The sequence below is a fragment of the Gavia stellata genome, chromosome 2 (genome assembly GCF_030936135.1).
Source record: "Gavia stellata isolate bGavSte3 chromosome 2, bGavSte3.hap2, whole genome shotgun sequence".
Lineage (NCBI taxonomy): Eukaryota > Metazoa > Chordata > Aves > Gaviiformes > Gaviidae > Gavia > Gavia stellata.
The window spans coordinates 71,886,805-72,024,622 of record NC_082595.1 but is presented as its reverse complement, the minus strand read 5'-3'; the positions used below and the strand labels follow the sequence as shown (position 1 = coordinate 72,024,622).

Here is a 137,818-nt window from a genome sequence, read left to right as displayed (position 1 = left end):
GTTGAATTCACGTATTCTCAGAGAACAATTATTTTTTTGTCCAAACAGGCTATTTTTATTAATTGGTTTAAATTGAACCCTTTTCAAGTACCTATGGGAAATGGCATATATATATTTCTGCTTGGTTAACCAAAGTAGTGCAGTTGGTCAGGCAGATATCATTAGTTGTTCTAATCACTGAACTTACCTGTGTAGCAGTGACATTTGTTACAGCCATTGTGATAGATTAAAAAGTGTTAATAAACATGTTATTGGTTTCCACAAAAACTTTTCATTTCCATTTAGCTCTACAAGATAGTATTTTGACCCTGTGTGTTTTTCTATGTTACTTTAATAGACAGTGGTACTGTGGCTGGAGCCAACCATATTGCTCATCTCTTTGGAGCTCACCCCTTCCCTGCATAACCCACAGCTCCGTGTTTACTGTCCTCCTCTGTGCTTCCCGCCAAGGCCTTACAGCTCTGGTCCCACTTGTGCTTTATCATGGAGACATTGCCCTGCGCTCTGCAGACACCACCAGCCTTGTACCATAGCTTTGCTGGCAAGGTTCTTCTTCCTCTGCCTGTTACCCATGGATTTCCATTTCAGAGCAGTTTGTCAAGTCACCCATATCTTCTCATGAAAGCCCTTTCTAAAAACTCTGGGGAGCCCATCTCTACCTGGTCTAAGCTGCCATGGCTTTATTGACTTCAGTGAGCATTTACACTACCTCAGGATTCACAGGAACAACACATCGAAAGCCACTGAAATGTCATTCCATCAACCAAGATTCAGTTTAACGATTTGCTGGGCTAAAACATTTCCTACAAAAAGTCACGCAGGCTTCAAGAGATGGGCAATCAGTCACCAGCAGTTTGTTGCAATGGTTAATCACTGTTGCTGTTCAAAGAAGTTGTACCCATCTTACATTTGAAAATTGTCTGTGTTCAGTTTCCACTGACACACGTATCCTTCTCAAGGAGAATAAAAAGTACGTTAATAACCATTCTTTTCATCTGTGGTGATATTAGATATACTTTTCTCAGTCTTTGCAATAATCTATATAAAATTTTATTACATCTTTCATCAAAGGAACTTTTTCTTCTCTTTGAAATACGTTCTTTTTACTTCATACACATTTTTTAAAAAATCTAGTCCCTTGCTTATGCATCAGAGGAGCAATGGGGATTGACAAGCAATGGACAACTATGAATTCACTTAGCTGCCCTGGAAAAGCTGGAGGTCCCTTGGTACACGTGAGGGGAGGGAAACATTCATCCTCTCACTAACAGAGGGAATATACTAAAGAATATATAAAGAAGGCAAAAAAAAGTGTTCAATTGCCTTTTTTTTTTGCATTGTTGTTAATAGAAAAGTTCACATATGAGGAATTGAAAGAAAAATCCTGGAACAAATCGTCAGACAACTTCTAAAATCCCAGAAGAAGATTACTGCATGAGGGACAGACATGGACTCATCAAGAACAAACATGTTGAACAAACTTAATTTCTTTCCCTAACAGGCCAACAGACTTAACAGCTTGGGGAGAAGCAGTAGATTCAGATAAGCTTGCAACACCATCTTACATGACATTCTCATAAGCAAGACAGGCAAGCATGGTCTTGATGAAATATTGGTAGGACTGATGCAAAACGTCGCTACCCTTAGCTTGGTTTATCTTGCTGTACTCCAAAGGCAGTTATCTGTGATTCACAACCAACACGCAAGAAAGTAGTGAGTTTTGCAAGCAATCTGCAAGAAAACTGTGAACCAACTGGATGCTTAACCCAAAAAGAAGCCTTGACAGGGGTAGAAAGGGCACAGTACTTGTCTTTAGGTATGTAACAGTTACTTCAGAGAGAAAAATAATCTGTTCCAAATGGCCATCGTGTGCAGAACAAAAAGTAATGGGCTGAGAGATTAGTAAGGGAAAAATGAGGTTAGATACTAGATTAGATACTAGGAAAAATTTCTAACAATAAGGACAGTGAAGCATTGCAGTATATTACATGGGAAGAGTTTGCAATTGCCATCATTAGAAGTCATTAAGACATGTATAGCTGATCCTGTCTTAGGACACTGTCTTAGGAGCTCCTGCCCAGCTCAGGGGCCCACTCAGCACCCACCAGCTGACACTGCTTTCCCTGCTCCAGGGCTTTATCACTTCACTCACTTTGTTCCTCAGAGTTCAATGAGACCTTGAGCTTTTACTTAGTTACTGAGGCCATCTAAATGCAGGTTTCCCAGGCTGCCTGGGACTCTAATCCTGCATTTCCTGGGTTTTCATTAACAAAGGATGATAAGAAATGTCGCAGAAGTAAACATTTCATTCCATTTGACCCAACCATATTTTTAGAATAGACAAGTTTTATAAAATAAACAAGTTTTGAACCAACCAAAGATACACTTCTTCCATTTGTCCATAGAAAAGTCAACTATTTGCCCAATTCTATTTATAACCCATCTATCTCCAAAATGAGAGCATAGTCAGAAGAAAACATTGAGACTTTTTTTTCCCTTAAGTCAGCTGTGTACTGAGATGCTGACCTTGTCAGGAGCAGAAATCCAATCTGGAGAACAGTCACTCAAGCCACCAGCCACCATAGGAAACCAGGAGTACTTTCAGTGCCCAAGAGGGCAAGGCACAATGCAGTGTAAGTCTCTGCCACAATGATAACTCCAGCCAAATCACGAGCCAGGCCTTCTCTCGTTTAATTAATTACCCAAAGCTTCAAGTAGTGCATTAATACACAGTATACGCTGTGTAAATACCCCTGAAGCTATAATCAGACTGCAGCAACCACACATAAAACAGCCCATAGCATTTACATTTTCTAACCTCTTCCTAACAGGTGTCTGCCTTTATCTAAAAGCTTTTAATGCAAACGTGGATGTATGTGCCACTGTATCTCTGTTGTAATTTGTGGTAGCTGGAGGAGCACAAGGGTACCTGTTTGACTTCTGGGAAGTTATTTCCCCTGTGCAGCTCTGTTTCTTTCAGAAATGGCACCCTGTGTCTCCAGGGCACACTGTCAGAGTATAGTTTTTTACTTCTTTAGTGCCTTCAGTCGTGGGTATTGTCACAGACTTCAAAAATCAGGCTTAATATGAAGTTAGTGGGGTTTCTGAATCCATTACTTGTGTCCCTTTTTAACAAGTGTACTTCCATCCTTCGGGACGTTCACAGGAGATACGTGCTTGCTCTCCGTAAGGTGAAATATGTCAGCTGGATCCTTCATGTTTGTTGGGTATAGGATCACCTCTGAACAGGATATTAGTACAGATGATGAATAGAATTCGAACAACCTTGGGATAAGTGGCATATCCACCAAGTTTCACTATGGTGGTGTCAGCAGAGCTGGTGGCCATTCATAACACTTGTAGCTCTGCTTTTTGCACGACTTGAAATCAACCTCTCCAGGAAGTGGAGAGGGTGAGAGAAGTGTGAATACATGTATTTACACTGAGGTGATTAAAACTAAAGAAGCCCATGCAGAAAGGGAAAGAAGATATTTCCTCTGCAGGCACAAGAGGCAAATAACACTGTGTTTGTGGGGAGCAGAGACCAGGAGCTCCTGGCAAGAGTGGGGCAGGGGAGAATGTCCAAACAAGAAGATTTTACTTTTCAGTGTTAAAGATCAATGTATGAGCTGTGTGCACCAGGATGGGAATCACGCCACTTTATACTGGCCAAGGATTTCACCACAAATAGCTTTTGTGTTTTATTAACATATTTGTCTTTATGGCCCTGCTCCTCTCTGGTCTCTCTTGCACCCCTCACTTACAATATCACATCAGAGCGGGTTCACGTGCTCTTCGTGGAAAACTCTGGGACTTCTCCCGGTAGTGATGAAGACATTAGTGGACCTCAAGAAACCATAAACACTAATGAATAATTAGATTTCCATGCAACATGAATGGCAGGAAGGAGAGATGGGCCAATGAACCCATGACCGCAAGCCTTCTTATCACAGAATAAAAATCAGATAGAGACAAGGCACTGTACATGTGCCTCTAAGCCGCTATAAATCCCTAAATGGATTGTGCACTGTATGAAAGGCAAGGGAAATAGGCCAAGCCTGCACTGGGCAGAAACCTGAAAGGCTACAGCAAACAATGGGTTTGAGTGAATTGCAGTGCTTCAGGTCTAATGCATTCAGCTGCTGTTTCTCACTGATGAAATGAATAACAATGCTACAGCACCACAACGAGGCAAATCTTTAATACCACTCTGGTTTCATTAGAACTCTTTTCTCAGGGATGTCTTTGTCCACCAAATGCTTCTTTTCTCCCCACATGATGTGGTGTTGTGCCCGTGGAGACTTACTTGAGTTTGCAAGTGTCAGTGGCCTTATACTCTGTCTGAGAGATTATGTGCATTGCGTGCTGAGCTGTGCCCTTTTGTTTCAGCCCGTTCTGCAATTTCCCAGAGCTGCGTTAGCTGGATTAGGCAGCTTTGTGTGTACTCGGCTGTGGGGCACCAGACCTTTTTGCATGGAGGTTCTGCTGCTAAAACTGGAAAAGGATACTTTAATAAGTAAAAGATAAAAAGACACTTTTAGAAAGATACTTTACTTTTAGCAGTTTAAGAGGGCTGAAGTAAAATATTGAAATATGTGCACTAGTGCCCAGTGCAGCCCGTTGAAAAGTAGTTTTGTCTGCTACTAGCAGATATACTAGAGGAGGCAAATATGGGATGCTAAGGGTGTTAAGGATTCCCCTGATGCTCCTCATATGTCCTAACCCCCAGAGCACACAGTACACTCATTTACCAGGACAGAGTGCTCCCTTAAAGGGAGCTCTGTTGGAAGATCCAGAACTAAAAGGTATGAAAGCATTCAAACTGGATTGAAATTATGCTCTGCACACCCTGGATAGGAACTAATTTCCCTCTGACTACTAGATTCTGGTCCTCAGCCCTCCTATCCAGCCCACATCATTCCCCTTTTTTTGCAGTAAGTACCGTTCTTACACATAGAACCCTAGCTAAAAAGGGTTTCCCAGTTTCCTCTACTGTTCTCGCAGCTCATCTGCACCACCCCCATGGGGAATTTCAGCAGCGATACACTAAGGCCCCTGCCTGTCGACCAAGAAATAATTCAAAATGCTTTTCAAAAGATAGCAACAAAATGGAAGAAAAAGGAAGGGTGAAGACTCAGAAATTCTTATACACAAACACCAAGACTCCAACAGGGCCGTCTCAAGGCAGAAGCTAACACAGGTATGAATAACAGCTACAGAACTGTCAATAGCAGTTCATAGAAGGCAGAAGTGCTTAATAAAAGAGTTGTTCTGCCAAGATTCAGAGGGGATTAAATGAACGACTGGACTAATTACAGCCCTCAACCTGACACTGATCCCAGGCAAAATATTGGAATGGCTGATATGACACTCAATAAATAGAGAGTTAGAGGGTAATTTGATTAATGTCAATTAGTATGGCTTTAAAGAAAAATAGATCTTTCCAAGCTAATCCTTTTTTTGATTAATTTAAAATGTGTTTGCTGAAGGAAATGAAGCTATGCAATGTGCTTCTGTAAGGCATTTAACGTTGCACCACATGGCATTTTGATTAAGAAACTGCAACAATACAGTATCAAGATAAAATACGGAAAATATTTTAAAACTGGATAAAACCCCCATATTGAATATGACTGTAAATGGCAAATCTTCATCAGGCAATGCAATTATCTTCCCGAAGAGATTGGTTCTTTATCCTGTTCTGTTCTTGTCAATAAGTAAGAATAAAACACAGACTGCTTCCTGAATAAGCCTGCAGTGGCATGAGGTAGATCAGAAAACCTGAAGGATCGCTAACCAGCAGTAAATGGAATATCACAGAGAAAGGCGCAGAAACTGCTAGTGCCATTTGACTACAGCTTACTGCAAAACTATTCATCTAACAGTCAAGAATGTGGGTCATAATTTTGGGATAAGAAGGAGAAATTCTGGACATCAATGGAGAATTTTCTTGGAAAACTAGCTGAACAGTACCTTTCCATACAAAAAAGTGACCAAAATTTGCTAGCTTGCGTGTTTAAAAAAGGGAATATTGTAAGAGTGTGAAGGTTATATTACCTCTTTACATGATGATGCAGACTGTCTGAATCTTGAAAACGAGAGTTCTCCTCTATCCAGCAAGCTAAAGATTTATTAAAATAGCTTTATTAAATCTGTTACAAGATCCAGTGGCTGGAAGACCACAAAAGACAAATTTGAAATAGAAAGAAATAAATTTGGGGTTTCTTAACAGTAACAATGAAGTTTGTTTCTCTAAGAGTGTATTTTTTTAACAGCAGATAGTATGATTTTCTGAAGGATATGGGCTAGTTCTCAGACAGGGATAAATCTGGGGAAGTCCATAGCCAGTGCCATAAGAAAGAGCTGATCAAATGGTCAAATAGTCAATGAGCCAGGCTCAGAGCCATCAATTATTGACACCAGCTAACATGGCAAGTTCTAACAGTGCTTTTGAAAGACAATTTTTTTTGGATCTGACAACCTTTGCTGAATTTGGTGGTGATAATTAACTTCAGAGGGTGGTATGTTATAACAGTTAAGTTTTACACAACTATTGGTCAAAAAGAGTTTCTTAATTAATAGATTACAACAATTTGTGTTTTTTAAAATAAAGACAAACAAATATCACAATATTCTGCCTTGGTAGAGGTGCTCTGAGGTACACAGTGATTTTCAGTAAGCTGCTCTTTGGAATCACTCCCTTCCATGGTTGGCCATCTGGTGCACCCACCAGCCAGCCACAAATGATCTGTCTGGCCATCTCGCACAGGACTCACGCATTTCAAATATGGCTTCAGCACCACTTTTAACTTTTTCAGTCAAACACTAGGCATCTGTAGAGCTTATCTCGGATTTATTCAAGGATGAACATGTGAACAGGTCAATTGAGAGAAGCATTTTCAAGCTACATAGCCTACTGGCAGCCTCTGGACTGTGTCCAAAGCACTCTGCACCTCCCAGTATGTAAGGAGGTGGGGGGCTTGCCTGTCCAAATTCCTTACCTGCAGCGGTGACAGCTACATCCGAGCCAGCCATCAGGGGCTACTGGGGGAGCGTTTCTAGGAGACAGTGCATTTTATCAGGAGGTCGCTGCCTAAGTCAGTGAGGTGCATTGCCTTCCAGCAGAGGCTGTCTCGCTGTTGAAGGCAGCAGCCCTATGCAGCTGGCTGGCGTGCAGAGAGCTGTGTTGTGGGATCCTCCTCATGGGCTTGTGAGAGTGTTGTTCTAAGTGTGCAGAGTCAATGATGTGATTAATGTCAGCAAGTCCCACCTTTCCATTCTTGTTTTTTCTTCTGATGGAGTCTCATATGCTGAATGTCCATGGACAACCTGTCCCAATGGCTTTCTACCTATTTCCCCTAACTGGAGTTATTGCAACCTTTTACCTTTGGCACAAAGAAATCCAGAAGCTTTTATTTTCCTCTGTGAATATGCTGCAGCATCTCCAGCTCTGTCAATTCTGAAATATTTCATGGTTTTGCAGTAACATTGGAACACGACTGCAGATCAGGACAGCTCTAACAACAATATTCCTTGAATTTCTGTGCTGAAATGATGTTAGTCTGACATTTAGATGTACTGAAGTTCTGCGAATTATACATGGCCATTTGGAAAATTAGCAGTTGGCTCCTTTTCCTCTGCTACTGATCTTCATCACTATAACACTGATGCCTCAAAGCAGCAATAAAAAACAAACTTAAAAGGTATTATGAACTGCACAGAGACACACCAGGAAGAGAACAGCAAACAGAAGCCACAAATCCGTAACATGTAATTCTGATTTCAGTGGCCAACTTCTAAAAGCTGCTAGATGGGCTATCACAGATAAAATTTTCTGACACAGTTTCACCACCACAGCTGGTACTGTTTACCATCCCTGGATCTCAAACTGCCTGCAGTCCTCCAAGGTCTTCAGATATGTGATGAAACAGAAATGCCACAGCAGACATTCCCCACTGCGTCTCCCTTTAGCGTGTTGCCAATAAGTGTAACCCCACTGGTGTTCAATTGCTCTGTCCTCCAGATTTACATAGGTGAACTGGGGTTATTTTAGACCATTTTTTCAACGAATTAATTCCCTGTCAAAAATTCTTGTACTGGGTGCAGCTTGGATTTGCACTCTTTTTTAAAATTTTATTCCAACTGAAATAATTGCCTGCTTTATTGTCTCCCAAGATCTCAATTTAGCAAAACATTCATTTGCTTGGTTTGTCTTACTGCTGTTGTTAATGTCTTTATACAAATAATGGGCTGAATCCACAGTGAAGCACATTGTGTATCTCCACCAGCTTAGCTTCTGCCCCTTGTCTGCAGATACCATATGGTGTACTACAGGAAGATACAAGACTGTAATTAGTGGAACATTAGTCTAATAGGAATATTTAACTGAAATAAAATACTAATAAGAGGTCTTGTTTTGCAGCAAGAGACTGCAAGTGTACGGAATCAACAGATGATTATGTAGCATAGAAATCACTGCCATTGAGAAATGCACAAGCTTAGTATGTCTGTAGAGCTTCTTGAGTATTAGAGCATCCTGCTTGTCCCTCTGCATAATGAGGGGGTTCCTCAGGTGTCAGCACAGACCATTATTAGAAGTGGCTCATGTCATGGAGGGAAAAAAAAAAACCAAAAAACCCACCCAAAGGAGCCAATAAGTTATTCTGCCAGTCTGACCCAAGGGAAAACTTCCTTTCAGATTACAGTACTGGTGATCAGGCTAACCCTGGGCACGCATGAAAAACACATCAAGCAGACACCTGAAAGCTTTTCTGGGACAAGTCTGAAGAGGACACCTCAGTGCCCAGTGTCCTGCCTCCATCTGTCACCTCTGCACTATCAGAAGACAAAACCAAAGCCCCCCTGCCTTATCTCTCACCCAAGTAAAATGTATGAAGAAGACCAAGTGTGGCAGTATCTCAATCTTTGAAGGTGACTGGGTGAACATTGAAATATGTGTCTTAAATCCATGTGATCCAAACAAATTACAACCATCAGCTTCCCTTATCACCAGCCTTCCTTGCAGCACCCTTGTAAAGAAACCAAGTGAATGGAGGCCCAAAGCCTACTAACGCATCTCCATAAACTCATGAAGCCCCATCTTGTAACACTTTAGCTTTTCTAACCTCACTTCTTGGTGGGTAATGCAGGTTCTCAACATTACTGATAGTTAGAAATCTTCTAGTTTCCAGTTTTGCATTATTCAGTTCTATTCATTTGAACCTGTATCAGTTTACCCTTTGACATCAATAATTCTCCTTGTCTGGTATTTATCCTTCCTGAAGTGTCCACAGACTGCTGTCATATACCTTCACAGCCATGGTTTTGCAAGGCTCAACAAGACCAGCGTTTTAACTGTCTCCTTGTAAGACACCCTCTCTATTTCCCTAACCATCCTAGGAGTCCTTCCCTACACCTGCACCTGTTCACATGCATATTTCTTCAATGTAGGTAATCAGAATTGTACAAAATATTAAAAATGAGGTCTTACCAAATACTCTACACCTGGTGATAATATTTTCTGCCTTTACCAAAGGAGTCACCTGCTAGAGCATCGCTTTAGCATCTGATTTTTCCAATGCCATGTTAGTAAGGGATAGCAATTCACTTCCCTATTTAATGTAGGGATCCTCTGCTTGACCAATGCAGTCAGACCTGTCTCCTCAGCCACTTACAATTGATGAGCCCATCGGCGCTCAGGAGAAGTGTATCTGACAGCCCAAACTTTGTGCAGGTTCCCCAGGTACACAAGTTTCATCAGCAACAGCAGATCTTTACCTGATGTCACACACTGTTAGCAGAAGAGGATGACTGCATAACGAAACTCATCTGGGCTCTCACTGGACCTCAAAACGGTGCAAATGGCAGGAGGGGTTTGATGAAACACTGTGTGGCAGAGCCCTAGGGCTGGCTACCCTGAGGATACCTGGTCTGGCTGTTAGAGACTGAGGCAAAGAAGGCATTAAGTACCTCAGCCTTTTCCTCATCCTTGGTGGCAATGTTCCCCCGGCATCCAATAAAGGATGGAGATACTCCTTTGCTGTCTTTTTATTTTTCCACTTACGGTGGGGTCTCTCTAGGTAAAAGGGTGATGTGCATGGTGCTATCCATCCCTTACGGGTGCTCCATCAGTGTGGGCCTTCTGGTGTTGGGCAGCTTGCTTACAGTTACGAGATCCCCCTTTGCCCAGCTTAGCCTCTTCTGCTCCTGGTGTTACTAGTGGAAGCTGCTGAGATTTCTCAGGGATTCAGCAGAGCTACCAAGTCATGACTTTTAATCCTGTCATTTCCCAGACTGCATGGCCGGAAGCAGCTATTAACTGTCAAGTCTTAGTGATGTGTCAGATTTGTGTTTGGAACAGAGCTTTTATTAATTTTGGTCTTCATATAATTTACAATTTTTTTATTAGTCATTATGACGTTCCTTTTGCAGCACAAATTATTGTTGATCTCTTGAGACTTTATTGAAGCATTCAGTAAGCTCATTTCACATCAAAGTCATAAAGCAATGGGGCTTGGATGTGACACCAACAGCCTTGGTATCTGGTTTCTTGCTATTCCAAGAAATCATTTGGGAGCCAGACTTTTTATTAACACAACCACTGTCTAGACTTGATGTATTTATCCCATGCCGTGGTTTTAATTTCTCCCTTTGGTTTGCAAGAATATTTGAATCTGAAAGGGTTGTCAGACACTGGAACGGGCTGCCCAGGGAGATGGTGGAGTCACCAACCCTGGAGGTGTGGATGAGGCGCTTAGGGACGTGGTTTAGTGGTGGACTTAGCAGGGTTAGGTTTATGGTTGGACTTGATGATCTTAAAGGCCTTTTCCAACCTAAAGGTTTCTATGATTCTTTATACAAGTATGAACTGAGTCTTAAGAGGAAGGATTGATGTTTGCATTTCTTTTCTGATGAGCGTACAGTGAGGAACAGGCTTGTTTTCCTGTACAATCTACTAAAAATGTCTTGATGGTACTTTCTGCTCTTAAACCTGGGAGATCCAACTTAGACCGGGCTTCTCAGGGCCCTGTACAGTTTAATTCTGAATACCTCAAGGGTGAAGTTTCCCCAGCCTCTCTGAGCGGCTTTCTCCTTGTACCTCGCTGCAGCTTGTGACTATTGCCACTTGCCTTTTGCCGAGCATCACTGAGAACAGGTCTACACCTCCCAGGAAACATAAAAGCCTCCTGAACATGCTGTCACCATTACTGGGTGAAGCAGCGCTTCCTGCGCTGACCTGGCAGCAGTGATTAAGTAGGGAACATCCAGCTCAGCAAGGTCAGAGAGGCCTTGACCTGCCATGAGCAGAAGCTGCATAGGAAAACAGTGCCAGATGTTGAAAAGGAAGGGTTACAGCATTGGGGTTTTAATATGGTAGGTGAGCTGTTACAGAAAAAGCCAGTCCTCTTTTTTTTTAACTGCCCCACGTGGTTTCACCATTGTTTCTTCTTTCCCTTCTAAACCAGGTCAATGCCAGTTATATGAATCCGTGCACGTCCCACTAAAGCCGTCACGTGCAGAGGCCATTGAAAACAGCCACTGAAGTGTATGAGCGAGCATGAGGCACAGCGCTGGGGGAACCAGGGCACAAAAGGCCCATCAGAAACGTCTCAGCAGCTCACTGAGGGGGAACAGATAGAAGAGGCAGTGTTTATCTTACGTGGTCCTATTTCCAGATAAAACAGAGAAAACTGGATGTACACTTCCTCGCGAGCACAGTAGCAGAGTGGTAGAGTTTAAAACATATTAGGTACACCCATAAAAGAGGAAAGCCTCGACAAAAGCACAAACATAATTAATACAGTTTTTGCTATGACTGTTTGGGGTTCTCACATCATTGCTTTCTGCACATTTGTCCTCTTCCTGCACATTTGTCCTCTTTACCCTCTCACAGTCAGCACCTTACCTTCCTAAGTCAACCTCCTGCTCTCATTTCATTGCACATTCAAGCCAAGGTATGCAGAAGCGATTGAGCCAGAGGAGGACAATGCAGCCCTGAGCAGCCGCCTGTCCCCCAGGACATGTGCCCGCATTGTGGCTGCCCCGCTTCTGCCACCAGTGCCATTTGCTTGTGTCCCACCTGGGAATGGCCTTGGGGACCTTTGGGGATGAGATGGGATGGGAGATGGGCCTTACACCCAGCACTGAAGTCTGTGGCTGCTCCTGTAATTGCAGCCAGGGGAACAGGATCATCTGGGGGTGCAGGGACATAGAGGATAAGGAAAAGAAAGGGGGAATTTTTGTTACTGTTCACTCTATTTTTCCTGTGTTTTTCTGTCCAGAATACCAGCTCGGTACTTTTTCTTTGCCAGAGTCTCAAGCTCTGCAACAGGCGGCTGCACTGGGAATCGACACTGACCCAGGCTGCATCTCTGCCTCTTATAGCGCAATGTGGGCAGTGGTACAGGCAGCAGCATGGGAAGCAGTGGGGGCAATTTGGGCAGGCAGGTGGGCAGTGGTTGGAGCTGTGGTGCTGAGAGAGGTGCAGGCAGATAGGTAGTGGCAGGGACCGTGGTGGAGGCAGTCATGCAGGCAGGCTAGCAGTGGTGCAGGCAGTATTGTAGGTGGGCAGTGGTATAAGCAGCCATGTGGGCAGCAGTGCAGGCAGTGTTGTGGGCAGGCAGGAAACAGTGCAGGTAGTTTGTGGGTGACAGGCAGGCAGGCAGCAGTGCAGGCAAGCAAGCAGGTAAGTGGGCAGCAGGGCAAGTAGTGGTGCAGGCAGCAGTGAGACCAGCAGTGCAGGCTGGCAGCAGCAGGGGAAGTGGTGCAGGCAGCAGTGCAGGCAGGCAGCAGTGCAGGCAGGCAGTAGCAGTGCAGGCAGGCTCCCACCTGCTGGAGACAAGCAGCTCCACAGCTACTTTTCCGCGCTGCCTGGCAAGAGGGTTCCCAGCAGATGGGGGGCCTGGCAGGAATGTCCACACTGTGCAGCCCCAGAATCATGCCCAGGGTCCAGGGTGGGTCGGGGAGGGGGTGAAGGGGGTTTTGGGAGCAGCTCGGGGCTGGTTGTATGTTGGTCACCCTGAGCAAGCCGTGTCAGGAGTGGAAAGGGAAGGAGGCATAAAAGCAATACAAAAAACTCTTCCTAAGGGGAGGAATCATTTTTTCATGCAAAGAAACCATGACCAGGAGACTCTTCATTAGTATATGTGTGGCTTTTGAGGGTCTCGCTTATGCAATTTGGTGTATCAGGGGAGCTTACCCCAGCATGAGAAAGAGACTGTAAGCAGATGTGTATTTTTATCTGGAAGGAAGCGACACCTTCGTGGTACCCTCTAGGGAAGGGATAGGACTGGGGAGGTCCCTCACGGCCCATAAAACTGCCCAGAGTGGGGGAAGTGTGAAAAAATCCAGGTTGCTACAGGCTACAGCCACCCTAATGCGTGGATAACTGGAGACTTCAGGGGAGCCAGCTGAGCAGCTCCCATGGGTGGTAAAACTCACCCAAAGATGAAAACCAACCAAAATGAAATACATCTATCCTTTCTTCCCCCTCCCTCTTCAAAAGACATCACTCCCTAATTATGGAAAGCTTTCTAGCATTAGTGGTTTTGTTTGTGGCTTTGGTTTTGTCACCGAAATCGGGAATGAAACTCCTTAACACTGGGTGTATTAAAAGCAGGCATTAGTTTATTCAGCCCCGGGTGTGTGGGGGATCTCTCCACCTAGCATGCACACCTGGTTAAAATCATGACAGGTATTTAAAACAGTTAACAAAGTTAGTTATGCCTACTGGTCCCACCCCTTAATTAACTATTAGTTAGTACCTTTCTTACTTCATCTTAAAGATACAGTTCTCTCTTAATTTCCTATGCATGCCCGGAGAGTAGGGGGCTTATTTGGGTTTGGGGGCGTTTTCTAGCTAGGAAGTGTGGTTTTCACATTTTAATGAGGCAGGTCAGCCTTAGGGCACTATTTTGGCACTCTATTCTATTTTTCTAGAATTCGTCCTTGTAGTAATTGTTATTGTTAGTTAGTGGAGACAGTTTTTATCTTTAATATGTCTAAATACCAGGTGCATTTGTTACAAAGTATCTTCTTTACATTCTTCCCATTCTTTTTCACTTATTTTTGACTTTGTGTTTTGAGATGTTCAGTAACATTAGCACAAACCTACTGATAAACAGAAATCAGTCATGGTGTCACTGAATCCAAAGGTTATCTTGTAACAGTCTTGCAACAGTTTGAATGACAGTTTCACTGAACTCTCAGGCACTTGAAAATGGGCTCTGATTTCTTAGGCCAAATCCTTTCCCCTCCCTCTCTGGCAAGAGTGAATTTGTTGTCAGAGGCTTGATACTAACAGCATTTGAATGGTTTGTCTTTAAAGGAAAATAATGTAATTATTTCAGACAGAAATCCAGAGCAAAGCTAATAGAAGGGGAGACAGTGGTTTGAGGTGCTCTGGCAAGGACCAAAAAGCAGACTGTGGGCATGTGTAGTTGCAAGTTCGTGGCTTTGCAGCAGAGCGTGCTGATGTCAGCCCAGAAATAGTCCAGGAAAAGCAGAAATCTCCGGAAATTCAGCCCATGGTATGCACGAACACGATGGCTGAGTTTTGTGTTGAATGTATAAAGCATAATATGTCTGGGAAAACAACATGCCCTTGCCAGAAGAATATTCTAAGATCAGACTTAAGTTTTGATTTTAACAGGAAGAGAAAGTTGTTTTGCCATGATCAAAAATGGAAATGCAACACTATTACACTCGTCCATGGATTATAAACCTACAATCACTGTAGAAAAATGGAACTGCACATTTTTTCCAAACACGTGCATTTTCAAAGTGTGACCAAGAGAGTTGGGGTGTCTCATTGAGTTACTGAGCATACCCGCCGCTGTGAGTGAGTACTCCTTTATGGCGATACTCTGCTCCCCTGTGTGTATGGTGTCAGAGGAAGGGGACATTTCTTTTCGGCCACTGAAGACTTCCCTGTGTAAGAGGAGCCTTCCTATGGGACAAACCTGCTTTCCCCTGTCTACGGTGCGGCCCAAGCAGGATCACTATATTTCTGGCAGAGAAAAAAAAGAAGTGGTAGAGAAATATCTGGGATCCCTGTGCAGAGCAGGGAGATGTGGAAGGACTGTCCCATGTACCCACAAGGCCCCAACACACACGCTTTATCATCAGCAGTCAGTGCATGATGTCCTACACTACCACCCAGAGCTGAGCCCTGAGAATGCTGTTTCTCCAACATTAAAAAAAAAAAAAAAAACAGCAAAAAAAACCAGGGTAAAAAACCAGACAGAATCATCTTCCCCTCTCCATTAAAATATTTCTGCAAGCTTTTCAAACTTGTTCCTTTTGTTCATTTCCTTCATTTCCCTAGCTTCTTTTAATAGTAAGGCTGAGCAAGAAAATGAAACAAACCCAGAAAAACTACAAAGCAAACATTTCTAAAGCAGCATGTTTTGAGACAGAAAATGTTGGTGAACTATTTTTTAAGACTTGATTCTGTTAAAACCACAAAGCCCAAGAACATATTAGAATTTTTGCAAAACGTTTTCTGTTCTTTTTTGTCTTTCTCTAGTGCCAGAGCAAATAAAAAAACGGTTGTTATTAATTTGTATGTGCTTTTTCAACATGGCTTCTGCAGCTCCTTGGAAAAGCTCATCTCTTCATTTGGCATTAAAGGCACTGTCCAGCGTGCCAGAGCCAAACAAGCCATTAAAAATCTCCAGGCTGGCATTCCTTTAACACTAATTTCTTTCATAGCCCAGAAAAAGTATTGGAAAACATTCAGCATTTTTGAGAGGAGATTAAGATGATCTCATGTGGCTGTTTCATCTCTGATGTCAATAATCAAATGTTTTCATCTCATTGCTCACTTTGTATTGGTGTCACAACATTTTCTGTTGGTTATAAATGTGGCCTGTAATTTCCATTACAGCACATGCAGAGTCACCCATGAGTAAAAAGAAGTTGGATTTTGCTTTGTGCTGAGAAGCACAAAGCTGCTGGTGGACTTTAATGGTAAAAAACTGTGTGTGAAAAAGGCTCAGAGATGGGGCAATGACCATTTTCTCTGCTCACATCAGTACCCAACCCCCATTGCTTGCATGGTGGCCTGCTGGGAAACCTCATTTGTACACCTGGGTACCATCAGCTGACAGCCCTTTGGTGGTCGTGGACTTCTGCAAGTGTCTTCCCTGGGCAATGTTTACCTGGGCAGCAGCCCCACGATGTTTCTTTTCACCTCTCTCATCTGCCAGAGTGGCTAGTTTAAGCCACGGAGCGGTTTGGGGGTGCTGCTGGCCAGGCTGTTGCAATGGCAGCAAAATCCCTTGGCAGTGGTGCCCCTGTCCTCCCATCCCTGGCACCCGGGGAGACGGGAAGCCCTTAAGGGCAACATCATGCTCCCAGACATGAGCACAGGGCTCTTCCAGGTCCCCTTAACACGAGTGTACGCAAATGGCAAAAACTCTAAGGAATCACTTAAATAGAAACTTGCAGAGTTCAGCCTTGCTCACACAGCCTGCATACCTCACTCCGGCTGCACCGATTAGTTGCAAAGTTAATCACCTGCTGTGTCTCTTTTGAAGTCTCTACCTATGACAGTATCTCCACCACCAGCCTTTCTCTCCATTTGAAGTCCTTTGCCTGCACAGAACTCACTTTGTTCTCACACTTCTTACGGATTTAATCTGCTTTCCACAGCTTGGCATCACTACAGAAAAGCAAGGTGAAATGAAAAGGAGACAAAAGAAAACCCCAACATCTGAGAGATCCCATTTTACCTGCTGAGGACTCACACTGCTCAGGAGATGCAAGTCTCATTTGTCTTCTCCTATTCATGTGTCACAACTTGTGGGTCTTCTCCTACTTTATGTACATTTATTTTGTGTAAGTCAATATACTGTAAAATATAAAATGCTCAAGTAACATGGAATAATTCTTGCTTTAAGCCATAATCGTAGAATTCCTTCCAAATTTTTCCTGTGAGATCATCAGTAAATCAGTAGGAAGATTCCTATCAGATCATGTGTAAAATTAAATATAGCAAAAAACCAGTCCTCACAAGTACAAATCACTTTTCTGTACGTGAATCAATTTTATTATATCTGTATCCTTAGGTCACAGGATAACCATAGTGATTTTTCTTCTTCACTGGTAAAGTAATTATTGACACTATTTTTGATGTTCCAGTGGATTTGGCTTTCCAGTGAGTTTTGCTTTTGATCTCATGGCTTCGGGAGAATATCTCAGACCCTCTGCTGGGGTGGGTGCAGGTGCCTCTGTAAGTCTCCCCTGCAAGGGTGACACTGGCACAGCCTGGAGAGGTGGTGTCACCTGCAGAGGAGCCCAGGAACCAGCTCCTAAGGCCTCATCCCAAAGAATGTCTTAAGGGAGGGAGAAGAAACTAAGTGAGCATTGCTCTCTTGCAAGTAGAAATAAAGGTCCCAGGAGCCTCCTGATGGCTGCAAGGGTGAGAGCCTGTGTGTGTGCATCCACCACGACACCGGCTGCTGCGATCCGGGTGGCTGCGTGGTCCACTGCCAAAACTCCTGCTGCTTAAGCTGGGTTTGACCTCCTGCTTTTCACAGCTGGATTCCTCGTAGCTGCTGGAAGGTGAGGTCTGGCTACCCCGGCCTCATGTGCAAGCACAGCCCAATACAGCTGCATTCCTGCTTCATGCACCTTCCTGGGGTGACCCCATGCAACCCAGAGTGCCCTGACACCCACCAGCCAGCTGCAAGCACCCATAGCTGTGGCCAAGGAGCCGGCATCATCCTGCCAGATGTGAGAGCCCTGGCATGTCCAGGGCTGCACGAGGCCATCTCCTGCATCCCCAGGGCATGAGGTCCACACCGTGCCCCCCTCCAGCCTCACACCGCCTCCTCCGCCACATCTACGTCATCAGGCTATGGTGCAACATATTGTACTCTTTAGGAAACAAGCTCAGCGCTCCTGGAATTAGGATCCAAGTGACGCTGGCTGAATCATAACCTTTAAAAAAGAGCAGATTTTTTTTTGGATCTGTTTTTCCCGGAGTGGAACAAAGCCGGATTTAAAGGTCTGCCGTGGGTGGATGATTGCAACCCTTGATCCCTGGCCAGAGCATTACATTACATAAAGAGTTTTTTTCTTCATTAGGAATTAATCTGTGCTAACCAACTGTCAACTGCTGGTAACGACCATTTATTGACATGCTGCCCTCCCCAGACTAAGGGCATTTAACTGACTTATTACATTAGATGTAATATGAAAATGCACTTACCCATACCCCAGGCACGCACGGGGCCCAGCTTTCCACCTGCCCACCTACACGTGTGCTGGTGAAGGGGAGCGAGGGCAGCCGGGCAGGGCAGGGCAGGGGCTCAGCCTTCCTCCTGCCTCTCCGCTGCCTGGCTGTGGGACACGGCCTCAGCTCATCAGACCCTCCCTGCTGGAGAGTCAAGCTGATAAAAGAAATCCATCCTGTGAAAGTCCTGTTTTGTGTTATACTGGGGACATTATTTGCCACCATGGCAGGAATCAAAGTTTGCAGCGATGCAGAAGGCATGGAAAAGTACTTCTACGCATTTACAGAATGCATGAGTTTATTGATGATTAAGTCAGGAGAGGGGTTTATTCTGCCCGGTAGGTTTTTTGTAAATGTTCAAAACTAGTCCCTTCCGGGCTGCCAGGTAATCTTAGCAGGTGTTATGGAAAAAATGGGGCTGTTGGTCATGGATGAGTTATCACCTCTATGCAGTATAATGAGACATTTAATGAAATAGCTGAAAAACATATATGTCAAAAAAAACCCAAAACAAATTCCAACCTCAAACCATGCCGCTTCTTCCGCAGAAGGAAATGGTGGGGGTGAGCAGGGCTTGTATGGCTTGATTGCAGTAAGGCTGCTGTGAGCCTTTTGTGTAAACAAACTAGGGGGCTAGGAGGAGGGTCGCAGACAGAGTGGAGGTCACCTAGTCCAAAGAAGTGAAGAGTGGAGGAAACCTGTTAGATATCTGCGCAAACTTAGGTACATAAACCCTCCTTCATATCCACTGCAGGTAGGACAGGGCGTAACAGACCCAAGTTACAGCAAGGGAGATTCAGCCTGGCTACCAGTAAACACTTTCTAATTTTAAGGCTGGTTAACCGCTGGTATAAACTGCCCGGGGAGGCTGTGGGATTGCAGGTTTTTAAGAGCAGGCTGCACGAGTGTCTGTCAGAAATAGTTTAAGTGCAGTCGATGCTGCCTTCGGGCAGAGGAGCTGGCTGGCTGGCCTCCCCGTGGCCCCATCAGGCCCATTTTGCCTGACTGCTGCGGCAGCGCTCGGCATGGAGGCCTTGTCCCGGTGGTGGGGCGCGCCCCAAGTCTACCGCTCCTTGGCCAGCAAGGTGTCGGTGCAGGAGCTGGGCTGAGTCTCACTGTGCTGTGCCAGAGACCCGGCACACACCGAGCTTTTGTGCCATGTGTGTGCGCTCTGCCCGAGCACCCAGGGACCGAGCTCATCAGCTTCACCCTCCCCAGCCTCCCCATCCCTTGAGAAACACTTTTCAGCCTCTTTCCCTCTTCTGCAGCTGCCATCAACTTGTTTCTAGGAGGTTCCTGATCTCTCCTTGCAGTCTTACGGGGAACAGAAACGAGGATCAGGGTAGACACCAGAAGATGGCTGGAGGGGTGTCTGCTTGGCAGTAAGTACGTGTGAAGCCTTCGTGTCCGTTAGCTGCTCTAATGACAGCAGAAAGCGGGGAGGCTGGGCTGAGACGCAGGCAAGGTGCTCAAGGTGTTGAGGCACGTCCAGGTTCAGGGAGGCAGCTGGGAAATGGCACCGGGGCGGTTCAACCCCACAGTGCTGAGCAGAACTTGACAGCCAGCTGGGTGGGTGAACCTGAAGGCTCATGAGAAATGAACACCAAGGCATTCAGCTCCATAGAGGCTGAGCCAGGGAGCAGGGGCATGCCTTGGAGCGGCCATGAGGCTTTGGGGCAGCCTCCATACTGGGAATGGACATGCCTGGAAGCAGCTGTGAGCATTTTAGGGCTTAAGTGGCAGCCTAGAAGCACGGGATGGAGAGGCTGAGGAATGAAACTCTGGATATAAAGTGATTCCTGGGTGGCTGCTGCAGTCCTGGGTGCACTGGTGGGTCCTTCTGCAGGCTGCCTCCTGGACCTGCACCCGCCAGCCGGCCAGGCCTCTCGCGGCTGCGTGCCGTGCATCTGCACCATGTTGCTTGATACCCAAAGTGAGTGTAAGCCTTGGACTTTTTTCTGTGGCTGCTTCCTCCTCTGTGAAATCAAACAGAATATTTTTCTTTTTATTTTGTACCAGGCTGTTTTTACCTCTCCCAATTAAACTGCTTCAACTAATTGGTTTATTGGATTCACACTGTAAGAAAACAATCTTACGGACAGAGTTTATTCTTGTAAAACAGCCTTGATGGTTTCTTCCCTTGGCAGAGCGCCAGCACACAGGTGGTTTGCACTGGAGCTGTTAGTCACTTATTTTCATGGCTTTTGTCACCATCTGAGACGTGGGAAGAATATTGACATGCTGTAATGTTTACGTCAGCTGCCAGAGGACTAGAGAAGAGAAAGCACAAACCTTACAGCCATGGTTAAAGAAAAGCTGGAGAAATGAGGAGCAGCTAATGGCTTGGCAAAATACTGCCTTTGGCACAGTCACAAAAATACTTACTTTCATTTGGGGGGGGACACTTTTTTCCTCTTCTTGCCTCTTTCCCTTTCCCAACTTACTTCTCTTCTTTAAGGAAGCCATGTCCTGCTAAGCACTACATGGCTGGGCCTGAACGAGGGTGGGCAGGAGATGGGAAGAGCCCTTCTGTGGGGGGCTGAGCTTGGGGAGGGGCAAGCTGATGGGCAGCATTGCTTCTGGGCAGCATCACTGCTGGGTACCATCACCACCAAGCAGCATCACCACCAGGCAGCATCGCTGCCGGGCACCAGGCATTCCTGTGCGTGTTAGTGAGGTAAAGAATGACACCCACAGAACTCCCACCCCAGCCCTACTCTGTGTGAGTGGCGGTGAGGGCTCTGGGCAGCTCAGCAAGTGCCATTTCCATTTAGCAGCTCAGTTCAAAATTGAATTGTACAGTTTTCATGTCCACTGTCATTTAAGGCACAGAGTGCCCAAGAGCCTGGGACAGACCATTTGATCCCAAGTAATCAGAAGGGCCTCCCATTTCAATCCTTTCCTCTGCTTTCTGTGCCGTACACCAGCCCCTCTCCAAACGAACCAGCCCTTTGAAGCAAGGGCTCCTCCTCTGCTGGGCCATCGCTGGGATGAAAGGGAGGTCTGATGTGGCAGGAATCTGACAGGAAAATCCTGCAAACAGGCACCACATCTGCAGACCAGGGCACCAACCTCCCTCATGGACAAAACACACATGGAGAGTCCCCACCCCAGCCCCAGAGGAAGAGAAACATTTTCTTCAGCGTGCTGTCCTGGGGCTGGATCAGAGCTGTTTGGGGCAGGTGGACACTGACCCCACAAAGAAAGCGTCTCACAGAGGCACAGTATGTGGGACCAAGCCCTGAGGAGACGTCCTTTGTCACTTTGCCCAGAGTGGCAGTTTGCATCCATGTCACCATCATGGCTGGGGGTGATGGTTAGGGTGATGACCATCCGAGATGGTTAGTGTCTCCAGATCTGTCCCAAGCAGGAGTTTCCTTTCCTCCCCACATAGTCTTACAAAGTCCTCCTCAGTACTGCATCCAAGCATGTAGCAATATGCATCAGATGCTGAGGCTACTATCTGGTGCAAATGATATGGTCTTTCTCTTGTCCAGCTCCTCGGAGAGTGTCTTGTTTCCCTGCCTAACGGCTGAATAACTCTGCCTTTCCCGTTTTGTGGAATGGCAGCTCTCCTGAAATTCTAGATGAAAAAAGAGCCGTATTTTTACTTGGAGGCTGCTGCAACTACAACCTGTGAGCAGCACTGAAGGTCTCCTCCAAGCTGTACCTATAAAAATGTGGTCATTATGCACCTTAACAAGAAAGGTTCAAAATTTCATGGTTGAAATGAATTTTGACCCTAATAAAAATCCAGATAAAATTGAAAGAGGCAGGAGGCTATAGAGTTTTACAGCTCTGCTGTTCTGTCCCATTTCCCAAAATATATTTGTTCAAGTAATTTGAACTGTCGATACAATTAACTTGTCCTTTCATTTCCCCCTCTTAATTCCCTCTAAGCTAAACATACAATTTTCTTCTATAAATTTGCGTGACAAGTAGAGCAGTAAATTTTTTTTCTTCCACATCATTTATATGCATTTTGCACGGATTGAGTTGCCAGGCACTTTTCCTAAGCTCATTTCTATGGTTGCAACTGCACATAGCCACACTCAGAGACCCCTAGAAGAGTTGTGGGAGAAGTCCAGTTTGGACAACTGGCCAAGATGAGTCTTATGCATTTTCTCAAAGGCAGGAAATCTTAAAAATCAGGTGTCAAATTATCTGTTAAGGGCTTTGTTGCTTGGTCCAAGGAGCGGGCAATGCAAGGCTGTCCTGGTTCCTGGGTCCCTTGCAAAGGGAGGGCTGGGGGACACCTTTCGTGGCATGCCAATGATGTAGCCCCCATCTCTCCGGTGCTGGCAGGATGAACTGGGAGGTGGGGGTAGACTGTGGGGCTGTGCATATCTCCTTGTGTTGGTGTGGAGGGGCCTCTGCCAGGTGTTTCTCTGCCCAGGGCTGCCGCAGGCATGTGGCTTCCACCTGAAACCCTGGCTAAGGACCAGCTAATGACATACATGACCAGAACTGAACCCAAACCTCTAGCCAAAATGGCTATATCACCTGCACCACACCACCCCTCATGACTGCCCCACGGCTGGTAGGGATCCCACCACTTCTGGCAGAGGATAGCTTTTTCTTACCCAAATCAAGGAGTGCTACACGGTGACGTGTGATGCCCAGGCACCGAGTGCCTTGGGAAGCTGGGTCCTCCGATCCTCACCTCCGCAGCGGGTTCTGCTCAGCCTGGCAGTTGCCCCTGCACTGCTGCAAGAGCTGGATGCCACGAGCTGCACCTTGCCCCCTGCTCATGCACAATTTCCCTCCCTACCCTTCTCGCTTCACCTGAAATGGCAATTCTTCTGACCGGGAAAGTAATGACCCTGATACATTATTTCAAATGTCATTTTTGCAAAGGAATTAATCAGCTTAGTGTGAGACTGGATTACATTTTAATTTTAATAGTGCTAAAGTCTTGCTGTTTTTTAAATACATTTTTCTGTTCTTTGAATTTCAGCAGAGCAGTATCTCACTTAGTTAGACTGTACCTTGCTGTAATCTCTCCGTTGTGGAAATCTGACAGACAATAGCCATTATTCCGTGGCTCGGGTATCAGCCTCGTCTGTGCGTATTTACTTTAGTCCCATTGTCTGCATTAGGGATAATAGCTGAGATGGGGCAGCCGGGACCTCAGAGCAGTTTTACCACCCACTGGTAAGTGTAGAGACAATCTTTTCAAAGGCACAAAGGAGGAATTAAATTACAAATTCTCATTTATAGTCAAATGGAGATTCAGATATATACCTGCCATTTGGGCTTTTGAAAATGTGCCCTTAAATGTAAAGTAATTATTAAAATTTCTTCAGTTGTGGGCTGCAGTTTTCACAAAAAATCTCTGTAGCTTATAGCTGTAATTAATGGTTCAGTTTTCCCAAGGAGCTTTGCATACTTCAAAGTACTTGCATGCTTCCACTACATTTCTTCCACCTTTTGAGATGCTTTTTATTTAAAATCAATTACAAATGAGGTGTTTATTCAAATCCTTTACCCTGGGCATTAGCTCACAGGTAACAGATCTCCAAACAGAATTAAAATCACATTTTAAAGTTCACACCATGAAATGGACTCTTTTTCACCCTTTCCATCTGTTATTTTATTACCAGGTTTGATTACAGTGATCAGCACAGTGGACTGTACCCATTGTATAACCAGTTTAGCATCAATCCTTCTTGCAAACTTCTCAACACTTCCTTTTTCAGAAGGAAAATGTGAGAGAACCTGTAATTTCTGCCAATACCTCATTTCTTGGCCCTCGGCTGGCAATAAAAGCCTTTTTTCTGTTCAACATCTTAAGTTTTCTGGGCATAATAAATGGCAATTTACATACAATATATTACAATTTCACATATGTATGGTATTTAACATAGGTAAATGTCCCAGTGTCTTTCTTTGTTATATGCTACCTGCATACACATTATACATATGTGTACATATCTATATAGAGAGTTAATTTATTTCAAAGATGTGATTTGGTTAGAAGTAAGTAAAAGTACAATGGAGCCAGACGCAGAATGAACAGGGCTGACATTTTCTCTCTTTGCAATTGGACCAGGTTATTCACAGAAGGTGTATTTGTCAATGGGCTTCATTTGCCCAAATCCCTTCTGCACTTCTGAAAATCCCATCCTTCGGTAAGTTAATTGTCCAGATGCTCAGTGCTTCACAGAATTGGGTTGTATACATCGAACAGCATTCAGAGCCTAGCTTCAGGCACTGTTTCTCAAAACATTGGTTGGATCTTGCAACGGGAAGTTAGACAGCGCTCATGGAGTCTCTTGTAATCCAGGGGAGATGAAAAGTGAAATACATTCTCAATGCCATACTACAAATATTTGTTCTAGCTTCATGCCTAGCCACTCTCCTCTTAATAAGCAGAAAAATACAATTCATACGCTGCCTGAAGGAGATGTCTTGGTTTTATTTGCATCTATACTTTTCATCTATTGTTTTAATAAATAATAAGTGTCAGTGGTGCCTAAGATAGAGATTTTTTTTCCTTTAAGGAAAAAATACCATCCTTGATGGTTTTATAGGCTGTATAATTGTGTCTGGTAGAAACAGACATCAATCTCTACCAGTTATGTAGACATGCATATAAAATAACAGTAAGGTAGCCTCTCCAAAAGGTGTTTATTAGCTAGCATTTAAAATAGAGGCAGCACTAGTACAAAGATGATAGGATCTAAAGGACTGCCTTTGTCACCACATAACTTTTAAGGGTACAGAAGATGTAATAAAAACAAATGGCAAAGTAAAGCACTAGGACTCCTTTTTTTTGTATGCCAGGAGGCATTATTCATTGACAGTGCTCACTTTTTGGCTGTTGGGCTACATCTATCTCTGGTTTAGTATCATTATAATGTGGGGGAGTTGTCTGGCTTAATATCATTAAAAGGTGGGGGAGATACCCCCTTTCTTCCAGCTGGGCTGATTCAGAGGACACATTTGAAGAACTCACTGGTAACTAAGACAAAAACCTTTGGATTCCCACTGGGTGACCTGCTCAGAAATCATAACCATGCCCCACACACGTGCTAGTTAAGCAAGTTAAGCCCCTCGACACCTCATGAGGTAGGTAAATGTTACTGTTCTCCACTTTCCAGATGGAGGAGATGAGGCACTGAGAGGTTAAATGGCACGTGCGATGGGTAATGCAGAAAGACTGGCAAAACAGGGGGCACAAGAACCGAGTTTCTCACTCCCTGTACTGGTGACTTCATGGTGCAGTTCTGCTGCCTTCCCCCAGCAAAGGTCCCTTTGCTGCACTGTCCTGATGCCAGCCGGGGCGTTGGTTCCTGTTTTACACTCAAAACTGCTAATGCTGAAGAATGCACACTGCTATATCCAGGCTTTAACTTCTCAAAAGATGAGTCGGGTATTTCTTTAGTATTTTTGTGTCTTTATTGTAGTGATCTCCACCTGTTGATGTGAGAAGTATCCAGGTTTCAGCTCCAATAAGAGCAACGTGTGGTAAATGCACTGACCTGGTGGCTCAGGAGAAAAGTGGCAGGCTGCGAAACAGGGAAATCCTTCCTTTCAGATACTGTCTTTCCATGGCTCCTCTTCTTGCCAGTGATTTCAGGGCTGTATTTTCTTACTTTCATGACCAGACAGAACTCCATTCATGTCAGTTGTTAACATGGCTGATGAAAGGGGAACACAGTTGTTAATTTTAGTTTCTCTCATCAATTTTGTTTCCAGTAGATCAGTGCAACCATCACTGTGACTTAGGCAGCAATATTTGAGGCACAAGGGAAAACCTGGGTATTGGTTACAGCCTGGAGTTGACAATTCCCTGCCATCTTCTACATCCCTTGAGATTTAGGACATGATAATTACTGCTACAGTAAGCAGAAAATTTCACATGCCAACAAATAGTTACGGTTTTATTAGTATTTTTGTTTGCTTTTCCTTTACTCATGTGATTTACCTGAATCTTCATGGCCCAACCCCAGCCAGATGTATAACTTAATCTTATCATTGAGTCAGCTTCTAACCTCAGTCCTGGGTCTTCACACTTCAGGCTCTGCTCATCCTGCTTAGTTTTAGCTTTGTAACCAAATGTTTTCATGAACATAATCTCCACCACAGTCAAAATGTCACGGTGTATTCTAAAAATAAGGAGCACACAATCCTGGACATTGTTGTTTTGTTGCTATCATGTTTCTACATTTGGGTTTTGCTGTCAGCATTGTTAGCAAAGGAGAGGGAGATATCACGGGATGAAAAATGAAATGCCAAGCACAGAAGATTGTTACAATGCTCTCCAGCAGCTTCAAAGGACTTACATTGACCTTGGAGCCCAAGGCCAGAGAGGGTCTTGTTGAATCCCACAGTATTATTCTTCGCCATTTAATCTCTGACATGCCTATGTTTCTGCAGAGAGACGTTCTGGCAGACATCTCTCCTCTTGATCCAAAATGCCTGAACAGAAGGACAATGTGTTGATTGGGAGAGGCACATTGGGATATACAGTTTCTCTGTGGGCTGCATGTTCCTCACAGGGGTGAGGAAAATCCTTGAAAGCCAACAGTTCTGCCCTCATCACTGTTTTCTTCTTTTGGAGAGAGAAAGTGATGGTCCCAGAGACACTGCCCATGCACCATGTACTGACTGTACATGCTACACACCAGCTTCCCCTCTCATTTTAGAGGGCAGGTGCTACATATCACGTGCTGTGGTCAATTTCTACGGAGAACACATGCCTAAACCTCTCTGTTTTCATTACCCATGTACCCTGGGAGCCATCTTCTGTGAGTCTGTAGGCTTCTTTGCTCTGCTTCATCATCACTCCTTACTTCTAATCTGGAAATAAATGACCACCGACTCAAACATACCACCTGCATTGTAACCAACCCTGTTGATCCTGGCCAGTCAACTGTCCTAATGGTATCGATGAAGATCCTATTCAGAGACCCTAAAAACAGGTCTTCTTCGTAAACCAATGGAAAGAAATACGATGCTTATATGCCAAAGAAAAATAAAAGGTTTTGCTCAAAAGCAGAGATTTTGAAAAGGAAAGGCCTCATTCAGTTCCCTTACAGGAGATGCACTGTCCAGACCTCCCCTTGCAAGTTGCATTTGTCTAATCCCTGACGGCCCATGTGAGCGCTGTCTCCAGTTGTCCATTGCACAGCAGGCACCACCAGCATGGCTGGCCCCAAATGAACATACAGCACCTTTTGGGGGAATGGTGAATACATATTGTCAAGTATGACAGACGACATGTGTCATAAAGCAAACAGGAGCTGGGGTGTGGGTTGGAAAGCAACCAGTGCAGCAGGTTCCTCTGTGATGCCTATGCACGGTGTTGCCCACTGGAGGATATGTCCTCCCTTTTATTCTCCAAAGAAGCAATAAAATAATCAGTTTTCTGGCTTTGCATCCAGATAGACTGAAAAAGAACCAACGAAAGAGAGTTTTGTAAATGTCTTCTGCTTCAGTCACTGCTCTGCCAGCATGCTTAGCTAAAGACAGACCAATATATCAAATTAAAAAATATATAGGTGCCTGGAAATATTAATCTTGAGTATTTATCAATTGCATGAGCGTTCTGGATGATGCGCAAGCCCACATGGCCCTTCAGGCCTCTCTTCCTTGATGAATTAGATTCATTGCTCATAGCTAAGTGCACAACCATCTTTTCTTGGTTTTCTTCCTCTGGGACCATCTGGTTTCTTGTATATCCTGCCAGGCTGTTGGCATCAGATTCACTGCAGTTTCCATCCAGCATCATAGTTTTTGAATGAGGTATTCCACACGTACATGGAAACTAGGAACATAAACAAGAAATATAGCTGAACACTGGAAAAATACATTAGCAACATAAATTATGCCTTTCTATTAAAAGACAGCTTGTAAACAGTTGAGCTTGAAATTTTAGTTGAGATCCTGTAAGTTTCTCTTTGAACAAAAAGATCACTTTTTTTTTTGCTTGTGTTCCAAAAGGAAGAGATGTCGTTTAGCTACACTGCTTGGACAAGCAGCTTCAGAGAAGATTAGAAAAATGCTTTAGCAGACACAAAAAACTGACCGAAAGGTTTTCTTAGCTAGCTCTGTTGAGCCTTGCTGTCTTGAGATTCCTTATTTTGCAGTTGTTGTGTTTATAAATACTTGAGGACAAGATGCAGTGTTATCTGTGGAAATGGCTTATCCAATACATGTTATGGAAAAAAAAGGGCCAAGTTCTGGTTTCACAGATACAAATGTTTTCTTTGTAAATCTGATTTTAAACTAAGGAGAGGACCAGTTAAAAGCCTAATGTAAAATCCCAGCTCTGTTGAAGTTAAGGTCAAAACTTGCATTGACTTCAGCAGCACCAGCATGCACCCACAAGTCTAAAAAAAACAATGAACACAGGTAGAATTTTGAATAGCAAATACTGTCTTCTACTCTTTAAAATATGCAGGGTTTCTGTCCCAGCAATATGGGTTATATATTTGTATGCAATGCAAATGGACACCAAAACCTCCTTTCTGCTAGGAGTTCCTGCCTCTGATTCCCCACAGCCTGCTTTCCTTACCCAATCACACTTTGCCCCCAATTCCCTCCTCCACCAACTTTGATGTGTGGGTTTTCCATGGACTTGTTTTCAAGGGTAAGTTCAGCTATAATAATTAAGTATATATACACAGAAATGTATATATCCTGAATATATAATATTCAGGATGCCACTAGAAAACTCTGCATTCAAGGTTTTTTCTTCAAATTATTTAACCAACAGATCACATTGCTTACTAAAATCCTGAAAATCAACTTAAGAATTGTTTTCTGTGTTCTAGTCATAACCAAATGATTTGGTATCAGCAGATTGTGTGCAGAAAAACATGACAAGTTTGTAGCCCATTTGCTCTACTTGTTAGACCCACCACTCCAGGCATTTTTTGGAGCACTCCATGGGTACAGCTAAACATCAGTTGGGTTTTAAGACATATTTTATACTAAGCAGGTGTACTTCAAAAAAAAAAAAACACAAAAAAACCACAGGGAAGAATTACATCAGGCTTTTTATCATCAACTGATGACAGGTCCGTGAGATGGTGGGTGGGTGGAAGGGAAAGCGGGTAATGGCAATAAGCTAATTGCTGCAGGACCCAGCAGAGAAAGAAATCCTGCAGACTTACTCTTAGCTCCCAAGTCAAATTACAGTTCCCATGGCTTCATGTACGTGTGATGACAGTCACCCCTAAGGACAAGAGAGCCTAGTGTACAAGAAACCCATGTTCACAGAGTCTTAAATTACACCCATCTTCACAAAGGCACATACATGCAGTAGTATGATACATAATTTCACCCTGCAGCAATTTTAGTCTGCACTAATAAATGAAACACTGCCAAAGAGCCTCCCTGGAGGCACGGGTGCTCAGCTGACAATACTATTAGAGTGTCAGAAATGTCTCTGGCCTGAATTTTGTCCAGGCCAACAAGCACCAAAAAAAATCCCATGTACGATTTGGGAATAAGCATGGGCCACGGACCACTTGCCACAGGCAGTTCACAGCAACCATTCCAATTTTGAGGGAAAGAAGATTTAGTTTTAGACACTCCTTGCCCATCAGCCTTGGTCCCAGGCACATTTAATTTCTTAATGTAGACATAACACAGAGCTCTTCTCTGGGCAGCCTAACATATTCGTATTAGGATTTTTGGGGTCTTTCACAGGGGAGCAGCACTGGCTAACAAGATCTACATTTACAGTGAGAAATGTCTCTTCTGATTCTTCAAGAGCACTCACCTACATTTTGCTGCAACCCCTCAAATAATGCTGTTTATTATCTCTGTTCCCATTACCACCGCTGGCGATTAATATTGTCACATGCTGAAGGCTGGATGGAATATTTTACCTTGTGTAGTAAAAAGGCATTTGCTGAATATAGAATTAAATGCACAAGACTCAATAAAGGGCAGATTTGTGACATAAATAATAAGCTATGCCATCATTGGATGTGGGAAAACATTCCTGAAAACTTAGCAGAACAGTTAACAAACCCTCTCAAGTTCATTTCATCCCTCCAATACAGTTGAAGAAAAAGGAGAGCGGGTTTTGCCTTTTAATAAAAAATACATGTTTATTCTAGGCAAATCGAACGTAGCAAGGATGATTTTTGTTATTTCCTGTGTACTGTCAAGATGCTGTCTTCTTTGGACATGGGAAGTCTGAGCAGGGCTGGCTAAAAGGCCACAGACCACTGCTCACACACAGCAAGTAAGACACATTTGACTTGCTGTTCTTGCACAAAGCACCTCTACCTTGTGTTGCAGAGAACTGCTGGGCCCTGGGTTGGGACTAGGATGGGGGCATAGATAAATCAAGATACTCAGGAGCTGTTCAAGTAGCTTTCCAGAATCACACTATTGTTGAGAAGGCCTTGGAGAGAGGTAAAATTTTGTCACAGGAGTCTGTTGAATTTATACCAATCACTTTTTAAAATGTATCTAACTGAATTTTTGATGAGATGTCAACTAGGAAAGGTACTGGGCTGATAGGTGGTCTTTTCTGTAGTGAAGGAAGTCATAGGAAGAAGTGCAAGGGGAAGAAAAGGACATGCAAAGCCAACACAGTAGTTCAGAGAGGGAAATGTCATGGTCAAATCATATGAAAGATGATGTCTGCATTGGCATTTCTGAAAGGCTGATACAAATTTCTCCAGGAGTCAAAGGCAGTAGGTGACCAATGTTACTTGTGAACTAATGGGACTTCCTAATGGGAGGAAAGAAGCTGTAAAACATGGTGACGTTCTGGGTGTGTGGGGACTGAAAAAATTTGGTCCCAAGCCTTAGTGTTCAAAAGGTGATGGTGTTTTGTTTAATTACAAAGAAGAAGGGCTTACAGGTCTGTAGGATAATTCAGGCTGGAAGGGACCTCAAGGAGGTCTCTGGTCCTATCTCCTGCTCACAGCAGGGCCAGGCTGCTCAGGGCTGTACCTGGTCAGGTCTTGAAAAACTCCAAGGATGCAGGATAAGACCTTTCATAGCACGTTAAAAAGTACAAGCATAAACTTGGCTGACTGTTGTTTGTGTTTGGTAATGGGGAACAACTCCACTATTACATGCATTGAATCCAGTTTCCAGAGTAAAGCTGACTGTAGAGGGAGGAAATGAATTTGCTCCCAATAACATCTTTAGCTTAAAAATATAGCAACTGTGGCAGCTGCAGTGAAGTATCAGAACTGATACTTTCCCTTCTGTCATCCCCACACAGTTCCAGGTTACAGTCTTCCCCAGTTCAGATCACATTCTCCTCTTCTCTGATGTTTCTATGAAGACCCATGAGACCAACTCCTGTTTTTCTGATGCTAGCAATTCAGCCTGAGGTGGAGCAGTCTAAACAGATCCAATTATACATACTTGGATGTCGGTGTTTTCCCATTTATAGACACAAAGCAGTCAATACAAAGACCAGATCAGCTGGAAAAAAAAAAAAAGGAATAAATGGATGAACAAAACACAAGTTTTTCTCACCCTGTCCCTGAGTTTCCTCTCCTTCCGCTCTTGCACCGTAGTCAGGTAATTCACTGCTGCGTATTCCAGCACCGAGAGAAAGACAAACACAAAACTGACCCACAGGTAAATGTCCACTGCTTTGATGTAGGAAACACGAGGCATGGAGGCGTTCACCCCAGTGATGATTGTGGACATGGTCAGCACGGTGGTTATCCCTAGAAAAAAACAAGAGAAATAAATGTTACTGACTGATACAGTCCATAAGGCTTTTGTCTCAAGAAAAACAGAAATTATACTCTGCATGATGCTCTAAAAGATGTTAGATATAAAATAAATTTGTGATAAGTATCTCTCCTGCCAATGCAGAACTGTTCCACCACCTTCACTTCTGTGCGCATGATGGGTTTAGTTTTGAGGAGCAACGGGGCAGCCATCATTTTGCTGGGAACAACATTTAATTCCCTCCTTAACCTCTAGGGTTTTAACACAGGACAAGAGGAGATGGCCTCAAGTTGCGGCAGCGGAGGTTCAGGCTGGATATTAGGAAAAATTTCTTTCCTGAGAGAGTGGTGAAACACTGGAATAAGCTGCCCAGGGAAGTGGTGGAGTCACCATCGCTGGAGGCGTTCAAGGAATGTGTGGACGTGGCATTGTGGGACATGGTTTAATGGGCATGGTGGTGTTAGTTGATGGTTGGACTTCATGATTTTACAGGTCTTTTCCAACCGTAGTGATTCTGTGATTCTGTGAACACAGTGCTTAGAGTCAGGTCTGCTAAAACCAGTGGTGACAAGGACTCTTGTTTCCTAGCTGTACCAATCCGTGTTACAGGTATTGCCAGAAAGCAACCTAGTATTGACTTTTGGTCACAGCTAAAGAGGATTTGCTCTAAATCACTGATCTTAAAAGGGACATGCATTAATGACAAAATGTTTTGCATGAAACAATGCAAAAGAAAGGCTTTATGTTTTTACCTCTAGGAATATTTTTCTACAGTTCAGGCTGTGGGAATCAAAAAGCTTTGAACAACAAGCATTGTATTTTATATATATATAGATGTGTACATGTGTATGTGTTTATAAACATATATGTATGCATTTATGTTTATATACATATATGTGTGTGTGAATACGTATATATATACACATGTGTATGTGTATATATATATTTAGACAGGTATAGATTAAATCCTGCAAAATATTGTATACTTTGTTTGGATCGCCATGGAGCGAAAAATATTTACAAGTTCCCAAAGCCACTTAAATAGAGAAAACAGAACCAAAAAACATTCATAGCTACTTCAGCCATTTGAAAAGTGACCACTGTAAACACAGTTACCGTTGTTCACTTTTCATCAGGATCTAATTTTTTTAAAATAATATCCACTGAACACATTTCTTTCAGTGGAGCAGACTCTCGACTGCCTCTTCTCATGTTTGCTGCAGTGCATAGCTCTCTAAGTGAGACAAACTTGTGGACATAAAATACTGGTTTTATACTTTCAGTATTGGAAGCCTTACATATTAACATTCAGAGATTTTTCCTATTACGTTTTTGCCTTCCTCTGACCTGTGCGTGGAGTGATAAATAAATGGGCTCTTTTTATGCTTAGCTGAAAGAACTTCCTCCAGTCCTGACATAGACAAAGCTCCTCCTGACCGGTTTTAGATGTCCAGAGAGGCAGATTGGTGTGCGCAGGATTTTCAAGCAGCTCCTTCTTCGCTTTCCCACTCCCTCAAATGAGAGACCTCCCTACCCCAGAAACGTTGGACCCTCAGTGCGAGACATCCTTGGGAGAGGAGAAACCCAAGCTCCACCTCAGCTTGGGGCTGGTAGCCTCTCATCCTCAGCACTGCAGATGTGAAAGGAAAGCCACATTCCCTTCACTGCTCTGCTGTTGTCTGAGGCCTGACATTACGGAGATGCCCTGAGTGTCCCCAGAGGCACACCAGATGGAGGGACACCTAAGTCTGCAGGTGCTGATAGGACTAGATCCCCTGCTGCCTTTCTTTCCCATCTTTGTGAAGATGTGCCACATCGGCACCCTCCAGGCAGCCTGGAGAAAGCCACTGGCCACAGCACCAGTGCCAGCTGGTTGGGAAGACACACGCCTGGCCTGGGACACCCACCACGGCAGCTGGGACATGGCAGGATCCTGCTCATAAAAGGCACTCTTGAAAATTGTAACAGAAGCCTTTAACTCCCTGTAGGTGCCTAAACTCCTGTGAAACTCTACCCTCACCGATGGCAATGCGTGTCTCAGAACTGCAGGACTGGACAACAGGGAAAAATCTTGATTCATTGACTCATAAATACTGAAACCTCTCTTCTCTACCCAACTTCATTTCTGAAGCCACAGCCCTTTCTGTCCTGAGCTAAGTATAGATCAGGAGGACTGCTTAGTGATGAAGGACTTAAGAAAAACTGCAAGTTTTACATTATATTAATCATTAGATAAAACAAACATTTGTTTGCCCAGTATCTTTGACCATCAGAACGAACAGTTCCCTTTCCTGCCAAAACTTTCATGTTCAAAGATTTTCACGCAGTCATGGCTTGTTGCAGTTGCTCTCACCCAAAGACACTCTGGCAGGAACTGCTCGGCGATCGATCCAGAAGGACACCCAGGACAACATGACCATGAGGGTGGCGGGGAAGTAGGTTTGGAGCAAGAAGAAGAAGATGTGTCGGCGTAAAGTGAAGTTTATGTAGAGGCGATTGTACCAACCTTTGGGAGAGGAGGAAAGCCAGAATCAGTGAGAACAGCCTGGATGGTAGGCACAGAGAGACAAGGTCTTTCTTTTGATTTTTTATTTCTGAAGAGTAGTGAAAAGAGAAGCTGATCTTTCAAAACATGTATTGTCCAGACCATGGAGACTACATTTCAGTGACATATAATCCCAAGAGCTCTCTCACAAGTAGTTAATACAGCATTAGCTTTAGCAATAGCATTAAATCAGAAAAGGCCATACCTGTGCTACTGTAGAAAGCCAGTCTGGATGTAGTGTGGAATTTTTGTATCAAAAACTGAGACAAAGAAATCTTTTCGTCGGTTTTCAGAGAATCATTCCCATTTTTCCAATACAGCATCAGATCTTCATCAGTGTAAGCATCTTAGGGAAAGAAGAAACATGATGTGATGTGACTTTAGCTTGGAGGGCAAGCAAAAGTTAATAGATCCAGGCAAAATTAACAAACATAATCTTTGGCATGAAGTAATGCTACACATAAGTTTGCTAACCACAGCGAGTTAAAAAGAACTTGCCATATGACATACCATGACAATAACAACAACGACAAAAAAATCCAGGTCATCCTGATTCAGGGAAACACATCCTCATTTTACTCCACACTGATGAAATGACAGCTAGAATGGTACTTTTCTGAGCATCACATACCAAAAACCATAGACAGGTAATTGCTAATTGATAAGAATAACTCAGGAAATAGTCATGGGTAAAACGCCTGAATTTAAAGGAAGGAGGAAACACAGACACCTCAATCTATCTTAGAATGATAAAAGCAAAAGTGACAGGTGTGATTGGAAGCAAAAGCCTAGAAATATTTGAAGACTGTAAATGAAAAACTTTAACAATCAGTTAGTGCACTAGGTAGCAGGAATGGGGAATGAAAAAAGGGTTATCAAGATGGCCAGGGGGCTGGAGCACATGACGTAAGATAAGAGGCTGTGGAAGCTGGGTTTGTTCAGATGGAGAAGAGGAGTCTGTGGTGGCATCCTACTGCTGCCCTATTGGGTGTCATACAGAAGATGGAGACAGGCTTTTCTCAGACTCTTCTCTGAGATGCAGAGTGAAAGGACAAGAGGAAAGTGATGCAAGCTGCAGCAAGGGTTTTTTTTTCCAGGCAGGTAAAAGGAAACTTTTTCAGGATGAGGGCTGTCAAACATTTCAATAGGTTGCACAGAAAATTTGTGGAGCTACTATTACCTTGGAGATGTTAAAACCCAACTGGACACAACCCTGAGCAACCCACTCTAAAGCTCCCTGCTCTGAGCAGGGTGTTGGAGCAGCTGACCTCAAGACCAACCTAAAACTCTGCCCAATATAAATTACCCTATGATTCTGTGATTCTGTTGTTTGTAGAGGAAAATTTCAGTTAAATAGCTGGGAGGACCTCAAAACAATTAGATGTTAGTCTTGGAACACCCTGGAGAACATTTACAGAACAGTCATGAAAATCTTACTGTTCGAATCAATTTCTCTGCAGAATAACCCCTTCCCAAAGAAGCTGAGCCTGTCACAGTGTTTGCAAGATCAGGATTATGTCATACTTAAACCACATTGGCGATGAAATTTAGAGAAAATTAATGATCATTATACTCAACTTTTTACTGTGACACTTGAAAACACGACCTTCCTGTCAGAAGCAATGAACAGAGCAAAACTTCTCCCCCAGATTTCTCATCAGCAAGCTGCTGAGAACCAGTATATGTTGAACATTTTTGTTGATTCTTTTTTTGAAAGTGCTATCTACTAAAATTCATACAAGGACGCTTTACTTGCAAATTCCCCTGTCTTGCAGCATAAGGGCTAGATATACAGCACAATAAGTCCGTAGAAAGACTCACAGTAACTCTGATGAATGTTTTTTTGGGGCTCTAAAATAGACTGTAATCTGAAATGTGTCCAGTCTATGTGTGTGCAGCCAGCCATAGAGCATGTCTAGCTAGAAACACAGGTACAACGTACAGCTTTCCAGCTCCAGAGAACATGTCTGAGAGTCCAGGGGGAAGCGGCTGAAGTCCATGTTACACATTGCTGTCACTGTGATCCTAGAAGTCGAAAATGAGAAAGGTTGGTTTCTATGAGGAGCAATAAGGGGAGAATATTAACACAGATAAATCATTCTGGAGCTTTAAAGGCAGCAATTATGCATAATGTTAGCATAATATCCCCAGGAAAATGCCTACCAATTCTTCAAGTCCAGGTGAGATGGATTATATACAGACACTCCAGAGGAAGCTGTAATTTCAGTATCTATCAGGGAACTAAAGTACTATCTTGGACATTACAGTAATACTAATGTCAGTACGGATGCTTCCACCATGCTTTATATCCAACTATTTCCCTACAAGACAACAACATAAAATAACTTCAACATTTACATTTGAAGGTTGCCTTATGTCCAGTTTGATTAAGGTTTCTTCATTTTCCCTGTTGCTCAGTTCCCTCCATAGTCACCCCAACAATGCCCCACACCTGAGGAACATGACCAACCTTATTGCAAGCCAGAAAATTCATCCGGTATGTACATTATTAAGGCAAAAGCAGTTTATTTCAGTCCTCGATCAAATTATTTTAATCTGGGGGCTGTATTTCTGGGGCGGGGGGTGTAAAATGGGTGTAGCTGTTTTTCAACAACTGAGATTTGCCTCTGTTAAGTTCGTGTCTTAGCTAAAGAGCTGCAGCAATCACAGCTCCCTTTTTTAACTGATTCCAGTTGTGCACAACATTATGTAACAAGTCTTCCAGTAGGTCACTGAACTTTCTCTTGTGGACAGATTTGCAGTGGAGCTCCCGATTTAGTAGGGGCAAATCAGCTGTGAGTCATCATTTCAGAGGCTGACTTATGTTGGCCGTGACCATTTTCTAGATTCATTGCAGATGTTGATAAAGAACTTTTCTTCTGTTCAAGGGATTGTGATCCAAATCCTACTCTGACCTACACACTCATCGCCCCTGAAAAGCACACACTGTTCATTTTGACTATGAAACTAGAGCAGAATTTTGCCATATGACCTAAACTTAAAGAAGCTTTTTGGGGATATGCTCCAGAAGGTATATTGTAGCAATGGCCTCCCATAGTTGTGTGTAGCATTTAAACAGTGCATAACTCAGTCTTGTTACAATGTGCTATTTTCTTTCCTCAGGGTCGCCTAAACTGTGACACAACCTGTGGTCATTAACAGTTTGTTAGTCTGGGGCAGCACGGAAACTCAGCTTGTTGATAAGATATTCCTCAACTAAAGCCCAGTGCCAACCCCATGCAGATATCTCAAGACATCTTGAGATATCTTGGAGGACATTTCCAATGCCACTGGACACCCACACTTGGGCAGCTGGATCACGTTCTGAGTGTCCTAAAAACCACCAGGCCCCAAAATAATGCAGATTCTTGTTCTCCTTGGATTTTATGAATCAAATTATCCATTTAACTCTTGTGCAGTCAGCGGTGGTTACTCACACCTTCTCTCTCATGGGGTAACATTAAAAAGTCACATCACCTCCTCTACAGCTCACAGAAACCTTTGAAAGTAAAAACTCTGCATGTGGGCAAATAAGCAGAGCTAATGTTTCCCATTAAAAGTACTTGTTCCTTCATTTTGGCTGTTGATCGCTGCTAACTAGTGGCGTGATGCCGGCTTCAGTGCACAAGAACTGCAGGACATGAGCAATGGAAATCAATATTCAGCTACAATTTGTAGATAAGGTCTCTACCCTCCTCCTGCTCTTCTCCCCTCGGTGCTGACCCAAGCTTACACCTAACCGCTTTCTTTATTTTTATTTCTCCTTCTTGTCTCTCCTGTTGTATGGCACCTTCATACTGGCACTTCCAGTTCTAATAAAATAGACAGTGTCTTTAGGTGCTTAGTTAAAATGTGAGTAATCAGACCTTTCATTAAATAAATGGATTTATTAAATGGGTTCAGAACAGGGAAAGTATTCCTAAATGTTTGGTCAAGATGGGATTTTCATCACTAAAACAAAGCAAAATGAAGTGGCCATATGGTGCACACTCTCCTTACAGATGCATGCATATATTTCTTTGTGGTTTTAATAATTTTTCCAGGTTTTTTTTAAATAAATTCAGTAGAATTCTATTTGGACTATGAAACCATTGAACTTTAGAGCCCCCTGGTCCCGTGGGAAATTGTCCCGCTTGGGACGATATCACCCACTATGCTCATTCTTCAAAGAGAAATAGCCTCCTGAATCAAACTTTATAAAAAACCTTTCCTTGTTTTTGAAAATTGCTTTACCATAGCTGAAGTGAATAAGTTCCAGAAAGATCCTAGAACAGAAATGATTGTGCTACAAAACATTCAAAGGTCACTGTACACTGAGAGCACGTTTTCTGTCCTGGAGAATTGTTCTTTTGTCTGAGCTGTCAAGCTTTTCTCCTCTGGGGGTGTATTTTTCTCTGCATCTCTTTTTGCATTCTGCTGGGATGCTGATGTGAGCAGCCATAAAGGTGGCCTGGTTAGAAGGGGAAAATTACTGAGTAAAAGAAAATGTCCACTGAAAAATACTGACAGAGAAAGACCTGCCAGCCTGGGAAGCTGCAGCATCCTTGAGAAGCACAGCTGGCCTCTTTGAAGTGAAGCTGGGTACCTAGAAACCTGAGACATCCCGAGATATTATCGATAAGTGCAAAACCAAGGGACTGTAACGGCAACTTATTGTCTGAAAAGGTGGAAAACAGTCTGGAAAATAAAAATTGGTCTGAAAGGACAAAAAATATCATCATCTATTGGCCATTCCATGTGAAAAACAGAAATCAACAGCACCTATTGGCTGCTCAAAGTGGTGGTGTCCTACACCCTCTTATGTCTCTATGATATAAGGGGGACTTAATTTTTATCCAAAATGGAGCCTCTCTCTCTGAGAACTTCCCGTGCTGCACGTACTTTTCCATTCCTAAACAGGTTGAATTCACTGCATGAACTTTCTACCAGCTCTTGGACTCTTATTGAGGACGCCCGGCTGACTCCAGACTGTGTGATGCAGAGCATCTCTGAAGTGAGACTCTGTCTATTGTCTCATTGGTCCCCTTCTGGGCCCACTTTTGGGGTTGTTTCAGTTTGTCCTCCCACCCGTGGGATGATTTGGTTAACTTGATGATGGTATCACTTGATACCAGTATTATACATCCATATAAGCAATCGACCTTAAGTATAACTGCTGTGATATTGTTGATGAGTTGCTCCACTAATGGTAAGTTTGTAGTAACCTGTAATAGTATATACCTACTTGGTTATTGCTGTTATTGGCTGTTGCTATATGATTGATTGATACTATATTATTGATAGCTGATAACAATTTGTAATAGCATAATATATATATATTCACTTTATTAACCATAGGTATACTAGTTAGGGTGAGTTTGTGATAGTTTACTTGCTAGTGGTGTTTTTTATGGTATTTCTGGAATCTGTAATAAGGTAGAGAAGTTTAGAGGATAAAGCCTCCATGTCCCTGTGTATTACAGAATCCTGCAAACCCACAGTCACAATCTCCGTACAGCCACAGGTCGGGTAACCCTTTAGGTCATGACAGATGTGCCTCAGGATTCTTACAGCCAACAAACCTGCTAGAAAATCAGGGACTACAGGGTGTCTTTAATGCTGCCATTTCAGCTTCACTAAACTTAAACCTTTACATCAACATGCAAATGCCAACAACAACAAAAAAAAAGAAACAAAAAAGTTTTTCTAGACAAACACGAAGCAAAATAGGATAATTATAAAGGTCACCATCTGGTATATCAGCAGCTTCCAGTTTAATCACACACTGACCCCGGGACGCACATTCCCGCTCGACTAAGCCCTCCTCTGACTGCAAAGAGTTAGGGGAATGCTTCCCCGGGGAGGAGATTATCCTATTACTGCCCACAGCATGGTTTCTGCAAAGCATCTTGTACTGGGCATGCTGGAAACAGGGCTCTGCATCAGTGGCGGGAGTAGCAGGGTTGGCAGTAGCAGTCCTGGCAGTCATCAAAGCCATGCCAGGAGGAAAATTAACAGTGGAGCCCTGGGGGAAGCTCAGGAGCAGCAGGGCTGCACCGCTACCTCATGCTGTAGAGCACATGACCGTCAGGGAACACTCGCAGCATGATGTTGTCCGTGGTGGTATCGTGAATGAAGGACCTTTTGGAGTGCACGAAGAAGACGTCAGGGACCCAGATCTTCTTCACCAGCCTGCCGTCAAAGGTCATACTCTTGTTGGTGGTGCTGGGAAACGAGAGACGCTCATCCTTCCAGTAGTGCCTTAAGTACAGAGTCATAGTGAAATCCTTCATGAAAAAGGAAGAAAACCAGAGAAAGGTCTGTCAGTGTTGCTTTTTACACCTAAGAAACACCAGAGAGAAAACTCACTCCTACCAGGCGGATGAAATCCCTCCCCTCTCAACTCCTGTTTCTTCCCTAGACCAATGCTCCTTGTGAATAGATTTTCCTGACAAAATAGTTTCAGCTAAAATAGAACATAAGTCCCCAATCAATGGATTACAGTACTCAGCAATGGTCAGTCCTAAAAGGGATATAAATATGCCCCGAGAGAAGCACTGCCCTGCAGAAATGATTCTCAATCCTGGCAAAATGATCTTGAAGGACTATGGTATCAATAGCATGTTCAAGAAGAAAAACTTTCAAAATTAGCTTAACGGCCAGGCTAAACACCAAGCAATTTATCCCCAAAAGAACTAAATCGTTGCAAACAGCAACCAAGTGAGGGAACTGTTTTTCCTACTGCACAAGTGTATAAATAAAGCTCTCTTTTAAGCTCGCTGAGGGGGCAGGAGCTTCAGTCACAGAAAGAAAAACATCTGTTTGTTGATCCCAACCTGGCAGCTGCTGCTTTCAGAACTGAATCTACTCTCTCATGCTGAGAGATCAAATACACTTGTTTTCTTTATATTCTCAATTAAGTGAGTGGTTACGGGAGCCGCAGCTGCCAAGCCCAGGCAGGCAGCAACACAGGCTGCGATCTCTTCCTAACCACTCGGCAACTGCTTTCTAAAACCACCACCACCACCTCATTTTTGCGTTGCCGATGACAAACCATCGGTTAACCTGACTCTCCGTTTCAAAGGGCTGTGCTGGCAAAGTCTCGCATTGCCAATAGGTTTTTCATGAATTTGACAAAGAAGGCTCCAGTGCCAGCCCTTGCCTTGCTGCCCTGCATGGGGCAGAGCTGGCCGGACACCTCCCTCTCTGAGGATGGCAGAGACCTGCTGGAGGGACGCTTCTGCTCACCCACCTGCAGGTCCCCACCTTGGCAAACTGGTCCCAACCTCCATCCCTGCTCCCCCCAGGGATGCTGCCAGCTCCTGTTCCCTACTGGACACTGGACACCTTCCCCTTACAGCTACAGCCCCAGAGAAACACTTCCAGCGACTGCTGCTACTCGCAGGGCTTAGGTTGCAACCTGCCTGGAGAAGCCAACCTCAGGGGCTGGAGGAGGAAAGCACATCAGCTTGACCAGAGCTGGGGAAAAGGAAAGCAAGGAAGAGGCATAACTGATGATTCCTTAGGAGTCAGTACCATTTACACCAGAAGGAAAAAAGAGGTAAAAATGAGCCTGGCTATTCAGGGTCACCAGCCCTGGGAGCACAGGCAGAAAGGGACTGATGTGGCATCAGCCAGGCACCCCCAACGTGACTTACAGCCGCCATGGGGGGGGCGCAGAGACTGCCGGCAGGGACAGGGCGGGAAGGGCCACACCGCTTCCCAAGTGTGGCCCTTTTCCCATCCCACCAGACGGGAGCCCTCTCCTCTCCCACCTTCAGCACCCTTCTCTCTCCAAACAGGCCTCCAATGGCCAACACACAGGGCACCATGTGCTGCAAACATCAAGCCCAAGTGGCAGCTGATGACAGCTTCTAAGTACAAAATCCAACTTACGGATGTTTTCTTGTGGCGTGAGTCAAATAAGGCAGTTTGCAATCACTGACAGCTTGTTCCTTTCTGACCAGCACACACGCTAGTTACAAACTGAGAAAAGGGGTTTATTTCACCACTCATGAGTAGGAAAATCCCTTAGGAAACAAGTTTTACGATGAACTGAGAGAATGATAGTACCTGTCAGAAGCACAACAAATGAGCATACACAAGTGCCTCACTTTTGGCAGCACACTTCATGTTTGTGCCATGCTCCAGGCAGCCTTGAGAGCATCCCCCGCCAGCACACACAGCAGCAGCCAGCTTTGGTCTGGTGCTTCTTTGGGGCACCAGATGCCTGCTGAAGCAGCAGTAGGTAAAGGCTTCCTGGCCGAGGGTACCCAACTTCTAAGGCCGCTAACCCTTCAGAGCAGCTTGAAACAAGCCCTGCCTGCAGTTCTGCCCTGCCTGCATCTCTGCCCTGCCTGCAGTGGGGAGACGAGAAGGGCACCCTGGTGCAAGCACAGCCAACCCGGCTCCCTTGGCCGTGCAGACAGCTTAGTGCCTGCTCTCCTCTCCGCCAACACCCACGCTGGGACAAACTGCTGGAAAAACAAACCAACATAACCCAGACTGACCTGGGAGACCGTTCTTCTACCCCAAATGCAAATCAGCAACTGCTGTGGAAAGTACTTGTCCTGCGCTGAGAAAATAGGACTGCGGAGCTATCAACAGCAAAGGGAGTGAACTGACCTCAAAGCTTTCTGACAGGCAAGATTTTTGTCGAAATCAGATGCTCTGACAGAAAGCATTGCAAGTTATTTACTTGCACTAATTAGGTCTCTTTGCTGCTATGACATTGTCTTGATATATTAGAGCCCCAAGTCTCCTTGTGACAGCCATTTCTTGCACTGACAGCTCCTTCCCACATGCTTCACTGCACGCATCTCCCCAGACCTTCCCTTTCAATATCCAGGCAGGCAAGCTCCCTTGTTTTAGAGAAGATGTAATTGCACCACAGTGAAAACCAATCAACCTAAAGCTCTTCCTTTAAGTCTTCACGTTTTGTCTAGACCAGAGAAGGTACCCAAGAACAGGGAGGAAAAGGCAGATGCAGGAAGGAACCAAGAAGCTTCCTTTTCTCCTCTATGTTCCCCTTTCTACTTCTCTTTCCAGTGTTTTGATTCCGTTTCCTATAGCAAAAAAAACCCCAACCAAACGGGAAAATGCATGTGAACACTCCTTTTGCTGGGAACACCGTGAAACCTGTTGAGGGTTAACAACTGCATATATTTCTTTCTCTTTTTTAATTAATAAAAAAATAAAGATACTAAATCACAGCTGAACTTGGTGCAAATTTCCTGAACAGCATCATCAGTGACTGAAAGACTATTCCCCCACACCAAATTCCACTTTGGCAGAGGCAGTTCAGGCTCCCCCTGGCATTTCCCACTCAGGTGCCTCAGTGAGGTTACTCCCAGTAATGAAGAAGCAGGAGCAGCTCCTTCTCAGTTACGTTGCCAACTTAATTTTCTAATGCATCTCCCAGAATCACGCATTTAAAACCAATGGACTCAATGGTTCCCTGAGGAAGAAAAACTCTTGCAGTAAGCGCGGCTTATGTGAACTTCACCATATACCTTCAAACCTTCGTACACAGCTGTTTAGATTTTTGGATGCAATAGATCCTTCATAGCACTGATTATTCTCCCATTTAAGGTCCCTTTTTCCTTCATACTTTTAATCTTTATTTGAAGATACAGACATAAGCCTTTGATCACCTGGTTTTATCAAGTCTTTAGTTCTGAATATCAGCCTCTTCGAATTTGCCAAACGCTGCCGTTACTTTCATCTGACCAATAATTTGAAAACCATAGGTTTCAACTGAGAGGGACTTTTTATGACTAGGAATAATTGAGGCTTAAAAGAGGATTACATACCATGTCAACCTCAGAAATACTGTCCAAGCTTTCAACTTGCACATCCACTCCAACAGGAATTGCAGGGCCTGTAGGAGGATGAGATTTAGATATGTAAATAACTGTTCTTTTATACCATCTGCATTTAATTAGCACTATAAGGTAGCATGCAAAACATTTCTGAGCTTATGTTATACTTTTCTTTCCATGATTCTTCACGAGGGGGCTGGGGGAAGAGTCAGTGAATAACCATGTAAGGACTTTTTGAAACACTGAATTATCTTCCTCTTGGCATGTGCTGCAATGTTGACACTACCCAGCTAATCCAGAGCTTGGATGAAACATTTGCATGTTTTTTAAAAGCTGAGCCATCCCATTATTTTTGTGTTCAAAAAACGTGTAGACGTGGCACTGCAGGACATGGTTTAGTGGGCATGGTGGTGTTGGGTTCATGGTTGGACTTCATGATGTTACAGGTCTTTTCCAACCTTAATGATTCTGATTCTGATAAATTTTAGGCCTTTATGAACAAATTTGGCCCCAGGAACAGGGGATTGAGAAGAAGTTGCAACCAGTGAGCTCTTCCTTGTGGGTTTCTCATTTCTTACCAACAAGACAAGCTACATTAAAATCTCAAGAGCCCATCACCATTTTCATTCATATGACTTACTGATGATGTTAATAGTTTTCCACAGTAGTTTTAAAATTAGCAACCAGAGAATTCACAAAGTGTAAATAAGTGGAAAACATCCCATAATAAATGCATACCCCTCCATTACTAGAAGCCCTGTATCAAAATTTCACTGTAGACTGCTGCTCATTAATGACCAGGACCTCCTCAGGTTACTCAAGTTCCCCACAGTGTGCCCTCACACAGCTTTTTCTCTTTTACGGTGCAGCGAGGAGGTAAGTGCGTACAGAGACGTGCGCACCAAGCACGACCCACCAAGGCAGGTCAGCAGGAACTGCTGAGGAACAGTCCAGGTGGATCCACTGTTACCTTGACCTCTCAGTGTGTGGCAGCGGGTCTCAGAGGGCTCACGCCGATGTGCATGTCTAGAGCAGATCTCCAGCCTGGGCACTGTCAGTGAGACAGACCATGGCGAAGGAAGTAGCAGCTCTGCAGACATGTCTGGGACTTGCCCAGCAGAAATGAATTTTCTGAGGACTGTAGTGATCTCCATGAAGCTTTGCAAAGCTTTTTAGCACCTAGATTTTGAAACTGATTAGCAGTTGGATGGTATTTAAGAGGCACCACAATCCCTTTGTAGATCCAGACCCATATTTGCGCAGTGCCATGCGCAGCAGGGCCTCCTGCATGGATGTATTTAGCTACAGTAACATCTTCCTCAAGACCACATCCAAGCTCTGAATACACCGTAAGCCTAACAAGACAGCAGAACTGCTCTTTTGAGAACTCAGAGCACTGCTGCAAGCTGCCATGTGTCCTGCTCCCGTACCTGCAGCGGCACGCACAGACTCCCATGCATCTTCAGGGCTTTTGAACACAGCCATACATTTGCCTCTGCTGGAGAGGAAAGAAGCACCAACCCCGTTTCGGTAGGGGAAGGGTAATCAAAAGCTCACGAGACAAGCCGATTACTGTGACTGGCCCTGATACAGATTTTGCTAGGGCTTTGATAAGCCAGTCTCACCGAATTATAGCAGAGTGTGCTGACGGTGACACTGTCCCCCTTCCGCACACACGGCTCCAGCTTGTTGCGCCCGCGCCGTCCGTCTGCGGCTGTGCTGGGTACAGGCACCCTGACGCGAGCCCTGTGGAGCAGGACCAGGCACCACCGATTCCAATTTAAGTGACTGTTGCACCCAGCAATGAAACTGAGACATGGCTAACCCGGCACTTTTAGATGATGCTTACAAACACCTACGTGTTTCAGACACACAGCTGTGCACTTCATGCTTAAAAAAAATGCCAGCAAACATTTGCTCGCTCCTGTTCGTGCCTTGGTGGTGTCTGTCCAAGGAACCACCTTCCTGTTTGCAGGAAGAGTTACCTGGGGAGAAATTCCAATTAATCAGCACTGACATGTTTCTCAAGAGCCCAGAAACTTTGGTAAGATTTTTCACTCCAACATGAGCCCATCTTGCTCCCTTTCAGTCACATACATATTATAAGGAATCACTGGAGGCCAGGGAAATTCTCACCCTGTTGGTGTTCAGTTCCCCTTCTCCCAGGTATTCCCTGAAACCGGGAAAACCCACAAAGCCCCAGTCCGCACCCGCTGATGAAACGCAGACATGCTGTCACCCCCACGTCCAGCAGCGAGGCTGAGAAGTGCTGAAGATTTTGTGCTCTTCCACACAGGGCTTCACCACACAGGTGTGCTCGTTCAGCCAGCGAGAACAGTCCTCAGCCCCCTCCCCAAATTACATGGGGATTGACTCCCAGCAAAGGGTGAAGTTGCATAGAGGAGTAGACTGAGCTTGCGGTGGGACCTTCTGTAAGACTGTTCAGCTCGCTGACCCACAGAAAATTAACCCAGCCAAAACCAACAGCAGCAGCAGCAATTGGACTATTTTCTTCCAAATCAGTGACTCGAATCAGCGCAGGGAAAGACCTGTCAGGTGGCCGAGTCAGCCACTGGGGCCAGAGGAGACAGGCGGGGAGGAGGATGGCAGGTCAGAGAGCCCTCTGCTTTTGGTGGCACCAGCTCAGCTCCTCACGAGCCAGTGCCTGCCTGCCAGGCCAGGAAACGTGCTCTGTCCCTACTGATCTGGCAACAGCATGCAACCATTCATCAGCCAGTGGATTCCTTCTCAGACCGCTGTAACTCATCAAAAAGAGGCAAATCCATGGCAAAATCACAGATATCTTTTCCTTGTCCCATTGCCATGCATCCTTTCTTTTGACTGGCTCCTTGCCCCAGGAGGAGACATTGCTTACATCCAAGGCGGATGTGTTCTTCCTAACATGCAATCCAGCATCTTGCAGACAATGACTAGTGCATGGCCCTTCTGTCACCCCACAAATGCGTCATCTTCTGGTTTGACCAGAGGAAATGGTGGCTTCCTTAAGTGGAAATATTGTGGCAATGGCTTTGCAGTATTCTGCTCCTCTTTGTCCTCGTCAGTTGAGTAGTTGTGGAGTATGATAAGGTCTAACAAGCAAATTAGCTAGTAGAGCGCTGTTTTTAAGGACGTGGTTTGTTACTTCTGGTTCTTTCAGTTGGCCTAATAAGTGATGCTACATCTCATTACATACCCTGCCTGTCTTACATACAGTATTTTAATGCAGTCCTTCTCAATCTGATATCACTCTATGAGTTTATACCTTGGTTGCAGCCACGCTTCCTTCTACTCTCCATGATTATTTAGGACATTGAACAAGTAAAAGTTAAAAACAACACCAAGAGAAAGAATGTCTATATGACATTCGTCCTGCTCAGTAGAACGTGCTTTGGTTTTTTTAAACAGGTAGCAAAAAGCACTGTTTCTGTGGTGATAACAAGCGTTCTGATGTGCAGTATAATCAACAGGGAAACAACACAAGCCTGCTGATAGGCAGTGCCCTGTTGGTAGCCAATTAGCCTTTCTTTGCTCAGATACCTCATGAAGTCATATGTGGTGGTCAAGAAGAGCCTGGGTAATGATTCAAATACTTATCTATTCCTTAATGTCTTTAAATACCTGATAGCTCTTCAGTGTGGTCATGTTTGGGCCTCTGCTACAGCAAGGCTCAATCCTCAGAGTAAGTCCCTTCAGAAAGGCTCCACAGTCCAACGCAGCCCACGTCAGGGCACGCACAAGGCTGCCCTCAGCACTGCCTCTGGTTCTTGCCAGAGAAAGCATTTGTAATTAGTATTATTTGTTGTCACACAAAGCTGTTGACATCGCAGTAGTGCCCACAGTGCTTCCAAACAGCCATGTCGTGGTAGGCACGGTGCTAACAGAGAAGACATGGTCTCTGCCAGGACAGCTTCATAGCGCTATCAGGTTGTGTCAGAGGAGCAAGGCAGCGGTCGGCCGAGCTTCTTCCCACTGGGTCTCCCTGGTGCCGAGGGGCTGCGTGCCCAGCACATGCTGGGCAGCCCCCCTCAACTACCAGACTGCAAGAGACACTCTCTGCGTATGAATGCTTAATTTAGCCTTGATTCAGGAAATCAAAATCCATCCAAAGTCTGTTTACTGCTGCAATTTCCACACTTGTCTGAACACTAATCACAAAAAACCACAAACAGAAGAACACTGTCAAGTTGGTATTTGTCCCTGTCTCCTATTCTTTCCCTATCTGCTCTTGAAGATAAAATACTGTATCCATATTCCTTTCTTTTTTCATGTTCCTGCACCAAATGCTCAGTTTGGCTCCCAGATAACCAGCAGTTACCTCGTTGCAAGGACAAAGTCTAAGGTTCATCCTGAAACTGCCATGAAGATTTATTAAGCCCAAAATAAAGGGTGTTCAGTGTAAAGCTGGATGGTCTGGAAAGCCCTTGAGGGAAGAGGCCTGAGGTTGAGTTAGGTGTCTTGCACATCAGTGAAACTGCTTTTACTTTTTTCTTTTCTGCAGTTAATCATGGATTTCAGGGATGATAAAACCGTGAGTATAACGGAGAGAGGGAGAAATCATTTGAACTCTGGACTCAGACGTGAAGCTCTTAATACAGACAGTATGAAGCCGAGACTGTAAAATTTACTTATCAGTGGAAATATTTACTCTGCCTTTCTTGGGCAAACTCCTTCTACAATCAGCAGGAGCAATCACTGCTTTTCCCTTCTCCCTTGTCCTCATTCAGCATCTGGGACTGAGGCAATGAGAAAGCACACGAATGGGAATGAGGGCACGTTGAGACACCAAGACCCTTTGGAGGAGGCTTGGACAAGAGGTTGGGTTGAGCAGGGAAGAATGGGTGAAGGGGCAGTGGGGCCAGCCCAAATGTTGCTGCCTGGGAGCTAGTAATAGGAATTGAATGATCACCAAGTCCTGCTCTAGGCGATGAGCATAACTGATAATGATAATTGCTTATTGCTTGGTGCACCACTCTTCAAAACTTCTACCAAGATGCAGTTTTGCAGAGGCACTTGTTGTGAGCAACATTGTAAATGCATGCAGTGTCTGAAGCAAAACAGAAGCCCTGTAAAGAAATGCCCTCTTTAAACCACAGAAACAAACCCCGGGTTTCCTTAAAGGTCATCTTGGCTACCGCACATACCATTGAATTAAATGGCTGTTGATCAGTCACAGAAAAATGTCAAGAGGTCTTTGGTCTCACTAATCCTTGGAGTCAATTGGGTACTGCTAGCGTTTTAATCCTGTCCCTCCGGAAACCAAGCTGTTGAACCACTGGGGCTCCAGAGATGCTTTGCCAAATTCCCCATCAAATGCCACTAGGGATGATCAAACAGAAAAAAACCCTCTTTATTGAGAGGAAGCAGAGGATGAGGAAGGTGTGAATGGGAAGGGAAAAGAACAGCTGAGATGGTATCTGACACACTGAACAGGTAGACAGAGGACAAGTAACTTACTTAGATTATAGCATTAAATGTAAAAAAAGCCCTCATCAACTAGCTTTTGCTTGTCATAAATATATTTTCTCAATATTCATTTTTTCTTCAGGGAGAGGAAATACAGAAGGATCAGCTTGGAGAATTACAAGCAGGAAAAGACCTGAATGCTGTAACACTGGAGAAATCTCAAAGCTCAGGCTCCTCTCTAGGATGTTCACTGCTGGACGGGAAGCTAAATGGATCCATGTGAAAGCTGTGGATTTGGCTGAGAAGAGGAAGCAGTGCTGCTCTGCTCAAAGACTGCAGCCCAGCAAAGATTTTCAGCTCTTGCTTTAGGATCTCTGAAAAGTGTCAGCCAAATTAATGGAATTATTCAAATTAAATACAAGCTCAAGTATTTATAGATCAAGGTCTATCTAGAGAGAAATTGTATAACCTTCAACTGAAGAATTTCTTCCAGAACCAGCAAACATGTCAACATCCATTATCTCCATCACTGTCCACAGCAATATCTTGCAGAACACAAGTCCTAATTCAGCAGGACTGATACAACCAGAAAGCAAACCCTGGACTTAAAAAAAATCATAAAAGTCACAGACTTCCACTTACAACACAGAAATGAACCCGCCAATAAACTATTTCCCTTGCAACTCAGACATGGCACAATGGCAACTTCCAAGCAAGCTCAAGACACTCGCACAGTCATTAGCCAATTTGATGATATAAAAATTGGAAATGGAAAATAGGAGTTTTTCATTTTGAGGAATATATTTATATTTGTATGTTCAGAGAGGATTTAAGTGACCTGAAGCACAACCTGAGGCTGATGGGAGTGCTTCCACTTTCTCTCTTGTATTGGACAGTATGCATTAGCCCCACAATTTCTGTATAGGATTTACAAGTGATATGATAGAGCACCCTTGCACCTTCTCACTGTAAAGGTACTCCCTTCTGAAACTGCATCAGCAACATCTTATTTCTGTAAATTCCTGCATGTCAGAGTCTTTGCCTCAAATCCAACTTGGGTATTAAAAAGATACTCAGGGACCAGCCTCTCAAGGTGTTTGTGGCTTTACATGTCTTTACTCCTTTGCCAAGTTCACAACCTGGTGTCCTGAGAATCAGTGGTGAGAGTGCTCCCTCATTTCTCTTTCCTCTGTAGTGAGCTGCTCTGTTTTGTGACCTACTCTTCAGTGAAATCCATTACACATTCAACGTAGGTGCTGCATGTAGAAAAGATGCTGTACACAATACCTTTAGAGAAGACCCACTTTGCATCTGCATTCACTGGTTGTACAAGTAGAACAGATGGACCCAAGAAGTCTCCATTTTTGGGTGGGTTCTGACACTGAGAATACTTTGTGGCTTGTTTCACCTTGCAAAAACTCCAGTTTGAATACTATGCTCTGTCCCAGGTTGAATGGGACATCTGTTCTGGGGCTAACCTCAGGAGGTTTCCACAAGTCCCATTCAGGAATGACTTCAGAAGATGCCCAACATTAAAGCCTGTCACATCCCAGCGTGTCTTGGCATGTAAAACCTCCCTTGCAGGGAGCAGCCATGAAAGCTGCAACAGACCAGTCAGTTCCCAGTCAGAAACAAGTACTGGACACAAACATAGTTTTTATTTTTTAACAGTGTAGAAGGCTTTGGAAGATAGGGAATAGCATGCTACCGTGAAAATGCCTGGTGTCAGTTTTCCACTCCAGCTCTGGGACTAAAGCTTTGTGACATCTCTTTAATTTTTCTCTTTGGCAGTGATTTCAAAGGCTCGTTGTTTTTCTGTGAAACAGTCTCTCTGTCCCCTAATCTATCTTTGAAGGCGTGAGGCAGACGTAGGCCCTGAGTTAAAACTATCTACATGGGAAACAAGCAGGCTTGAGACTTCTTTGCTGCCAGATATACTGCGCACACACGGAGAGGCTTGCAAATGTCCATAAGGGAACCCAAGTCTGCAAGCTGCAAAACAGTCTTAAGTGTTTCTGCATGTATGTGTGTCTGTATATATCTAATATGTTTTTTTTTTTTAATGTATGTATATATGTCTGGGACCTCTTAGGTGTGGGCAGCTTCCAGGCAGCCACCGCCAGGATACACTCATCAGCTGCCAGATGGCTGCAGACACCTCTGTTTCTTCACATCTTGTTGAGGGAGAAGCAAGTTTTATTCCAGCCCTTTGATAGGAACCCTAAGCAAACCACTGATGCTTCATTCACCCCACCATTCATCCATCCTGACAAAAACACTGCCAAGAAAGGGCAGCAAGGACCAGCTGATGTTATGAGGCTATGAAGAAATATAATAAAAGAACAGCATTGAGCTGGTCCTCAGCAAAGAAGATACAGCTATTTTAAGTATCAACAAAAGCTGCTTATTCACAGGCTCCCTGTAAAATATGAGATGTCATAGATGAAATGCTTAAAATGGATGTTTAAGGAAGGCAGCAAACCAAACATTTCATAATCTTTAAATATTAATATTGGTAAATAATACCTGAACATCTGCTAGCTAGAACAAGGTCACTGACATGGAGATAACTCCCTAAGGGTCATAATAAACACAGCCTATTTTAGCTTATGGAGGGTACTTTGAACCTCAGCAAAGCAAAAATCTTTGTCATTACCACTGTAGCCAATAGCTTGTCTCTAATGGGCCGAGAGCAGGCAAGACAACAATGCTTACTGGGCTGTTAATAACAAAACTTACTTACACAATATTTGCTTGCTCACTTGCTCTTTACAAAGATACTTTTTCTTGAAAAACCCTTCACCTTTCTCAAATGTTTTTCTTCCATTTCGCCTTGCATAACCCCAGCCTGCTCTGTTCAGTGGTCACAGCTGTGTTGGGCTGGCAGCTTGCTGACTGTCCTCTGCAGACCAGCAAGAGTCACCATGGCCACCATAAAGCACCTACAGACCCCATTCCCTTTTTTGCTTAAAGTTCAGTGGTGAAGTTGTAGACTGGTCAACCAAAAATGTTGAAGGTTAACAGCTGCCCATTATTCCAGCAAGCTTGGGAACCATCACTTTTACAGTTTTGGGTTTCTTATAGTCTAATGTTACTCACAATCTCCTTAGGACATTGTTTATGTTTTCTAGAGATGAGTTGCCTTTCCCACCTACACTGTAACATCACAGGCCCAATGCAATGCCATGAGGCTGGACTCTCCATTAGACCATTGTCCCTGAGCTGCCCTCAGAGAGCAGAGAGGGTCTTAGGGCAGTGACCAGTTATAGTCACACGCGTCCCACGGGCTCCTCTATTCTGCTTCAGCAGTACAAAAGCCTTTTTATCCTACGCAGGTCAGACCACATCAGTTTGACTGGCATTGCCTCAGCAAAAAACTGGAAGCACTCACAGGGCATAGCAAATCACTGTGACTGCCTGACGAATAACATTACAGAAGAAAATATAAGAATCGCATCTCACCAGGCTTTTGTTTTCTTTCCTTTATATTTTTTCCATCAGGCTTATCATCTGTCACTAAAAATACACTGCATGTTTCTGCAGCTGCGCAAGAACCTGTAGCACCTGAGCTATCTCCATGAGTGTGAATCGTGCTTTCCAAGGCTGGAGCCTCAACAAAGTTGTTGCCATGTTTTGTTCCTTATCATACGCAACTTTAGTGCAACTTCCCTAACACCCCGTAGCTCTGCAAGACAAGGAGGTTTTGAGCAAAAATTACAGAAACACTGTATTTTTCCTTTACAAAAAGTCACCTTCTCACCAAAGGCTGTTAGGATATTTCTCAATTTTATAAATGTTGCTCCAAGTTTTTAGGGTCTAGCAGTATCCTAATACCTGTGATGGGAGATAGCATAAGAAAACAAGAAAAAAGGGAGATTAAAATGCAGTTACATTAGCACTGGAAGAGTAACCGTGTAACTATGGGTGTCTACTACTTGGTGGGAACTGTGCACAAAGGTGTGTTCCTCATGGGCTCTGCAACATTGATAAAAATAGTAAAAAATTGGTCTGTTTACAGAAATACAGTGCAGTGGTGACACTGGACATCAAAACCTAAACCATCAGCACAACAGAACAAAACCCCTCAGCTTCCCCAAAAAGCACAGGCATCATTTCCCTAACATACATCCAGCTAGGAAAAAAAAAATCACAGTGGCTCCTCAGCTATTTCCAACCGAGTTGAGGGAAGGAGTCCAGATCTGCTCCTAGAGAAGCCCTGACATCCCACCCCATCAACCCCAGGACCCAGCAGGTCTTTTGGCCAGAGTGGTGACACTGAGGAGAGAGTGGCGCGTCCAGTCTATCCACATCAGGCATTCAGAAGTCATCAGCCAAACTGCAAAAACTGAGGTTGGCTTTAAAAAAAAAAAACCTGAAAACCCATCATGGCACCCTAATCCTCAATGATATGGGTTTCTAAGGTTTTTGAGGCACGTGCTTTGAGGCTTTTCTTGGCTACCTAGAAGACTAGATTCCCTCACTGACGCTGATTTTTGCCTGCTGAAGCGGAAGTCTGATCCCTTCCCTTTGGGACCAGCAGAGTTTGTCACTGACTCCACTGGCTGGGAAGCCATTTACTGTTAAAACCAACTCTGTTCAACCTAGAGTCACCAAGACAAATAAGGATCCCATAGCTGCACTCTCTCTGAGCTGGTTATTTTTCTCTGCTTGTTCTACTCCTCGCATTCTAATATGATGAAATATGGTTTGGGTGGCCACCCTCAGTGAGACCAGGTTAGTGGTGACTGCTGTCTCATGAGCTGGCAAAAGGCAAGCATTTGGGAATCTCCTTCTTCCCACTGCTGTAACTTACAAGCTGTGCATGGACCTGTCCACTCAGTGCCTGCAACTGCATACGATGCATACTATATCTGTCCCAGGGGCTACCAGCCTGGGGTCCTGTGCGCTTTCAAATCTGAGCCTGCCTCCGCACTTTGTTTCTCCCCTCTCGTTTGCTCCAGGAGAATTGCTAGAACAAGCACGCTCACCTTCTGATGTGATCGGGGATGAGCAGGGATGATCTTCAGCACCAGAAACACCACCTTCTCTTCTCTGAGAGAAAAGGAACAATTCCAGCACAGGCACCAGCCTTGCAGTAAGGAGTGAAAATGGTCAGAGGAGAATGTATTTGAGCCAGATTATTATATGATAGTGGTTCCTATCTGAACATAGGAAAAGAATAAAGCCAAGAAAAAGTTACCGCCGTGGAAGCAGCCACCGAAGCTTTCCACACTGCTCTCTTTTCAGGTCTTGGGGAGGGAAGAGGAGAAGGACAGAGGATCTACAGGATGGGAAGTAGGGGAAACCCTCCGAGCTTATAGCAGGACAGGGCACACCTGGTATTTAGGGATGTATGTACGCTTTAGTGAATTCACTCAACAGGGCATGATATCTACCTCTCAGCATCTAGTCTTCTGTTAGGAAAGATGAAGCATACCAAATCAGTAATCCATCTTCACATGAGTGAAACCATGCAACCTCCTATCCCCCCTTCAGAAGACAACATACAATTTAGTGACACAAATCAATGAAGTGTTGATCAAAATCAACGATGTGTTGATCTCATCATTGGAAGTGCTCAACATCAGGTTGGATGGAGCTTTGGGCAATCTGATCTAGTAAAAGATGTCCCTGCCCATGGCCCATGGGAAGACTAGATGATCTTCAAAGGTCCCTTCCAACCCAAACCATCCTGTGATTCTGTGATAAAGCACTGCTGTGCTGGGCAAGCCATGTGGGATGGCACACAATCACCAATATCCATGACGGAGCAGCGTGCCAAAAAAGCAAAGCCAGACTGAAGGCTGTGGACATCCAGCCAACACCTCAGAGATCCAGGCTTTGCAGACAAAACAGAAGAATGGAAAAAAGAAGCCTAAGAAGTCAGGTAAAGAAAACCAAGACCAATAAATAAACAAACAAATGGGAGACTGAGCCAACAAGGTGGCTGGCTGGACAATCCTGACAGTGACCATCTCCTCCTGGACCCAAGAGGATTTAGGTCAGTCCATGAAAGCAATCTCAGGGCTCCTTGGTCTTTTTTTTTTTACATAGATTGTGAGCATGGGGACAGCACTGTGTTGTCAAATCAGCACCTCTGCACTGTGGGGCGAGAAACATCTTTCCAGCTACGCCAGGAATGGGCAGGTCAGAGAAGCTCTGTTCTATTGACTAAGTGCAAAACGCAAAAAACCCCTGTGACCGACTGGACAGGGAGATGTTGCACTTCATCCTAGAAGGCCATTTGACAAAGGATGCAGTATTAGTCATTCAGCAAAAGCTGCAGAAAACTCTGTCCTCAGCTCTGAAGGGGCTTGGCTATCGATCTAATCAGAAGAGGGATTTCCATGCTGGTATACCAGCACACCTTTTATTCAAGTACTCTTTTACCTCTGCAGTAGTGAGCTTAGAAAGACCAGGCAAGCATGTTCCCGTAACTGGGTTCCATGCTCCTGCAACAGAAGACAGAAGTGAAGGTGATGGAAGCCTCCATCACCATAAAGGCCTTTTGGTTGCTTTAGAGATCTTGAGACAAGATTTTATCCGGACAAAAATACTCCATTTTCTCCTAGCAAAGATGGAATGTGATCCACCTAATGAGTTCTTTACTTTGCAATTTGATCACATCAGCTGAAAAGGTCACTGCAACTTCACAACTACAACTGAACATTAAAACCTGCAGTTTGTTCATCTTCTCCACAGTGAAATACTTACCAGGAGGGTCCATCCTGAGCTCTGGGGAACACTAGCCAAAAAAAGAGCAAACTTCAGCAACAGGAAGCAGTGTAGGAGCTGTACAGAGGACTACGAGGTGAGGATGAAGCCTCTCTAAATTGCCTTGCATATATCCTGAAGCCACTCAAGTCCTTTCCCTTCACACTGGTGCATCTGGCCAGAGACTTTTTTTTTTTAATTATGTGATTAATTAGATGACGTGTAATTAGATGAGCATGAAATCAAGAGACCTGTTTTATTCTCACCTCCAAAAGCCGGCCGCATGGTGAAGTCATGGTCATCAACCCTGAGAAGCTGCTCCGTCTTTCCTTTCCAAGTTTTGGTCACGTCATGATTCTTCTTATAGATGTGACTACAAAAGACAGCAATAGCGTTGGTCTGACGTCTCTGCGGCCCGAGCGGCACTCCGCAGCCGACTTCTGCCTGCCCGATTTCAGACCCCCAGGAGTGGCAGCCTTGTGGGCACAGCCCCACGGAGGGAAGTGGGGTTGCTTCCAGCACCATGGCGTAGGCCAGCATGGCAGCCCCAATGCTGCCTCTCCACAGCATTAATCATCATCATGAGAAAGCTCTTTTCCACAGTGATCACGCAATGTCATATGCTATTCTGAGACTATCTGCCCCACGAACATCAGTTGAGTACCAGCAGTTTGTGCAGACAGAGGGCTCGCTTGGCCTTTTGACTTCTAACAATGACAAAATCACCCATTTCCCTCCACAGCAGCAGGAAAAGAGGGGTTTTAACTAAAGAAGTCAGCAAGATCCGCAATCCTTCATTTTTTGAATATTAAGGGGGAAAAAGTCCTAACTTTTTATTTGAGAGATCATATAACAGTAGAACAAGGATGACAACAACCCCCTGAGAAAAGTGTAAGAAAGTCACTAAAATTGCCTCAGTGGGTAACTAAACAGTGGACAGACAGATACTGCATGGACTTTGGGAAGAAAATCCACATCAGCATCCCTGGCGTTCCCCAGCAGTACAGGAAGAAGGACTTGGACCATTAAGATTCCTCAACCCCTTTGCTCTGGGCATAAGATGTGACAAGCCTGTAAATACTGCTGCAATTGGCTGTTTGTCAGCTACTTACTAAAAAGAATGATAATAAATAGAAAGAACTTTATACAAAAGGCTTCAGATTCATTTGCCTGTGTGGGAGAAATATTACTGACAGTAAAGAACAAAAATCTTGGAAGAAATATAAAGGGACTACTCTAATAGATACAAAAATGAGGGTGAATTAGGCTTAAAATCTTGGTCAAGAATTCAGAGCTTAGAGAACCATCACCGCAGGCGTAAGTGTGGCTGTGGGAGGGCCATGGATGTGCTTTAGGGTCATTAAAATACAAATCATGATGAGTGTGAGCAAAGGGACCATAAATTGCAAACCAGAAGAAAAGTTTCCCATCAGAGCATTCAGTTCAGAAAAGAAACCATAAAACCTAAGGGGCATTGATAGCTGCTGCCAACATGGATGACCTGCTTGCTTTAACAAGGAGGTGAAAAAAAAAGCAACAGAATTTAAAAATTTGTATTAAATGGATGTTTTGAAGGAATACAAGCCTTTGTACTCCAGGGCACATGCTACATAGGAAAATTTGGATCCCCCTCACCTCACTTTGGGCTCCTGTTTAAATCGGGGTATCGGAGCATCTCTCTCCCTGCTGGCTGTAAAAAAGAGCCAGCTGGAGCAAGTGCACTCCCAACACGGCTGCATTAATGTTAACCCAAAAGCAGGGAGATAAACCCAAGCACAGCCATTAACGGGAACGGTTGGAGGCAAAAGTTTAGCTTTTCACTGGTTGCTGCAGGGGGGTGTTGTGTTTCTTTGCAAAGGTTAGGGCTGCTGACAAAGTGCACCACTTCGCAGTCTGCAGTATTGCCTCTGCTCCTGAAAAGCTGGCAGTGGAGAAGAATGATCTTTCTGTGTCTGCTTGACTTCAACCATCAGGGAAAGGCCTAAGTACTGGTGAATGTTCAAGCAAATCTCTCTACTCAAAGAATGGGGGGAAAAAAGTCAAGTTAAAAATCCAATAAAACTTTGGATTGCATGCTGTATGAAGAAATTAGTATGGAAAACCCTGACGGTATTACCATGCCATCTTTTAAATCGATGACACAGCCTCACTGAAATGCCAAGCTCTGATCAATTCATTTAAAAATCAGCAAACAGCACACAGGAGAGTTGCTAAGAACAAGTCTGTGGCTGCAGCAGCTTCAGAGGGCTGGCTGGGGACACCGACGCTGCCTTAGGAAGAAAACAGGCTTTCAAGAACTTCCTGAGCCAGGGGTTGCATTTAATAGCCAGCATTTAATCATCAGTTCATGGCCAATTCTTCAAGTACACGATGGGCGATTCAGAATTTACAGACTGAAGTCTGTCATTTAATTTTTAATCAATTTAACTGAATTACAAAGATTTTGTATAGAGCTATTTTTAATGACAGGCAGTCTACACAGCCTTTGAAATGTATAACAACTATTTTTGCCAATTTAGTCCAAAAGCAAGGCCAAGTTTGTTTGAAAAAAAACCCCCACACTCTTTATAACAGTGCGTGATGCCAGCTATGCCGGTATCTTCTGATCCTCTCCGGCAGGTATCCCAGGCCACCCCCACCACTGTTTGGCACAGCTAGCATCTCATTATCTGCAGCAAAGGTGAACACAGCCACCGGTGCCTTTGCAGAGCTGAAGGATGCACTGAACGCTCCTGCCCATCGGATGCCTTTACTGACAATCTGATCACCAGTATCTCATAAATCCTCCCTGATGTACTTATGGTCTTTAGCATTTCTGATTATAGATTTATCAGGGTTTCTTTCAGCTTTATGCGCTCTCTGCAATTCACCACTATTCATTTAAAGCCACCCATCTCCCTTTCTCTTTGTCATGTTTTTCATATATAATTTTATTGCTGTTTACACTTCTCTCAAGTGGGATGAGTTTGATAAAACTGTCTTTTGTGAGGATTTGTTCCTGTTTACAGATGACAGAAGGGGACAGGTATCTCACTGAGCTTCTGTAAAGGCTTCTCCATCATTGCCCTGCTTTTTTTTTAGTATTTTCCTTTCCAGTCACTTTTATTCAGAGTTGTTCTCAATTGCATAAAATAGATCCTTTTTATATTGCCAAATATGTCAAAGAAAATTAAATTTTGATGGCATGAAAAATCACAGATAAGCAGTGGGTATCTATGCAAACATTCAGACCTTTCCAGAGCAAGATAAAGAACTTATAAAATTGGAAACAGTTCTTGGGCTGTAGGGTGTAAGGCAATGGCTAAGTGGTAAGCCTGAAAGGAAACGTGATCTCCATCCTGAGCACAGTGCAGCTGCTGGCAGCCAGGGTCCAGGAGGTTTCTCCACCTCCCTCTGGAGAATTCAACATTGACTTTGGTCACAAGATTGTATCTCATGGTCATGGGACATTGGTTCCTATTGGGAATCTATTTGGATTCAGAAAAGTATTTCCACAGTTTCAGTGAAAATCTTACTGCACTTCAGTATATTCTCTGGGGGAAAAAAACCCCAAAATGCATTAGTTGAAGGTGTCATTTACTTTGTGTAGCAGCCACAGCAACCTGGAGGAGATGCACGCTGGGTAAACCTAGCACCAAGAAAGGTACAAAACCTCCTGTTTTTCTAACCAGCAAAGCATATGACTGCTGCAAAGATCCCCTAGAGGGTAAATGAAAAAGAGAAGGTACAATAACAGTTTATGACGGCCATAACAATTAACTCGCTCCCAGATGAGCATTCCAAATTTATTATGCCCATTATGCTATGAGTGTATCCCACATAGATACGTATCTTTAATATTAATGTACATGAATCACATGGGATCAGATATGGTCGAGAACTTTCTGACAAGCTGGGAACCTCAAAGTCCTCAATTTTGGGAAGGTCTCCTTCCATTGCCTGTCAAGGCCACCGATTCAAGGGCTTGACGAGTCCCGGCTGCCCAAGAGGCTCTGGCAGCTCCACAACAAGTCACGTCTATCCTGGTTTACACGGATGGCCACACCAGTCCCTATTGTTCCCAGAGCCACTGGGGAGAGAGACTCTGTTGCTCCACCTCTGGAGGTAACATGCTCCGCACTGACACATCTGTGGCTTTATGCCTGGAGCAGGAAGAAAAGGAAAGTGACTTTCCTTGCCAGATTTCTAGAAAAAAATAAATCAGACCCTGGAAAATTATGGGGACAAACTCAAAGGATGAGGACAATCACTGTTATTGTACACATTAGAAATATTTCATGGTCACACGCCTAAACATAGCTTATCATCTATTGCTTAGGACCCTCCATTTTTGCTCGGATTTATAAAGTATGGGTTTTAACCAGAAAAAAAGTCTGTTCCATGGTTGTTCATATTTTTAGCTTATTAAAGATGAATGAAGAATACGTTTGTTCTTCACAGCAATAAATGGAGCCTTTTTTTACCAAGCGTATCCTAAACCCTGCACTCCTTGCCTCTTCCTACATCCATCCAGCCCAAAGCCAACAATAGTAACATAAGCAGAAGGTGAAATTCACAAGAATGTTTTCTGCAGAGACACTCCCTTGCAAGGCTAAAAAGCTCAACCTTTTATTTTCTCTGTTTCAGGGCAGAACTATCCAACCTGTCTGGGCTGTCCCCACTCCCCCTGCCACAGGTCCTCCTCACTGTGAAATCAGTGCAATTCGCACCTGCGTCAGCAGAAGCAAGAAGAAACTACCGTGTTTAATTGCAGAGGTACAGCACTGTGAAAACGCTCAGCCTTCCAGTGTAAATAGGCTGCTTGGGCAGCCAACGCTGCACGGAGCCAAATGATGGAGATATGGGGGATAAGGGGTCTAGCCAAGGGCGCCAGAAGCCACTGTTCTGCTGAAGAGGCAGGAGGAGGCACGACTGTTGAAAAGACAGCACCAAATGCACGCAGGCTGGTGAGGATGCAGTGTTGAGGCTCTAAATACCTCACAGCCTACACAGACAACTACACAGCTGCAGCACAGAGGGGGCATCATTAGCAACAGCAGTCATAACTGCAAACATGAACCACAGCTGGAGCGCACAGCCAAGCTAAGGCATGAGGTTTGCTTCTCAGATCTGCTGTCGCCATTCGAGGCTGTGCATGTCTCTCCCTGCTTTTGTTTCCCATTGCTATTTGGCCCTGCTGTGATGCTGCAGTGTTGGTGAAAAAAATCTCAGGAGACATCAAACCTTGCACAACTAGAGGCTGTGCAATGCCCTGGACTTGAACCCCAGGCGAGCAACACACCTGTAAAAAAATTGGTATCAACATTTTAACCATTAAGCCACTTACAAATACTGCATTTTCTGAGAAATCACCAGAGACCAGAGGGGATCAGTAGGGGCTGGGAGGTATCACAGGTCAGAAGACTTGTCTGCTGCACCTGGTCAAAAGTTGGGGGAAAAAATGCAGCCTGGCAAGGCAACGGAGGGAGCTCGCCTGCCCGCAGCAGCAGCTTCAGCAGGGATCAGCACACCACTTGCCCCAGCAGACCGCTGTTTGGAAAAACAGTCTGTGTGCTGAGCCTTGTGCTGCCATGCCCCGATGGTTGTCTTCTGCTTCTGGGTCCCAACCTAAGGCTGGAATGTAACACGCCCTGAAAATTACATCTCTAATGAGGTACTCCAAATCACCGACCACTTCCAAAAACCTTGGCAGGAAGTCTTTAGCTAACAGAAGCTCAAAGCCACTTCTATTTCAAAAGCACAGTGTTTCTGCTGGTTGAAGCATGAAGCTTCGCACAACTGGCAGGGGAGAGGAATAGGCAGACTTGGAGCTGGACAGGGAGAGGCCACTGGAAACAGCATTCACCAGCACAACTGAGATGACAAAAGCCTCCTGAGCCCTCTCTTCTAGGACAATTTATGCAGAGCAGTAAGCATTACCAGTAATTTTTATAGAGCAATAAATTTTAACAAAAGCACTATTTTTCAGAGTTTCTCTTTTTCTGTGTGGAAATTCTGTCCAGCTGAATAGTCTAGGAGGACTGCTGGCATTTGTTTGCAATTCCTGACATGCAGCCGCCGCAGACCTACTGAAGAGTACCCCCCAAACTCTTTCAAAACCCAGTGTTGGACAGCCAACAGCACTTGCTTGGCACTTAGAGTAAGGCTGATGCTCCGAGGAAGCTACAAGCACACATGCACCTGCACTGTACAGTCAGTACTACACACAGCAAGCCTGACATGCCCTGGCAGCACTAGCCTAGACTGTGTACACAGCCCTCTGGAAAATCCTGGCTAGCAACACGGCAGCACAGACCATGGCCCATCCGACACATACACCTGCACCTTTCCACACCTGCACTGTCTCCTTCAGCACCAGTCTTGTCTTCCTCTCTGGAAATTTATTCCCTGGTGTGCAGGTAAGGCTGGGGCCAAGATCCCCTGCCCAGCAGGCACCCAGGTGACTCTGACAAAAGATTTTACTTTGCAGTTCATTTATCACTTGATTTCTCCAAACAGAATGAAATGTAACAATTTTTAACCATAAAAATAAAACCATATAAAAACCGTTAGTTATGAGCCCTTGGTTTTCTGCACCATTTGCCAGCTTGTACCTGAGCAAGGTGGCCCTCAATTTCATACAAATAGGTGTCACTAATATCTTTCACCCAGTTTTGCAATATAAATGACGGAGACTGTATCCCCAGAAAAAGTAAAAAACTACCATCAAAGTACAAAGCCAGGAGCTGTTTGTTACTTGATGAGCACATACCAATTTCCTACGCAAAGCCTGGGGTCTCCAGAGCATAACACGAAGCTGCGCCAGGCAATGATCACGGCAATGCTGCACAGAGGCAGTTGTTTCTTTAGGTCATACCTCAATTTGTAGAAGAGTTGCGTTATCAGTGAGGTGGGGGATGCAGGAGTAAGGGAAAATTAAGCACGACACAGTTTCTAACTAAGCAAGCACTATCCATTCAGCATGCTGAGTGAGGTAGCGCTCACAGAGAAAATAATGCATTACAGTTCAATATTGATGTAAAACAAGGGGAGTAATTAAGGATGCACAGGCAACCCTTAACCGGGCATTTCTTAATTCGTGTTCCTACCTCCACAGCCCTAATCTGACTTTACCATATTCCTTTCCCATGAAGGCACAGGCTCAGCAACTTCTCTGTGTATTTATACTTGGCAGACAACTATCTCGGCACCTGCAGGACCAGTTACCCCAAGCCCGCAGGGCTCCGTGGGTAAGAACCTCTATACAGCCTTCAAGTAATGAACTATAGAAATGAAGATGTTCTGCACTGGCACAACCCAAGCTAGCTTCTTGAAATCAATATAAAGATCTTTAGATCAGGTCGATGTATCACCTTAAAGGACACAAAATATCAAACTTACCAAATGTGGATTCCCAAACATAGGAATAAATTTTCTGGCTAATACATTTACTGTAAAATACATTTACTGTATTTCTTATGGTAAGCCTGCAAGAGAAACACTAAGCAGAAAATGTGATGTTATTAAAAAGGACTCCGTTTTCATTTCTCTTACATGTTTATATGATTGGAAAATCAGCATAGGAACTGGTTTTAATTTCCTTTTACTAGAAAATTCTACTCTTCATTACTGGTTTAGAGACAACTATGTTTTTTCTACATAACTGGAAATTTAAGATATCAGTGACATTGCTCCGTGCACTTTTTTTTTTGCAATATTGCAGAATTCTCTGTATTTAAAATGTCATTCACATTTAATAGCCCCTAATACTGCTTCCATATACTTTTAAATAAGTACATTGTTTGCACAGAAAATGTAAAACTATATATATAAAAAAGACATACCGTTCTTCAGGTTCTACCTGGCTGGAAAACTGTTCACTATAATCATTATTTCACAGGAAACCGAACAGTATCCGTCGTTCTTTACAGTAAATTCATCTAGATAAGTAAGTTTAGCAGTGCTTTGATTTCCACTCTATTACAACTTCACAAAAACAATGGCACTGTAGAAATTGCAAATTACTTTTGCAATGTTTAAATAAAGTACAAAATACTCAAATAACTTATTAACCCAGAGAATGGCACCACTTTTGGTTAAAGTCACATTTAAAAGAAAGATTTATACTATTTTGTTACTTCAAAGTAGATGATCTCGACTACACATGAATGGTTTGCAAGAGAACGCTACCATTGAATCCCCCGTATTGGAAAAATTTTCAGTTAAATGAAAGATCTCACTCAATAATGGAGATTCTATGGAAATCAATGGCAAAACTTCAGCTGGCTTTAGGATTTCAGGCTCAGGCCCTAGCTGTTTCAGTTTTATAACATTTATGTCACTAAAAGCATATACTACTGTATTTTTCAATAAGTAGTATACATCTGAGAGCATATTAAGTATTCTTTGCTTTCAATTAGATCATGACATTTCTTTGTAAAACTTTCAACTAATAACACTCCCTATAAAATAAGTGTTGACTGTTAAACCAAAAAACCCAACAAAATAAATGAAAACATGAAGGTTTACAGCCATAGTGAAACCATTTAATAAGATGGATTAACCCGATTTTATTTTTGAACCCTTCAAACAATGGACAATCTTGTAAGATATAATTGCCACTGGATGACATAACTACAAAAAAGGATAAAATACTTTGGACTGTCTGACAGGTTTGGAAGATTATCTTTTCTAATGTATACCTCCGGTCAAACCTCAGCAACAGTAAATCTAATAAACTTGACTAAAACCTTTAACTCTTTCTTGTGCCTTTGCTTGACTTTAAAATACATTTTTTTTGTAAAGTTTCCATTTCTTCAAAATATATTTTTAATTTTACAATCCCTGGGTAACTTCCAGGGATTTTTATGTTATTAATTAATACCACATAGGCTAACCAACACCTCCACCTCAAATTGTTAGAACATAACATGCAATTTCAAGTGAACATAAGTAGCACAGACATTCCAGCAAGCAGGGTAAATAAGCTGCTCTTAAAACAGTGCTGGAACAACATGCAGATTTGAACATCTCTATTAATTACAACTTCTCTGAATTCTCTTTGTAATTCATATATAGGGCTAAGAATATTTTCACCAAGCTGAAGTGGTCAACTCATCTGCAAAACCTGTCATGTTAAGAGTTAATTATCATTAAACATGTCCATTTACAGTTAAAACTGAATATAGTATCAGACACTACTCAAAAAACATTATCTATAAAGCTGTTTGCACATACAACATACACAACACTGATAGGGCAGATTTTTATGTCTATGTAGTAATGTATTTATAACACTACCAGAAGAGAAATATATGTTTTAATAACCCTTACCTTGCCCTCTGCACCTCCAGCTGGCTTGTCCATCTCCTCCTCCTGTGCTTTCTGCTTTCCACAAGAAGAACTAAGTAAAAAATTAATAAAAGGAGTTTTGCAAAATAAGGCATCTTGCTGCAAATAGGAGTCGGGCACTCTGCACTCCAGTAACCTCCTGTAGCACAAGTCCCCCCAGCTTTAAACATTGAATCAACTCTAATTCCGGCGTCGCGTGTTTGTCAGCAATCAGTGGTAGAAACGCTGCTTTCCTGATGCGATGTTTCCGACAGGCTTTCAGGGGCTTCTCCCTCAAAGCTTCTCCCTCATCACCGCTTAATGATTGGCCATTGATCATGAAGTTTGCCTGACCAAACATTTCCACTGGGTCCTAGAGGATATTTACTAAATCCATTATATAAAAAACCCGCAATTCTGCACGCTGGCTTTTTGCTCAATCCCCTAATCTCAGGACAGTGCTATCCTTCTGCCAGACTGTGTAAAACCGGGCTGTCCCTTCTCATTAGGCTTTCCAGATTTTCTGTTCCTTCACATGGTATCTTTTTCAACCAGAAACTGCCTGTGCCACGTTTCAGACATGTATATCATTGTAAAATATACATATTTTGATGGTTTTATAACAGTTGAGATTTTATTTTCCAATTCAGTCTGGCTCTTTATGCTGTTGAAGACAAAAGATGAGCTATTTCCTCTGAAAATGATGATTTTATTTACTGTTAACTTTTAAAGGTAAATTAAAACACAGTAACCCCCAAAGTATCTATACATGCAATAGACTCTTTACATAAATCAAGTCACCATTAATATTTATTTTTTCAAACAGATATCTGCACAATCAGGCATTTTAACTTTTTTTAATAAAAAGTCTGAAATAAAAATTAAAAGCTACAAAGCAGCTATTTCTTTAATGACAAGGAAGAGGCAGTTTTCAGGAACCATTTGAAGCTTATTTTCTCATAGCCCGTTCAAAGGGCAATGTAGACTGCCTCTTGGCAAAGGACTTAGCTGCTGTACTAATAGCCAATGTGTGGTACAGGTACGAGAGCAAAAGTTTGCTTGGCACAGCCGTCAGGCTCTAAGAAAAAGAAAAGCACATTCAGAGCAAAGCTTCCAAAGGAGCAAGCGGGTCAAAACCCAGCAAAACTGTCTTTTGGGTCAGGCCTCTTCCAGAACTCTCTTCTATGAGCCCAGGTTTGCAATACTTGAAGAGAATGGGTATTCAAGCAACATACTAACTAGCAAACACAGTACTTTTATTTTAGAGGCTACAGAATCTGGAGAGGTTGTTTGGTATTTCAGTGTGGGATTTTGGGGAGTTTGTGCTTTTTTTTTTTTTGCAATTTCTAATGAAATACACAAATTAGGTAAAAAAAGCATCAATTAATATATTGACATCAAATTGTTCTGCAGCAGAGTATGTAACTGCTGAACAAACTACATAGTTTTCTTAAGAAGTTCAGACAAAAGTATTTTTTGATCTTTGTTCCACTGTACCTGCAAACAAGATTATCAACAATCCACAAGAAGTGCTGAAAAAAGAACTCTGTTTCTGTTGTTGTTTTTTTTAATTTCCACATCCTCCTTAGACACACAATGGGCCTTCCTTATTTTAGAAGTAGTTATAGCTACTTTAATGTTTCAAAACACTAATAAATACTATATTTAACAAAATTTAGGAAAGCTGTAGGTAGCTTGATAAATACTTGCTGAGAAACAGGATAAGAATCTCACTTGAGCCAGTGCTGTCATGTTTGACAGTAGTGAAATGAAAGTTAGCTAACTGTCATTGTCCTTGAAATAAACATGCTAGAATACATTTAAAACTGAACAATAATACAAGAGGAAGATTATCCCACTGATTGCTTTCTTTTACTTCACTGCAATACTTAAACATTCACAGACAAAACCTCTCAAAACCCTAACAATTGTAGGTCTATTGCTTGTATATGTGATTTCACAGCGTTCATGAATACTACCAATTGTTTATCTTTTAATAAACTAATAATGCAGAAAGCCTCTGGGTCCCATATTGATTTTAGGTTTAAAAAACCTGAAACAAAACAAACAAAACAAAAACCAAACAAACAAAAAAGGCCATGTGATACTTGAAACATAACTGAACACTGGCTTGAAATTCTTTATTACTACCAACGTTTTAATAAATATTTCTCTTAAGCATGTTCATATATATGAGAGTTTAAGTATAATAAGGTTTAAATTTTCTTTAGTAAATAAAACCACATATGAAACATTCAGTTTAACATATTATGTATATTGCTGGTATAATTAAAAGACAATAGCTCTTGGTAAATAATTATATTACATATTTATAACTATTGCAAGAATAGACATGTTTTATATAATCTTCAAATTTAAAAAAACCAAGATATACAATTGAGAGTATTAGAAGAGGACATTCAAATCTTGCAAGAGATTCTCCAATCTTTCTTCCAAAAAAATAAAAATCAAAACAGTACAAGTAGTTTTCTGGCCCCTTCTTTCCTCCCCTACTCCTTTCCCCTGATCACACACACAAAGCAGCAACACAACCAATTTGTACGTGTTCCCCTTCTAGAAATGTGTCATGGTAAGTAAAAGTGGTTACAAAACTGTATCTCCTCTAAATTAAGAGTTCACTGGACAAAAACACATGGTAGTGTTTAATGTTATAATTCCTTTCCAGTGCCAACTCTTATACTAACTTAGGGCGATTAATTGCAATTATGTTCCATAAAAAAGTGAATCCACCACTTTTCCTAAATTGTCTTTTTTTAGTTAATAAATTACTCAGATTGACTCCCCTCCCACACGCCTTAATGTTACTATTCCACTGCACTGTTTCTCCAAGTATCTAGTGGGCACTCAGTTAACACTTGTAGCTAAATGTCCAACTTTGCTTTTCTCACAAGTAATGTATCTGCAGGTACATTAACATTCATAAGGATTTAAGCGTAAATACAAAAAGTAATCTTTGTAAACAGTTCTCATGTCATACCCAACACAGAATGTTCAACGAAGCATTCAAGTCACTGCTGTTTTGACAAACAGCCTTATAACTCAAATATATACTCGTTAGCCAAACATATTCTACGAAATATAAGAGCTGCCAATGCAAAAGTCAGAAGGACAATCAGAACAGTTGATCCAGTGTGGTTCATGTTGACTCTTGGTTGCTGTACCCGATTAAAATCAGTTGAAGATGGAGCCCGTCTCTGACTCTGCTGCTGGGCACGGCGCTGCCGTGGACTCATAGACATGTTAGTGGACACAGGTGGAGTATGCTCTTGACTGGCCGCTGCACTGCTATTCTGTGTTTCAGACTTAAAAGGAAACATGAAGAGTTGTGAGGCAAGACAGTGCACAAGATTAGCAAGGAATAATATTGTTAGGACTAAAATGTACTCTTCAGATAACTTAATACTTGAAAGCCTGATAATACACGTCACTACTAATTATGAGATTGTTATAGCCATCATTTTTCTCCATATGCTATCTTGAGAAGGCTATTTCAAGCTTCAAATAGCAGTTCTAAGGACAAGAAAAGTCTGAAGAAAGTCTGTCAAACAATATTTGAATTCTAGATTGGTTCCAAAACAAGATATTTCAAATATCTTTGTCTAGGATTTGCTTAACTCTTTGCAGTTCAAGAAATCTTTAATAATCCTCCAGATAGTTAAGTCTCTGAGAATTTGTAATGTCACCTATACTGAAGGGCAAACAAGTTGGAAGGCAAGAAAGGAAGGAGAACTTTAGAGTTCAGAGAACTCTAATTAAAAATGTCCAGAGAACTCTAATTAAGCAGTGCTGTACTGCTTCCTGTGGACAGCGGGGTCCAGAAGTCTGCTCTCATCACCACCACTGGAAAAAGCAAAACAAAACCCCTGAACACAAAACACCCAAGTGATTCCAGCACAAATTATTGAGCATTGTACCTATGCATGCACATACCGATTGCCCTCTACTGGTCAAACGTCAGTCTACCATTACATAGAGTAAAAAAAAAAAAATAAACGTTTGCAACTGATGTTCAGCTCAGGAGAGCATTATTCTAAAGAAAATCATTAGTCAGTTTGCAAGATTGAAACTATGGGTTCTGATATTCCACGGGCCTAATCCTGCTTGCAATACTAAAATGCTCAAACTTCCAACGTTTTAATATTGAAAATAGTGACACAGCACAGTTGTTGGAAATAAAAATTTTGATAAGGCTCAATTTTAAAGTGTTCAAACAAAAGTAGCTCTGACAAAAAGTTATTTTTTGAAGTCTTCTTTTCACTTCTCAGAACAGTTTCACAGAAAATCACAGAATGATAGGGGTTGGAAGGGACCTCTGGAGATCATCTAGTCCAACCCCCCCACCACAGGAGGTTCACCTAGAGCAGGTTGCAGAGGAATGCATCCAGGAGAGTTTTGAGTATCTCCAGAGAAGACGACTCCACAACATCTCTGGGTCCAGTGCTCTGCCACCCTCAAAGGAAAGAAGTTCCTCCTCGTGTTTAGATGGAACCTCCTATGACCAAGTTTGTGCCCGTTACCTCTTGTCCTGTCGCTGGGCACCACTGAAAAAAAGACTGGCCCCATCCTCCTGGCACCCACCCCTTAAGTATTTATAACCATTGATAAGATCCCCCCTCAGTCTTCTCTTCTCCAGACTAAAAAGACCCAAGTCCCTCAGCCTTTCTTCATAAAAATGATGTTCCAGTCCCCTAATCATCCTCATAGCCCTTTGCTGTACTCTCTCCAGTAGTTCCCTGTCCTTCTTGAACTGGGGAGCCCAGAACTGGACACAGAACTCCAGATGCGGCCTCACCAGGGCAGAGTAGAGGGGGAGGATAACCTCCCTCGACCTGTTAGCCACACTCTTCTTGATGCACCCCAGGATGCCATTGGCCTCCTTGGCCACAAGGGCACATTGCTGGCTCATGGTCATCCTGTTGTCCACCAGGACTCCCAGGTCCCTTTCCACAGAGCTGCTCTCCAGCAGCTCAGCCCCTAATCTGTACTGATGCATGGCATTATTCCGCCCCAGGTGCAGTACCCTACACTTGCCTTTGTTGAATTTCATAAGGTTCCTCTCTGCCCAACTCTCCAGCCTGGCCAGGTCATGCTGAATGGCAGCACAGCCTTCCGGTGTGTCCGCCACTCCTCCCAGTTTTCTGTCATCAGCAAACTTGCTGAGGGCATGCTCTATCCCTTCATCCAGGTCACTGATAAGTATATTGAACAGGACTGGACCCAGTACTGACCCCTGGGGAACACCACTTGTTACAGACCTCCAACTAGACTGTGCCACTAATCACAACCCTCTGAGCTCTATCAGCCACTTTTCAATCCACCCCACTGTCCATTCATCTAACCCACAATTCCTAAGCTTGCCTATGAGGAGGATGTGGGAGACAGTGTCAAAAGCCTTGCTCAAGTCAAGGTAGACAACATCCACTGCCCTCCCCTCATCTATCCATCCAGTCATGCCATCATAGAAGGCTCTCAGATTGGTCAGACATGACTTCCCCTTGGTGAATCCATGTTGACAGGTATTCCCACTTAAAGCAACCTGCAGCTATTTCCCAGAGTTAGCTTTCCCTCCCCCCTGCCTTCTAGAAGTTTGATTATCATTACAGCAGGTAAAACTAGAATTCTGGACATTTTACATTTGCTTCCAAGCAAAAGTCTTTTAATGGACACAATATCCATAACCCTAAGCACTGTTTTGGCCAGCTACTACATCCACAAAAGATATCCTTTCCACATGGCCAGATAGGGAATGTCCTCAACTGTGAATCAGGTTTGATGATCCACAAGACAGTAAGTCGTACTTGATCCCATGACTCTTTGGCCACGTATTCTGCATGTGGGAGAAGAATCTCCACTTTCACCTAGTTAGTTAGTGATTTAACTAGCTCAGGAAGAGACCTTCCTTTCCTACCACCTCATCATTAGTATTTCCCACTGTTTACTATCACCAAGGAAGTATTGATGTAATTACTCGCCACATTTGACAACTTGTCTGCTTACATAGGTTTCTTGCCTAAGCAAGCAAGCAGCTTGGGTAGCTTCAAAGAAAAATGTTTTTAAAAGATTTGTTTTGTCAGCAGAGACAGCCAAGAACAGCACGAGCAGCTTGCCATGATTTCCACTACACTGCAGAAGAAAGTAATTCTGCTTCATACTGAACCCATTTGAAAGCTCCTCATGACAAGGAAAATAAAGACTTAGGGAAGCTGAGCCTTTGAAAATGAAGTTCCTAGATTCATCTACACTCCCATCTTTCAGAAGGGGAGAGGGAGAGAAGTGAATTCAGGAAGCAAGAACCGCAAATTCAGCAGGCAGTGTTATTCTTCTAAAAGTAGCTTTTAAAAAAGGAATAAAGTAAAGTTAGAAATATTCCTGATCCTTCATACTTAAAGTAACTAGCATTGGCTGTCACACACCTGGGTTTCTTCCCAACACTGCAAATTTTTAAAAATAGAACAGAAAGACCCTGTTCTGAATGAGACAAGGTGTCATACACTTGAACGGAGCTATAATTCAAGAGAAACCTCACTGACAATTGCAAGGCTTTAAATTATTTTTTTTTTGGAGGAAATTATATAGATGCATCAGGGCAGCAGAAGACTGAGTGCTTCACCCAAAGCTGAGCTAATCCACTGCCTTGGTATTCCCAATATAATCAATTACCAAGTATTAGCAGACATGCAGAAGCAAGTTAGATAAAAAAAGAGTGATCATAACCCAATATAAATTTGGGACCAGATGTTAGTTTATCTTAATATATAAATGTAGATAAAGATGTTTTGTTTGAAGAATTCATTAAGAATCCCAAAAATGGCAGATGAGCTGTATTATAAATTAAAAAAAAATCACAATCATCTTGTCTTCACTTACAGCAAGTTTTTGAATTCTTCTTCAGTAAAAAATGTCAAGATTTTCAGACTAATGCAACACCTCACATGACAAAATTTCCATCCAATTTTAAGTCATTTTCTGCCAAACCACATCGGAAATGTTGGGGATGAGGGCTTAAAAGACTAAAAATAAAAATATTTAATAAGAGCTATATTGTTGCCACCTTTAGCATCTGATCTTTACAGTCACTGAATATGCACTTCATGAGTCATATTATTTCTGAAGCTTCTGAAACTGTTAAGACTGGTAGAAAACTTAGCTCCAAGGATATCTGGGTTCGATAAATAAGGCTAGTTTAGTAAAATGTACATATATTAGAATTAACAAAAAGTTCTATCGTATAACAAAATGCAAGTAAGGAAATCTACACTACGTTCAGTCTACTGAAGAATGGTAGCATTCACTGCATCACTTATGTCTCCAAGCCATTACTTTAAAAATTTTTATCAGAATGCTGGAAGTATTAAATAATCATCTTGGAAAAGATGTTTTAAAAATATAGCATACTCTAGGAACTTGGAACCCACATAAATCCTCTGGGTTACTGAAGCCTCTTTCAGTTATATTCATGATCTCAGAGAGATACAGAAAGAAGATATAAGGATAGGTGAAATACTTGCTTGTCCATATAACTTCCGACCGAAGAACAGCTGAAGTTTGACACAGCATGGCTTAAAGACTAGTAAGAAATATGTCTATTTTTTAATGAATCAAAGCCAGCCCCAGTACTCCTGATTGCCAAGACATTTAAAATTGTTGCTGTAGTATTACAAAATTTAAGACATCACTTAATAGTGATAAAAGGAAACACTTTTTTAACAATATATCATTCAGAACATATTAAAAATAAGGGCTTCTATAAATCTCATCTATCAGAACATAGCCTCATTCTCTCACAGAAACCTCCCTCATCAGTTCAAGATTAGTTGACTTCAGTTACACTGTTTATTTCATCACTCCTCATTACAGCATTTCATCCAGCCAGTATATTAGTGCAGGACACTACTATAGTATATTGTTCAATAACAGGTGTACTGGGGTTTAATATATTCCCAGGTTATCAGAAAGAAGTCTAACCAGTTTTTAGCTTGTCACCTTGATACTTGATAAGAATTATAATTTTATTCATCAACTATAAGCACCAAGGTGGGACATCATTCCACCTCAGTACACTAAATGCAGGTTGCCACAAGTGTGGTAGGAGTTCAGACTCCCATAACAGTCCATGTGGATTTAGTCAATGCAATCAGAGGGACAAAGAGAGAAATGCAGCCTACCAGCCTCTGCTTCTCAGTCAGCTGCAGTGCTCTCCAACCTCCACTAACTAGTCCCAAGGACTGTGATGAGAGTTTTGGTACCAACATTTAGGTGACCACTGGCATAGCAGGTGACTTAATCTGGACCTGAGTATCTACAATATATTCATTCAAAAACATTCTTTTGCTCAGATGTGGAAGAATCTCATTTACTTAATGCTAAGGGCAATTACTTTCATCAAGCCAACTTCCATCAGTACCTTGCTTGCAATATGAATACGCAAACAGGAGTAACATACCATTACTTTGCCCTGAGCAGACATCAACAGCTATGACAAATTTAAAAAAAAAAAAAAAGAAAAGATGTGTATATATATTCTCAGAATTACTCCAGTCACAGGTGTTTTCTGCACTGGCTTCAGACTCCTTACAAGTACTATGCTGCATAATGCTTTAAGTAGCCTACTGTTTTAGCCTTAATAATGCTTAAAGCCTGCTCTTTGCAGTTCTGTATCCTTTTAATGAAGGTGCTGTGGCAGCATTTTCCAGACCCTCCTTGGCAGTGTTGTTCCTTTTACTGTTCTCATGCTGTTGTACTCATCGCTTTGCACCCACAAACCTCGATAACATTATGACAAGTTCTCCTGGGAAGCAACTATCACTGGTGTGAGAATCATGCCCCTCCCCTCCTTTTTCTTCCCTCAAAGATAAGTCATTTAAATAATTGATAAATATCCTCTAATAATATAGGCGCACAAAATTTTAACAGCCAATTTGCAACATTTGCACTGGCGTTGCACACTTCAGTCATTGCTAACAGGGCCATGAAGGGGGAACAACCAATGAGCGGATCTTGATGAAAAGTACATAGTACTCTGTGCAAAGCATGGCGAAAAGTCATCTTCATCATCACCACATGCTGTGCTGGAGAGATGACCTCTATCCCTCTGTCTGCTTTTTAAACAGCAGGAACTCAGGAAATACATATTCAACATTGCACTGGGAAGGTATTTAGTCCTCAGCTAGACAGCAGACCAAAGAGGACACTGTAGTAATTTTAAGTGTGGCATCAAAATACTGGCTGGTGGTCTAGCAAAATGACAAGAGAACGTGGGAAGAGGTCAGGCAGGGAGAGCCCAAAAGTCAAGAACACTGAGTGCAGCTCCCCAACAGCATAGACAAACACTCCCATACAACAATTACATCACACTCTAAGTCTCTTCACAGGCAAAAATCTGTAAGACTAAAAGTAGTGTGAACGGTTGTGTTATTTGGTATAATAGCACTGCTGTTAATGTAACAATTTCCATTACTAAAATGCAAACCACTATTTCAAACTGAGTTTTGAAAGCTAAAATAATATGCTTAACTGAAATACTGTAAGTGTTGGTGCTTCTTTAGTCAGTGAGGCTATATTCCTTTTTCTAAGTGAAAGCTGACAGAAGAGAAAGTTAATTCAAAATATCTTTTCTTCTGATGGAATGAGAAATTCTCTCTTTAGGAATACAGCCCCGTGTGGAACAGGGGAAATGGACTCAAAGCAGTGTCACACCAGAGACCCATTTCAGTGTGCTCTTCACACAAGAATTCAGTTAAAACTATCCCAGGAAGGGCATCACTGTACTCACAATTGTCCTGCCATTAATTCATTCCAAAAATCTCTGTGCTTTCAATCAGCTAAAAGGTAAAAATCATGGAATAGACAATTGTTGCTGGAAAGAACAAACTCACCCATGAAGCAGTGTGTAGATTGGTTTTCCCATAGTAAAACATAGCCTACAGATTCCCTTCTCTTCACCTACAGGTAGACCCTTTCCTTAGCACCTATCTACCATCATGTTTTTAATGAAGACTGGTTACAACTGTTCCAAGAGCAGAAGACGGGTAACACTCCATTCCTCCTGCATGACTACTGCTATTTTTTTCCTCTGTATTGTATAGCAGGACATAAGGTCTCATGACTTTAGAGTTAGGCACATTAAATCTACTATACCAGAAGCAATTATGCAAGGAGTCTGCATAGGGTCTACCTCTGCCCTTTTTTTTCTTAAAGGGCATAAATTTCAAGTTCACAACAGCAAATTTTCTACAATATCTTTTAATTAAACACACATTTGTACATTAAGCAGTAAACATTTTATCCAAGAATAGAAAAAAAAGTTTTGATGTTTCCCACATCTAACACTTAGAACTTAGTAAGGTAGAATTAGGTCTTTACACAACAAGAACTAACCCAACAAACTGATTTTACACATGCAAGAAGCTCAGCTGAGTAGAAAGGGTCTGAGGTTTGCTTCAAACTAACAGTCATGAGGGCGACAGTCTGATCCCTTAAAACAGGAATCCACTTTTCATCATTTAGAGTTTATCACATAAATTTATGTGTTTATATAAACATATATACATCTATATGTTTAAAAGTCTCATTTCACATGGGACTGTTCTGCTGGAAATTAAGTTAATCATTACTTATTAAATCAGCATAATTGATTAAAATAAACTTCTCAGAAATGGGATTAATAAAAAAAAATCAGTCTCTTTTTCCTCAAGAAAACGCTAGCAATGCCTTGCTATTTTAGCTAGTTCTACTATATTAGCCAGGATTTGTAATAAAAAGAATAAAATAAAATCGTTTATTAAATCCTGAACAATCTGGAAAAATCCTTATTGTGGGAAAAAGTATGCTATTAGCATGTTTATATTTCTACATAGCTTGAAAATATGTTGCAAACACGCAACAGATGGTCTGACGTTATTTGACGTGTTTTAGGTTTTTTAAACGATCTGCAGCCCCATCATCTCTAAAAAAAGACAGCTTAGCTGGGATTTGTCTGCAATTTATCAGTGAATTTAGATTGCATTTACCACAGTCATAACAGCAGCTGCCTTGGCCCACCACCAGGCCTCGGTCACTTCTGAAACCATTATGTAAGCCCTACACCTAGCAGTATTAAAATGTAAGTGTCATACTTCAAACGTTAAGAATATTTTAGTCAGATTTACTTAAGAGCTTATAAAAACCAGGAAGATATCCTTAATTAATATTTAAAAGCTACAAATTATCACTGAAACATTTTTTGCCTCTGGCTAAGAATTCTATTGCAAAAACCTGTGATATATTATGCAGATGGTAAATTGTAGTACTTCAGACACTAATATTTTAATGAACTGTTAACCCATACATTAGAGGAACTACTGGGAACAAGAATTGCTAAAAGAACATTATTTAGTGTTTTTAACAGACAGAAGTGAAAACAAAGAGATGCTATTTCCAAAAGTGATTCAGCATACTATTTGCTAATGTTTACACACAGATTTTACATAAAAGTATGTTCTACATACTTTTGTTTTACATAAAAGTTTAACTTTTGTTGTACATAAAAAGTACATATGTTTTACATAAAAGTATGTACATAAAAGAAGTTCTAGAAGAAATATATGAACTACATATTCTTAATGAATCCTCCATCAGCTTAACAGTACCAATTTCATGTTCAGACTATGCCTGTACTTGCACTGATAAAGCTCAAAGATGGACCATACCATTGCACTTGTTGGATCCTGGAATGCTCTAGCTGCACCATCCTGCTGGGGCTCACGTGAAGCAACAGAGTGGTTCAATCCTGACGTGTTTGAGGGTCCAGCATCAGACTTCCTGGATGAATTGACTTCTGCCTAAAAGGAGCACGTATGTATGCTTCAGAGACAAGATCAAAATTGCTCCAAAAATATTTGGCTTATTTTGGAATGTGTATTTTAATGTATGGAGAATATGAGACTTACTGAAATGTAATAATCAAGTACGCCAGCCACATTCAATTACCAACAGGTTTAAGAAATTCTCATTCCTTAGAAATAAGACTATAGATAATGCGAACATCAGTTTCAAAACCAATTAAGTTTGTTTGCACATAACAACAGGTGTAACATTCAAAAAAATGCACAGACATATAAAGCAAAAAAGAAAATTCTTTAGAAGACCCAGGACAACATTATGCCAGAAATAACACCATTTTTTAAAACTTCTGTTTCTCATGTCCTTAAATGAATGCTGACTACTGTTGTTACAAGTGAACTACTACAGCTTGTTTCTCAGCAGGGCTAACTAGCCTCCAGTAAGTGCTAATTTAATGTGGCTATACTGGTTCTAGTACCGAAGTTGCCTCACAGCCAGAGTGGACATATATGCATGGCACTGCACTGTATCAAGCACGCATACCTCAGTTTCCAGTATTTAAATTTCAGCACAAGCAGAGCAAAATAAAAAATACAAGTCTTCTAATACTGCTTTTGTATGCATTTATAAAGTGTCTAATAAGCATCAATTCCCAGAATTTAGGTTTCGTGCTTTTGGAAATTTGAGACAAGAGATCAGTAGTGACATGGAGAAGATCATGAACAAACCTCTTGCAAACAACAGCATATATGCCTGCAATAATCTCTTAGGAATGGAAAAGGACATTGCATCATAGTCCTGAACTGGAAGAGTTTAAAATTTATACAGATTTTTAAAAAAAAGTCCTGACCAGATCAATTTTTAATCAGCAAGCAAGTCACCTCCCAAGTCATGTATCTAGATCTCATTTTATAAAAAAGATGACAATTCCAAATCTAATACCTGTCTCCAAATGCAGATATACATAGTGGTGGTAGTAGTAAGAAATACAAACAGTGTATTAGAAACCAACCAGTTATGGTGATAACAAGCTGATAAGATCTCAGGACAATAATATTCTTTCATGATACTATTTTGTGTGAGGAAATAAGATTCCTTGTTTCTTGATGTATATTATCTCAGGAGAATCTGAAAAATATGTCACTGAAACGACCTGAAGATTAATTTAAAATTTAAAAACACTAGGAATCTGACACTGCTTTCCTTTTGCACTTGACTATTATGAACTCTAATACTAGTTAGGACAAGTTCTGACTTATTTAGGCTGGAATGGACCTCTAGATATCACCTGGTCCAACTCCCTCCTCAAAGTAGAGCCCTGTTCAGTCAAGTTTTGAGCAACTCCAAAGCTGGAGATTCCACAGCCTCTCTGGGTAGCCTGCTCCAGCATCTGACATCCCGCTGGATGAATTTTCCTTTCCCATGCCCAGTTTTAAGTTCCTTCCCTGGAACCTATGACCACTGCTTTTCATACTTCTGCTTTTTCCAAGAAGAGCTCATTTCATCTTTACTGTTAATCTCCATAAAGAACATACACTACAAAATGTGCATTTGATTTATTTTAGTTTATGAAAGTACTAAGTCCAGTATGCTAGACTGAAGTCAGATTAAAATTCAAAAAAATAAAGCACTTTAATGTTCCCAAAACTGAAATATCTTTTTTGTCATCTAGTATTTCTTTTCTCCAGCCCTTACCTTGGGTTCCAGAAAAGCTGGAGAGAACACAGACATCAAGAAAAGAAGATCAACATACTTAAACATAATAACAAGGGTGAGTGGAGAATTAATTTTACTGCAAAATATGCCTTGTGATGGCAACATGTAGATAAACCACATTGTTTTACAGTAATGTGTATGCTATTAGTCATCTATCTTCTCTTTTTTTCTTTTAAGTGGAATGGAATTTATGGTATATAGCACCTAAAATGCAAAAAACAATTTGCAAGTCAATGTAAAACTGAAAAAAATGTAATTTTCTTTTAAAACAGACAGGAACAAAGGTGGACGCTCACAGAAGCAGGAAAACTGTAATGAGGAAATGTGGTTTGTTATTTTTTCTCCTGAATGCCATATTCCTTTCTCAATACCACACGTGTTTTTTTGCAGAAGTTACCATTTTGCTTAAGGCTGGTATGAAATAATTTCTCATAATCCCAGGATCATCTAGGAAAAGTTAGGAAATCTCTTCTTTAAGGATCAAGATAATGCAGAGATTGCTAGTATGTTTGCTAGTAGAGAAGCGCTCTCAAATTGTACACTCAATCAGCAATCTGATGTTAAATCTTACCCCATAAATTGACACAGAATATATCAAAATTATTAAAAACTTTTGTATTCCCTGCTAGTAATTCATACTATTAGTTTACTACAAACACACCAATCGAATGCCTCAGCCTAACATCAATCAAACAAACAATAACAAAGTCAAGCAAAGCAGAGAAGCTGGAAGCTTAAAAAAACCCAATCCCTCAAATTTAATTTGAGAAAGGGAGGGAAGGTGCAACCAGAGGACAGAACTGATTTACCTTGTTAAAAACCGACAATGGATTTTAAAAGGCTGTAGAAACGGAGGCTTTTGTTCATTTTTCCCTGGCTGAGTGCTTTTTCTTAGGAGGTGGAGTTATGTATGTGGATTCATGGAATGCACTAATATTGTTTAGCGACTGATGTCCCTAAGTCTTTCATTTTAAAACTGAAAAAGGTATGAAATGTAAGTTAAGAGTTCTTTCAAAAAAAAAAAAAACAAACTCTGGTATTTCTAGAATTTCTGTGATTCGTAAAATATTTTGAGATGTTTTTCTCATAAGCATTATTACACACAGACCCAACCATGTCAACATGTCTAGATGTGAGATTGTGCAGGAATACGCTGGTCCTGCAAAACTGGCAGTAATGCTCAGTAGGAGGCAACCTTTACTCTCATGGCACACACACAAAAAAAGTAGTCTTTAGGACAGTGTTAGGAAAACATTGGTGATAAAAGGGGACATATTAGCATCCCTGACCTTAGCGAGGATGTATTCTGCACCAATGCCACATTGTCATAATACATTTCACTGTGGTCCCCTGCCCTCATGCACAGCAGTCTTCCTCAGTGGCTGATTTAAAGAGTTTAGTGGAAAATGCAGTGAAAAACAACACTGTGCATGCAAGACATGCAGTTTTCTAAGGCACGTATTTGGCTAAACAAACCTTACTTTCACTGAAACACAAGCTAGAGAACACATTTTTGGGTAACAGCAACTTCCATACTAGAGTTCAACTTTCAGTATCTTCAGCTGCAGAGTAGTTCAAAAGAATTTGCAACCATTTTTCAGTAGGAATATGTTTTATTCCTTCCATAAGCCAAAAGAAGAAAAAAAAAAAAAAAATCAAAGGCAAAAAATATTTTGGTTAGCTTTGCACAAACTTTCCTAACACTTTTATGATAAGACTAATCCTGGAGAACTTTATCAAGTTATTAGTGACTGAAAACATGGAAGTAAAAGCAACATAGTTATGCAGTTCTTACCGCAGTGCTCACCACTGAAATTAAAACTAATCAATCAGTGCTTGAGATGCACAATTAATTAACTGGCACATTGCAAGAGATCCACTCCTATTTTTCTCTTTCAGACTGTCCTAAAAAAAAAGAAACAGGTTTCCACGTAGTGACTGATGAAGGTTTATGAAATGATGAAAGTTTCTGCAATTTACAAGTTTTTCCTCAATAATTTTTTTTTAATTCTATACAACAGAGAAAAGTTTAAACAGTGACTTCACCTTGAAGCTAATTTGTCTGGCAAGTTCTTTAGCCTCCTTGTCCGCCTGGCTTGACACACTTCCGGATGTTAGTGGTAAAAGGGCTGTCTTCATCGATGTGCCACACATTTCACAACAGAAGTCTTGTGACCTGGCCACAAGTGACATAGCTCAGAATAGTATATTCTCATAATGTTCTTGTGTGCTTGTTTAAACAAACTATTTGCAAAACAATCCACAGAAAGAAAAGTGGTGTCAAGACCAGTAGCTTAAAGTATTTCCCCCCACCCCAAATCACACTGTCTTGAAAAAATGTTGAGAATTTTCTATACTACAAATACATATTCTCTTATGTCATTTAGGAAAATATTAACAACTGACTTACATATTGCTACTATCGATACTTTATTAATAATTTGTTACCATTTTTAAAACTTGATTTATATCTGCAGCAAATTAAAATTGTAAATTATAAAGATCTAACTATTATTACAAATACTAAATTGGAATCAGGAGCTTGCACCTCAAATCCAGGAATTTCAGCTTCTGCGAGGGCACTACCTTTCCTCTCTTGCACACGTAATTTGTCTATAGGGCACACTGCAGGCAGCTCTCCAGGCCAATGAGAAACCACATAGCCTTGACAGTACAGTATCAAGACCAACCCGCTAAACCCTACCTCTCAGCAGGGTTTATTAGCTTTGACTCAGTGCCATGCTAACAGGAAAGTTGCAGTTTCCGATTGGCTCAGAGAACAAGCAGAATAAGCTCATATCTGCCTGCAAAATAACGTACTAGTTACAATTTGGAATACAGTAACTTTGCTTATAAGATAGGGATATGGTCTTTCAAGTACCTTCTCCTCCCCAGATGAGGAAAGGAGAAGGACCAAAAAAACCCCACATGTATAAGATTTTATTTAAGGATAATCACAGAATAGCTGAGGTTGGGAAGGATCTCTGGAGATCATTTAGTCCAGTCTCCTAGCTCAAAGCAGTGTCAAGCAGAGTCACATTTTTAATACCTCCAAGGATAGAGACTCCACCACCTCTCTGGGCAACTCGTGCTAGTGCTTTGACTATTTTCACAGTAAAAAAGTGTTTTCTTGCATTCAGATTGAATTTTGTGAGCTTCAATTTGTGCCCATTGCCTCCTGTCCTGTCAGTGGATGTCACTGAGAAAAACCTGTCTCTGCCTTCTTTACACCTTCCTTTCAGATATTTGTACACATGGATAAGATCCCCTGAGCCTTCTGTTCTCCAGGCTAAACACTCCCAGCTCTCTTAGCCTCTCCTTGTATGAAACATGTTCCAGACCCTCAGTCACCTTTGTGGTGCTGCATTGGATTCGCTCCAGTAAGTCCATATCTTTCTTGTACCCTGACCTGGACACCGTCCCGACCTGAACCCAGCACTCCAGATGTCTCTCCAGTGCTGACTACAGAGGAAAGATCAGTTCCCTCAACCTACTGGCAATGTTCTTCCTAATGCAGCCCAGGACACCATTAGCCTTCTTTGCTGCAAGGGCACATTGCTGCCTCATGATCAGCTTGGTGTCCATCAGGACCCCCAGGTTCTCCCCTTCCAAGCTCGTTTCTAGCTGGTCAACTGGCATTATTCCTCCCCAGGAGCAGGACTTTGCTTTTCTCTTTGTTGAACTTGATGAGATTCCTCCAGCCCGTTGGTGCATCAGCCACTCCTCCCAGTGTTGTATCATCTGCAAACTTGCTGAAGGTGCACTCTGCCCCATCATCCAGGTCACTAATGACACTGAACAGCACTGGCCCCAGTATTGACCCCTGGAGTACACCAGTAGTGATCAGCATGCAGCTGGACTTTGTGCCGCTTACCACAATCCTCTGAGCCAGGCAGCTCAGCCAGTTCTTAATCCACCTTACTGTCCCGCCTTCCCTAGGCTGTACTCCATGAGTTTCTCTGAGGATGGTAAGGAAGACAGTGCCAAAAGCCTTGCTAAAGTCAAGATAAACACCCACTGCTTTCCCCTTGTCCACTAAGCTAATCATTTCATCATAGTCACAAATCTAATTTTAAGTTAATTTCCTAAAAATCATTCAGAAGCAGCTGCTTCAGATTTTTTTGTCATTGATTCATTATTATTATTTACTTACAGGAAAGGATGCATCATTGCTTTGGTTGTTTTCTCCCCCACTTACACTTACTATGAATTCCATAATACTCATTTTCCATCCACACTGCAATTAGCACTGTATCACAATGTTAATTACATCTCTAAGCCTGAATTTCAGATGAACCGCTAATTTGACCACACAGTGCTGGAAGGAACACAGACCTCTCAAAGTATTTTGTTTGACTGTAAGTTCCGAGTTTGCAGAATGTTCAGGAAAAAAAAAATATATATACAAGGCACAGACCTTTATTTATATCTGGAATAAATGCAAGAGAACAGACTGAAGTGACTTACTTTCTACTCAATGCCTTACTCTAAAAAAGAGTGCATATATATGTACCTACAGTAACAAACTTAGTGCTTACTTCTTTGCAAGAGCTCTTCTTTCTTCTGGTGTATAATCTAGAGATCCTATTGCTCCTTCACCTTTGGTTGGCATAAATCCAATAATGGCGAGTAAAGCTGTTCTTACTAAAATGGGAAAACAGAGATACAAACGAGGTTGCGGAAACAACTGTTATTTCATTTCACTCTACACTCAGTACAGGAAAGCTGCAGTTCTGCCTGCAAAACTTCATTTTGTCCAAAGGAATTGTCTGAATTTCATACAAGCAGCACTGGTTTTTTTGGTACACAGCACGGCTTTCTTCATTTTTTAAACTTCACATTGTAAATCAAAGGTAAGGCCTTATTCTTCCATTAGCCAACACAGAGAAGAAAAGCTAAGTTGTCACAAAAGTGTTGCATCAATATAAAGATTAGAGTTCCAGACTTTAAAAATGGATTCTGAAGAAAAAAGGTAAGGCAGAATTAATGTATAAATGGGGGTGGGGAAGAAGAAGAGGATAGGATATATAAGGCATTCTTCTTTTTGTGCGTGTTTTCTATTAGATACAAATTCTGCAATTTAGTGCACATGAACTCAGTGGGTTTCTTTTATGCAATGTACTGCAGAATTTGTTCCTTTTATGCAATCATGCTGAGGAAGGAGCTTACTTAAATACTAGTAACAGCTCATAACAGAATTGTCATCTAAAACATCTCTTTTGGCAATATTGATCCCTCAATTTCGTTTTACATAGTCACGAAATTTAAGAATTCGAGACACTTTGCTAGTAGGTTTGGTAAATATATATCACATGAAGATAAGTACCACAAAATAGAGATAGGATATTCACACCTCCTACTTAGAAGACAGTATGTTCTACTCTAAAAAGAACATAAGAGACTTTACAAAAGTTGAAGATTGGTCTGCTAGAAAATTCTTAAGATCTTATAAACATTTTGAAAGTACAACTAATATCCAAAGTAGTAACTGATATACTGTACTCGGCAAAACTAAAGTTACATAAACACAGAAATATTGCCTTGGATGAACTGTGCCAACTCTCAGTTTCTGTGGTAATGAAACTTAAAATAAAAGGTAGAAAACATTCAGTTATTCTGAACTCAGACCACGTTGCCTTTCCTCTTGAGTGTTCAGAAGTACAGCATCAGAATTAAAAGCTGACCACACTCCCCTCTATCAATATTCAAGCTGGTTTTAGTGATTATACAAAAACAGGGTAAAGTAATAGGTTTTAAAGCATTTTCATAAGAACAATTAAAAAAACCCCAAAGAATATGCTAAGTAGTCTGAGAATGCTTGTGCATCCAAATAAATAAGAGCTTACCATCACCCCTCAGTTTCTCAACCCTTTTACCCCGCATTTATTTAATACCATTCCAAATCCTACTATGTTGCTCTTTCATGACTTTGCATTTCTCAAATTCTCCCATTCTTCTACTCCCTCAAAATCTGTCTCCTTTTCCATTATAAACATTCTTTGAGATTTCTTTTTTTTTTTTTTTCAGTTTAAAGATCTAGTTGCTTGATGGGGGTAACATTTTACAAATAATTGTTACTTACTGCTCCACGAAGGCTGCCACGTTTCAGGATGATGCCCTGAGATGCTTAAACAAATTTTCTTCCCCACTTCAAACCTGCCATTGGCCTTCACAGGAAGAAGGAGGATATAATAAAACATGCTGGAAGTTAACTCTTGGGTTTTGGTACAAGTTGTAAAAATCATCATCAAACAAATCTATATGCAAACAATACTTAATAATTATATTACTGCCAACCTCACAAAATTGGCATTTCGCTTTCTCAACAAAGAAGTCTGACATCTGCCTCTATTTATGCGTGAAGAAACCCTTAACTGATACCTTGCATGTCCCAGTGTGACACGGTGGCTTGCCTGTTGCTCCTGTAACCCACACACCACATGCAGAGACCCTGAAAAGCTATAGCTCTGTGAAACTATGCACAAATGTGGGCCTTTGCCCCAAACCTTCCTACATGTGACCAATGTTTCCAACAGGGACCAACAGGGCCCATGGAAAGAACAGAAGGTTAGACAATCACATCAGCAACATGATTACTCCTGGAGAAAACCGTTTATTAGGTGCAAAGCTTCATGTAATTACAGAATACCAAAGTCACGTTGGAAGACTTCTGGTCTTAAATTGGCAGCATTAACTGTACTATGCCACCTTTCTTACAAAAATAACATTACCTTAAACACCAAGAGTATCTCTCTCAGACACCTATGGTTAAACTGATCACATAAAAAGGGAAAACTAGTACACATGCTTACCGTCAGCAAAATAATGCTGGGTGGTTTCATGGGATATTCAGGTGGTAGTACTATTCGCCCATGATAAATCCCTCCATCGAAATCTGAATCTGGAGGGCCTCTAACAGTAAAGTGCCATTCAAAAAGATTATCCTAAAATGCCCCCACCAAAGGGAGAAGAAAAAAAGAAAGAAGAGTGTGTCAAAGAAGTAGACAACTAAACACCATTTTCTTGAATAAGGACAGGCTAAAGAAACAGTGCACAGCAGAAGTTTTAAGAACTCAAAAATCAAATGGAGAATAAGACAACGAACACAGTACTAAGATTCTGGTAAAAAGCATAAAATATTGTAGCTTTCTGGTAATTTTCTTACACAATGGCTTTGCTGAAACCCTCAAATTCATTATTCAAGCTCTTCACTCCAGTTGTATCAATTATAAGGGGTTTATCACCCGACAGATGGAAAACTGAGTTGACTAAGGGAAAACTGGGTCTTTGCTCCAGTGAATAATAATTTCTGGACAACCGAGGGGAGACCCACCCCAAGAAAGAACATTAGTGACAGCCTCCCCAAAGCCCCTTCCATGCCCAAGTCAACACAGAACTTGACTAACACCCCAGAGAATTCCCATCCTCTTTAATTCTCCATAAAGAATTTTGAAACAGCTACTGTGCCTTACTGCACAACAGGTACACTTTGAAATTTGGAGTATTATTTTCATTGGACATATAAGTAACTTCTCTTTAAGTATTATTTCTTTGGGGTTCCGTGTTTGGCTTTGTGTATCAGATCTTGTGATGCCCACAAGTTCTGCTTGTAAATAGTCAGGAAGCACTCCTACTGTTAGGACAGGAGGCCAAATGAGGCTTGCTGTCAGTGAACAAGATCTCTCAACTATTGCTGAACACTGGTATCACAGGGCTGTGACTGCCCACCTAGTTACAATTTTTTCAAGGTTGGGAGATAACTATCAACTTTTCCAGCATTTCCTTTCATCTGCCACTGTTCTGTTCCCAGTGAGTCACTGTTCTAACCCAGAAATAAGACCTTCATGTAAGTTACAAGTAATAGCATAAATTAAACCTTACATTTCACCACAGGAAAGGGAAACACAAGGTACAGACAAAAGGTATATTTTATACCACCTAGGAAGATGCTATTTTCTGTAAGCACGTTAAGTGCGCTACACATTTCTGTGAACAGCTAAATCAACCCCCCCCCCCCCCGAACTGAATACCACAGAACATTGCCTTTATTATTATTCCAGCGAAATCAGAAGGGGTTTCTGTTTAAGCTTCTAATCACCAGAACTTCGCTAGTCTCTCAGCCCAAAAACTTAACTGGGTATTTAGAAGACTTCAAGAAGCTACTATTTAAATGGAATCCAAGCATCTTCTCTTGCAACACATCCAGAACTGCACTTACGTTTTTCACACTTTTTTTGTATGCAAAATAGTGAATCCTCATAGATCACCTAGGATGAAGTGTTTTGTTGAGCAACTACGCAACTGAGCCAGATATCAGGTTTGGGTGTGAAAAGCTTAACCTAAACATAATGCATTTATGTAGTGTCAGGACGGAGGAGGGGGAATAACCATATTATACCTGTGCGATAAAATTACTCAGGTGCAATGTAAAACCGGTATTACGTATTTTCACTAACAACCTGGAACTACAGAATCACAGAATCACTAAGCTTGGAAAAGACCTGTAAGATCATCAAGTCCAACCATCAACCCAACACCACCAAGCCCACTAAACCACAGAATCACAGAATCATTAAGGTTGGAAAAGACCTGTAAGACCATCAAGTCCAACCATCAACCCAACACCACCACGCCCATTAAACCACGTCCCACAATGCCTTGTCCACACGTTTCTTGAACACCTCCAGTCATGGTGACTCCAACCACTTCCCTGCGCAGCTTATTCCAGTGTCTCACCACTCTCTCAGTAAAGAGATTTTTCCTAATATCCAGCCTGAACCTCCCCTGGCACAACTTGAGGCCATTTCCTCTTGTCCTGTCGCTAGTCACTTGGGAGAAGAGACCAACACCCACCTCTCTGCAACCCCCTTTCAGGTAACTGTAGAGAGCGATAAGGTCTCCCCTCAGCCTCCTCTTCTCCAGACTGAACAACCCCAGCTCCCTCAGCCGCTCCTCATAAGACTTGTGCTCCAGACCCCTCACCAGCTTCGTCGCCCTTCTCTGGACACACTCCAGCACCTCAATGTCCTTCTTGTAGTGAGGGACCCAAAACTGAACACAGCATTCGAGGTGCAGCCTCAGGGCACGATCACTTCCCTACTCCCGCTAGCCACACTATTTCTGACACAGGCCAGGATGCTGTTGGCCTTCTTGGCCACCTGGGCACACTGCTGCCTCATCTTCAGCCGGCTGTCAATCAACACCCCCAGGTCCTTTTCTGTGGGGCAGCCACTCGTCCCCAAGCCTGTAGCATTGCATGGGGTTGTTGTGACCCAAGTGCAGGACCCGGCACTTGGCCTTGTTGAACCTCATACAATTGGCCTCGGCCCATCGATCCAGCCTGTCCAGATCCCTCTGCAGAGCCTTCCTACCCTCGAGCAGATCAACACTCCTGCCCAACCTGGTGTGGTCTGCAAACTTGCTGAGGGAGCACTCAATCCCCTCATCCAGATCATCGACAAACATATATAACAAGACTGGACCCAAAACTGAGCCCTAGGGGACTCCGCTTGTGACCGGCCGCCAACTGGATTTCGCTCCATTCACCACAACTCTCTGGGCTCGGCCATCCAGCCAGTTTTTTTACCCAGCAAAGAGTACACCTGTCTAAGCCACGAGCTACAATACCATTAAAGTGGAATTCTGCTGTTTATTTCTATCATAGGAAAATAAGAACTGAATGAATTTTAAAAAGGTCTGCTAGTATCTAAATAGGTACATTTAAAATACATATGCATACAGAGAACTTAGGGTATATATTAACAACACAGCCCAATTACAAGCTCTTGCAAACATATACCGAAACAAACCTCCAAAGGCTGTGCATGATAATGATCTGTAGGATCTTTCAGTTCTGCAGCCTCTTTCATCAAACGTTTGACAGCTGAAAAAGAGAAAGTTAAGACATGAAAATAAAGGAAAAAAATAATACGCATTGCATACAAAAATACATAAACATTTCTTGAAGAGCTCCTTTCAGCTAACTAATCTTTTTCAGCACATGCCAGCTTCTTCACTGGAGTTAATAATCCAATACACAATATAAATTACTCACGCTGAATAAATCTTAAATGAGTTATACAAGCACAAAGTTATGAAAAATATGTTGCACAGTCACAGAGTTTCTCAACACTGAACACTTGGACTAAAGTAGTTTTACATTATTAAGTGCACCAAAGACATGAGGAGAAAACATAGGTGTCATTAATGGAGTTTCAGACTTTAAATACAAGATGTACAAGACTAATAACCTCAATATTTTATCATAAAGGACATCATGTGCATCTTTAAACAACTGCCAAAAAGCTTTATCCTGACACCTCCCATGACTATTACATGACTACTCCCTTAATTATTCCAAAGGAGGTCACAGTAAGATTTGAGATAAACCAACACAAAGATGGAGATGAAGTTTTATACTAGATTTGAAAACACATATGCCCAGCCAGAAAAATTGACCCAGGGCCTTTGTAATTTAAACCTACTACTGAGTGTGAACACACAGGTATTCGTCTATCCTACATTCAGAATAGTCATTAGCTACCCTCTCCAAGCTTCTACTTCGGAACCACCAGCATCATCTGTATTTTCTGCATCTCCTTTTTCCTTCCCATTTACTAAGTTCTGTTACATCACTTGTCCTGCCAGTTGCCCTCATGTGCATCAAGCATTAATAAAGAACTCAGCCAAATGGAAGAGCAGACTAAACATAAGAACTATAGACAAGAAATTCAAGACAAGAAATTCAAGGATGCCGTCCCATGAATAAGGTTAGGTAGAAAGTCTTTACTCCCTCCTACTTACTGGAAAAAGTGCAAGTACCAGTTACCTCTTTAAGCAACTACACAGGACCAGGATCCCTTAATCCATCCTCCACATTCTATGGATGTCCCTCCCACTCATGTAATTATCTAACTACAAAGAAGGAACAACACTGCCCAAATTCCCTTACAGTGTAAGCATAAAGATACGGTGAAAGTGAACCGTAGTTCCTCGACTTACAAAGCCTGGCATCAGCAGCTGACTGTACGCTGTGTAGCATGCTCAGACTCCAGGGCTTTACTCACTTTCACGACGCTACTCTAACCTTCCCGCAGAGGAACTGTGATTTCACTCTACTGTGAAAAGTTGTTTTCCTCCTTCACACTTCTTGACAGCTATAAACAACAGCTCAAAGTTTGAGAATTTCACTTCTTACAACCCAAAGAGCAAACAGACTATGCAGAAGTTTGCTGCTGCCAGTTGTCCCAGTTCTGCTGCTGCCAGGGGGAGGTGTCAATTAAACACCCTGCAGAGCCCACAAGGTCACCTCATCTGCGCTCCACTGAAAGAGGGAGCCAGATGAGGGAAAGCTAACTATTAGAGAAAAAAACAAAAATGTATTTCAAGACCATTCTACAAAAGTCTACTGACACTCAGAAAGGTTTGCACCCATCCTACCAAACTGGGTGCAGGATCTCTGACAGTGCATATCAGCACTTTGGATTTGTCCCAAAAGGAACAGCCTTTTTACTGCTTTAGCTCCAAGGCTATCCACTGGGTGCCGAGTGCCAGCAGCTCGCAGGCAGAAACACAGAAACCAAGGGTTTGCACTGAGAAGTAACCGAGACAGCAGCTGAGTGGGGACAACAAGCAGGTGGGCTCCTGTTAAGTAGAATTTAAAACGGAAGCAATTTAAAGCATGTTTTTTTTAACACATTTTTGTATTTAATTAACAGTGACAGTGATACTGTATGCATTTTTTCATAGCATTACTTTATTATCAAGAAGCCAGACTATAGCTATTTCAAGAAACCAGCATAAAATACGCTGAACTAATATGAAATATTACTCCATTCTTGGAGCATGAAATACAGCAAAATACATAATTTAGCTTTTGCATACCATAGAGATAATTTGCTTTAAGAAGTTTTCGGTATTAAGCAACCTAGGATATCTTAAGAAAAAGAAGCACGTGTATATGAAGAAAGGCTGAGAAAAAGCAGCACATATATATATGAAGAAAGGCTGCGAGAATTGGGGTTGTTCAGCCTGGAGAAGAGAAGCCTCTGGGGTCACCTTACTGTGGCCTTTCAATACTTACAAGGGGCTTGTGAGAAAGACGGAGGAAGACATTTTGCATGGTTTTAAACTGAAAGAGGGTAGATTTAGATTGGACATACAGAATAATTTTTTTTTTTTTTACAATGAGGGTGGTGAGCCACTGGAACAGGTTGCCCAGAGGAGTTGTGGATGCCCCATCCCTGGAAGTGTTCAAGGTCAGGCTGGACAGGGCTTTGAGCAACCTGATCTAGTGGAAAATGTCCCTGCCCATGGCAGGGAGGTTGGACTAGATGATTTTTGAAGGTTCCTCCCAACCCAAACCATTCTGTTTTTCTATTTCCACAGTGCTGAAAAATGCCAACTGACAAGCTGCAAAGACCAGCCTGGACCGATGAAGGTTCATTCTGAGAATGTGTGATCCAGTGAAGAAAGCATTAAATTGTTTCTTCTTTAAGCATAGCTGCCATATTCATGAACACAGACCCTCCTTCGGCTACTGAAAACCGCAATGGAAGAAACAAATGTAATTCACAAAGTCTGCCTGCAACAAGTACACGACCTTCTTATACGAACTTCATTAAAAAGAGTTTTGATGCAAAATATGGTATTTCAACCCACTTAAAAATCACACTGAGTCATCTGAGTAAACATTTGGCAATGGCAATTCTGAAAAATGAGAACTGTTTGTGCCCATTCAAAATAAAGAATTGCAAACTGTCAATAAAGTCAAAAAGTATCACTAATTCAGCCAAAAAAAATTCAAATCAAGACATTCAATTTGTCAAAGACAGGTTTTAAAGACAAAATAATCAAGGTATTTTTTAATGTGGCATGACTGTCAGCATGAAAAATAACCATGCTTTCACAGGTACACTCGGCAACAATTTATCATAATGTTCACTGAAATTAAATACCGACGAAATTAAGTTTCTGGGGTAACTCTAGAGAGCAAAGAAGAGTTCCCACCCCAGCATGAGGCACGGGATCTCTCCACTGCTCTGAGGAGGAAAGGAAAGAGCAGGTGCTATGGGCCAGAGGCAAAAATAATCAAGGTAATCTGCCTCCTGTATTACACCAAACTTAGTGAATTTTTCTGAAAAGCAAAATGTGGATGTTAAAAATCCGAGAATCAAATTTAAAGCCCCCAGCTTGCTTTAGGATTGAGCGGTGGTGGAATAACACAATGAGCAAAATGTGTGTAATGCATGCATGTATGATCTGTAGATTTATTTATGTCAAAAACTGTGTCCTGGTCAAATCCTACTTCTTACTAACGTTTACCTTAAGCTATCCTGAAATTTATGTTCAACACAACTCGTTCTCTTCGATATATCTTGAAGACACATTCACATACTCCTGCTATCATGCCCAACTAGATTAGTCTGCACCTTGTGGCCTGGGAAACCCTTCTGTACACAGAAAATGTAAGTGATCAGTCTTCATAAACATCAATATTACTGCTTAAAGAGACAACAGGATTTGAACATCGATGGTGTTCTCTTTGTAAATTATTATGCCTTATTTTTAAGAAATGTGTTACTGTGAAAATAAAAATAGTCTTAAAATAGAGCAATTATATTTAGCCTTACAGAGCTTTGTTTTGTTAGTAGTCTTCTGTATTTAATAAAGAAGGATTTTAGTTCATCTTTACATTATCAGTGAACAGTACATGTAGCAATCAGATGAGCTGACCAAGGTTATATTAATGTAAACATAACACACAACACTGCAACAGGATTTATTTCAGCATAACAAAGTTGCATAACTTTTGCTCACTGGAAGTTCAGAAAATCTGATACAAGTTCCAACTCCCTTCAACACTCAAAAAACAAAACCCCAGACACCGTTACAAGCTTCCTGAAGATCTGCCACAACTTGTCCACAAAAGGCAATAGTACTCAGGTACAAGAGCTCAACAGGAGAAACAGACACAGGCAAGGGGAGTGGTAAAGGTGAGGTGGGTGACACTAATCAAACCCAAGTTTGTAAACACGGGGAAGGTGAAGTCTCAGTTCAGCAAGGCTCAGCCCCCAGTACTTCATCACGTGAAGAGACAGCATTTTGTGCACACAAAGATGACTGCAGGATCATCAGTGAAACAAATTTGTATTTAAGTGATATGGGTTGTGCGTGACAGTATCTTCCTCAAATGGATAGCAACTGTTTCATTCTACCAATTTTCAGTTCTTCTGTTTGGAAATGAAAGTACATAATAAAAAAATAAAGTAACCCAGAACAGCTGGCATAAAGCTAGAGATCTCCTAATCTTTCAAGTTGACTTATCTGATCTGGAAAAAAAAGGAATAAAACAACCTGACAGCTTTTACTGCTTCAGCAAATGCTTTCTACTTTTTTTTTTTTTAAATGGCTGCTACTACTACTTTTTTTTCTTCATTTTAAATAAGATTTAGAGGTCTACCCAGGAGAAATACAGAAAAAGTAGCAATTTTTTCCCACAGCACTGCTGACAAAGACAGCATATGTAAGGATGCAATTTACTTATCAAATCCAGGTTTTCCAATGGATCAGTAAAATTCTTATAAAGTTTCTCTGGGATCAAGGGTTTGGTAACTACTCAGCCCACTTAAACTATTAGTGAAATACAAGTAATCTTTGTTATGTGTTTGTCTATTAATTATGCTACTATCGACAATTAGGAAAAATATCAGACAATAATATTAGAAAAATAAAAAAGTTGAAACCACGCAATCAGTTTGAGACAAGCATCAAGGCCCTTCAATTAGATGATGCATGGATGACATTTTGGGAAAGTCTTTTTAAATCCAGCTGGCTTTGTTTTCTTCCCCTCCGCTCAGTACCCAACCACTGAGCCAAGAGTTCCTGACCCATGGCCCGTGTAACCACAAAGTGACTTCAGAGCTCACAGTGCACGGCATCACCTGCTGAACCACCACCCCCAGACCCCACAGCAGCCCAAAGCTGGGAACCCATTCACCCAAACTACCTGTATTCACATTCGAAAGAAAATCCCATTTGCTAAAGGGAAGTTAAAATTTCACGTAAGGGGAAAAATAACAGTGAATCACAGTCAGTCAGTAGTTCAACTGCACAAAGACTGGATCATACAATAAAAAAAGTCAGGATTAAATTTATGTGTAAAGTACATGGGATTTCTCGTAAGACAAAAACAGTCGATGAGCTTTGACATTTTAAGTCAAAAAACCAATCACTAAGTGATGCGGTCATTAAACCATGCAAGAAAACATATTTAAAGCAAAGAGTCATAGCAGACTGGAGAGTTATGAAATACTGTTACGACAGCTCTTTGATATGGAGAATAGTATGGTTTTAAGTATTGTTGTACTCTCTAGAGAATGGTTTATTAAATCTAAACATACAGATACTCTTAACAGGTTCACAGCGACCTGCACAGCGTCACTAGGTAACTGTGGGTCACCTACTCCATTGTGGATGTGATTTTCCTTGACAGCTTAGAACCTGTGAATTACATGTGATCATTAGTGAAATAAAAACAATAAAAGGGGGAAAAAAGGAGCTTGAGACAAGTGACAGACCTTTAGTCACCATTTCCCTCAGAGCAACAGGAAGTACAGGACCTCTTTCTGTAGTTACAATTCAAAACAACTGTTCAGTCAACACAAAGGGAGATAAAACTTATCAAATGTAAGGTGCTTGTTGAATACACTAAGATCAAATAACGTTTTCAGCTTTAATTAATTTTTAACATCTATTCAGCTTCTTATTTTTAAAAAATTCTATCTTTATTTCACACATGAAAGTTCTAAGCAGCACAGTATCTACCGGCTATTTTCTATTAACTGTTGGGTTTTTTTAACAAAGAACTGATGCGTGCTTGTTGACAAGGAATACTTCTTACTTGTAAAAAGTATGGAGCGGAGAGACAAGTAGAGTTTGTAAGAAAAGCAGTAATGTATTGAAGATGACAGCTAAGAGGATCACAATCTCGGCACGTTATGTTCCCTGTGCATCTAAGATCCAAAATCACCGTCCCTGGCAGCAAATGCAGAACACACGCGCCATGACTCCCTCCATGTGCTCTCCCCAGTCCTCCAGTGCCCTCACTAGTCAAACTGTAGATGAATAGGTCTGCTAAAAACAAACAAAAAACCCACCCAAAACAAATTTAAAAAGCACTGTTATTCGTGAGCTCTATGTGAGTTGAGTCACTGTAACTCGCTGTTCGTAATTCTTCAAATGTGTCTGTGCTAATACCTGCTCAGAAGACTGGTAACATCCTACATGAAAGAGGGAGACTGTCACTACAAAAACAGTGACTACAAGATTTGGTGTCTGATCTTGCAGCAGGTTAAGGGTCACAGCTCTCGGGGAAGAAAAAAAAAAAGTACAGAGATTATTCCAAGTAGCCATCTTCTAAATTTCAGAAAATAGGGATGTTCCTGAGGCATGAAGAGGATGAAGTCTGTGCTTTAGTCAGCTGCGCTTTAATATTGATGGGAGAGGTTTATCAGCCATATGGTAGCAGGCTGATATATATTGACTAATTCGTTTTAAAATCCTAAGACAGAAAATAGCTTGCCCTTTTACAGGTGCCAAAAATAGACATAAAAATATGAAGCAACAGCTTAAAAGGCTTTGCCTTATTGAGGCAATGCAAAGAAGCCTGAAGTGAGGAGTGTAAAATTTCTTCCCTTCCAAAATTAATGGTCTTTTGGGGAAGAAATAAAAAAACCCAAACATGTTCATAGATGGTGTGAGGAGACAGCTTCAGGTGAATGCCTCCACACCTCCTTGCCCTGACAGAGGGTAACTGACAGGAACCAGCAGCAGCTTAGCACACCACCCTCACCAAGCCCAGACCTGCGGTGGCCACGACGTGTACCTATGGTAAACCGAGAGCTGCCAGAGCACCAGCTGCGCTGCCTCTCATCGACAGAGACACAGTGTACAGGAGAACAACTTGTTTTTTTTGTGGAGAGTTACCGTCTTTTAGATACGTTGGGATGAACTAACATTAGCTGGAGAAACTGGAATAAGGAAGAAGGTGGATATATTCACTAGGAGCAATTAGCAGCAGGACAAAGCTGTGTAGCAGTATCGCTCTTTGTGTGGTCTATTTGAAAGTACACAAAAAGAAAGGCACTGGAGAGCCTAACTGGTGATCCTCATTCCTCAATCTGGTCTAGCACACCTACTCACAGAAGAGGCCATGTATAACCATAGAATAACTTCGCCTCCTGTCATAGCTCTACAGCAAAATTTGGCTTAAAAGGAAGATCAGTAAAAGCATAGGTTTCTTTTAACAAAATTTGCTTATTTATAATGTGTTTTCCTCTACAATATTTTGGATAAAGTCCACTATAATCATTAAAATAACTTATAGTAAAACTGTAAGTAGTATTTGCTCTCTTTGAAACTACTGAGCAGATGGAAGTCACCATCTGCAACCAGAGTTTGCTCAAGTCCAAAAGCAGATTCAACAGGAGAAGCCTCTTGTGCAGATACAAAATGATTACTTTTTTCAATGTCTCAAGATAGCACATTCCAAATCCCTAAAGCTGACCAGAACAGCTTGGTTCTTCCTCTGTTCAAATCAGAGCAACAAGAACAACAGGCACAAGGACAGCTACTAGTTCTAAAGCCGTAAGGGGCTCAGTTACCAAAATAATCCCTTCAGTCCACAGATGAGACTGCCATTTGAAACAGGAAACATGGTGGATTTGGTTTTATGCATTTCAGTGCATTTACATTAATTAAAACCACCTTAATATTAGAACACTCTACATTTCAATCTTAAGCCTTCAGTTGAATGGCAAGCGTAAGAAACCATCATTCAACTGCATGTGTAACCATAACAAAACAGGAATTCATAAAACATACACAAAAATATTAAATAATTGCATATGCTTATCTACTTGGTTAGTAAGAAAAGTGCCAGCCTAAATGCAATGGCTATACATAACTACAATCAACTTGTTTTAATGAACAACTGCTGAAGAAAAAAAATTATATTTAAAATCTTTTTTCTTATTTCTCTAATAACTTTTTGCCCATCTTTTTAAATGAAAGATTTCACACATATTAAGTGACTGTTGAAATGCATGATTTAAATCATATTATAGTGATTTAAATAATTTGTAGACTTTCAGCATCCATATGGAAAGAAATAGTTTAATATATTAATATGCTAGAGAGCATATTTAGTTTTGGTAAGCAGTATTGACCCATTGTATGAATCTTTGCCAAGTAAGATCCATTTTGCTACAAAACAGCAGCACAGGTGCTGAAAATCAATTCCAGTAAACATGATTTTTTCTTGAAAACAAGGGGGACTAGTAACAACAGATGGGAAGAACACTTCTAAATTAAACCACAAATATTTGCCCTCTCCACCCAGATCCCAGGAGCATGTCATACAGCACACCACCACTATTTCCAATGACGTGGCAAACCATAACTAGTGACCATGTTGGTATGGCCTTGTAAGTTCACATATGCAACATATCCAGCATATCTCCCTAAAAAAAAAAGAATCTTACTTCCTGATATTTTAAACAATAACAAGTACATCATTTGCTTTGTGATCCTTCTTATCTTTGTTATGCAACTTGGGTGTGAGGGTGAGAGACATAATTTAGCAACAGATACATCATCCACATGAGGCATGTTTTCTAAATAAGCCTGTCATTTACATTTGTCAGGTACAAGTCATCGTAATGTTCTGTTTCTCCCCACCTTCCATGCTGGTAATAGGACAGTATGATTAAAGAATAGAGCCACTATTCATCATAATAGTACGAAGCTGATAATACCTACTTCCCAATACCAGATTAGGGGAAAGCAGGGGCAGGACAGTGACCGACATACAAACCCAAATAGCCCTTACAAGCTGTGGAAGAGGTTTTGCTTCAGCAGCGACAGGCCTCTGGCTGTGCGTGCAGCTCCCAGGAGGTGAAGCCCGGCACAGCTGGTGAGGGGCCGGGGCCGCTGCTCCGACACGGCCCTGCGAGAGGGACCTGACCCATCCTGTCCTCAGTTTCCCTTCCTAGGAAGCAAAACCTTCCCTTCCAGCACTGTTTCTTAAGACATCTCCCACATCTCCTGAGGTATCCCCATCACTTTAAGGATTGAAAAGAAAGTCTAGGAGTTGTAAGGCATGAATTTTAACACGGAATCCCATGAACAAACACACACAGGCATGTAAATACAGTGTGTACAGTAACACTTCTGTAAAACAAACTCACGCCACACAGACTAAGCTACCGTTGGCAATCTGTCCCCTCACCCGCACCTCCCTGGAAAGGTGGCGACACCCAGGGGAACGGGGCACAGCCACCTGACAAGAAGTTCAAAGGTACGCTTCCACGAACCAGCAGAAAAGCGTGGGAGCGCACACACAGGCACCCAGTAGCCAGGGTGTTCTGGACGGAATTACAGCTCGGAGGGAGTTTGCAACGCCATGGCACTGGGAAGCAGCAGCGACCCAGCCGGCCTCCCCCTGAACGCCGCCACCTCCCCGGCGCGGAGCTGACCCGCACCCGCGGGCACCGCCGCGGCCCAGGGCCCCCATCCCTCCTCCCCACCGCCGCCTCGGCCCGGCCGCTGCACCTGTTCCGCCGCGCCCCGGGAGGCGACTGCCGGCCCCGCCACCGCCGCCGCGCTCCGGCAGCGGCGCCCGAGCCCTCCGCGAACCGCGGCAGCCCCGCGGCGGGCGCACCCGCCCGGCCGGCCGCCCGCCGCGAAAGGCAGCGGCCTGGGCAGCCCGCAAGGCACGGCCGCGCACCCCCCGCCCGATCCTGCCGCCCCCCGGCCGGCCGCGGCCTGCAGGCGAGGCCGGCGGCCGCCTCCCTAGCGCCCGCCGGGGCCTGCCGCGCCGCTCACCCGGGCTCTTGAGGTTGTACCGGGCCTCCATGGCAGAGGGCACGGCTCGCTCCCTCCGCAGCGTCTCCGGCAGCGGGGGCCGGGACGGAGAGCGGAGGTGGGGAAAGGCCGGGCCCGGCCCAGCCCGCCTCCCCTCGGGAAACTCCCCGACGTGGCAGCGGCGGCGCAGCCCCGCCGTGACCGCGGAGGGAGGCACCTGCCGCGCCGGCACCGCCCCCGGGGCCGCGCCGTCCCCGCCCCGCAGCCTGGCGCCGCGGGGTGGCTCTCGGCAGGGCCCGCCCAGGCCGGGCCCGGCGCAGGCAGCGCAGCCGCGGGCGGGCGGCCGGGGCACGGCAGGCCACGGCGGCTGCAGAATATTCGCATGGTTGTGTTGCGCACGTTAGAATTCAGTAGCTGCCCGCCCTTCTGTGTCGTAGCGTGGAAGAAGCAGCCGGTTTCCTTCAGCCGTGGCTGACGCTCGGGCCCCACAGCAGAACCGTGACTCCGGGCGCAGCCGGGAGGAGATGAGATGCTACAGTCACTAGGCCGCAGCTCTGCTGCGGTGGCTGCACCAGTGAAAATGCCCCCTCGTCCCCGTCTCGCCTCTGCCTTGAGCGGCAGAGGCCATGGGGTGAGGTGCCTCAAGACCTCGTAGCACAAGTAGATGGGTTTGAAAACTGGGGGCTTAGAAAAGGGGCTTCTGGAACCTTGCAGACCCACCGACGCCCTGCCCAAAAGACTTACCCATACTGTAAGACTTTGTAGCATCTTGTTCGATGGCTTTCAGGATCGTGAAAGACTGAAATGGTGTCATACACCAAGGACTGTTAGTTTAGGCGAGAATTAATCAGCAAGAGCTTGACTTGATGGGCAGATCCCCTTGTCTGTCCCACAGTGCTGGAGGAATTTTTGTTTGCATCTACAACTTCAGTTTCTCTGTCGCCTAGTTACAGCCACAGTACGCTTGGGATAGCACTTTTAACAGTTCATAGCTACAGAAATACATAACAAAGTGGTCATATTCTCAGCAAACTGTTTTCCCTTTAATTCACTACAAGCTGTAAATAAGAAACATGTCTGAGCTTTTCTTGTGTCTAGCTCATTAATTGTCCTTAATTTCATCTACATTACTTTTATATTCTTAATCATCTTAATAAAACTAATTTTTTCACATTTTGATGTCTTAGTTCTCTTTTCTTCTTTCCTTCTTTGAACAGCAATGGAAAACAGTTGTAAACAAAAACAATTGAGTAGGTGTGGGTTTTTCACCTCCTCCTATTTTCAGAATTGCAAAACAAGGCGTTACTCTTCCCTTTCCTGTTCTGTTGCATAGTGACATTTTGGTAACGGCAATAAATAAATAAAGCAACTTTACTCCGACTTAACAAGTAGCTGAATTTTCAAAAGGGCAAAATGATCTTCCTTTTTACAGGACAAACCTCTACCAATAATGTATAGAGTGAGTAACATTTATAACACAAGGAAAGGGATGGTGCCAGACCTTACGGTTCTCTCTTACACCAAAAGCACCTCAGGGTTGTATTTAATGGACAACAATTCTTGATCACATCTCAGCATTTCTGGTTAGCATCGGCTGATCTGATTGCTCAAGATGAGAGCTGCAGGTGAGCTGCAGGCAGGTGAGCTGCAGGCACTGGGTGTCATGTTGATGAACTATTTTGCTCATTCTTAGCAGGTATGTCCCATCTTTCCTTGTTTGCCGGAGCCATCTTGCTGTGCAGTGGGAGAAGGGCTCTGGAACCATCTGTGACTAAATCTTGCCCTTCCCCAAAGCAGGAGAGCAGTATTTTGCCTTTGGAAATTGACTTCCATGTAAAAAGTTCTGGGATCTACTTTCATAGAAGGTAATTAAAAAATGGTATGATAATGTGAACAATGTCATGAATCGAGAAGTGATAGTTACTAGGTACTAGTTAAGAGTAATGTGGAGTTCAGCTTTCCCTTCTTGGCTCTGGCCTTTGACCCTGGCAGCACTTAACAATACCATTTTATATAGTTCAAGGAGGAAGCACCCGCAGTTAACATGAAACTTGGGCTTTTAGCTAAAACAAGAAATACACAGTCACTGTAATTACATGACAGCTAAACACTATTGAAAATAAGCTGAATAGACTTAGATTTCAAGTAACAGAAATTCACTGATAGGCCATACACATTTTCCCCATTTAAGTAAGCTACATCATGGCCTGGCTGGGTGCTGGTGTAATCGCCACATGAAATTGTGCAGAGCTAGCAGTACGAGACAGCTTTCATTTTCAGGTGTATTATTAGTTAAAGGTTAGAGCTGCAGCAGGTGAATGTTGCCACGTGAAACGGCCAATTCCTGTGAGGTAGTCAGTCTATGGGTAGAAATCCGGGGCTTAATTCCTAGCCCCACATGTCAGCAGCTGCTTGGGGCAGATGAGGAGCCAGCACTGCAGAGCTCTTGCACAGTCGGTTTTGCCAGTCCGGAGTGGCAGCCTCCCTCCTCTTCCTGCCTCTGGTCAAAAATGCCCTTTGGATTTGTGTTTTCATCTGCCTTTTGTTTAGACTTTTGCACGGAGAAGCCATTTTCTGCGAGAAGTTGTGGTTTTTTAAAACCAAATGCCAAATATAGTAGCAAAATTGCAGTCAAATCCCACATGCTGGCAGCACTTCATGTAGCTTGTGTATCCTGTCATATGACCTAGCTTGATGAAAAAAAAACCATGCTCAGCTGTAACATATGGAAACTGAAAGTTTGCATGAACACTGCTGCAACAAAGATTTCATTATTTAATACCACACTGAATCCTTGCAGAAAGATTTTGTGCAACTTCACCAAGTTTGTTGCAGGACAGTAACAATAATCGTTTTTGACAATTCGAAATACTAAAAACTGTTTGGCTTTAGTAAATGTTTTACATTGAAGCAAGGCTTCACTTTGACACAAAAAGCCCCTAATAATTTCTAGGGGTCTTTTATTAATTTCTAGCTTCCAAGAAGCTGGTTTTGCTCATGTTTCTATGTATTTTTCTGCAGTTGTGGTGTACTGAATTTTTTTTCTTTTGGATGAAAACAGTGATTCTGGTACAACCGCCTTGCTTCGGAGCAAAGGAGCATATAGGCTCCTCTGTTGCAAAAAATATTACAAAATTAATGAAAATCATAAGGTCTGATAAAATGCCTATTACAGAATTAATGACAATCTTAAGGTTTCATAAAATGCATAATTCTTCAATTGCAGCCATTTCTACTGTGAAAGAAAGGCCAAATCAGAGTAAACAGATAGGCAAAATTCCCCTGGACAATTGCAGACTATGGATATACATTTCCAGGCTGATTACCACTTCACAGCTAATGGAGAGTACCAGGAGCTTTTACAGCAGAGTTCATCTTACCTGGCATACATGTTAGCTGTAGATAGAATAAATCATGCTTTAAAAGTTCCTAGTTTTCTCCATTAGCTGTAAAGGGGGGGGTTAGGCTAAGTCATCTGTGTTACAGTTATAGTTACGTATTTTCACATGTATGTATAGCTCTATATCTGATACAAATGTATCATGCATTTCCCCTCAGTTTAAAAGAATTACAAACATTTCAGTCAATAGAGCCTCTTATTTTTAACAGCTAAGACTCTTGTTGAACTGACGCTACAGATCCAAGAGCAGTAGGAATGGGAATCGCAGAGTTCAGCATGCGGAGTTGGGGGGATGGATGCCAAGAGGCCTCCTGCAGGAGCCCCCCAACAGGGAGTTACTCCTGAAACCTCTCCTTTCTCTTGGAGGCAGGACACCTGTGTGACTTAGGGGTTCAGTTTTTGCACTTGGGTATGATGCATCAGTGTATATTCTTGCAGATCTCAGGGAATTAAGCTAGGTAATATGACATCAAACTATTATTTATTTCTCTGTGCAGGTCATAATTGTGTGAGGTAAGGTACATTTCAACGGTGTATACTATACATTAAGTGATTACCTAAAGTCAGTTCAGAGTGGGGGTTGTATGCTTTGTAGGCTGTCTCATAAACTCAGCTATAAATCATTTCTTCTCGAGAAAGTTTGAGATCACAAAAGCTTATGAAAATACAATAGTTCTTTGTACAAAGGATTCACACCCTGCTTTCACCAATTCACAAAATGTAGAGCAATTTGCTTCATTTATCATGTTAGCCTTTCAATACAGACAGTTGGCTGCAGAATTAAACTCTAATGGAATTGAGGAATCTAATATTACTATGCCTATATTATCAGTGGGAACAGATATGACTCACTTGGAAGAGAAAGCATTATTGTGCTCATCGGTGACTAATACAGTCTCAGCTTTTAAAATCCTTTATGTGAATTCAGACCTGGTAAATCTGGATTCAACAAGTGTACATCCTCCTCACTGATAAAAACAAGCACAGCATTGTGTAACCAATGCCCTGTAGCAATTGCAAAGATGTGTGGTGCTTCTCAGGAAAGCAATTACTGTCTTTTCTTCAAGCTTAGTGCTAAAGCAACAGTCTCATAAAAATGGGTGGCTTTGCCAGCTGACTTTTAATTAGCATTATTTCAGAAATGGAAGAAAGAGAATGAGGAAAGAAGTTACCAGATTGCTGTAACTGCCCAAGCAAGCGAGTGCCTGATCTGGACCATGAGCGCAGAGTTTGTGGAACATCTTGCAATAGTCCACACTATGTGAAGTCAAAATAAAGGTACGTATTTTTCACCTTTTTTTTTCTCCCTGAAGAACGGGAACAGTCATGCCAGACTTGCGCCCCTCTGGCATCATTGTTGTAATAGTTCAGATGGTTTCCTGGTTCAGAAGAAACGTGCAAAAGCACAAGTCAAAGCTGAAGCTGCTGTCCAAGTGACAGCTGTTTGTGACTCTGGAGTTCCCTGATCTAGTTACTCTATCTTTAGCAACTACAGAAAATGGCAGAAATTTTCTCTGGTGCATATTCTTTACCGTGCAAATTGCAGAGAGTGCTAGATAGTTGGAGAGTAGTTGTGAACTACTTCAATTGAAAATTATTTTGCTCCTGTGCCACTATTTAGAGAGAACATACCAGACATAGTTTTTGACTCATGCAGCCAGTTTTTCATGATCCTCCCTCTTCAGGGCTTCAGGCCCCAGATTTTCTTTTTGTCACTTTTTCTTTATGTGAGTTGCTCCTCATGCCCCTTCACTTTAGCTTACTCCCGTAAGCTTCCTTCTGGGAAGGGAGCGTCTGTCTTCACAATTACATGGCAGCCAGAGGGAAGGCAGTCAGGATGACATCTGTTGTACTGCCATCAAGCAGTCTTTCCACCCCATCCATTCCAAAAATGTTACTCATGACTCTAATGTGAACTTGCGTGTACCTGCTTGCATACAGCTCCTACTGACTCAGCAATGGGAATAAAGGATTTATGAGCAGGCTCTTAATTTAAAGCTCCTCAGAAAGTGTTTTACAACCAGGGTAAGGATGATTAAAGCTCACTGTGTCATTAACCAAGATATATTGAGTTATCGGTTGTCTCTGCCAGCCCCCTGTAGACATCTGGGACACCCGGGAGTTTCTCAGATGGTTAGTGGAAATCTAGGGCTTGATTCAGTTGCACACACATAAGCATCTGATGCCACATGAGGTATCCTAAGGTATGCCAAACATCCATATGGAGCAGAAAGGTATGATATGGGATACTGGTGCCGTTCTGGACAAAGCAGTAGCTGAAGGCCAGGTGGAGTGCCTAAAGCACCTTCAATGACACGAGGGACCCATGTGGGCAACTGGACTAAACCCCTAATCACAACAGTCAAGAAAGTCTAGAGTGGCTCTGCTGACCAAACACGTCTACCCTCTGGCAAATTGCATTGCTGTCTAGGCTCCAGCCAACCATATTAACCCGACCTCCACTGCCTGCTAGCAGCAGTTCCAGCTGCTTGGGCTCCACAGCCCAGTCCCAGTAGGGCCCAGCCCCATAGCCTTGGTTCAGCATGCTCAGGGGATCGCTGTGGCGTGAGAAAGGGCTGCACTGCAGAGCCAGGCAAGATAAGGCAGAACCAGAGATGGAGGTAGGGTTGTTGAGATGAGGTCCAGAAGAAAAACACTGATGTGAAAAGGTATAAAATGCTGGAAGGGAAAAGCAGAGAGTCAGAAAATGGCAGTTGGGTGACACTAGCCAGTGAAGACTCATCTGGTGTCTTGCAGGGGGAAGTGAGCACGTTAATGCTTAGTCTAGTAGCTTGCTAGCCATAGCCACCTGTATTAATCAATAAACTATTACTTCACACTTTTAAATCGTGTGTATCTGCTTGCAGGGTTCTTTTTGCAGATGGTGGAAGGTGTCTAGCAAAGTGACTCATGAAGGGTGCAGACTGGCAGGGGATGCAGGCTGCAGAGGAATTTTGTTATTCTGAAAGAGTAATAACAAAAGCTGAAAAGAATTGTGCAGTCTGGTGTTGTCGTAACTATTCAACATAGCTTGGGGTTTATGGGGACTATTGATGGTAGCAATATAAAGAGAGGAGAGAAGAAGGGAACAAACTTCTCCCATCCTGAGGAACTTTTAAGGATGCACTCAGTTCAGGGGAGTGGGAAGCTTTCATGGGAGAGGGTGCACTGAGAAAAGCAGGAAAGGCATTTATAATCTGTCAAGAGAACACTAAATTTAAAGCCAGTACTCAAGTTTCTGCACAATGGGCTTTATGAAGAATTGCAGAACTTGGAATAATGACTGCTGCTTTATAGATAGAAAATGTGGAATTGAAATATGAAATGAAATTGCTGAAGGAACAGGACTGGAAACAGTGCTGAGCAAGGGGAACAGGACTGGTGGGAGTGAGCTTATTCGTGTGCCTGTGCTGCAGAGCTTGCATTCAGCACTTAGGATGTGAGACCAGACAGCGTGATGAATGGCATATTGGCAGTCAAAAGCAGTTCAAGCAGCTGTGAAGGGAGTATTGAAAGAGAAGCAATTTGTGGATCAGACCATTTGGCTCGCCAGAGGATGATTCAGTCTTTGAAAAGTGCACTGCAGAAAAGCAGAGTATGGTTCCACCTCTCAGTACAGGGTTTAGAGACAAAGATGTTGGCCCTCGGGACCTTCTGATTTGGTCCAATCCTTTTGATTTGGCTCAATCCTTTTGATTTGGCTCAATCCTTTTGATTTGGCTCAATCCTTTTGATTTGGCTCTACTGGATTTCCCAGAAGGCACACCCCTGTTCTCTCTGTATACTGCTTTTCACAAGGAGTTGAAACAGATTACGTTTCCCACGGCTCAGATGGCTCTGGTTGTTACCAAAGTAGTCTCCAAAACTGATGTGGATGTGCATGAACAAGAGGGGAAAATTCAATCAATAGTTGATTTAACCTCAGAAGTAGGAATTGTATCACAGATGCCAGGTGCCTTAAATGAAAGCACTGCAAAGTGGATTACGGGGCTTCTAGAAACCCCAGGAGTGCTGGTTAAAGATTTTAGGTTTATTGCTAGGACATCTACCACTCCATCCAATCGGGCAGTTTTATCAGCAGCATTAGAGGAACCCCAGCTGCAGAATAGAACTCACAGCACTGGGTGTGAAGGACTCTGAAAGCATTACTGGCTCCCAACCTGTTGGATGGTAGTTTTATCTGGAATAACAGAAAGCTAAGAAAGGACTAGAGCAGTATTCATCAATGAAGCACACACTAGGTGTGAGACTCAGGTTTTGTGTGGGAAAGAGCAAGGAGGCAGCCTAATTAGGAGATGTGATGGATTAGTGATGGATTGGTACTGGCAGGGTGGACACCCACCTGACCTATGAACACCTGTGAACATGAGTTCATCTGGGTCAGAAACTTGTGGTGCTGAGAAAGTGAGTTAGGACTATAGCATTCCCTGATGCTAGCACTCTCAGGTAATTGGCACGCTCACCGCAACTTACACCCCTTTTCATTGACAAGCTGAGGTTCCTCTTGGACACAGGCTGTTTTCTCTCCCTGTGCTGAGCAGAGGCTCCAGAACATCGCTGCTCTCTTGCTTTAGAAATCCATTTCTGATTCCCAGCGTGAACGTGTTCATGCCTGGTTTATACTTACATGTGTACCAACACTACCCTTTAGTTCAGCAGAGTCCAGAATGGCTTTTAGTTTGCACTGAGTGGAGATTAAAACCCATATAAAGGGTAAATCCTGCTATAATAGCAAAGGCAGCTCTGATACTGCCCTGTAATTCCCTGCTGGGGCACAACTACATGGGCCTTTGAGGACCATATGGTGCAAATGAGCTCACCCAGACCACCTCACCACAGTTCAATGTACATGCTTGCATCTTATTGTGATAAGCCCATCGTCTTTTCTTGGCCTGCATTTTGTGAAAGAAGGCAGCTTGGAATACACTATGAAATGTTCTGGCCACTCTTTTTTTTGTCTCTCACATTTGCACTCATCTATGAGGTGTTTAATCCCAACCTTTCTCAATTTAGGCCATGTTTAGTTGTGGGATTTTTTTGTTTTGTTTTGTGTTTTTGTTTTTTTTTTAAAAGGACATCAGTGTTTTTTTCTTTACCTTCTGGTATTCAGCAATTCTGAAATAAATAATCCTTCCTTCTCATAGCAGCTCCTGGAATTATTAAGGAAAATACTCAGCAGAGTATCTCTTCTGACTAGTCTCCTGAATATCTTTTACCTTGTCAAAAGGACTAGTTTAGTCCAAGAGACATTGAGACAGACTGCTGCATTAGATCAATTTTTTTTCCGTGGACCTGTAAGAATCTTTTCTCTTAAAATATGTTCTGGAGATGACTAAGAAATACTTAAAACCTGACTTCCAGCATAAACTGTAACTTGAATTTGAACACGTATTTTATGGTGTGCATACATACCAAGATTACAGAAACACACTGTATCTTTTTAAGGATGCTAGTAGCATGTAATGGATTTTATACAATTTACATATTTTTGTACTCAATATTTCTTCAGTAGCTTTTTGCTCAAGACCTAGCCTGTAGCTCATAATGCTCATAAGCCAAAGAGTACTGGCTGGCAGGAACCAAGGAGACTGGGTATCTGACCGGTTTACAATGAAACATGTATACAGAGATAGCAAAGTGAGAACGGTAACGCAGAAGATATCAGGGAAAAAACAAATGAAAAGAAAGTCTGTTAGAGTCTTTTTTAAATGTAGCCATTTGAAGATATGTGCATGAGCTAATGTGCTAGTATTAATACAGTGGGAAATCAAGTGGGATATCAACCATATGCCACCAGGTCACAGGAGCCCAAAAGAATTTCCCAACCAAGCTTATGTCTCATTTTCCACACAGCTGAAATGGGTGAAGTGACCTGTTTGTCTGTAATTGAGTAAATTCACATGTGGCTACTGATAAATATTTAGAATCGGACTAAGAAATTTTGGTGTTAATGATCTGATTTTCCCTTTGAACAGGACAGAGATAAAAGCTGCAGCAACAAAAATAACTATGTAATAATGTCATGCACATCATTCAGTACAAAAATAGAAAAGCTTCGATGTTCAATTTAAGAAAAGAATATTCTGCAATGACTATTCCAAATGACAGGGACAGTAAATATGTCATTAAAGCAAACAGTTGCTGCTGTATATGATGACCTGTTCAGGGTTATTTTCTTTAGTCCTTCAGCTTAATCTGATGATGCAAATAAAAATGGAGGGAGTTCTTTAAAATTTCTTTTAAAAATGGCTGCAGTACTTTTCACAGAATGAACTCCCTTAGTATAAAACTTTATCACAGGAGTGCAATTTCACATGCAAGAAAACCCAGAATTTTTGTTTTAATGAGAAAAAAAATTATTCCATCACAAAACATGAGATCTCAAAAGATCCATTTGAATTACGCTGTTATCAGAGTACTTTGCTCCTGTCGATTACACTTCCATGCTAATGCACAGCATGTCTGTAATCACAGAATTTTAGAAAGACATTCCAGCACTGTAACATTTTAAATAGCCACATTCCAGTGCATGCTCAAGGATGCATTTTAACTCTTCAAAGAATCCACCAAGTACTCTGGGCTGCGGCCTTTTGAATTACTTACAGATTTCCTCAACTACTTGATGGACATGGTGCTGTGTGGTGTTGGGTGGGTTGTGGCTTGTTATTGTTGTTGTGTGGCGTGGGTTTTGTGGTTGTGTTGTGTGGTTGTTTGTTTTTTTTTTTTTTTTTTTTTTTTTTTTTTTTTTCCCCCCCCCCAGGTTGGACTCGATGATCTTACAGGTCTTTTCCAACCGTACTGATTCTGTGATTCTGTGTGATTCTGTGATTCTGTGATTGTTGGAACCAATGTTTTCTAGTTATTCAGCTCCTGACTTTTAAAGTGTCTGTGGGATACTAAATTGGTTTGGGTTTATTCTAAACCAGTGTTTTAAAGAGACATGACTAGTTCAATAATGGTCCCTACTATGTCTAGGCAACTCTGATGATACATAAAAATGGATACTCACAGATCAGATATTTTGGAAATACTGCAGTATTCGGGAAGTGATTACTTCTTGCACAAGTTCTGATTTTAGAAAAGGTATCTCAACACTGCCTTGTCAGAATTGTCTCTGGTAGCACATGGAGTATTTAATCCCTTTAAAACAAAAACTAGAATCTCAACAAAATTTAAAAGAAAAAGCAAGATATTTGAAATAATATGTTCTTTAAAAAAACAACCCAACCTTGCATGCCTCACTCAGTGCTCAATCACTTCAGCTAGAACATGAAAATCTGAGGTACTAATTAGAAAATGATTACTCAAAAGTGAAACACACAAGTCATCACCTAAACTGAAAATACCAACCAAAGCTAAACAGTAAAACTAACGAATTTTTAACATTTTCAATTTTGTAATGAAACATATTTGAAACATAAGTAATCTGATAAAAATTAAGCTTACTCTGATAATATCCAATTAGAAATTTTATACATTAGCTAAAGTCACCTTCACTAAATTATGCAACATAATCTATGCCAAATTCTTGAGGGGACTACAAGAGCTAACTTAATTATCTTAAATAAATTGGTAGTCTCTAAATCCAAGGGTATGCATGACTACATGGAACTCAAGACAAATACACAGAAACTACATTAATTAGTTATGATTCATACCATAGCTAGTATGATGAGATACTTTATTATAAAAAAAAAAACAAACAAAAACCAACAGTGTTTGGTCTAGCCTGGTAGGTGTTCTTTGTCCCACATAGTCACCTATACCTGAAGGAGTGAAGGGAGGACAGATAGTGACCCCATGGTGGGTCTCAACAAAACGAAAGACAAATGTGTGGCCACAAATTATGGCAGGCCTTCAATGAAAGTCCTGTGGACTGGAGAGCTGTCAAAAGGTGGCTCTTGCCCACCATTGCTGTGGTGAACTCTGAAGACAGCTTTGCTTTACTTTAACTGAGGGGTTGGTCAGAAGAGCTGCCCTCACCTAAGATGACAGGTGGTGACAGTACCGAAAGGAATTTGAACTCTGTATTTTTGAAGGATTCTGCTTTTATTACAGCTACTGTCATTATCCTTCACACTGGCACCAGGACTGGTACTTTTGGCTATGCTCAGTGTTTCTCACCTTCCTGAGTGCCTAGAACTGCATTACTTACCAAGTGAGCCTTGATGGAGCTAAGCTCCATCTATTGACTAGAACCTTTTTCTAAGAACTCCACATATATTCAATAGACTCATGCCAAAAGAGTCAATTTATTCTAAAAAGATGTGTCACGTACATTAGGCAGCAGTAAACAGCTTGGAAACTACTGGTCTCCCTTTTGGCAGATGTTTGTGTAGAGAGCCTTTGCATTCATACAAACTGGCTCTCCCAGTGCAGGTATTCAGTATAGTACTAGAGCCTCAAGATGTGTCAATATATAGCATACAGAAACTCTGCATTTGCATTCAAACCGCGACTGAATTTAGACTTGCTTACCACAGGCTAAACCCCTCCTTGTTCAACAGAAGCCAGCAAACACTGGGGGCTTTTAGCTCACTGATAGCATTATGCATTATGCCTTACCTTGGCTAAGAGAAAACTTTCAAATTCCACCTTCCCTTCTGTCTCCAGAGCTATCTCAGCTAGGGGCAGATCAGTTATGAATGAGTGAGGCATAGCTCCCCTTACCTGTTTCTGGTGTACAGCAAGCTGCCCCCTGTTCAGGTCAAGCTCTTTCCACTCCCAAGAGCTGCTGACAACACCGCTGGACCGCGCATGCAATTGGTTTGTGGTGGGACTGGGAAAAAGAAAGAGTTGCTCTTCCGACTAGAAAGTATAATTTTGTATCATTAATTAAACAAAACCAGTGAATACAGAACTCAAAGTAAGTTTTACTTCTTTTTAGCTTTGACAGTGCTCTGCTGTCCTGTCTGACACTGTGGCATGTCTGCCCATGTTCAATATTAAAATAAGAAGTAGTGATGTACGCTTATTACTGCAGCAGTAATTGTCCAGTCCTCATTTTAATGGTCTCTTCTTGATTTCAGTCACAGACATACCCCTATTAGAGGGCATCAGAACCCAGTGCTCACACCTTTAGGACTTCCTATCAGTACATCAGAATGTCAGGGTGGAAATACATACAGATTCTTCACTGTGCCAACTGTAGATGTGCAGGCTCTTAAAACAAACTTAGCAATGTAAATTCAACCTTTCAGATACAACACCCTCCTCTGAAGCCTTATAAAAATACCAGTGCAACATAGAGCCATTTTACAAAACAATTCTCTTTATAGAAAGGTATTTTAGTGGTATATGCTGAGGTAAATAATAAAAACAGACCCAAGAAAGGGCATGACCAGTGTTATGGAGAACTCCGGATGAATTTGGCCAAAAGCCTGTTTTATAAAAGCTAGTATTTACCAACCAGTTATGATCCCTGGTAAGGTGCTTATTGCTGTAATACTTCAAAATTATTCTTCAGTTTACAAATTGAAAAATATACGAAATTAGATTTGTATGAATGTTAGGTATTAGCTGTCACAAATTTTAAAAGGCATTGTACCAAGTTTTCTTAATTGTTTACTAACCAATTTGATTGTAGCAGGTAAATAAACTACAGCATACATTTTACCTGACACCATGCATCAAAATCACCATAAAAACTAAGTTTATCAAAGTCCAACTCCACAAGGAAAACATGAAAAAGTGCAAATTATGTACCCAGTATTTCTGTCACAGCTGTTTTTTCATAATATGGCATGAAAAAGGTTTACAGCATATATTAAGAAAATTCTTACAAGTGTTCACCTCAATGCTTATATATACAACATTTTGCTCAAAGTGCTCACTATATGAAAAAAACTGATTGGATAAAAATATTTAAACAGTGCTTGCTGAACATTCAGGGAAAATTCATATAATACATCAGTCCCATTTGTTTTCCTCTTCACTCAGTGCAATGAGATGCAGAAGTCACATCAACTTCACGAAAACTTTGCTTGCCACAGTCCTAGAAAACCTCAGTTACAGTGGCATTCTTGGTGTCCCATTGGGAGTGGGTCTCTTATTTTTTTGCATGTGGCTTTGATGTTTTCGAGATCTTACTACTTTCATTCTTACTTCAAATACTTCTTGTATGGCTTTTCGAAAACAATGGAAATTGTAGTCTATTAATCCTACAGAGACAGAAATGTTTTCCGTATTAATAAAGACATTTATACAAATTAGGTAGTGAAAAAATTGCTTATATTCTACATTTAGTGAATTACCACACTGTCTCTCTGGAGGTCATAATCAGTGAATTTTCCAGGCATTTTTTTCTGTGCTAAGCAAAAGCATGTTTGATAAATACAAACAATTCAGTGAGCATTATAGCTTCATACTATGTTTGATATTAAATATACTTATTAGTCTTAAAAGAAAACAAATAGAAGTTCATTGGCAAATAACAAAGCCTTAACTTAATAAAGAGCTTTGGAGAAGTGCTCAGCATACTACAAGAAAAATTAAAATCTTTCATAAAATATGGTGTCATTTTGTAAGTCTGCTATACAGAATAACTGTGATAAAAATAAGTAGCATCTAATAATAAAATAATTTTCTTTTTTTTGACAATGCATAAGCTTTGAAATGGGTACTTCTTAGAAATATTACCAAATAACAGCCAACTATACTTCACCTTACATTGTAATTGAAAAATAACACAATAGACATGCTGTTAGATTACATACATACATAACAGGCAGACAACATTACCATGCGAGTGGGCTGAATGTGATCCCACAAAAAAGCTGTAAAGCCATATTGGTAGTCAATCGGAAGACTTACTGGGTGCTACAATTGTGTAATGCTACAATACAATTTTAGAATTTTGATAGTGAGCTTATCGCCTCACTCAAGGTTAATGCCATAAGCTTTCTTAACTCAAATACTGCAGTGTTTTTCACTTCAATCTCCCTAACAGGAGATAATACGTATTTTAAGTGGTTTAAATCCACCATGTTACACTTTCATTTTTTTTCCAGGAATTATCTTCCCTCTCCCTAGAGTTCAGACAAAATATTATGTGGAAGTCACCAGGCACCAAAAGCTAATCTGCGCTATAATACCAGAACTGTACTGTTAAAGAGTACAGGCTACTTGGAGTGTCCCAAACTATGTAGACACAATAACCTGACACAGTTGTGGACAAACCCTAATGGGTGTTTATTCAACATGGTGTCTTTTCTGAAACAGTGTTGTTAGTAGGTATGTCAAAATAACACTTCTTATGCTTACAGCAAAAAAAGAAAGTGACTGCATCTAACATTCATAGATAATAAAGGTGATATAGGTATGAAAGAGAAATTTGACCAGTTGAAGTTCTATAAAATAAAATCTAAATAGCCTGCCAAACAGCCCAGCAGACATGGTATGAGTACTGCATTCACAAACACACCAACACTGACCGGTGAATTAATATCACAAGATGGGCACAGAAGACCAGATGATGGCTCATTCTTCCACTGCTCAGTTCTGGTCTCTGGGCATTTCACTAACACCAGTAATTCAGTGAATATCATGCCAGCGAGCACAGTGATCATGAACTAAGCTTTCAGTATTGACCTTGACCAAGGTCAGAGAGATAACCAAGAAATTTTATGCACTTCAATTGCAAAATATGAAAGCCACCTAGTTCCCAGATACGCAACTTTTCATAAGCCTTTCAGAGATGAGAAAAGCAAGAACATATTTCTATCAGCCAGTTTCAATAATTTTCCCTTGGTTATGGCACGCAAGCTGTTCCAAATGCATATGCTGGTGCCAACAGGTACAAATCAATGTTAGCCAAGATAAACTGACACATTCTACTGTTGCAGATGGAAGCTTTACTGTACTGGATGTAAACTTTCATATGCTTTCATATCAGAAAGTTGTCAAATACATTTATGATTTCATCTTATCTTAATGCCAGCACAAATACTTCATGCCTTTAAACGTTATGTAAGCTCTATCAAGCTGTACTTACCTTTAATATTTGTGACACAGTTAGAGCCTGTTATCAGCTAATGACAATCACAGTTATTCATTAACTCACTAATATAAGGGAAAAGTAATGCAATACTAGAAAAGGGACAAATACCTTTTCTCTCAAAGCTTTCTTCTCTGACAAAACAAACGAGAGCAAGGAATTTCGTCACCTCTTTTAAATAAAGGACAGTTGTATTGTTCAGTTTTATGATTGCCATTGATTCTTTGTCATAAGGAGTTCCAGTGCCATCATCTTTAAGCCTAAAGGGAAATATTCAAACAAACAAGAAAAGATAAGCCACCAGATGAGCTAACAAAAGTACTCCCACATTGGTTCTTTCACCAGATAATCTCAAAATTTATGAAATTTTCATTTCAGTCTTTCAGGGAGACTCTTCGTCAAACTACACACTATGTTAAAGCACGACACATGTGAACCAGTAAGTCTGTACTACAATTCCAAATCCAGTAACCTTGCTTGAGCAGTGGCAGCTGACTGATAGTTTAAGCCATCATGAGACTTTCCTCGTGAGATGTTGGCTTTTGCAACATCATATAAGGTAAAGAGATTTCTCTTTCACAGATGATGTGTCACGATGATCACTGTATCAGTTTTGTACCTTGTAATTTTACCCTCATTCTTGAATGCACGCACAGATCTTGTTAAATGGGTAGTTATCACCAATCTGCCAGAATAATTAGTATCAATAATATATTAAGGTAGCAAGTTCCACAGATGCTGCAGGAACAGAGGACAAGCAATTAATTGTAATATCACGTCTGTAGTCTATAGCTAAAAACATGGCAAGCACATTTCTGATGAAAAATGCTAAACGGTTACAAAAAGACAGTGGTAGAGTGCCATTTTGTGAATAGAAAGCCCCACAAGTGATGTTGTACAGATAACAATCAAATACATAGTCTTTTGAACTATACAGCAGCATCTTTCTCTGTACAAAAAAAAAAAAAAAAAAGCCACAGAATCAGCATCCTTTATTATATACCTCTGTAAAACACAAGTTCTTATACAGTTACTGGAGTGACTGACTCAAAAATCTGAAACACACAGTAGAATATACAAACTTAAGAAATTTTAGAACGGTATTCAACAATTTGTTGTTCTTTTGAAGTTCTAATGCTTATTGCATATCTGCACCAGGATTCTCCCTTGTACTGTTTTGAAGAGTGGAAGAAGTCAACCAACGTGGTATCAATGCTACAGACTTGGGGACGAGTGGCTGGAAAGCTGCCCCGCAGAAAAGGACTTGGCAGTGTTGGCTGACAGCCGGCTGAATATGAGCCAGCAGTGTGCCCAGGTGGCCAAGAAGGCCAACGGCATCCTGGCCTGTAGCAGAAACAGTGTGGCCAGCAGGAGTAGGGGAGTGATCGTGCCCCTGTATTCGGCGCTGGTGAGGCCACACCTCGAATCCTGTGTTCAGTTTTGGGCCCCTCACTACAAGAAGGACATTGAGGTGCTGGAGCGTGTCCAGAGAAGGGCGACGAAGCTGGTGAGGGGTCTGGAGCACAAGTCTTATGAGGAGCGGCTGAGGAAACTGGGGTTGTTTAGCTTGGAGAAGAGGAGGCTGAGGGGAGACCTCATCGCTCTCTACAGTTACCTGAAAGGGGATTGCAGAGAGGTGGGTGTTGGTCTCTTCTCCCAAGTGACTAGCGACAGGACAAGAGGAAATGGCCTCAAGTTGCGCCAGGGGAGGCTCAGGCTGGATATTAGGAAAAATCTCTTTACTGAGAGAGTGGTGAAACACTGGAATAAGCTGCGCAGGGACGTGGTTGGAGTCACCCTCACTGGAGGTGTTCAAGGAATGTGTGGACAAGGCATTGTGGGACGTGGTTTAATGGGCATGGTGGTGTTGGCTGATGATTGGACTTGATGATCTTACACGTCTTTTCCAACCTTCGTGATTCTGTGAATGGGTAGGAATGCAAGGCTACCAAAGACTACCACACTCTAAGAATGCTGCAGTTTAGCCTCCAAGCCTATGCATCTTAATGCACTAATTCTTAATGTGCCCCTGCCTTTCCCAGGAATAGCTAGCATTACATTTGGCCCAGGGCCAAGCCATTTAAAACACAACTTGGAAGGAGATGTACATGCTACCCCAGGAGATCTCCAGTTGCTAACGTACAAGGAGGGGAAACTGAAAAAAAAAAACCCACAAAGATCATGTAGGGAAAAGAGGACGAAGAGAGAACTGAAGCAAGAGTGAAGCAGCTCTCTGAGGCCAGTAGAGGCCACTAGCTATTAAAGTAAACAAAACTAAATACAGCCCCACTTTTTTTAAAATGCGAGGCATCCTTCTGTTGAATTCATCCCTTGGGAACAAAAAGATAATGTTAATGTTTCCTTTTATTTTAGGTTGGTTACTTCCCACTCCTTCCTCCACATAAAATTATTAGCATAGAAAGACGAAAGTGTTCACAAAGGAGGCTGGGCAGGGAACAGTGCTTATTGCTAGCAGGGGATCTGTACCTCAGAAGTCTGCCGTTTCCTCCTTCTCCCCTGTCCTGACAAATTAGTCTGGCAAATTACACATTCTCATTATTATTTATACCCACATCATTCTAATTTTGAGGTCATTCAGATTCTAGGTACACAGTTTTATGAAAAACATTAACAATTTACTTACCCATATATACAAGAAATGTCAATCACAACATCTATCATATCACAGCAGAGCTCGTAAGTTTGCATATCCACTGGAGTACTGTCCGTTGCAATATAGATCTTACTGACTACATCAAATAAAAATGCTTTTTCAATCCCAGAATTCTATTTAAGAAAAAAAGAAAGAAAAATAAAATGGCAGCCATGTCTTCAAATTAACATCAAGCTTTTTTGTTCCCCTACTTGCCTGTCATACAAAATTCTAGGCTGAAGAAGTGGAAGTTAAACTGCAATCAAGTTCATTTTGAAAGAACTGTACATAACAGCACTGCTGTATTTGTAGCAAACCTTCACACTCACAGACCTTCCAACAGTTTCTGCCTCTGAGCAGACATAATGCCAAGTCAGACTCCCAAACTTCCCCTCTCTGGAAAACACCTGGAGAGATTACATTTATTTTCAGTGGAAAATGCGGAGGGGGGGAAATCTTCCAAGCTCAAGCTTTTGGGTTTTTGATTGTCGCAATGGACATAAAAAGAGAGCTGTAATTTAAAGTTATTCTAGCTGGACATGTAAGAAGACAGAAACGAGGAAAAGAAAAAGTTGATGGACAAAAGTAGTAGTAGTGTCCAAGAACTAGTTTCTCAAGGAAATTGACAAATTGTCTCATTGGGGTCTGTAGCTGTTTTACTGTCTGGTTCCTTAGAACATCTTTTAGGATCACAGAAGAAAGACTAGTGTTTTGATGGTGTTCTTTCAGTTTTCATGTAGCATTGGTGGTTAAAGCCATGTTTATAATGCTAAGGCTTGCTAATGTGATGACAGCTACATTCCTGTCATCCTGCCAAGCTGATTAAGACTCTCCATACTGGAGATGTATCGTATTTGCAGCTCTCAGAGTCTAGCCAGGAATGCTAGCTCATACTCTTTGTGTAGATAAGGTAAACTGCCATAAGACTCTGCTTCCTGAAAAAAAAAAAAAGGAAAAAATGTGTACTGTTTAACTGAAAACAATAGCTTTGCTTGCTGATATCAAGGGATTGCACCTGGGCAGCTGCCTCAGCATGAACACAAAGGACAATTTTCCAGTATTGCTAAAGCTCAAGCTGTAAAATACGCTTCAGAATCCACCTGTACAGGAAGAAAAGCAACTTTCTCCCATCAAACCGAATTTTCTCCATATATGCGCTTCCCTTTTTAATATGGTTTGGGACTCTTCCACAGCAGTTTTGTAACTACCAAAAAACACACTGAAAATCCCTAACAAGTTTTAGTAGGTTCAGCTTTCTTTGTAGTTACAGAACTTTTCCTTTTTTCTTCCATTTCTTTTCCAAGTCAACTGTTTAACACATAGCTAAGAGACTAAAGTGGCCCTCCCACTTTCCAAATTTCCTGAAATAGGTAGAAAAATTTCAACCCTAGGTATGCTATTGAACAATGGCCAGCAATATTTTGGGCATTTTCTTCTTAAAGATGCTTAATTGTGCCACCATCACACACACAACTAAGGCACCCAACAATAAAAACAGAGTATAGAGGTGAATTCTTTTGCATTTCATTACAGAAAAGACTCCATGAGTGGCACGTTCCAGTAATTCATTAATAAAAGAAATATTCAAAACAAAGTATACACTGTGGATACCTTAAGTACGTGGGCTGAAGCACACGATGTACAAGAAGAGTCTCAGGGAACTGTGTTTGTTTAACCTGGAGAAGGCTCATTGCTACCTACAAATACCTAACATAAGGGTGCACAGAAGACAGAGCCAAACTCTTCTCAGAGCTACAGTGTTGAAGGACAAGAGGCAAAAGGCACAAACTGAAATTCTGACTTGATAAAAGAAAAGAAAAACTTAGCATGAAGAGTGGTGAATCACTGGGAGCATGCTGACCTGATAGGTTGTAGAGTTTCCATCCTTGGAGATACACAAAGCTGGACTGGACCCAGCCACGAGCAACCTGCTCTAACTGGCCTGATTCTGAGCAGGAGCTGACCTCTCAGGTCCCTTTCAGCCTACATGGCTCTATGAGTCTACGTTCTTTGAGCACTAAGAACAAAAATGTATGCATATTTATTTTGGTTATTCTGGCCACATGTGACAGTTCTGTTAATTTTAATTTTTAAATAGTAATTCTGACAGCACCTCACATACTTCAACAGATGCTGTCAAATAAGATTAATCACAAGATTCACCTGTAAATATCATATAAGTATATAGCTGCAAATCATTGCCAAAATACATATTTGAAAATACAAGTAATTTTAGACAAAAGAAGTTGGAACTTGAGCCCTGTAGTGTCATTCATGAGGAGTTGATTATAAAGTTTTGTATTATATAAAGAAAGAAACAGGGATAATTTCAGCTGTACAGGTAAGATGTACCTTAAATTGCTAGTGACAATATAGTAACATTTAACAATGAGAAGTGATTTTTCCATCTCTGAACTCCGGCTGCTGCAGCCTGCCTGTAACTTGCAGTGACAGTTAAAAAGGTTTTCATCTTGGGATGTCTGCCATGCCAGCAGTTATGCCTGCTGATAAGGGCAGAGCTTTGTGTCTTAACTTAAACCATGCTCATTTTCAATTGAAAATAACACATCATGGTAGGACCTGCTGAGAAACTGGCACATATTTCCTTTTGTCGACTTTGTACGGTGACAGAAACTTCAGCGAAAGGGCAGGATGGACTGCCAGGAGTAGTAACCACTAAATTGTACACACGTGACTTCACAGATTTCACTTGCCAGGGTTTTTAGTACAACTTTAAGTGAAAAAGCAAAGGATTTGCCAAAATATTTGTAACAAAATTGCTCAAGGAAAAAAAATACCAGTACAAACAATAATTACAAGTCATAAACAAATCAGGAAACAGTGGATAAAAATACTGTTCAAAGAGACATTATGTCATTAATGCTCAGTCAGGGAAAATGACAATAAGGAATTAACTGTTTCTCTTACTAGAGCAGGAGGGTTCCTTATTAGAGAAACAAAGGCCAACAGCTGCCTTATGCAACTGAATGAAATGTTGTCATTAATGTCAATGAGAGCAGGGCCAGAATAAGCAATAGTTATCTCTGACACAACCCTACAGTCTGGAAAGAAAATGCAACATGCACTAGAAGCTCTATCAAGCACTCTGAATCTATGTAAGAGTATTCCATGGCTAATCTGAACCAAGAGAGTCATTGTGAAAAATCTTCTGCAAGAAATACATGAGATTTTATTTTGGATAGGTAAAAACCATGAGGTAGTTGAAATTCAAACCATGTTTCCCAAATATACTGGGTTTGATAAAGTAGAAGGCAGTTTCTATTCTTTAAATGGAATGGGTTCAGTAAAACTGGTAGTGTTTCTCCAATTCATAGGTTAGGTAAATGGGCCTAACTTTTTCCTTCTTTAAAGTATGAAAAGTAAGCCAGAATTTGGCCCTAAAAACGTAATTTTTAAAAGAACTTACAGGATATCACCAGCCACTTACAGTTAGGAATGAGTAACAGTCTGAGTTATTTAAACAGGTCTTGCAGCAAACAGCAGATTTAGTGAATGAATTTTAATTTTAAATACTACACTTGAATTTACAGATTATGAAATTCAAATCATTAAACAAAACTGTACTTAATATTATTTTACCATGACAACTCCTTGTTTGTTTTTAACACATACTTTTTAACATCCCTCAAAAAAACCCCAACAACCCCAAAATGAAAACCCACATTCCTGCATCACACGACTTGATTGTTCAGTAAGGCCACAGTAATTAAAAAAGACATCCTTCTATATATGCAGCTGATAGAGTGTTAGGCAGGCAAGACTTACATGGATTTTGAATGCCAAACCAACTTATTTTACGCTTTACAAGCAGTTACATTAAAGAATGTAGAAGCAGTATTATCACACTGATGGTTCCTCAAACGTACAAGCTAACACACTGTGGCACTGTAAAGTTAGGCAAAAACCTGCTGTGAACTTGCGTGATCACAGATCTATTTTTGTAATCACCAGCTTTTCATGTTGGAAGTCTTCATGGCATAAATGAAAGGAAATCCTCATGAATATTGCTACAAAACCCAAACTAGAACACCAATACATCCACACTTTGATATCCAGCACACTGGCTTCCTGAGGTAAGGCATGACCAAAATCCATGTCAAGATTTGTTGTTACTAAGCTGCTAAAGTAAAGAGGCACCTGCTAACTAATTCTATGCTGGAGAATGATGTTTAGTCTTCCTGTGGTTGCAAATACAGTCATTCCGAGTCTCCTGTCTACAGACAGAAGATAACTCAAAAACAGACAGCAAGCATGCTGAGGACATAGGTCATTAAAAAACTGGGTTTTGCTCTATTTGGAGCCAAGATACAGTCTGAGATGTTTCCCCTACTGAATGGGGGAAATAGTATACCTCTCTTACTTTTTTGGACCTCCCTTTCATTTGAAAGACTTGTTCTTCCTTACAAATTACATCTGACATCTAGAATATTATTGGAGCTGCTGTCTGGGTATTCCAGATACACAACCAACTGTCATCAGTCATTTACGAAACAGCTCGTGCTCGATTCATCTGGTGGTTTGGTACAATTCCTTCATCAACTCCAAACAGCGAGAAGACCCCATACAGAGACCTGACTCACAATATGAGTGACAGAGGTGACTCTGGCACAAGGAGGGCTATCATTCAGCCAGCCTTCTCTTTAAGACTGTGTAGCATATTCAATATCCAATTGCTTCAGAACTGTTGTCAACACTCTTTCATTACCTTTCTGTCCTAAGTGGAGTTCGAGACTGGGTGATAAACTGGTATACAGTCCAGCGATTTTGGTAGAAACAGATCTTTGTAACAAACCATTCATTATGAAATAGCATCATTTGTTGCTTAATAGTATGAGAATAAGTTTTGGAAAGACCTTCCTCTAATCCTAGCTCTCCCTCTCAGCAACGCATCCAACTTTTTTCTCTCCCCGTTTTCACACCCTACACTGAGAAACTGTGAAATCTAATTTTATCTTACAGGCTGCTGAATGATACTAAATAATTTCATTACTTCAAAATCACAAAAAGGCACAACAAAATACCTTGCTTGGAAATTGAAGCTTGACAAATTAATGCGAGATGCAAGGTGCAAAATCAGAATACTGTGAAAAAGGGTGCAGTTTCAGGAGCCACTATGACCTGACTTAACGACCACCAAAGTGGGGAGTTCCCCCTTTTCTCAACCTACTCACTGTGTTCCCCTTTGCTCATGGCCACAGGTTCCCATCTTTTATCTTGTGCTAAAACAAGAGGATGTTGGACTCCTCCATGACCTGCTTTTAGCTAAATTAAACAGTGCATTAGTGTGTGTCATAGTGACTCCATGAGGGAACAGGCGAGTGTCAGAACCACTACAAAGGAGAGGAAGATACCACGCATACAGGAACAGTGGAGCAAGCAATTACCTCCAAAGTGGTAACAAGCCACTAGATATACAAAGGTCTCTAATTGGCCTTGGGAGTAACTATGGAAGCTGTGAAAGTTGTGATGGACTCTACCTCTAAAAATTTCAAGACAAGAGAAGATTTTCTTAAACTTCGATACAAAGCAGAATTAATTCTAGGAAGCTCTACATAAAGGAATATCATCTAGTCTGATCTCTAAGAATTTATTTACACAAATTTTAAGTACTACTTAAACAAATGCATGCATCATAGACCTCTGCAACATTCAGATTAATGTATGGGCAGGAAAGTGATGGCTGCTGACCCACTTTACATGATTCAGGAAATACTGTGAGTATCTCAGCAGCTCAGCAACACTGTTTAATAGACAGGGAGGTGAGGCCAAGCTGCATGTGGGTACATTTCAACTAAGTTTTGATAATTTCTCTGAGAGTTCACATTGCTCATAATCTCTCAGAAGGCAGTGAACAGAATATGTGGACATGCATGTTGGACATAGCCGGATCTACAGACAAAGTATATAACAAGTACTTACTGAAATAAAGATGTTAAGCAGGTTTTCCAGTGTTGGGAGCTGTGGAATCAGTTTCTGTACCACTTTGCTAAATGCTTCAAATATAGAATGATCATATATGCTTGTCAGATAAAAGCTGGAAAAAAACGTCACCACATTTTCCTTTTAGCCACTGTGAACATGATGTACCTTTCATAATATGAGTGAAATGAAATATTGTCAAACAGCAAGTGCCTACACGTATGCAATTACTCCTTGTGATCTGAAGTCACATGTTATGATTGAAGCATAGGACTTCATTTCTATACAAAAAAACCCTAGACACTGCAAACTAGACCTCAATGTAGAACTTCATGATGCAACTCCCACTTTGGTATTCTTATGAAAATATTTTTCAAATTGCAGGAAAGGAATATTACTGAGTATGTCTGCTGTGGAGTGTATGAGTATGAAAGCTGTGGACACATCTATCAGTGCAATGATGCAGTCAAGTTGTTAAGAGCTCTAAAGAGCTGGCATGTTCACGGAGCAGGTCTCTCTTTTTAATATATTTGTACTTGGCTTTAAGTGCTTAGAAAGACATGACAACTTGATGTACTCTAGTTCCCAGTCTGCAAAAGTCCACTTTTTTTCATTATTTGCTGCAACAACCTGCTTTATCAGCAGACATAAGGCAAAGATACAGCACTTGTCTTCCAAAGTGGCTCCAAGCAGGCTGCAGCAGCGAGGACTAGTGATTGGGAGGGGACTGTGAGGCAGAGAGGTTTCAAAGAAGGCAAAAGTGATGTAGGTAGCATATAAACTCTACTGGCTGGAGCTCTACTGGTTGCTGCCACTGTCCAAGCAACTTATTTCAAGACAGCAGCTGCAGCAAAAACTGGCAGGACTCTGGCGTATCTGTCATCTCTTTTTAAGCACATCTCCTCTCCATTTTTCCCTCCAAGACAGCAATCAGAAATAAGATACTTTGTTTGGCTCAGGTCAAGTGCAATGTCTCTGATTATCCTTTTCCTTCATATATCAAAAGCTTGTTGCCTGCTACTTTGAGAGTACAAAAACCGGTAACTTGTCAAATAAGCTGCTCTCCTCTTTAGGATTCTCTGCACAGCAGCTTTGCTCACCTGAGGTGAATCTTTTCTAATCCAGCATCTGCAAGGTCATCATTTGCCCTCTGGTGAATATCTCTTTGCGTTTCAATCTTGTGATCATCAGACAAACCATCCACTTTATGGATAAAGATTTCAAAGTTGATATCTGGATTCACTTTATAGGCTCTGGTCACAGTAAGATGCAGACGAGCTAATGCTTCCATATAATCATCCTAATGAAGGAAAAAGAAAAGCTACAACTGTAGGAAAGTTCTTAAAAATATATATAAAATCTTCTGATACTTACTTTTAGATAATGCTACAGTTCAACAACAGCCTAATTTTTTTTTTAATTTTTATAAGTTGAAGCCTGAACCTACATCCAGCATGTGCACCAATCTCATGCTGTCAGCACTTAAGAGTCTCAGCAAGAACCTTGAGATGTTAAAGCAAATTAGTTAACTTTTGAACATACTTAAGAGATCAAAATTAACCAAGCAGCTCTTCAAGTTTTAATGATTTTCTTTTAATGTGTTTGTGATGCAAGTTATTTATTTGCTTTGAAAAAAATCTGTGCTTTTCAACCCATTTGTCTATTGCTGAAGGAAGAAAAGAAAAAGGTAGCTTAAACCCCCTTGTTTACCTGAGAATCAATAACAAATATCAGTGCTCCAGTGCCTCTGAAAATCATCTCATAGTCAAATGTAGGATCAAAGAAGTCAATTTGCCCAGGAAAATCCCATATCTGAAAGTTGACAAAGGAGCTGTTGGAAACATCCTCTCTGCAGATCTTGTTTGTGCTCTCCAAGAAGAGAGTCTCATTCGGCGACATTTTGTGAAAGACAACTTTCTGAATGGAAGACTTTCCACTTCTCCTCAATCCCATGAGCAGGATTCTTGGCTTAACTTCAGTACTGAAGGGATCATTGAAATCCAAAACTGAATAAAATCACACAAGAAAAAAAGTAACATACTATGGCAATATAATTAGTAACTGTCAGGTAACATGCATTTGACATTTATTTTCATGACATTTTTACTTGGATTTATGCAAATGTTACAAATTTTTAAGCTTAGGGAGCGGCGCTACAGGTATTTTAACTTGAATTATTTGTCCCTTAGGCTATACTATCAGAAAACCTACTTCTCATCTGTAAGACAGACACTGCAGAAGGTTTGCTCACTCAGTTTGTACGTGAAAAATGTGTTATCACAAACAGACATCCTAAAATACCTAATTTTGCTCTGATTAACACTATCCGACACACATTCTAACCCAACTTTAAAAGAATATAATCTGGTAACAAATACCCTTGCCAACAGATAGCTACATCACACTGCTGGAAGAAAGGAGTAACTTTGTGTTAGTTACATCTGTGTGATCTTACTAAGGCTACATGAGGGCTTCCTTCCTCTAAAATAAATAAATACATAAAATCACACATTGCAGGAGCTATAGGAAGAAAACAACTCAGGAGGCAAACAATTCCTATATGTTGGTATTTACAACACAATACTGAGCTCATGAGAAGTCCTTTTCTAAGGTAGTTAGGATTTCACCTGCTATCGAATAACTTATGTTACAATCTGTAAAAATTTGCTATCCAGTAAATAAGATTACAGCATATCCCCTACCTATTTGCAAAACAAAGGCCTGGGAACACAGTTATTTCATTGTGCTACCTACCCCAGTTTGAAACTGGTACCACTAAAACAGAACATTTTCAAGTGCTGATGCAGTTATATTAGCATAAAGGTACTTACAGGAGTATACTAAACTGTTATATCTGTAAGGACATGAATGTCCACACCTGTAAGCACACGAGCTTCAGCTGCAGGTAGCTCTAATCGAAACAGTTACAACAGTCTCAATTGCTGCATTTAGTTGGGCTGTAACTTTGAAATGTCCAAGCTGAACACAGTACTGCACATAGATGTAAAAAGCTTTCGAACACCTCTGTGGTATCCTGTCTGCAGCATCAAACACAAGCAACGCAAAAAACTGAGTTACCAAGGCTAAATCTGCAGAATAAGGCTCACAGCACACAGTGGTCAGGTTTAAAATACTGATCAGACAACAGGCTAAACACACTAGCTCTCAGGCAGACGTTTTCCCACCCACTGCAGTACAGACTATTCAGTGTAATTCAGAGCACAATGTAACTGCGCTTCTTCGACTTTTTCTGCTGGGATAAATTCTGAATTGCAGAAAACCGGCACACATTTGTTCATACACATCCTTCCTGTATATGCCCTGCATACTTTAAGTCATCAACTTTACTCCAAAAGTACAAAAATCCAAAACAAGAAACCTCAGCAATAACAATTTGAACCTGTCAATTTATTACATAGCCTTATGGCCTGAAAAACATGGAAAGTTTGAAGGACTCCTTTGCCTTGGAGCATGTTTTGCACCCAGGGGCAGCGATCACATCCGTTCTCTTGTGTTCCTCAAACCTCACTCACAGCTTTCAGAAATGCCAAGAGCAGGATGTGCCTGCCAGGAGAGCACAGAACCTTGTTCACGTCTGTTTGTACCGCGTGAGCTTCAGTCACCGAGAATTAGGGCTTCTCAACTGAAGGTCTTACAGCGTTAGCGTAAAACATCCCTTGGCACCATCTACTGGCTTGTGAGCAGTTATGCCACTCAGTGTGGGCCCATGTCACCACAGTGACTGACAGGAGTTGAAAACTCATAATCAGTGGGATCCTATCCATTTTGAATACATTCAAAAGGCCTTGACAGGTATTACCACTTACTGCGCTCTTGTTAATTATCACACATCAAACATTGCCAGGCTGGAAGAGTGCACAGATGAAACCCCTTCAAGCAGAACAGCAACACGTAACTCCGCAAGAATCTCATCCTCCTAACGCAGCAATGGCCAACTTCTGCTGATCCACGGACAACAAATTTAGGAAGTAATAAACTGCAGTCAACATGCTGCTCTACTCTTCCTGTCAAGTGATAGTACCCTCCCGTGGCTGCAAGAAACATGTGCCTACAATACTTCACACCTATAAAGGAATAACAAATATCTGCTCTAGGATGATGTCATAATATTTTATGTTTTGGGGGTACAGTCTTGTCAATAAAGCAAACCTAAGGTACAGTTTTTAACAGTGTTTCCTCCACCTCACACTATTCTCTAATGCACAATTTTTCCACAGCTGCCAAATGTATAGTCGCAATCTCATTAATGTGCATATATCCATACATCATGCAGTTTGCATTTTGGCTATCAGAAGGGAAAATAATTTATTCAAAGCTTTACAAGAACTAGCTTGAATAAAATACTTTATAAAGGCACATAAAGAACAGTCTTCTCGTTGAGGCTTTATTGCATGTTTCAAAAAATTAAAAACCTCCTGTTTGCTCTGTATGCAACAGAACTTACGAAGTCTAATTTGCTATGGATTTGTACTTTGTGTCCCCTTCCTCTCCCCACCACAGTAACACCAACTTCCCCCTGTACGTCTTATGACATATCCTCCAAGTAACAGATATAACATGCTGTGGCTGATCTGGAGCTAAACACAGGCTGGTTGGCTAGACCATACACACATGTACGCTGCTTTGCCAGCTGCTGCCACCGAGAATGCACACGTCTGCCTGCCTGTCCCTCTGAGGACATTTTCATTTGGGTCTCTCCTCTCTTCTGAATGCCAGTTTTCATCAAACCTGTGGGAACTTAATAATCTTTGAGATGCCCTTCGTTCAAATTTGCTTGAAGGTGGACGACAGTTTCCAAAGTTCTGACCGGTGATAAGACAACTAGAAGACAGGCTACCTACACAACTCCCTTTTCTTTAAGAAATAGGCTAAACACTCACATGTATCTAAAAAAATATTTTCAGTAACTTGGGGTTTTACATTGTTGTTGTATTAAATTATTCCAGGCTGTTAGATTTTTTTATGGACTGTAATACTTACTAGAAAGAAATTGCTTTATATGAAAGCCATACTAAAAAAAATACAGTTGCAAGTGCAGAGTTACCGACAAGAAGAATGAACACTAGCTCTTCTACTAGTAAGACTGTTACTTAGCTTTTGAAATCCTGCCAGTTCAAAGACAGGGAAATGTAAATGAGTAGCATCCAAACCTGACTAGATAGCAAGGCTGCTACAGCACTTTCCTCTGAGAGAGAGTTAAGAGATTACCTTATATGTAAAGGAATTGGACGATGTGCTGCCTGCCCACATTCCTTTGCAGAGTACATGACAACTCCTTCTTTAATTTGCCACAGAAATGCCAGTAGATGTATCACTGCAACTTCCCAGACTAGGTTACTGAGTGAGATCATAACATGCCTAAGAGAAACACTAAATTCTTCTTTATTCTGTAATGGGAAAGATAATTTTCCCTATTGTGAGATGCAACACATTTCCTGCTTCATTCACTTTTGCAAAGAGTAAATGTTATAAAATGCCAGTTTCTAATGCATGTGAACAGTCCTTCGTATTTCAACTTTTCTAAGCAGCCATAAAGAACAGAAGTCATGCTGCTTAGAGGCTGTGTCCTTTGAAGTATTCACAAATTAAACTTAACAAACCCAAAAGCACTTTCCCCACAGAGAAGCACTCAATTCCTTACAAAATTTCAGTAATTGCAGTTGTGTCCTTGCTTACGGACTGCAATCTGCGTGCGTTGCAACACACAGAAGAGCCCAGCTCTGAGCAGTTAATTGAGAACTGCACGTAGTAGTCCTGACCTATCTCACCAGGATGCAGAGTGCACAACGAATACTCTCATGTCTTCTTCACACTATTAGAGATATTCATTGATAACTAAAATGGTTTTTGAAGCCCATCCTGAATTCCACATCAATTGCAATTAATTGTCAAGGCAGGTGACTACCAGTGCTTTACAGACATGTGTGACAGGGATGCCAAGTTGGAAAGCGTATTTGTAGATCTTTTCAGTTTTCAAATATCCAAATAAAGCACTGCAGTTCATCTGCTCAACTGCCGTCAAGCCAAAAGAAATTATTTTGCTCTTGTTACCGTCCGTAAGGTAACAAGCCTCTCAGTCTAGTTTGAAACTAATACAGCTAATAATGATTATTTTTTTGCCCACTAATGCAATTATGTTATTTTTAAGTTTTAACCTTTGTGCAAAAGAGAATTAGCAGTCCCAACCTTTTCACTCATGTACCTTCAAGCCCATTGATCTCATAGCATTTCCAGTACTACTGTCACTGTGATATTTGCAGCACTTTGGAGTGCTGTCAAGACAACAGCCTTACAAAACACATTCAATGAACATCTTCAACGCTAACAGATGGTCTGAGTCTAAAGAGTTAACAGAAAAAGCTTATATGCAATCAAGAAAGCTGTTCAGCTACTGTGGGTTCATAAACATTGCAGAAATGCCTGGTGGAAGGAAATTCTTGTGGCTAAAGAAAAGACTCAGAACCAGAAGACCTGGTTCCATTCTGCCACAAGTGCGGCACTGTGCAATGATAATGTCTTAAAGCTACTTCCCTGGACACTCTGCAGAGGGCTTCCTCTCTTCTAAATACTTTTTAATAGCATATATCAAAAACATGACTAGGCTTTATGTAAACTAAGTGCTTTAAGGTCTGTGAATATGACCCCATGTGTAAAGTAAAAAGATTAAGAAGAGGACAAGAGACGTGGTTTCAGCATTCAGGCCGGAGACAAGAAACCAGTATAGAGCGAGAGACGACCAATATGAAGTTTTGAAATCTCCCGTATGCCTATGAGCACAAATCATGTCTACTTTTAAGCCTGGCTTCTCCCTTCACTTTCAACAGCTACGCATTGAAGCTGTACTTTCTTTGTAGAAAATTGGAGGCTGTGACACTGAATTTTGGACTACTTACTGTATAGATCCAGGAAACAGGAGGACAAAAACTGGGAAAACGAAAGTCCCTTGCCTTGCAGCCCAGTGTTAAATACACAAAACAGAGACCCAAATCCCAGCCTGCTCCATTACAGATGCTCTATGCCTCTTTCTCCAGAGAATTCAGAATGAATCAGAATGCGAAGGGATCCAGACTGTTAAAATGGCCCTTTGTGATAATCCTGTGTAAAAAAGGTCCCTGCATGGACAATCTTCTCCTGCTATTCAGGATGTAAAGGTTTGTTTCTGTTAAGGACAATATTCTGGTGTTACTACGAAGAAACAATTGAAATTTTTAGCAGTCTAACAATGTTCCTGTTGAAAAATACCCAAATAAATTCCTCTGAAGACAGAATATGAATTACTTCTCTACAGAAAATGCTGTTAGTTTAGCACTAAAGAAATACGCTAAAATATATTCTCTCTGCATCAAAATATATAGGCAATTTTTCAGTGGTTTCAAGTAAGACTAATTAGTCCTAGCTTCAGCTCTTACATCCTCGTATTCCCACAGCCTTTCACCACGAAGGCTTACACTCAAAGAACTGACCTTCCCCCCCCAAATTGCATTAGTCAATGCCATACCCTCCATGGCAACTTGTAGGACTGAAGGGTTCTGCATACTAACAATCAAAGTAGCCTTAAAACATGTGGCCTTTTACTATGCTCTTATAAAAAAGCAGTTATTTTTTCGCCCTGAGATACTGAAAGTTCTCCAAATTCCTTTGTGAAATATGTCTCAGAAGAATGAATTCAGGCTCTGAATGAAAGCAACAGGCTCTGAGCTGGCATTGCCTCTTTTTACTGAATGAGGCTGCTTTTCCTGGTAAGCTTGTCCTTCCTAGCATCACCATCCATACTGACACAGATAAGCAGTGAGTAACATGGGTCCTCATATGCACAGACAACAGGCATTTAGCAGAGCCTGCCACTGTGGGGACTGACATTCACAGCTGCAGAGCAGCCCTGGACACACAGCTGCGTGTTGCCACTGCCTTTTATAGCATGACACCCAAGCCCCCCGCCTCCTTGGCACACTCAAGTCACATCACCAGGCTGTGGCCACTAATAACTAATAACTCTCACCCCAGACATGGAAAATACTGAACGGAGATTACCCCCACCACCACTTTATTTGCACTCCTTTTGCAGCCTCCCTCTCTCCCAACCCTTCCCGCTACCTGCCAGCCCTTGCCCTGCTCCCGCCTCAGAGCTCCCCACTCTCTCTGACCCCACGGTAGCGCCCTACGAGCACCCTGTCCCCGTCCCGCCCTCTCCCACCCTCACCTCCGCAGCATCCCCGCTCAGCCTGGCCTCTCACCGCCCACCCCCGTCCCCAGCGAGGCCTGCCCTCCCTCCCGACGTCTTGTGTCCCCCACACCGCTGCCCCTGGCTCCCTTCGTGCCCTGCTCCCCCTTGCCGTGCCCCAAACCCCCGGGGAGCCTCGCCTCCTCCCTGACCCACATCCGCACGCCGCCAGGCCAGACCCCCCGGCAGCCAAACCTCACCCCCCCAGCGGCGCCCCCGTCCCGCCCGCCGCCGTCCCTGCCTCACCGCGGCCCCTGCCCCGCCTCACCCACATCTCCGCGCACACGGGGCCGGCCTGCGGCGCACCTCGCCCCGCTGCCCCGCCTCACCCCACACCCGCACTCGCTGCCGGCCGCTGCCCCACAGCCCCCTCCGAGGCCGGTGCCTGCCCCCTGGCTCTCCGGGGGCCGCCGCCGCCTCCTGCAGCTCCCCGGCGGCCGCGACGCCGCTCCCCGTCGCCCCCGGTGCCGACGCCGCTGCGGCCGCCGAGGCTGGCACTCACACGCCTCATCGCCGCCGCTCTCCGCGTCCCCGTCCGAGAAGGACTCGGCCCCGTCGGCGTAGCCCGCCAAGCCCACGATCTCCTCCTCCTCTTCCTCCTCCTCGTCCCCCTCCTCCTCCTCCGGCAGCTTCCTCGGCACCTGGCTCATGCCGGCCGAGCTCCGAGGGCCCCTCTGCCTCCACGCGGCCTCGGGGCGCGCCTCGCCGCGGGCGCCGGGGGGCCCAGGTGCCGCGCTGGCGCCGTGCCCCGCCGCCGCTCCCCGCCGCCGCCGCTCCCCTCCCCCGCACGGCGCTCGCCGGAGCGCGCGGCGCAGCCTGCCGGCGGGGCGCGCACCGAGCGGGCGGGGGAGGCGGCGTGACCCGCGTCACCTGACGCGGCCGGTCACGGGCCGGCGGGGCCTCGGCGCTCGCCCAGGCCCGGTCGCAGGCCCGGTCCCAGGCCCGGCCCTGCCGCTAGCGCCCGGCGCTGGCAGGCAGTGCCGGGCGCTGCGGTGCTCGCAGGCCAGCTCCGGGGCCTGCCGGGCGCCGCCGCCTCCCACCCCGGCCCTGCGGACCCGCGGCGCCCTACGCGGGCCTAGAGACTCCCGTGGGACCGGTGCACACGCGAGACGCTGCCTCTGGTGGCAGGGGGCCGGCGTGGGTGAGCGGCGTGGCGGGCAGGTGTGCCAGTCCATGGCACCAAAAGGATTGCTGCCATTTTTATTACAGTTAGCCCTCCGGGGGGCTTCGAAGTCGGTCAAATCCTGCAGCCTCACCCCAGACCCCACACGTAGCCCAGAATCGGGCTCTCGCGGCCCTCCTGCATCACTCGCACCTCTGCCTTCAGCATGCGGGAGACTGCGGGACTCGGGCAGGGCCCGTGTCTGCCTGGCGCTGCTCAGCTCGCAGATCTGCTGTGCCTGCTCGGGGCCCAAACGGTGCTGGTGGTGCTGCCTGCGGCCTGTCTGCTGCTCCTTCCATGCCGACCGTGTCCTTGTATGGCCAGGACCAAAACGTTAAGCCAGGCACTAATGGTGGATGGTAACATATTTGCAGTGTGGGTGAGAGAGATTATTTTAGCAATAATACTCTGGATGAATAAGGAAGACTAAAGAAAGCCATAGCAGTGAAACCTCCTTGGAAGAGGATGGAATCTTGAAGCCCCTGACAGTCTGAGGTACGCTCAGCTGCCTGCTATTGCTTCTTCCAGACCTGCACCGTGAAGACAGACCTTCTGCCCCTCAGCCAGGCCCCTTCTCAGGAGCTTCCAGTGCTGCTCTTGTTGTCTTGTACCAGTCTAAGCACTGGAGTGTGTGTGTTAGCCCCTGGCTGTCATCCCACGCTGCCCGCTGTGGTGACTGGCAGCTGAGTTTCCAATTCTCCAGCAGCACATTCTCCTCTGTTTCTCTATTCTTCCTGTCCCATTCTCCCTTCTTGCATTCAATGCAGTGGTTGGACTTATGTTCAGAGTCTCCATGTGTTTCCTGCAGCTGATTATTTTCCCACCTCTATGATGCATGACAGTCTTCTCATCACCAGGCCTTTCAGGCTGCAGTAACCCGCTTGAGATAATGAAGGCACGCTTTTGTCTGGGGGGGAAGAAATCCCCTTCTTACGTCCCACATGATGAAAAATCTACCAATATGTGCATTTATTGAAATGTCTTTCTTTATTCTCAATTTATCAGCCTGCTTGGAAGTTTTGCTTGAACAGATTAACAACGTACCAAAAGATTGTGGGAAACATTTCAAAGTTAACCCCCTTACAAGGAATTAGGACTTCAGTTTGGAGCAGGAATTTTTACCAGTCATGTTTTCAGCATAGTGTCTTGGGACACCCCAGGAGGCATTAATCTGCTGAAAACTCCTGCTAGAAAGAGGAGAGTTTCCAGGTCTGTAATGGAGGGCCATCTCTCTCAGTCACTGGCTGATCACATCTGCACAGAAAAGGCTATTGGATTTCAAGGCTGACTATGGGAAGGGGGTCTTGCCCAGAAATCTGTCTGTCTGCATTAGGTTTCTTTTATACAAAAAGCTATGAAACATCACCATTGAGTGAGAGAGAATAATTTGGAGATACTGAAATACTAAATCAGGGTGTAGAAGCTCAGGAATTACAGGACTGGTTACAATGCAGCTCTTCCCACAACACTGATGTCGGCGAACTCCTGCTTGACCACAGCTTTGGGTTCAAAGCCAGGTAGACTCCAGACAAACTCCAGGCCCATCGCCAGACAGGTTTTTAGAGTAGGGCTGAAGCACTTCTGCCAACCCCTTGGCAATATAATCTGTCATGGACTCTACCTAATCTTCGGGACTTGTTCGTCCTCTGTCCCTTTGCCACCAAGTTGTTCTCTGTCCCCTCTTCACCTGGCCTTTTTCTTTCCTTCTTTTTCTTTTGTCAGGTCATTTAACTTTGAAGCCTGTTGCACATAATGAAACAGTGCCCAGCCTTCAGTCACAGGACTTGTAGTAAGGGCAGGTAGACATGGGGTTGAGTCTCTGAATATATGACGTGTACAATATTAAATGTGACTGGACTTTGTGCGGAGCTGCAGTTCATAGAAATGACATACTTCCTGTTTCATGCAACTGAGGGAATCCCTCATGAATTTCTCTTCCCAACAGAAAAAAAAAAATCCAGAAGAATACAAAATTGTCTGTCTGGATTAAAAAAGGGGAACGATTATTAAGTGCAGGGAATGGTCCCACTAACATCCACACAATCAAGGGAGCCCGTCTGCATCTAGGTTTGCAGGATCGTGACTGCGTCTCATCCTGCTTCTGTTAAAGGGGGGAAACTCCCATTAAATAGGCTGGTGGCAGATCAGTGCCAAGAAAGCCTTTTTCTGCAATGTGTTAACGTCTTGTTTCTCAATCATAATGATCAAACATAGCCAAAGTAGTCCTGCAAGCATTTACATATATGGAAGTTATTTAACATATAGCTTAACTGTTACTCACATGAATACTTCCATCCCTACATCAGAATTTTACACAGTATCAAGTAAAATAAAATTCCCATGAAGTAGGCCTGTCCTGAATATGGAAATGAGCAAACAAAATTATAATGTGAGGAATCACAACGTATTTTTATGTATTTTAGCAATTACATTCTAATTTCAGTAATGACACCAGACTTCAGACTAGCGCTGTACTTTTGACAGAGCTACAAAGCTTTCCTGAGATCAGAGAGGCGTCAGAACACAAAATTCAGTCAGTAAAACTTTCCTGCGGAGCACCAAGGGTTTTGATGTGAACCTATGGTGTGACTGTTGCCACAGAACGATGAATACCATAGCAATTGCTTAGTGAAAAATGCGTAAGTAGAATCATCTGCAAAAACATTCAAAGGAATATATTCGTCACATAACTAGATAGTGCATGTGATACTTTAACGTCTAGTTCATTTAGGGCATCATCCTGAGAACGCCTTCGAGCCGGAGGTACAGCCTTTGAAAGCAATGTGCCTGTGGGATCAGGCATCGTATGGGGAACAGCTGCTTGCTTCCTGATTTCTCCTTCTTCTTCGGATCCCGCTTTTATCACTTTACTCGGCCTACTCACGCAAACTCCTTTCTCCTGTACTGGTGTCTTACAGATGGTCCCGTCTAACTTGCCTCCCCAGTTTGTGAAGTACCAAAGTACACACGCAATTGCCCACACATACACATGGCTTCGGTGAACCCAAGGTCCCCGGGACGTTGTAATAGCTAGAGGGGTGGGTGAGGCCGTGAGCAGGCACAGCGAGCTTTCAAGTCAGCCCTCTCTGACCCTCAGCCCGGACTTCAGAGCCCGCGGGCTGGCTCCCGGCTGGAGGGAGGGAAGGGCATCTGGCCTCCCCGAAATGGGTTTTGTAGCGCTTCGGCTCCTACGCAAGTTATTGTGAGCTTCCACAATTAAGTTGCAAAGGAGCTTCGGTTCAGGACAGCATCCAGCTCTCCGGGAGCCTCGCTCCCGCCAGCGCCCAGCCTTCCTGGTAATTCCCCCGGCTGCAGGCCAGGCTGGTGGTCGAGACCCGGATCCACACTCGCCTTAGCCCACGCCTGCCCGCCGTTGGCTCCGCTGCCCGCGCCGGTGCCAGGTAGGGGGGCCGTGGCCCCACGCCTCCATGCGCAGCCGTCCCCGTTTCCTCGGTGGGGAAGGGCTGCGAGGAGGCCGGGGGCGCGGGCCGGGCCGGCCCCGGAGGCCTGTGCTGTCACGGCCCCTCGCCGGGGAGGAGGCGGCCCGCGCTGGCGGGGCGGGTTGGCGGGGCGCTGCCCGGCCGCCGGCCGCGGCCGCTGGGTGTCGCCCTCGCAGCGGGCACGGCGGCGGCGGCGCCACCTCCGGGGCAGCCCAGCCCGGAGGCGGAGGCGCCGCTGGAGGCGGTGGGGCTGTGCCCGGCCCCGGCCCCGGCCCCGGCCCCGGCCCGACGGGGAGCGTGTGCCGCGGGCGGAGCGCAGGTGAGCGGGGCGCCGCCGGCACGCGTGGGCCCTCCGGCGCAGACCCGCGCCCACCCACCGGGGTTGCATGTGGCTGGGGGGGTGGCGAGCGCGTCGTGGCGGGCGGCGGCGGGCTGGGGCTGGGGACGGCGGCGGGGGACCGCGGGGGGCGGACAGGTGGCCGTGGAGGTGGCAGGGCTGTGGCGGGGCGGCAGCGGGGTACGCGCCCTGCAAAATCAGTGCTCAGTGCCCGAGTGATTAAAGTGCTTCCTTATTACGGCCCGGGAGCAGGGACCGGGGAGGCAGCCCCCCCTTCATGCACACGCGAACTCTCCGGTCTGCCGCATGGTTACCGGAGCCTGTAGCTACGTAGGGGCTTAACTGCAGGTTTGGGGGTATAAACGAGGAGCCTTAACGCTCTTGTTCCAACTTCTAAGGCCACGTCTCATGAGAAATGGAAATCTGGTTCAAAGTCATCCTTCCTGTTGTTGACATCACCTGAAAACCCACCTGAAAATATTTCTACTAGTTTACTGCAAACAGCAGCTTCCCCTGAGGACTCAGCACCTCGTGAGTACACGCTCGCTGCTGGTAGAGCTTTCTGATTTTGGAAATCCATGGCTACGACGTGTAACTGTTCTGCAGTGTTCATTTTGTTGCAAGCGTTAATGAAGGGCTTACCATGCCCTGAGGTGGTGTGTGCATTACAGAGCATAGGCTGTAGACAGTGCTCTGGTTGTTTTAAAGGCATAACCAATATCTTCTTATTTTTATGGTTATGTGTGAAGTGATATATTTGGGTTTCTGTTTGGTGTTTCTTCAATACACATGACCAAAAGGACATGTTGTCTGCTATTGTCTACCTTTCATTCACAGGGAAAAAACAGAAGAGGGGTAGGAAGTGTCTTACTGGTAGGGGGATCTTCTCTCCATTAGTTGTTTAAATGAGCTTAAAATGTCCTACCAGTGTAAAGGAGCAATCTACTGGGCAGATCAGTAAATCTGTCTCTGTTCAAACATGGAAAAATGTAACAAAGACTAAATTCTTGTGCAGCATTAGTTAGGCATGATCCAGATCCTCTAGTAGGACTGTTTGAGTGCATGTCTTATTCCAAGGAGAATGTTATTTACTTAACTTGCTTGCTTTCAACGTGATATGTCTGGTTGTGCAGCTAGTTTTATAACAACTTATTTTGGCAGGCTCAAGTTCCAAGTATTGTGTAATCTTCATCCTCTAGATACTTGGAAAACAAAGTGTTTCTGGAGATTATGATTACGTATAAGATCTTCAGTTGTGTTGCAGACCACAAGACATAGCATAATGACACTAATTCAGAACTTAATAATAATTTCTGAGCAGAAAATACTAGTTACATCCACTGTATGTACCAAAACTACAGTTGGCTGGCTACATAAAAGTATTAGGCACCTGCCCTTAGATTTCAGTGAGTGCTTAAGGTCTGTAGAAATCCTTATTGAGATGCCTGGTATGTAGATGACGTATGCCTGTTTGTGTCAGTAAGGACCTATTAGTCTGCCAGAGTGGATGGGGATTCTGTAACAGTAGTAATCTCACTGCTTCTCTGCTTGTTTG

The 137,818-nt window shown here is 42.6% G+C and overlaps 3 protein-coding genes across 4 annotated transcripts; all 3 read right to left on the bottom strand.

The window, feature by feature from the left end:
• Positions 1-27,701: 27,701 nt before the first annotated feature.
• On the bottom strand, positions 27,702-65,805 carry LOC104253345 (gamma-aminobutyric acid type A receptor subunit rho2). Its single transcript, XM_059830846.1, has 9 exons — positions 65,678-65,805; positions 56,632-56,738; positions 44,240-44,307; positions 40,491-40,714; positions 36,391-36,473; positions 34,654-34,794; positions 34,257-34,409; positions 31,700-31,896; positions 27,702-28,010 (listed from the first exon to the last, which is right to left on the bottom strand). Exons 1-9 carry the CDS (start codon positions 65,788-65,790, stop codon positions 27,702-27,704), a joined length of 1,395 nt encoding a protein of 464 aa, XP_059686829.1. The 5' UTR covers positions 65,791-65,805.
• Positions 65,806-67,959: 2,154 nt separating this feature from the next.
• On the bottom strand, positions 67,960-99,220 carry UBE2J1 (ubiquitin conjugating enzyme E2 J1). The gene is made up of 8 exons (XM_059835441.1): positions 99,116-99,220; positions 89,041-89,114; positions 86,044-86,175; positions 85,314-85,398; positions 83,770-83,875; positions 81,278-81,407; positions 77,383-77,514; positions 67,960-68,997 (listed from the first exon to the last, which is right to left on the bottom strand). The coding sequence occupies exons 1-8, from the start codon at positions 99,144-99,146 to the stop codon at positions 68,728-68,730; spliced, it is 960 nt and encodes a 319-aa protein (XP_059691424.1). The 5' UTR covers positions 99,147-99,220; the 3' UTR covers positions 67,960-68,727.
• Positions 99,221-110,727: 11,507 nt separating this feature from the next.
• On the bottom strand, positions 110,728-131,989 carry RRAGD (Ras related GTP binding D). 2 transcript variants are annotated; one of them, XM_059830366.1, is made up of 7 exons: positions 131,827-131,989; positions 124,793-125,088; positions 124,183-124,382; positions 123,083-123,197; positions 117,134-117,276; positions 114,601-114,749; positions 110,728-112,654 (listed from the first exon to the last, which is right to left on the bottom strand). In XM_059830366.1, the coding sequence occupies exons 1-7, from the start codon at positions 131,972-131,974 to the stop codon at positions 112,503-112,505; spliced, it is 1,203 nt and encodes a 400-aa protein (XP_059686349.1). In that variant the 5' UTR covers positions 131,975-131,989; the 3' UTR covers positions 110,728-112,502. The 2 variants fall into 2 exon arrangements, with proteins under 2 accessions (XP_059686349.1, XP_059686358.1); XM_059830375.1 differs by lacking the exon at positions 131,827-131,989 and adding an exon at positions 131,593-131,607.
• Positions 131,990-137,818: the final 5,829 nt, after the last annotated feature.

What these genes read in the sequence shown, in the direction of transcription:
- LOC104253345 (XM_059830846.1), bottom strand. Translation starts at nt 65,790, where the DNA reads ATGCCTTATTTTGCAAAACTCCTTTTATTAATTTTTTACTTAGTTCTT. An exon ending in CATGTGCTCTACAGCATGAG is followed by an intron (nt 36,474 to 40,490) that starts GTAGCGGTGCAG and finishes TTCGACTTCTAG; the next exon opens with GATCACAGTGACAGCAATGT. An exon ending in AGAGGAAACTCAGGGACAGG is followed by an intron (nt 28,011 to 31,699) that starts GTGAGAAAAACT and finishes TTATGTTCCTAG; the next exon opens with TTTCCATGTACGTGTGGAAT.
- UBE2J1 (XM_059835441.1), bottom strand. Translation starts at nt 99,146, where the DNA reads ATGGAGGCCCGGTACAACCTCAAGAGCCCGG. An exon ending in CCAGCATTATTTTGCTGACG is followed by an intron (nt 85,399 to 86,043) that starts GTAAGCATGTGT and finishes CTTCCTGTGAAG; the next exon opens with GCCAATGGCAGGTTTGAAGT. An exon ending in AGGATCCAACAAGTGCAATG is followed by an intron (nt 68,998 to 77,382) that starts GTATGGTCCATC and finishes TTTCCTTTTAAG; the next exon opens with TCTGAAACACAGAATAGCAG.
- RRAGD (XM_059830366.1), bottom strand. Translation starts at nt 131,974, where the DNA reads ATGAGCCAGGTGCCGAGGAAGCTGCCGGAGGAGGAGGAGGGGGACGAG. An exon ending in TGCTTAACATCTTTATTTCA is followed by an intron (nt 117,277 to 123,082) that starts GTAAGTACTTGT and finishes TTTCTTAAATAG; the next exon opens with AATTCTGGGATTGAAAAAGC. An exon ending in GACATTTCTTGTATATATGG is followed by an intron (nt 114,750 to 117,133) that starts GTAAGTAAATTG and finishes ATTTCCCTTTAG; the next exon opens with GCTTAAAGATGATGGCACTG.